The sequence below is a fragment of the Eriocheir sinensis genome, chromosome 10 (assembly GCF_024679095.1).
Source record: "Eriocheir sinensis breed Jianghai 21 chromosome 10, ASM2467909v1, whole genome shotgun sequence".
Taxonomy (NCBI): Eukaryota; Metazoa; Arthropoda; class Malacostraca; order Decapoda; family Varunidae; genus Eriocheir; species Eriocheir sinensis.
Genome location: NC_066518.1, coordinates 4,839,784 through 4,971,609, shown reverse-complemented (window position 1 = coordinate 4,971,609; position 131,826 = coordinate 4,839,784). Strand labels below are relative to the sequence as shown.

The 131,826-nt window shown below is 44.9% G+C and overlaps 3 protein-coding genes across 20 annotated transcripts in view; 2 read left to right on the top strand and 1 right to left on the bottom strand.

Annotated features, from left to right (window-relative positions):
* Positions 1 to 10,728: 10,728 nt before the first annotated feature.
* LOC126996482 (mucin-20-like) lies at positions 10,729 to 59,026 on the bottom strand. Of its 11 annotated transcripts, none has more exons than XR_007751214.1 (4): positions 58,299 to 59,008; positions 57,078 to 58,241; positions 45,908 to 46,423; positions 10,729 to 10,959 (listed from the first exon to the last, which is right to left on the bottom strand). XR_007751214.1 is itself a non-coding variant. In XM_050856975.1 (4 exons), exons 1-4 carry the CDS (start codon positions 58,704 to 58,706, stop codon positions 11,035 to 11,037), a joined length of 2,013 nt encoding a protein of 670 aa, XP_050712932.1. In that variant the 5' UTR covers positions 58,707 to 59,026; the 3' UTR covers positions 10,732 to 11,034. The 11 variants fall into 11 exon arrangements, 9 of the variants coding, with proteins under 9 accessions (XP_050712932.1, XP_050712931.1, XP_050712933.1 ...); XM_050856975.1 differs by having other exon boundaries at positions 10,732 to 11,148; positions 46,097 to 46,423; positions 58,299 to 59,026; XR_007751213.1 differs by lacking the exon at positions 10,729 to 10,959 and adding an exon at positions 34,655 to 34,785.
* LOC126996481 (clumping factor A-like) lies at positions 21,605 to 48,453 on the top strand. Of its 6 annotated transcripts, none has more exons than XM_050856969.1 (3): positions 21,605 to 23,072; positions 47,047 to 47,331; positions 47,440 to 48,453. In XM_050856969.1, the coding sequence occupies exons 1-3, from the start codon at positions 21,605 to 21,607 to the stop codon at positions 48,294 to 48,296; spliced, it is 2,610 nt and encodes an 869-aa protein (XP_050712926.1). In that variant the 3' UTR covers positions 48,297 to 48,453. The 6 variants fall into 6 exon arrangements, with proteins under 6 accessions (XP_050712926.1, XP_050712928.1, XP_050712927.1 ...); XM_050856971.1 differs by having other exon boundaries at positions 47,047 to 47,336; positions 47,730 to 48,453; XM_050856970.1 differs by having other exon boundaries at positions 21,605 to 22,787; positions 47,047 to 48,453.
* Positions 59,027 to 115,943: 56,917 nt separating the features above from the next.
* LOC126996479 (Bardet-Biedl syndrome 5 protein homolog) overlaps positions 115,944 to 131,826 on the top strand; it is a 17,069-nt gene continuing 1,186 nt past the window's right edge. Inside the window, exons 1-9 of one of the 3 annotated variants that reach the window (XM_050856966.1) lie at positions 115,990 to 116,187; positions 117,621 to 117,769; positions 119,118 to 119,167; positions 119,896 to 120,023; positions 120,569 to 120,704; positions 121,326 to 121,427; positions 124,478 to 124,669; positions 128,498 to 128,714; positions 131,367 to 131,826. The exon at positions 131,367 to 131,826 is cut by the window's right edge and continues 656 nt beyond it. In XM_050856966.1, coding sequence (XP_050712923.1) covers positions 116,126 to 116,187; positions 117,621 to 117,769; positions 119,118 to 119,167; positions 119,896 to 120,023; positions 120,569 to 120,704; positions 121,326 to 121,427; positions 124,478 to 124,669; positions 128,498 to 128,713 — 1,035 coding nt within the window. In that variant the 5' untranslated portion in view covers positions 115,990 to 116,125 and the 3' untranslated portion in view covers position 128,714; positions 131,367 to 131,826. Of the gene's footprint in view, positions 116,188 to 117,620; positions 117,770 to 119,117; positions 119,168 to 119,895; positions 120,024 to 120,568; positions 120,705 to 121,325; positions 121,428 to 124,477; positions 124,670 to 128,497; positions 128,715 to 131,366 lie in introns of all 3 variants that reach the window. The other 2 variants (XM_050856967.1, XM_050856965.1) reach the window with 2 other exon arrangements.

The window sequence follows — 131,826 nt, the reverse complement described above, 5'->3', positions numbered from 1 at the left end:
AGGGAAGGGTGGAGGATATCGAGCTGAACGCCTGAAGCTGCTGATCACAAGACATAGAGGTGAAGCAATTCCTTGGCCGTCCACGTCATCAGGGATACGGCACTTCGCTAAGATAAGGTAAGCATGAATTTTAGCTTCACGTAATGGAGTCCAGCACTTTTTTCAGCGTGGAGAGCAGGGGACATGAAAGCAAGATCGAGATAAGAGACAGCACTTTCATTTGAGTAAGAGGAAGGGAAGCAAATATAACGAGGCAATACTTCGACTTCTGTAAAGGGACGGTTAGGGAATGTGAGAGGCGCCACTTCCATTTGTGTAAGGGAATGAAAACAGGCGACAAATCACTTCTATTTGTGTAAGGGGATAAAAAGAAAGCATAAAGTCAGGCCCGAAGGAGGATATTGTAAAGAAGACAAGCAAAACAGAGAGGAAGGAAGGCAAGGCAGAGGAGCAAGGAAGGTCAGGAAGGCAAGGAAAGGAAAGGGAAGCAAGGAAGGGAAGGAAAGAAAAGGGAAGGAAGGAAGGGAAGGGAAAGGAAGGGAAGGGAAAGGAAAGGAAGGAAAGGAAAGGGAAGGAAGGGAAGGGAAGGAAAGGGAAAGGGAAGGAAGGGAAGGGAAGGGAAGGGAAGGGAATGGAATGGAAGGGAAAGGAGGGGAAAGGGAAGGAAGGGAAGGGAAAAGAAGGAAAGGGAACGGAAGAGAAGGGAAGGGAATACAGGAGACACATCATTTCCATTTGTGTAAGGGAAACGTTATCAAATAGGAGATATACCACTTCGATTTCTTCTTTGTTTTTACAGCACAAGAAGCAACTCAAGGGCAACAAAAAGAAAGTGTAGAAAGAAAAAAAACGCTAATCGCTGCTCCTAAAAAAAGAAGATAAAAATAAAGATTTGTGTAAGGGGAAGCAAATATGAAAGACAGCACTTCCATTTGTGTAAGGGAAAGCAAAGTTGAGAGACAGCCCTTCGATTTGTGTAAGGGAAATGCTAGCAAATATGAAAGAGAGCACTTCGATTTGTGTAGGGGGAAGGTAAGCAAAGGCAAAGAGGGAGGAACATCAAAAATACACATAGACACAGCCCTCCGATTTATGTAAGGAGAAGATAGCAGACAGACAAAGCGGGAGGGCATCGAAGTAAAAGAGAGCACTTCGACTTATTTAAGGGGGAACGCAAGCAACGATAAAGCGTGAGGAACATCGAGGTTAAAGCGAGCAGTCCGATTTGTGTGAAAGGAACGCCAGCAAAGTCAAGGGAAAGAAAACAAATAACACAGTGAAGAATAAAATGTAGCCATGTTCTAAGAAGGGGAAAGACTGTGTGTGTGTGTGTGTGTATGTATATGTGTGTGTGTGTTCTGGGAAAAGGAGAGCCAGGTAAGGAGAAGACGCGTTAACACTGAGATATAAAGAAGAAAACCGGAGAATAATGAGACAGGGAATGAGGACGCACAGCCACATCCGGGAACAAGAGAAAGAGGAGGAGAGGAAAGCGTGCGTATGAAGAAAAATTTTATATATAAGATAAGTCAGGAAACAGACAAGAGAGGAACACAAGACGGTTACGTACGAAGAAAAGAAGGGAGAAAAAAATGAAGGAAAAACTGAAATATTGAATAAAAAGGAAAAGAAGAGAGAATGAGAAAGTGTGCGTGAATATGAAAGAAAAGTTACATAAAGAAGATAAGAAAGGAGATAGACAAGAGAGGAACGCAAGACGGTTACGTACGAAGAAAAGAAGGGAGAAAAAAAATTAAGGGAAAACTGAAATATTAAAAAAAGGAGAATTAAAAATGGAAAGAAGAGAAGAAGAGAAGAAGAGAAGTAAGGAGACAGACAAGAGAGGAACACAAGACGGTTACGTACTAAGGAAAAAAAAGGGGAGAAAAAAATGAAGGGAAAACTGAAATATTAAAAAAATGAGAAATAAAAAGGAAAAGAAAAGAGAATGGGAAAGTGTGCTTGAGCATGAAAGAAAAGTAAGATAAGTAGAAGATAAGTAAGGAGACAGACAAGAGAGGAGCGCAAGATGACCACGTTCGGAGAGAAAATTTGAAGGGAAAATTGAAATATTAAAAAATGAGAAATAAAATACGGTACTGACAGACATGGGAGAAAATACTACACGACTACGTTCTGAGGGGAAAAAAAAGGAGAAAAATATCATTGTAAAATATTAGGAAACGAGAAAAAAATGAGACAGACAGAAGGGACACTATGGTTGCGTTCTGAGAAAATGAAAAAAAATGTCGGGAGAACTTAAGTAAATATTAAGAAAAAGAACAAAAGAGAGGGTTAAAGTTGAGACACAGGCAAGCAAGAAAAATATTGTGACTGCGTTCTGGGAAAAGATGAAAGGTGCGTGTGAAGCGTATGCAAATATCAGGAAAAGAGGTGAAAGAAAGTGGGAAAATGCAGACGAGCGAGAGACAAAATACGCGCAACACACAAAGAGAATAAGCGAAAAATAAAGAGAAAGAGATGAAGGACAAGTGTATTAAAGTATCAGAAGTAGAAGGAAAAGGAGGATAAGTGAGGCGACAAACAGGAGGGATAGATAAAACGAAGCACATTGAGAGAAAAGAAGAAGTGAACGAAAGAGCAAATAAATAATAAAAGACAGCTGGGAAAGATAAAACTGAATCCACAGAGAGAAAGGAAGAAGTAGACGAAGAAATGCAGATAAATAAAGAGAGAGACTGGAAGGAAAGATAAAACGAAACACATTGAGAGAAAAGAAGAAATGAACGAAAGAGCAAATAAGTAAAAAAACGGACAGGTGGGAAAAATGAAACTAAATCCACAAAGAGAGAGGAAGAAGCAGACGAAGAAATGCAGATAAATAAGGAGACAAACAGGAAGGCAAGATAAAACGGAGCACATTGAAAAGAAAAGAATTGGACGAGAAAGAAAAACAAATATCAAGCAAAAATAAGTGGAGTGCAAATGACAGACAGACAGGAAAGACAGACAAACACGTGCCACACTCGGAAAGAAGCAACAAATATAGAGAAAAACATTGGGTTAAAAACTAATGTGGAAGAAAGGAATATACGAACCGTGCAGACACACAGACATACATACAGACAGACAGACACATAGAGCCACGAAAGCCTCCACGTGCATGACACAAATTGAGGAAGAGGAAGAGCAAGCGAAGACAAGGAGAGAGCATAACGCCAGGCCCGAAGGAGGATATTGTAAAGAAGACAAGCAACAAAGAGAGGAAGAAAGGGATGGCAGAGAAGCAAGGAAGGAAAGGGAAGGGAAGGGAAGGGAAGGGAAGGGAAGGGAAGGAAAGGAAAAGGGAGGAAAGGTAAGGTAAAGTAATGGAAGGGAACGGAAGGGAAGGGAATGTTAGAGAAAGTAAGGGAAGGGAAGGGAAAGGAAGGGAAGAGAAGGAGAGGGAAAGGAAGGAAATGGAAGAGAGGGAAAGGAAAGAACGGACGTAAGGGAATTGAAGGGAAGGGAAGGAAAGGGAAGGGAAAGGAAGGAAGGGAAAGAAAGGGATGGGAATGGAAGGGAAGGAAAGGGAAAGGAAGAGAAGGGAAGGAAAGGAAAAGGAAGGAAAGGTTAGGTAAAGTAATGGAATGGAATGAAAGGGAAGGGAATGTTAGAGAAAGTAAGGGAAGGGAAGGGAAAGGAAGGGAAGAGAAGGAAAGTTAAGGAAGAAAGGGAAAGGAAAGAGAGGAAGTAAGGGAAGGGAAGGGAAGGGAAGGGAAAGGTAGGGAGGAAAGGCAGGCGAGGGGGAGGAAAGATCAAACGAGCGTCTTCTTCGAAAAGGGGAGAAAAATGCGGCGAGAATGGAGGAAATCCGTATCGCTGTCAGGTGTGGAGGGGGAGGAAAGGTTAATATGAGGAGGAAAGGCACGCCCAGGAGAGACATAAACGAGGAGGGACTGGAGGAAACAAAGACTCGGGGTGGGAGAAGGAGGAAGAGGAGGAGGAGGAGGAGGAGGAGGAGGAGGAGTACGAGGTGACATTGACCCAACGTGATGGTGGGATAATAAGAACTGGGAGGAGGAGGAGGAGGAGGAGGAGGAGGCGAAACGGTGTATTGCTGAAGGAGTTTTAAATCGTTAGCTGAGATTGAGGGATCGTGTTTCGTCTTGCTCCCTCCACCCTTCCTCTCTCTATCTACCTATCTATCTATCTATCCATCTATCTACCTATCTATCTATCTATCTGTCTATATATCTAACCACGCCTCTCTCTATTCCTCTACTGCTCTCCCTTCCCCTCTCCTTCCTTCCCTTCCATCCACTCCCTATCCCTCTCTCTCTGTTCCTTTATTCCTTCCCCTCTGCTTCTTCCCCCTCCTTTTGTTTTTATCAATGTTACAAAATCAATCAACAGTAAAAGTGTCGAGCTAGCCGTGTGATTTTGTTTTTCTTTCCGACTAGGCGCTGAACACTGAAGAGAGGAAGATGGAAAAGGAGGAGAGATGAGAGCGCCGGGGTGGGCAAAGGACATATGGTTTAGAGAAGAGTTAAATGAGGAAGTGTGGAGGAGAGGGAGAATGGGAAGTACGAGGAAGATGATGAGAAAGGAGGAATGGAAGGATGAAATTGAGATAAGAGTGAAAGGAAAGGAGAGGAGAGGAACAGAGTGGAAAGGAGGGAAGGATAAGAAAAGAGGAATGAAGATATGGCATGGAGACACGAAGGAGAGGAGAGGAGAGGAGAGGAGAGAACGGATAGAGTAATAGCACAGAGCGAGGTAAAAGGAGAGATGGAATGGACGGAAATAATTGGAGGAACCTTGGAAAAACAACGCGTAAGATGAGAGTATTTCTGTGTTAATTTTCTTTCCCTTCCTCCCTCCCTCCCTCCCTTGTTTCCATCCCTTTCTTTCTCTTTTCTTTTCTTTTTCTTTTTTCTCCCTATTTTCATTTTTCTCCCTCTCTTTTTTTTCTTTGATTTTATTTGATTTGATTCACTTTTTTTTGTCATTTTTCTTTTTTCCTTCCTTTCCTTTCCTCTTCCTTACTTTTCTTTTCCTTTCTCTCTTTTCTTCTCTCCTCTCCTCTCCTATTACTCGAGTTTCAATGTCATCATCTTTTCATTCCTTCCCCTTTGTGCTTGCCATTCCCTCCTTTTACAGCCTTATTTTATTCCTCCCACCTCCTCCTCCCTCTTCTTCTCCATCTCTCTCTTCTCCCTCCATCATTACCTTTGCTCTCCTCCTTCACTTCTCTCTCTCTCTTGGTTCTTCCTCTCCTTCCATGTCCAAAGTCCAATTTCTCTTCCCTTCCCGTTTCTTATTTTTTCATTTCCTTCCCTGTTTTCCACTCCCTCTCCTCCTTCCATCTTCCTCCCTTCCATCATCCCCGTGCAGTTTCCTCTCTCCTTCCTCTTCCTTCCTTCTTTCCCTTTCTTCTTCTTCCCCTTCGCCTTCCTCTGTCCCTTCCCTTTCCTCACGTTTTGCTTTCTCTGTCCCCTTCTCCTCTTTCATCTTCGCCCCCTCCTTCCCCTTTCGCTTTTTTTCACATTTTCTCCCTTCTTCTCCTTATTCACCTCCGCCCTCTCCTCCTCCTCCTCTTCCTCTTTCTCCTTCCGATTCTCTTTCCTCTTCCCTTCTTCGACTAAAGGAAAAGAAAGTGAAAATGTATTGCCTCCATCAGGATGTGTCGATGTGTGTGTGTGTGTGTGTGTGTGTGTGTGTGTGTGTGTGTGTGTGTGTGTGTGTGTGTGTGTGTGTGTGTGTGTGCGTGTGTGTGTTCCTTACCAGAGTGCCATTCCATTCCCTCTTGGCTCGAAAAATTATGGAGCAAGCGAAGTAATTCTCTTTTTCTTTTCTTTCTCTAACTTTATATTCGTTTTTGCATTTAACTATTCTGCTGCTACCACGAGATGAGGGAACTAAGAGGGAATTTGACAGTGTTCCCTTAGTTGACCTTAGCTGACCATGTGTGTAAGCCTCATACTATCAAACTCTTCGTGACCTTAGTGCACCTACTTAAAACGGCTCTCGCAGAAGTTGGTGAGGTGTCCATTGGTGGTATCATGGCGCTAGCGGTATTTGGTTTTGTAAGGATTCTTTGCCATGAACGGGACAAACACTCATGGTAGCCTGACAGTGCATAGTTCATTTCCTTCCCTGTTTTCTTCTCCCACTCCTTCCATCACCCCCGTGCAATTTCCTCTCTCCTTCCTCTTTCTTCCTTCCCTTTTTTTTTCTTCCCCTCCGCCTTCCTCTTTCCCTTCCCTTTCCTCGCGTTTTGCTTTCCCTTGCTTTCTCTGCGGCCTTCACAAATGGTCGTATCAAAAGTCCGAAGTGTTTGATAATAATACGAGATCTTAGTTGCTTATGAGGACGTACAAGATGACTACGTGTATATGTTGCTGCGTTTGAATAAGCTCTCACACACACACACACACACACACACACACACGCGCACACACTAATCTCTTTCTCCCTCCAAGCTAGCCGACCTTGGAAGTGGCCTCCGAACAAGATAACTACGTGTATAAGTTGGTGAGTGTCAATAAGCTCCCTCCCACACACTGTCCCCCCTCCCCACTACCTCCAAGCGAGCCGACCTTGTTTTTCAGCGGCCTTGGCTAGCACGCACCTATTAGTAATGGCGACAATGCTGCCTTGGAAACTACATGGAAGTGGCCTCCGAACACAAGAAGGAAAAACACTCACACACGCGCTTGCAAAATGGGGTTTTCAGGCCACCTCAGATAACTGGACTGGCTTCTTTAGTGTTTTTCCTTTAATTCTGTTTGAACTGTCACTACTTTTTGAAGCAATAGGATAGGATGTAGTTTTTTAATTTTCCATTTTTACTTCGGTTTTTTGCCTCCCTGCTCCCTCGCACCCCATGATCGCCGACACGCACTTCATACCCTCCCCTCGCACACACACACACACCCACAAGAACAAGGTTATGGTGTAAATTTTCTTGCTGCACATTATTCATACTTTCTTGTTTCTAATTTCCTCTTTTTTCCTTGTTCCCCCGTTTTTTTTCGTGTTTTTTCCCTCTTGCGTGTGGGTGGGTGTGAATGAGTGGCTCTGTTGGTGCGGTGCTCGGCTCGCGACGGATAGATTGCGGGTTCGATTCCGTCTCGTGGCAGCTTCTTGGTGAGATAGGAAACGCTCTCAGGTAACCCTATCAGAGGAGTATGGTCTTGGGTACCTAGCTTGAGGGACCCTTCAATCACCTCCCTCTAAACCAACACTTTTCTTCTTTCTCTTTTTTCATAATCTTCCCCTTCATTCTCTAACACCCTCTTGCACCACCACCAACGCCTCCTCCTCCTCCTCCTCCTCTCCTCCTCCTCTTTCTTCTTCTTCTTCTTCTTCTTCTCCTTCTCCTCCTCCTTCTCGTCTTTCTTTTCCTTCTCCTCCTTCTCTTTCTTCTCCTTCTCCTTCTCCTTCTCCTTCTCCTTCACCTCCTCTTTCTTCTCCTCCTCCTCCTCCTCCTCCCCCAATCAATCTCTCCTTCAATATCTTCCTCGTATTCTCAGAAAGTCTACGGCTTCACACAATTAGTAGGTCAGATGCTTGTTAATGCTTCCTCGTGTCTATTACTAGCACTATTACTATCAAATTACGATTATTACTGTTACTATTATATAACGTTAATGGGGAAGGCGAAGCAGCATTCAGTGCACACGATCGTCCCAGTCTAATTGAAGTCCTCGCCAATGCTCAATTTTATCAATCTATTTAATGTTATCTCTTGTCAATAGAGCTGAGGGGAGGAGAAGTCAGTCCACACAGCCCTGTCAGCCTGATTGAGCGCACACAACCCTGGCAGCGTGATTGAGCGCACACAACCCTGCCAGTCTGATTGAGTGCACACAACCCTGGCAGCTTGATTGAGTGCACAGGAGCGTAACAAAATGAGTGAGTGCCCCTTGAAGTATTTCCCTCCGTAATGAGTGGCATAATGGCGAGCCACCTTTGATATTACTCAGTGCTTTTAGCGTTATTGTGGAGGCGATCGATGGTTCTCTACATCTCGGCTTGATCTACTGTCGAGCAATTTACGACCCCGCCAATTCATTAGAGTCGTATATCTAACTTAAGTAACATTTTTTCTTTTTTATCATTGTGTAAGTGTCGATATGTGATTAGTAATAGTGTTCGTGTAGGTTAAGTAACTTTTTTTTTCTTCTTTATCATTGTGTAAGTGTCGATATATGATTAGTAATAGTGTTCGTGTAGGTTAAGTAACTTTTTTTTTCTTCTTTATCATTGTGTAAGTGTCGATATGTGATTAGTAATAGTGTTCGTGTAGGTTAAGTAATTTTTTTTTCTTCTTTATCATTGTGTAAGTGTCGATGTGTGATTAGTAATTGTGTTCGTGTAGGTTAAGTAATTTTTTTTTCTTCTTTATCATTGTGTAAGTGTCGATGTGTGATTAGTAATAGTGTTCGTGTAGGTTAAGTAATTTTTTTTTCTTCTTTATCATTGTGTAAGTGTCGATATGTGATTAGTAATAGTGTTCGTGTAGGTTAAGTAATTTTTTTTTCTTCTTTATCATTGTGTAAGTGTCGATATATGATTAGTAATAGTGTTCGTGTAGGTTTGGATATCGTTTTCGTTCCTGTTCCATCTATACTGAAAATTGTGTTGCAGATTATACACTTAAGTAACTTTTGTTTTAACTTCTTTTTTTTTGCGCTGTATATGTGTCGATAATATAAGTTCAATAATAGTGATCACGCAGGTTTGGGTGTGTTTTCCTTTCCTCTTCCATCCATACCGAAGATTGTGTTAGATTATACACTTTTTACCTGTGTCTAAGTCATATTTCTGTGCCGGATATGTGTGGATATTATTAGAAGTTCTGTGCTAGTGTTCATATAAGCTTCGATACCATTTAGTTTCCCATTCCATCCATACCGAAGATTGTGTTACAGATTATAAAGTTGTCTAATGTGTCTATGTCATCTTTCTGTGCCGGATATGTGTTGATATTAGAAGTTCTGTGCTAGCGTTCATATAAGCTTCGATGCCATTTAGTTTCCCATTCCATCCATACCGAAGATTGTGTTAGATTATAAACTTAAGTAGCTTGTTTCTATGTTACCTTTTTGTGGCGTATATGTGTTGATATTATAAGCTTAGTAAGAGTGTTGATGAAGCCTTGGATGTGTTTTTCTTTCCTATTCCTTCCATACCGAGGAAATCAATCTCCCTGTTCGCATTTGTTCACCTTCGCAAAAAATCGTGTAGGCTTGAGCGAAAAAAAGTAAATAAAAAAAAAGGAAAAAGAAGCTGCACACGTGAGCTTTTGATGTTAGGAAAGAAAAAATATTACCTGCTTAATTATGAAAGGCTGGGCGCGAGGGGGCAAAGTGCTACTAGGTCTCTCTCTCTTTTTTTTAGTGCATATACAGAAGGGAGAGCGACTGCCAGAATCTTTTATATTCCCGCAAATGGAAACGCGTCAAAATATCAGAATTGTAGCGCGACTGAAAAGGAAGCAAATGAACAAAAGCTGACCACAAAACAAAAGCCATAAACCAAACACAGAAAAATATCAATAAATAAACACTGAACATAAATTTTCAAATATCAGGAAAAAAACATTTAGCAAAACCTTTTTGTTTAATGCAGAAAAAAGAAAAATGACTAATCAGGGAAGGCAGACAAGATAAAATCATTAAGGGCAACCCTTTTTACGGCACGCGTTCCTTCACTCACCAGTTACGGTCATATTGTACATTACACCTTCTTAAATACACTGGAATACAGTACAGGAAAACTACTACTACTACTACTACTACTACTACTATCATATTTTTTTTTTTTTTTTTTACATCTTGGCCTATGGTGCCGGTAGGCTTTCTTTGGGGGCCTGGTGGTCGGCTCGAGCCCATCGTGGCGCAGGCAAGTGTTTATAGTGACGCCATCTATTCTTGGCTCGTGCTGCCTCCCGAGCTCATTCTTGATTTCCCTTTGACCGTTCCTCCAGACTCTTAGACCATAACCACGGAAAAACTCAGCACAACGCCCATACTCCAAGTTCCAACTACGTGTTTCCAGACCTTATTCCTATGATATCAACTTTCCACGAACCACTTTACTGGATGATGAACACCTCTAAAAATTATCCATATATCTCATATTTACTGTAAGAATGATCCAACAATCTGAGGTCCACTGTTAGTAATAATATGACGCAGACGTGCAAAGCAAAAAAAGTAATTGGGTGTAAAGTACCATATGTGGAATTCAAAGAAGGTGAAAACTATAAAACCTGCCGTTGAGTAGTAAATGAGAACTTTGTATTTAGCGAAGAAAGACTGAGTACAACATGGAGAGGCATAGGCTAATACGAGCTGTAATACTACTACTATATACGATGATGATGATAATAGTAATAATAATAACAATAATAGAGCAAGTAGGTGTTGGATGTCCTCTGGTCTCATTAGTAACAATCCAGGGGTGTAGTAGGCAGAAAGGCAACTAAAATTAAGAAATCGCAATGGACGGACACGGGATAAAGGGAACAGATATGGAGGGAAAGAGTACCTACGCGACACTCTGGGAAATAACTAATGTATGAAGAACCCAAGGCATGTTATCCACGCATTATGCATGAAATAAAAGTTAAGCAAGGTTATTTTTTCTTACTTATCAAGATTTATTTGGGAATAGTTGCCATTCAAAAGAATTAAGAATATTTGATCTATTCCTTTATAGTTTAGCAACAGCCCTGTCACCCGCCATCCGACGCGTGAACTGCACTACTTAGCCGACTAGGCAAGATTATAGCAGAAAGAATTGGCTGGGGGCCAGTCGGTCTTCATGGACATAGCACCTCCTTTTATTACCGAACACCGATTTCCTCAATATTCGGATAATTTTTTTGTATCACATCGAAACAACGATGGGAAACTCTGCAACTCGACAGAAATTTAACGTGTGGGTAACCCTGGAGCGAGGCTCCTCCCTGGTGGACTCCATCAAGCTCTCGTGCAAGGACTCCACCTGCTGCCTGAAGAGGAGGCGTACGGTCGCCTCCGTCAAGCTCCCCGTGGAAGGCTGGTCTTGCGTCGCTGGGATTCAAGGCTGCCACGCCGAGGGTGAGCTGCGTGTGCCCTCGGCGAAGCTGTGCAAGAAAGACGGCAACGCGGCCGTCAGGGTGCAATTCGCCTCGCTTAGGAAGCCAGTCTTCACCTCTTCCATCCCGCTGGCCTGGCTGCTGGACAACATCAGCGGCCTACACTTCTCGCTCTTCTGTGACGACGGGCCCGCCTTCACCAGCCTCCGGTGCAACGGGAGGCGGTGTGGCGAGCCCGTCCGGGCGGTGAGCCCTGCACCGCGTGCGGCCACTGACGGGGTGGCCAGGACCGATGAGGCTGATGCATGGGCAGCCTTTGAAGTAACGACCCGTGATGACTGGTCCGTGGAGGCTGATGATTCATGGGCAGCCCCAGACTTGGTGACCTCTGTTGCTATGGTCGAGGCTGATGATTCATGGGCAGCCTTTGAAGCAATGACCCGTGATGACTGGTCCGTGGAGGCTGATGATTCATGGGCAGCCCCAGACTTGGTGACCTCTGTTGCTATGGTCGAGGCTGATGATTCATGGGCAGCCTTTGAAGCAATGACCCGTGATGACTGGTCCGTGGAGGCTGATGATACATGGGCACCCGCCGAATTGGTGACCTCTGTGCTATCACCGTTGAGGCTGATGATTCATGGGCAGCCTTTGAAGCAATGACCCGTGATGACTGGTCCGTGGAGGCTGATGATTCATGGGCAGCCCCAGACTTGGTGACCTCTGTTGCTATGGTCGAGGCTGATGATTCATGGGCAGCCTTTGAAGCAATGACCCGTGATGACTGGTCCGTGGAGGCTGATGATCCATGGGCACCCGCCGAATTGGTGACCGCCATCACCGATGAGGCTGATGATTCATGGGCAGCCTTTGAAGCAATGACCCGTGATGACTGGTCCGTGGAGGCTGATGATTCATGGGCAGCCGCCGAATTGGTGACCGCCATCACCGATGAGGCTGATGATTCATTGGCACTCCTTGAAGTGACGACCCGTGATGACTGGTCCGTGGAGGCTGATGATCTATGGGCACCGCGAATTGGTGACCGCCATCACTGATGAGGGTGATGTTCCATTGGCACTTTGAAGTGACGACCCGTGATGACTCGTCTGATGAGGGTGATGATCCATGGCCAGCCTTTGAAGCAATGACCCGTGATGACTCGTCTGATGAGGGTGATGTTCCATTGGCACTCCTTGAAGTGACGACCCGTGATGACTCGTCTGATGAGGGTGATGATCCATGGCCAGCCTTTGAAGCAATGACCCGTGATGACTCGCCTGATGAGGGTGATGTTCCATTGGCACTCCTTGAAGTGACGACCCGTGATGACTCGTCTGATGAGGGTGATGATCCATGGCCAGCCTTTGAAGCAATGATCCGTGATGACTCGTCTGATAAGGGTGATGTTCCATTGGCACTCCTTGAAGTGACGACCCGTGATGACTCGTCTGATGAGGGTGATGATCCATGGCCAGCCTTTGAAGCAATGATCCGTGATGACTCGTCTGATGAGGGTGATGATCCATGGCATCCGCCGATAACCAGTGATGACTGGTCTGATGAGGATGAGGATCCATGGATGCCCTCGAATTGATAACCAGTAATGACTGGTCTGATGAGGATGATGATCCATGGATGCCCTCGAATTGATAACCAGTAATGACTGGTCTGATGAGGATGATGATCCATGGGATGCCTCGAATTGATAACCAGTAATGACTGGTCTGATGAGGATGATGATCCATGGATGCCTCGAATTGATAACCAGTAATGACTGGTCTGATGAGGCTGATGATCCATGGATGCCCTCGAATTGATAACCAGTAATGACTGGTCTGATGAGGATGATGATCCATGGGATGCCCTCGAATTGATAACCAGTAATGACTCGTCTGATGAGGGTGATGATCCATGGATGCCCTCGAATTGATAACCAGTAATAACTGGTCTGATGAGGCTGAGGATCCATGGGATGCCCTCGAATTGATAACCAGTAATGACTGGTCTGATGAGGATGATGATCCATGGGATGCCCTCGAATTGATAACCAGTAATGACTGGTCTGATGAGGATGAGGATCCATGGGATGCCCTCGAATTGATAACCAGTGATGACTGGTCTGATGAGGATGAGGATCCATGGGCATTCCTCGAATTGATGGCCAGTGATGACTGGTCTGATGAGGATGATCCATGGGATGCCCTCGAATTGATAACCAGTGATGACTGGTCTGATGAGGATGATGCCTTCCTGGACGTCACGGCCATCTGTGCTGTCGTTGTGTACATTGTCTTGCTTCACTAAGCAGCCTGGTAACACACTCACCAGTGACCCCCGGCGCAGGCGCGAGCCACATCCTGAGCCACACTCCCGGGGAGCGAGACTTCCTTTAGTGACCGTCGCTCTTATTACACCTTCAGGGGAGGAGCTCCAGCTGTATTTCTTATCTTATCAATGAAAACCTTTACAATAAAACTATTATCCTATTAATGAATTTACCTTACCTATTAATAATAGTGTGCCTATCACAGTGAAATTCACCACATGCACGACTGCCAAGTCTCTTCCATTCGTCTACCATTCTATTAGCAAACCAATTCCTGCCTGCATGTTTAACAAATCTATATTGATCTAACGACCCATGGCTAAGAGTGCATTATATTTTCTTACTTATCAAGATTTATTTGCGAATAGTTGCCATTCAAAAGAATTAAGAATATTTTATCTATTCCTTTATAGTTAAGCAAATGGGCACATGTTTGACCGAGTTGAAAAACTTACTAAATTTTATGCTCTATTTTGGAATATACTGTTTTAGAGGAATGCATGTAGTTTTACGAAGCTTTTTCCCGCTTACAAGACCCACGAACATTCACATTTAATGTGTGTGTGTATCTCAACGTGTCCTACGAGACATCTGTGGATATTGAACTTGTATTTTGTTTGTCGCCATGAGGCGTAATAAATTTATCAAATCAAATCAATCTCTCTCTCTCTCTCTCTCTCTCTCTCTCTCTCTCTCTCGTTATTTGTATATTTTTCTTTGCTTTTTATTTTATTTTCTTTATTTCACTACTTTCGTTTTTGCCTTTCTTTTTTTCTTTTTATACTCTCTCTCTCTCTCTCTCTCTCTCTCTCTCTCTCTCTCTCTCTCTCTCTCTCTCTCTCTCGTAACGCAACTAATGAGTCATGAATATTGTCCGTTACTGCTCTCCCTTCACTCATCCTGTAATGCATAACTAACGACGCACTCTCCCTCTTTTTCCTCTTCCTCCCTAATCCTCTTTGACATCTTCGTACACAACACATTAAGTGGGATGATTGCGTTACTATGATAGCAAATAAAAAAGGGGTGGGGGTAGGAGGAGGAGCAGGAGGAGGAGGAGGAGGAGGAGGAGGAGGAGGAGGAAGAGGGGGGCAAAAACAATAACTAGGTCGATTACAAAAAGATAAGAAAAAAAGAAAAATAAGAAAATTAATATAGCAACATGAACATCTCTCTCTCTCTCTCTCTCTCTCTCTCTCTCTCTCTCTCTCTCTCTCTCTCTCTCTCTCTCTCTCTCTCTCTCTCTCTCTCTCTCTCTCTCTCTCTCTCTCTCTCTCTCTCTCTCTCTCTCTCTCTCTCTCTCTCTCTCTCTCTCTCTCTCTCTCTCTCTCTCTCTCTCTCTCTCTCTCTCTCTCTCTCTCTCTCTCTCTCTCTCACTTTCACTCTCTCTCTTTCACTCTCTCTCTCTCTCTCTGTCTCAACGTAAATCAACACTCAGGTATTAAAGACAAAAAATTCCCAAACACAAAAATAAATACAAAATAAAAACATATATCCCAGTCATTTGCTTTTTTTGTTAATTTTTCTTCCTTCGTTTTCTCGTTTTCTCTCTTTATAGACTTTTTCCTTCTTCCTATTACGCTGAATATCCAAACCATGATGAAAAAGGGGAAAGAAAAAGGTGTCAAGACGTATATATTCTTGTCCTTCTCAGTAATGGAGCAGCGGTTATTAATGGCGCGTCCGGCAATATCATCTCTGCAGTGAATAATAACGACACACACTCTACCTCCTTCTCCTAATTCTCACCATTTCCCTTTGGCATTTGTTGGCATTTGCATACATAACATATCATCAGGGAGGACGATTCCGTTACTATATACAAAAACGGTGGGACAGGTGGAAGAAGGAGAAGGAGGAGGAGGAGGAGGAGGAGGAGGAGGAGGAGGAGGATAAAAACAGAAACGAGGACGATAACAAAAAGATAAGAGAAAGAAATATAAAAAAACAGCAATGGGAACATGAACCTCCTGCTCCCATTTCCCCACTACCACACACACACACACACACACACACGAACACCCCCTCCCCACACAGACACATAACCCCTCCCTCCCCCCCATCCACCCCAAACAACCCCCCACCCTCAAATACACACACGCACACACACACACTCACCTATGTACGTGGTGGGCAGCCAGACGAACTCGGTGATGTAAGGCGCAATGTTGTGCCACTCGTCGTCGGAGAGGTTGGCGGGGGGTGTCAGACCAGGGTCCCGCCAGAACAGCCTCAGAAACCACTCGATTGTCACCTCCTGCCACGGGGACACAGGGCGCTGGTTAGGCGTGGGGGAGGGAGGAGGGGTTCGGGATGAGGGAAGGAAGGAGAGGGAAGGTCAGAAGGTGGAGATGGAGGAGGAGGAGGAGGAGAAGTGGAAATATGAGATGAAAATATAAAAGAGAAATATATTTGAGAGGTGCAGAACGAGGAAAGAAAGGAGAGGAAAGATCTGAAGGTGGAGGTTGAGGATGGGGAATATGAGACGGAGAGATGAAACAGAGAGAAGGAGATGCGTGGATAGGTAAGAGGTTCAGGAACTAAGAAAGAAATGAGAGGGAAGAGGAGGAATGAGGATGTGGAAGTGGAGGAGGAGGGGAAAGATGAGATAAGGGGATAAAACACAGAGAGAGAGATGTGGGAATGGCTGAAATGTGTAGAAAGGAGAAAGGAAGGAGAGAAGTGGAGGAGGAAAAAAAGAAGGGAAGATATGGAGGAGAAGGAGAGGAAAATATGAGATGAAGAGAAAACACGAAGAGAAAAAGATGTGGGGAAAGGGATGAGAGGTGTAGGCAAAACGAAGGAAGGAAGAAGAAGAAGAAGAAAAGAAGAAAAAAAAGGAAAAAGAAGAAGAAGAAAACAAGAAAAGAAGAAAAAAAGAAAAAAGAAAAAAAGAAAAAAGAAGAAAAAGAAGAAAAAGAAAAAGAAGAAGAAGGAGAAGACAAGAGGGGAATACGCGATAAACAGATAACACAAAGAGAAAGAGATATGAGAGGGTGGATGAGAGATGCAGAAAGAAGGAGGAAAGGAGAAGGAAGATAAGAAGTAGAAGTAGGAGGAGGAGGAGGAACTGGAGGAGGAGGAGGAGGAGGAAGGGGAAATATGAGACGAAACGATAAAACACAATTAGAATGAAAGATAACACTCGGAATCCAAAATCACAAGCGTATACTGAAGTCAGGGTACGCTAGCTGTATAAGACCGTCACACACACACACACACACACACACACACACACACACACACAAACGCACACACGCTTTGAACCATTCGAAGCTTCGTTATCAGCTTTGTCATGTCCTAATCACCTTGTATATGTTCGCAGTATTTTTTTACGGTACAGGAGACGGTTAAGGGCAAAAGAAGAAGAAATAACAAAGCTCGCTACTACTCAGCATCGTCTACACTATTCTTTGCAAACTTAAGACAGGAGGGAAGAGAAAAAAATTATTATAGTGTTGACAAGCTAATGAAACACTTCCGAACCACCGAGTGAATCTGTGAAGCGCCTGGATGAGAGAGAGAGAGAGAGAGAGAGAGAGAGAGAGAGAGAGAGAGAGAGAGAGAGAGAGAGAGAGAGAGAGATTTAAGAAGAACAAGAAAAGGACACGAGAAAAGAAAACAGAAAGAAAGAAAATGAAAAACAAAGAAATATATAAAAAAAACAAGAAAAGAAAAAGAGAGAGAGAGAGAGAGAGAGAGAGAGAGAGAGAGAGAGAGAGAGAGAGAGAGAGAGAGAGTATTCCCTCCTCACCACCACCACCGCCGGATCAGCCTGCATAATTAGTCCGCTGCATGACTTAATCCTCTTCCAAACGATTCCACTCCCTCATGTTTTCTGCCTCGAGTGTTCCGTTTTAATACAGGCAATCCAGAAACACCACAATTTTATCACATCCTCTGCTGAACGGCCTCTCATTGGGTCTTTCTATCGACTACATTATCTTTCCCAAACTTTCCTAACCTTCCTGGGCTGAGTGGAAAAATTTGGGCGGCTTTTCCGATACCCGACGCCCCTGTCCACTCAGCAGTGAAATAGTACCAGGTATTAATCGGCGGTTGTGTCTCCTGAGATCTGTTACCTTCTCCTATAATTCCTTCCCCTTCTGTCTCTCTCCGGCACATGACCACAGATGTTGCGCCGACTAAACGAAACTTTCCAACTTTCCTGACCTAACCTCCTCTAACCTAACCTCACCTCACCTTACCTTACCTAACCTAACCTAATTTTACCTTACCTTATTGAAACGCCGTCTGTCATGTGCTGAGGAGAGTAGCATTTGTGACCTTTGTTTTTCTGTTGTCTGTCCTTGAATCGCTTTAGAAAATGTAATGTAAAAAGATACGATGAGAAACGGAAGGGAGGTGACAGATACGTATAGTGGAGCCCCTCTACTGTATGTTTGTGAGAGTAGCGTTAGTGATCTTTTATTTATGTTTCCTGCCCTTGAGCTGCCTTTTCTAATGTAACAAAGGTAAGGAGATGACAGATGAAAAAAATAAGATGTAAAAACGAAGGAAAGAACAAGTGTTAACAGCACAAAAACTGTGTTAGATCGGCGTCGCATGACCCTCCAACACACCCCCAACAATTTATATTATGCAACCAGGGGTCATAATGGAAAATGCTGAAAAGTAAAGATGGCGCCTCTATAAACACTTGCCTGCGCCACAACGGGCTGGGGCCAACCATCAGGCCCTACTATGAAGGCCTACCGGCGCCACAGGCCAAGACGTATAAAAAAAAAAGCTGACATTGTTTATAATGCCATGCTGTAGGGTTCATCAGGGCTAACACATGTAATTATACAATGTCATGTCTACAGTGCATGGCTAAGCCAGGAAAACAACTTGAAGAAAACAACAACAACAACAAGATGGACAATCTGTTGATCGGCGTCTGCGACGCCGATAAAAAATAAGTAAGGGCTGAAAGAGTAACGTTTGGGACCTTTTTTCTTCCGTTGTCTGCTCTTGAACTGCCTCCTTAAAAAATAGGTAACGAGATGACAGAAAATTATAAGATATAAAAACGAAAGAACGGAAGAAGGAAAAAAAAAATAGTAAGAGATGAAAGAGTAACGTTTGCAACCTTTGTCTTCTGTGGTTTATCCTTGAGCTGCCTCCTCGACTACGAAAAAAAGAAAAGCTAAGTGACAGATACCCAGCCAGCCTGCAGCATCTACTTTCCCTCACAATTTCACTGCCTTTCAACTGTCTCGAGTGCTATTAAAAAAAAACTAGGTACAAATATAACCCATACACAGCCAGCCAGCCTGCAACATATACTTTCCCTCACAAGATCTCTACACGTGGCGTAATCAACAGCCTCCCTCTTCACCTGGACGGAGCACCTGAGACAGCGAGTGAACAGGTAACAAAAGGTTTCCTCTGTAGGCGCTCCGTCCCGCTCTTGCCCTCAATAGACCCACTCCTCGTTAGCCTTACACACGAGTACAGTAATTTGTCTCTCCACCGGCGTCACGTATACAGGGATGAGGTCGAGGGTTCAGCAGAGGCGGAGACGGCAGATAACAAGGTGGTGAAGGGGGCGGGAGGGGGGGGAAGGGGTATGACGCAATAAGCAGGGAGGAAGGGCTCATTTGGAAGGGCTTAACATTATTAGTATTAGTATTGGTATTAAGATTATTAATTGGTGTTATTGGTATTTTTATTATCATTGTAGTTTTCCTTTTTATACCTTGCTATTATTTTCTTTTCTTCCGCCTTGTTGATTCTTATTTGTTTTTGTTTTTTTTTCTTTTTTATTATCATTCTTTGCCTCCTTATCTCTTTTTCTTTTTCTTTTCTTTTGTTCTGTTATTTCTGAGTTGTTTTTCTTTTTTATGTTTTGTTTTCTTTCAGTCCAGATCGTTTTTGTATTCTTTCTTTTTTCCCGTTCTTTCTTTTTATCTTCTTTTTTCTCTGTCTGTGTTGTTGTTGTTGTTGTTGTTGTTTTCTTTTTCTTTGTTTTCTTCAGCCCACTACTTTTTGTCTTTTATTCCTCCGCTCTTTCATCTTTATATCCTATTTTTTTGTGTCAACACACACACACACACACACACACACACACACACACACACACACACACACACACACACACACACACACACACACACACACACACACACACACACACACACACACACACACACACACAACCCCAACCCCACCGCATCCACACACTCATAAAGAAACACACAAACAATTTTCAGATACCAAGAATAAAAAATACAAATGAAGCCAACACATGCAAAGCCCTTGAACATTCTCCTCGTACACGGATCCCAGTGCCTTCACGCGCCTTTATAATTCATGAAAGTGAGGTGGATAAAAAAAAAAAATAATGTCCGGTTTGTTCTCGTATGCAAAACGACGGAGGAATTTCACCTATTTAAGCTTAACTGCAGGAACACACACACACACACACACACACACACACACACACACACACACACACACACACACACACACACACACACACACACACACTTTACCTGTCGTTATCTAGGTAATTCTTTAACTCCTGTTTGAGTCTCTTCTTTGGCAGTCTCTCTCTCTCTCTCTCTCTCTCTCTCTCTCTAGTAGAAATTAGCCTCAAGCAAAGAGCAGGACGAAGCACAGACGGATCTCAAGGTGAAAGAAAACACAGTAAAAGAGAGGAGAGGAGAGGAGAGGAGAGGAGAGAAGAGAGGGTGTGAGGGTCAGAGGAAGAAACCAGAGGAGTGCATATACTAAGAGGAGAGCGACTGCCAGAATCTTTTATGTTCCCGCAAATGGAAACGCGTCAAAATATCAGAATTGTAACGCGACTGAAAAGGAAGCAAATGAACAAAAGCTGACCACAAAACAAAAGCCATAAACCAAACACAGAAAAATATCAATAAATAAACACTGAACATAAATTTCCAAATATCAGGAAAAAAACATTTAGCAAAACCATTTTGTTTAATGCAGAAAAAAGAAAAATGACTAATCAGGGAAGGCAGACAAGATAAAATCATTAAGGGCAACCCTTTTTACGGCACGCGTTCCTTTACTCACCAGTTACGGTCATATTGTACATTACACCTTCTTAAATACATTGGAATACAGTACAAGAAAACTACTACTACTACTACTACTACTACTACTACTGCTACTATCTTTATTTATTTGTTTTTTTACATCTTGGCCTATGGTGCCGGTAGGCTTTCTTTGGGGGCCTGGTGGTCGGCTCGAGCCCATCGTGGCGCAGGCAAGTGTTTATAGTGACGCCATCTATTCTTGGCTCATGCTGCCTCCCGAGCTCATTCTTGATTTCCCTTTGACCGTTCCTCCAGACTCTTAGACCATAACCACGGAAAAACTCAGCACAACGCCCATACTCCAAGTTCCAACTACGTGTTTCCAGACCTTATTCCTATGATATCAACTTTCCACGAACCACTTTACTGGATGATGAACACCTCTAAAAATTATCCATATATCTCATATTTACTGTAATAATGATCCAACAATCTGATGTCCACTGTTAGTAATAATATGACGCAGATGTGCAAAGCAAAAGAAGTAATTGGGTGTAAAGTACCATACGTGGAATTCAAAGAAGGTGAAAACTATAAAACCTGCCGTTGAGTAGTAAATGAGAACTTTGTATTTAGCGATGAAAGACTGAGTACAACATGGAGAGGCATAGGCTAATACGAGCTGTAATACTACTACTATATACGATGATGATGATAATAGTAATAATAATAACAATAATAGAGCAAGTAGGTGTTGGATGTCCTCTGGTCTCATTAGTAACAAACCAGGGGTGTAGTAGGCAGAAAGGCAACTAAAATTAAGAAATCGCAATGGACGGACACGGGATAAAGGGAACAGATATGGAGGGAAAGAGTACCTACGCGACACTCTGGGAAATAACTAATGTATGAAGAACCCAAGGCATGTTATCCACGCATTGTGCATGAAATAAAAGTTAAGCAAGGTTATTTTTTCTTACTTATCAAGATTTATTTGGGAATAGTTGCCATTCAAAAGAATTAAGAATATTTTATCTATTCCTTTATAGTTTAGCAACAGCCCTGTCACCCGCCATCCGACGCGTGAACTGCACTACTTAGCCGACTAGGCAAGATTATAGCAGAAAGAATTGGCTGAAGGCCAGTCGGTCTTCATGGACATAGCACCTCCTTTTATTACCGAACACCGATTTCCTCAATATTCGGATAATTTTTTTGTATCACATCGAAACAACGATGGGAAACTCTGCATCTCGACAGAAATTTAACGTGTGGGTAACCCTGGAGCGAGGCTCCTCCCTGGTGGACTCCATCAAGCTCTCGTGCAAGGACTCCACCTGCTGCCTGAAGAGGAGGCGTACGGTCGCCTCCGTCAAGCTCCCCGTGGAAGGCTGGTCTTGCGTCGCAGGGATTCAAGGCTGCCACGCCGAGGGTCAGCTACGTGTGCCCTTGGCGAAGCTGTGCAAGAAAGACGGCAACGCGGCCGTCAGGGTGCAATTCGCCTCGCTTAGGAAGCCAGTCTTCACCTCTTCCATGCCGCTGGCCTGGCTGCTGGACAACATCAGCGGCCTACACTTCTCGCTCTTCTGTGACGACGGGCCCGCCTTCACCAGCCTCCGGTGCAACGGGAGGCGGTGTGGCGAGCCCGTCCGGGCGGTGACCCCTGCACCGCGTGCGGCCACTGACGGAGTGGCCAAGACCGATGAGGCTGATGCATGGGCAGCCTTTGAAGTGACGACCCATGATGACTGGTCCGTGGAGGCTGATAATTCATGGGCAGCCTTTGAAGCAATGACCCGTGATGACTGGTCCGTGGAGGCTGATGATTCATGGGCAGCCCCAGACTTGGTGACCTCCGCTGCTATGGTCGAGGCTGATGATTCATGGGCAGCCTTTGAAGCAATGACCCGTGATGACTGGTCCGTGGAGGCTGATGATTCATGGGCACCCGCCGAATTGGTGACCGCCATCACCGATGAGGCTGATGATTCATGGGCAGCCTTTGAAGCAATGACCCGTGATGACTGGTCCGTGGAGGCTGATGATTCATGGGCACCCGCCGAATTGGTGACCGCCATCACCGATGAGGCTGATGATTCATGGGCAGCCTTTGAAGCAATGACCCGTGATGACTGGTCCGTGGAGGCTGATGATTCATGGGCACCCGCCGAATTGGTGACCGCCATCACCGATGAGGCTGATGATTCATGGGCAGCCTTTGAAGCAATGACCCGTGATGACTGGTCCGTGGAGGCTGATGATCCATGGGCACCCGCCGAATTGGTGACCGCCATCACCGATGAGGCTGATGTTCCACTGGCACTCCTTGAAGTGACGACCCGTGATGACTCGTCTGATGAGGGTGATGATCCATGGCCAGCCTTTGAAGCAATGACCCGTGATGACTCGCCTGATGAGGGTGGTGTTCCATTGGCACTCCTTGAAGTGACGACCCGTGATGACTCGTCTGATGAGGGTGATGATCCATGGCCAGCCTTTGAAGCAATGACCCGTGATGACTCGTCTGATGAGGGTGATGATCCATGGCCAGCCTTTGAAGCAATGACCCGTGATGACTCGTCTGATGAGGGTGATGTTCCATTGGCACTCCTTGAAGTGACGACCCGTGATGACTCGTCTGATGAGGGTGATGATCCATGGCCAGCCTTTGAAGCAATGACCCGTGATGACTCGCCTGATGAGGGTGGTGTTCCATTGGCACTCCTTGAAGTGACGACCCGTGATGACTCGTCTGATGAGGGTGATGATCCATGGCCAGCCTTTGAAGCAATGACCCGCGATGACTCGTCTGATGAGGGTGATGTTCCATTGGCACTCCTTGAAGTGACGACCCGTGATGACTCGTCTGATGAGGGTGATGATCCATGGCCAGCCTTTGAAGCAATGACCCGTGATGACTCGTCTGATAAGGGTGATGTTCCATTGGCACTCCTTGAAGTGACGACCCGTGATGACTCGTCTGATGAGGGTGATGATCCATGGGCATCCGCCGAATCGGTGACCGCCATCACCGATGAAGCTGATGATCCATGGGATGCCCTCGAATTGATAACCAGTAATGACTGGTCTGATGAGGATGATGATCCATGGGATGCCCTCGAATTGATAACCAGTAATGACTGGTCTGATGAGGATGATGATCCATGGGATGCCCTCGAATTGATAACCAGTGATGACTGGTCTGATGAGGATGATGATCCATGGGATGCCCTCGAATTGATAACCAGTAATGACTGGTCTGATGAGGATGATGATCCATGGGATGCCCTCGAATTGATAACCAGTAATGACTGGTCTGATGAGGATGAGGATCCATGGGATGCCCTCGAATTGATAACCAGTAATGACTGGTCTGATGAGGATGATGATCCATGGGCATCCGCCGAATCGGTGGCCGCCATCACCGATGAGGATGATGATCCATGGGATGCCCTCGAATTGATAACCAGTGATGACTGGTCTGATGAGGATGATGATCCATGGGATGCCCTCGAATTGATAACCAGTGATGACTGGTCTGATGAGGCTGATGCCTTCCTGGACGTCACGGCCATCTGTGCTGTCGTTGTGTACATTGTCTTGCTTCACTAAGCAGCCTGGTAACACACTCACCAGTGACCCCAGCAGGCGCGAGCCACATCCTGAGCCACACTCCCGGGGAGCGAGACTCCCTTTAGTGACCGTCGCTCTTATTACACCTTCAGGGGAGGAGCTCCAGCTGTATTTCTTATCTTATCAATGAAAACCTTTACAACAAAACTATTATCCTATCAATGAATTTACCTTACCTATTAATAATAGTGTGCCTATCGCAGTGAAATTCACCACATGCACGACTGCCAAGTCTCTTCCATTCGTCTACCATTCTATTAGCAAACCAATTCCTGCCTGCATGTTTAACAAATCTATATTGATCTAACGACCCAAGGCTAAGAGTGCATTATATTTTCTTACTTATCAAGATTTATTTGCGAATAGTTGCCATTCAAAAGAATTAAGAATATTTTATCTATTCCTTTATAGTTAAGCAAATGGGCACATGTTTGACCGAGTTGAAAAACTTACTAAATTTTGTGCTCTATTTTGGAATATACTGTTTTAGAGGAATGCATGTAGTTTTACGAAGCTTTTTCCCGCTTACAAGACCCACGAACATTTACATTTAACGGGGGACCCCTCGGGTATTAGTGGAGGGTCCCCGATGGACTGTGAGGTATACGGCCCTGCCTTCATGCGTGGCAACGAAGACCGCTTCAGATTTTACATAAGACAAACGATATCAAATGTTGGCCTTACCATGTAGCAAATAGTTTAGTAATAGTAGTAGTAGTAGCAGTAGTGGTAGTAGTAGTAGTAGCAGTAGTGGTAGTAGTAGTAGTAGTAGTATAGTAGTACAGTGGTAGTGGTAGTAAAAGTAATAGTAGAATTAGTAGTAGTAGTAGTAGTAGTAGTAGTAGTAGTGGGTGCCGGACATACTCTCCCCTTAACATATTCCCTTTTGAACATTTCCCCCTCCGGACATTGCCTCTCATTCATCTATTTAATACGAGCGAAATAACAAATAAATGAATCGTAAAACAGACGACTAAAGAGAAGGAACATATAACAAAAAAAAACAAAAAAAACAGGATTAACACAACAAAATATGATAAAAAAACACAAAATACTGAAAAAAAACTAACTATCTAACTGAATATCTAACCAGCTAACCCTTCCTAGCTGTCTGACTAGCTATTAACTAACTATTTAAGTACCTGCCTACCTGCCTGTTTTGGTGTGGTTGTTTGTTCAGCTTCGTGACCTACATTCAGAGAAAAGACTAAAAACCAAGGACAAAACATTTCAATCCGGCCAATCCCAAGGAGGTTGAATTAAACATCCCTCCCGGCCGTCAGCCTCCTTCTTGCCCCTTCAGTGTTGGCGGACAGGGTGCCAGCGAGACTTCAAGCCGCGCGACCCAGGGCCTCATCCATCCTTGACCACTGTGGTAATATATGTTCAATGAAGTTTTACATTTATGCTCTCATGTACGTTGTGTTTCTCTGCTTGCATTTACCAGCTTATTATGTTGCTATTTGTGTGTCTTCGCGCATATTATTGCTTGTGGATGTCCCTGTGTTGTCTGGCACTTACTTTGATGTATTTGTTTGTTATTGTGCATGTAAAGTAGTGCGTGTTGTAATAGTGGCTGTTTCTATTGTTTCAGGAGGTGACTCCAGTTGTTTGTGTGCAATAAAACCTATGTCAGGTTTTTCATCTTTTACAACAATTTATTGCACACAAAAATTTGAGAGGCCATGGAACGGTTTCTACGTCCAGAGCGCTTCGAGGCTGACCCGGATTCTGCCACCGCTGCCAAGGAGTGGACGCACTGGCTGAGGACATTCAACAACTTCTACCAAGCAGTACAGACGACATCTCCCAGTGCAGACAAACTAATCCTACTCACCAACTACGTTGCTCCTCGAGTGTACGACTACATAGCAGACTGTGACACTTATGATAAGGCTGAGAAAGCACTGACATCCCTGTATGTAAAACCTAGAAATGAGGTGTTTGCTAGGCATGTCCTGGCCACACGTAGGCAGGGGTCGGGTTTCTCCAAGCTCTGAAGCTCCTAGCAAAAGACTGTCAGTTCAAAGCAGTGTCGGCAGAGCAGGCGTGTGATAACTATGTTAGAGATGCATTCATCAATGGACTTTCTTCTGGTGCCATTCGTCAAAGACTACTCGAAAATATAACTCTTAACTTGCAAACTGCTTATGAACAGGCACGCACTTTAGAGATGGCTCAGAAACATTCTGCTTCTTATACTACTGTTGAGCCAATTACTGCTGCTGTACCTCAGCCACAAAGTCAGTCAGGTGATTCAGAGTGTTTAGAAAGTAGTGATGAAACTGCTCATCTTGCCGCCACTACTGGCGCCAATCAGTGTTTTTTCTGTGGTTTGAAACGGCACCCTCGGTTCAAATGTCCTGCTAGGGAAGCTTTATGTCTAAAGTGTAAGAAACAAGGACATTATGCAAAAGTGTGTAGGTCAGGGAAACCGGTAGGGGATACCTCTGCTGGTAAAACTAAATATTCGGCAGCAACACTGGCTACTGTGTCTGGGGCTGCGCCTAGTAGTCTTAGTAAATCTTTGAGTTGTTTGAAAGTTAATGGTCTCCCTGTTAATGCACTTATTGATACAGGAAGCTCGGAAAATTTTGTGAGTCAGAAGATTGCTAAAGAAAACAACCTAATCATACTTCCTGACGACGGGCACGTCTCCATGGCTGATGCGTCTCTCTCGTCCAAAATCTTAGGTCATTGTTGTGTGGATGTGGAGCTGCAGGGACAAATTTATCCTAGTGTAAAACTCAAAGTGCTGCCAGCCCTGTGTAGTGATGTAATTTTGGGGCATGAATTCTTGAAGAATCATTCTGCTCTAGAAATGGCTTTTGGAGGAGCACGCCCAACACTCAGGATATGTGGGCTGGCTGCAGTGAAGTTGGTTGCGCCCGCACTCTTCAGCAATCTGACAGCAGACTGCAGACCCATTGCTGCAAAGTCGAGACATTACTCTCAGGCTGATAAGGAATTTGTCAAAACTGAAATTGGTAGAATGCTTCAAGAAGGAATAATAAGACCCAGCCAGTCTCCATGGAGGGCCCAGGTGCTAATCACTGCAGGGCACAATCACAGGAAGAGAATGGTGATTGATTATTCACAAACTATAAACAGGTTTACTGAGCTGGATGCTTACCCTTTGCCTCGGATCGATGAAACAGTGAACAATGTCTCAAGATTTAAAGTGTTTAGCACCTTGGACCTGAAGAGCGCCTACCACCAAGTGCCAATAAGAGAAGACGAAAAGTTGTACACTGCTTTTGAGGCGAGTGGAAAGCTGTATGAGTTCAATCGAATCCCATTTGGTGTGAAGAACGGAGTGGCCGCTTTCCAACGAGTTGTGGATCAGATCCTTGCAAAAGAAAAGGTGGAAGGGGCATTTGCTTATGTGGACAATGTGACTGTATGTGGAGAGACGGAAGAGGAGCATGACAAAAACCTAAATCATTTCTTGAAAGTGGCGAAGGATTACAACCTCACCTTTAATCATGACAAGTGTGATTTCAGGACACAGTCTATAAACCTTCTGGGATACTCTATAAAGGACGGAGAGATCAGACCTGATCCAGAACGACTGCAGCCTCTCTTGAGTCTACCCCTTCCCAAGGATACTGCCTCTCTTCGGAGAATGTTGGGGTTGCTTGCTCATTACTCACGATGGATACCCAACTTCTCTGAGAAAGTCCGGCCTCTTTCACACTCCACGAGATTCCCATTGTCTTTTGAAGCTTCTCTGACTTTTGAGAAATTGAAGAATGAAATTGCGAAGTCCGTGGTGCAAGCCATTGATCCTACATCCCCTTTCACAGTCGAAACAGATGCCTCAGACCATGCCATTGCCGCTACTCTCACTCAGAATGGACGTCCTGTAGCGTTCTTCTCTCGCACTCTCTCTGACAGTGAACAAAGGCATTCTTCAGTAGAGAAAGAAGCTTATGCCATAGTTGAGGCCCTCAGAAAGTGGAAGCATTACCTAATTGGTCATCACTTTAAGCTAATTACTGACCAGCGAAGTGTAACATTCATGTTCGACACAAGATCTTCAAGCAAAATCAAGAACGACAAGATAGCCAGGTGGCGCATTGAACTGTCATGCTACCACTACGATATAGTGTATCGTCCAGGTACGAAAAATATTCCTGCAGATGCTCTCTCGCGTGTCTGTGGTGCTGTAGCTACAGACAAACTCAAACAACTGCATGAAAGTCTATGTCATCCTGGAGTGTCAAGGATGGTGCATTTCATCCGAGTTCGGAACCTGGCTTATTCTGTTGAGGATGTAAAGAAGGTTACTGCTTCTTGTCCAATCTGCTCTACTGTCAAACCTCAGTTCTATAAGCCTGATGATGGCCATCTGGTGAAAGCTACTCAGCCATACGAGAGATTGAACTTGGATTTTAAGGGGCCCCTTCCGTCACAGTCGAAAAACAGATACTTGCTCACAGTCATTGACGAATTCTCACGGTTCCCTTTTGCGTTCCCTTGTTCAGACATGACTGCTGGTGCTATCATCGGGTGTTTGGTACAACTGTTTGCACTATTCGGAATGCCAGCATACGTACACTCAGACAGGGGAGCCTCTTTCATGTCAGAAGAACTGAAGAAATTCTTACTAGTGAAAGGAGTGGCTACCAGTCGCACTACGCCCTACAACCCAAGGGGCAATGGTCAGGTGGAGAGGTACAATGGAATCATATGGAAAACCATTCGGTTAGCTCTCAGAACAAGGAATCTTGATGTCTCGCAATGGGAAGTTGTCCTCCCAGATGCACTTCACTCTATCCGTTCCCTGCTATGTACGTCAACTAATTGTACACCACACGAGCGTTTCCTAAAGCATCCTCGGAAGTCCACGTCAGGTCGTACGTTGCCTACCTGGCTCATCACCAAAGGTCCCGCTCTATTAAGACGACAAGTGCGGCACAGCAAGAATGACCCTCTAGTAGATGAAGCAGAAATAGTAGAAGCTAATCCTGAATATGCCCATGTCAAGTTTCCTGATGGTAGAGAGTCCACTGTGTCTTTGAGGCATCTTGCACCTTTAAGTGGTGATGATAGTAGCAGCGTGGAGGCCACCAGACCTTCACTGCCGCAATCTCTAGAGTCTCTAGGTATATCAGAGTCTGAGGTGCGCCGTCCAGATGCTAGAGCAAACTCGGAACCTGCTCTTCAAGAAGTCACTCATGACGTTACACCCGGGGAAAGTGCTGTTCAAGAGCATCCTGCTGCATCTGGTCAAGGCACTACACCTGCACCACTCCGGAGGTCCGAAAGGACCCGGCGGGCACCTAAGTATTTTGATGATTATGCTGCTTGAATTTCATAGGTGGGGAGAATGTGGTAATATATGTTCAATGTAGTTTTACATTTATGCTCTCATGTACGTTGTGTTTCTCTGCTTGCATTTACCAGCTTATTATGTTGCTATTTGTGTGTCTTCGCGCATATTATTGCTTGTGGATGTCCCTGTGTTGTCTGGCACTTACTTTGATGTATTTGTTTGTTATTGTGCATGTAAAGTAGTGCGTGTTGTAATAGTGGCTGTTTCTATTGTTTCAGGAGGTGACTCCAGTTGTTTGTGTGCAATAAAACCTATGTCAGGTTTTTCATCTTTTACAACAACCACCACCACCATAACCACCACACCACGACCACCAATACCACCACCACAGCCACCGCCAAATCCACCACCATTACCACCACCAATACTTACAAAAATGACACTCACCAGCTTCTACCTCCACCACCACCACCACTAAAAACACCACCACCCCTGCCACCAGCCCTACCACTACCACCACAACCTCCACCACAATTACCATCACCACTACTTTCACAAATGACAGTCACCAACGTCCACTAACACCACCACCACCACCACCACAACCACAACCACCACTATCACCACAAATAGCAGTCACCTCCTACAACTACCAGCACCACAGATACCACTACGACCACCACCACTACCACCATCACAGCCAAGTCACCACCATCACCACCCCCAACACCTTTACCAGGGTAACTACCACTACCAACACCCTTCCCCCCACCACCACTACCACCATTACAGCTAAGTCACCACCACCACCACCACCACCACCACCATCACGTTATCTAGGTAATTCTTTAACTAATGTATGAGCCTCTTCTTTGGCAGTCTCCCTCCTCCCTCCCTCCCTCCCTCCTGCCTACCTACCTACGTGTCCTTCCTCCCTCCCTCAGACCTTCCCAACCCCCACCCCCCCCTCTCTCTCTCTCTCTCTCTCTCTCTCTCTCTCTCTCTCTCTCTCTCTCTCTCTCTCTCTCTAGTAGAAATTAGCCTCAAGAAAAGAGCAGGACGACTCACAGACCTATCTCAATGTGAAATAAAACACAGTAAAAGAGAGGGAGAGAGAGGGGAGAGGACACTAGGACATAAAAATATAAGAACAAAGAACATAGCAGGAGTCTGCAAGAGGCCGGTAGGCCTGTACGAGGCAGCTCCTTTGACCCTAAGCTCCCGTGTATCTAACCCCACCTAATATCGCTGTCCATGAATTTATCTAGTCTCTTTTTGAATGTGACAATTGTATTGGCACTCACCACATGACTGCTAAGCCTATTCCACTCATCCACCACCCTATTAGTAAACCAATTTTTGCCTATGTCCCTGTTAAATCTGAATTTATCCAGTTTAAACCCGTTACTTCGTGTCCTACCCGGTTCTCTTACCAACAAAACCTTATGAATGTCTCCCTTATTGAAGCCCTTCATCCATTTATAAACCTCGATCATGTCTCCACGCACCCTTCGCCTTTCTAGAGAATGCAAGTTTAACTGTTTGAGTCTTTCCTCGTATGGCAAGTTTCTCAACCCCTGAATCATCTTAGTCATCCTCCTCTGCACCGATTCTAACATTTTGATATCCATTCTATAGTAGGGTGACCAGAACTGAACCGCATAGTCAAGATGAGGTCTAACTAATGCTAAATATAGTTTGAGGAAGTCTTCGGGGCTTCTGTTGCTTACGCTCCTTGAAATAAATCCCAGTACCCTATTAGCTCGATTTCTAGCTTGAATGCATTGTGCCCTTGGACGGAGATCAGAGCTCACTAAGACCCCTAAATCCCTCACGCACCCAGACCTACTTATGAGAGTGTCATTTAAGCAATAGTTATGTGAGGGGTTGTTCCTACCTACACTCAGAATACTGCACTTCCCTACATTGAACTCCATCTGCCATTTATCCGCCCAGTCATATAATCTGTTGAGTTCACCTTGGAGAATACTAGCGTCCTGATCCGACTCAATTACTCTGCCGATCTTGGTATCATCTGCAAATTTACTAACATCACTACTAATTCCTGTGTCTAAGTCACTGATATAAATAATAAACAAAAGTGGACCTAATACCGAACCTTGTGGGACCCCACTCGTAACACATCCCCAGTCAGATCTTTTACCATTGATTTGCACTCTTTGCTTCCTATTGCTAAGCCACGCCTTGACCCAGTTCAAAACTTTACCCTCTACTCCGTGAGCCTGTAATTTAAGCAACAGTCGTTGGTGAGGAACTTTGTCAAACGCTTTACTAAAATCAAGATAGATTACATCATAATTTTCATCTCTGTCAACCGCCTCAAATACTTTATTGTAGAAGGACAAGAGATTGCTGAGGCATGACCTACCTTTTGTGAACCCATGCTGCGAGTCGTGAATTAAGCTATGTTTCTCTAAATGCTCCCGAATGTTCCTGGCTATTATGGACTCCAGCATCTTCCCTATAACCGATGTTAAGCTAATTGGGCGATAGTTTGAAGCAACTGACCTGTCCCCCTTTTTAAAAATCGGCGTCACATTAGCTACTTTCCAAAGGCTCGGCACATAGCCAGTATTTACCGACATCTTAAAGATGTCGGTTAGTGGGTCACTGAGTACATCACCTAATTCCTTTAATACCCTCGGAAATATCCCGTCAGGACCTGGCGACTTGTTCTTCTTAAGCTTATCTATCTATCTATCTCATCCTGAACTACTTGCCTGGTAATGATTATACCCCTCAATTTATCGCCATCCCCGCCCTCGTACACCTGAACTCTTTCCGGTATAGTCGTTCGATCCTCCTGTGTGAATACTGAAAGGAAGTAGTCGTTCAACAATGTGCTCATATTTTCGTAATTTTCTACTAGCTCCCCTGTGTTTGTTTTCAGCGGTCCAATTTTCTCCCGTGTTTTTGTTCATTACATCTGAAAGAAGCCCTTAGGATTACTTTTCGCCTCATTTGCTACTTTGATCTCATAGTTCTTCTTTGCTATCCTGGTGTTTTTCTTAACTTATCTAGATAGTTCGACGTACCGGCCCCTGAGATGTGTTTCCCCATTCTTTATTTTCTGATAAATTCCCTTCTTTAACCCAATCTCGTGTTTTAGTCCACGAGTCATCCACTTAGGATCATTGTTTTCTTTTCTAAGTGTTCGCTGTGGTATATGCTGTTCTTGCCCCTCTACTATTACTCTAACTAAATTATTGTAAGACATTTCTACCTGGTTCTCCTGGCTCTCCAATCCGCAGTTCTGGCCCTCATGATTCCCTAAATTATCCCAGTTTACCCCTTCAAGATGTCTTCGAAGCCCCTCGTAGTTTGCTCTTCTAAAATCTGGCACTAACACTGGGTTTGGTTCGCGGGTTACCGCCCAGTCTAAGCTAAAACGAACCGTTCTGTGATCACTATTTCCTAACTCTCCGCCCACCTCCAACTCACGTAGCAAGTTCCCATTATTGGTTAGGACTAAGTCTAATATGTTATCTCCTCTGGTAGGCTCAGTAACTACCTGCTTAAGGAAATTATCTTGTATAACTTCAAGAAATTCTATTAGCAGTGTCTATCCATGTCTCAGTGATCGCTATTATGTCAAAATTTTCTGAACAAGCTTCACCCCTTAGTAAGTCTATCTTGTTTCTGAGGCTCCTGCTGTTAGTATAGAAGATTCTTAGCCCGTCCTCTGTTACTCCTCTAGAATTACTTCTAAGCTGCCTGGTTATATTATGAGCTAGATGTCCCCTCCCATTACTCCTCCCATTGCTCCCATTACTCCTCCCCCCCTCGCCTATACTAAAAAATCCCTCAGGGTACCAAGAGGAGAGAAGAGAGGGTGTGAGGGTCACAGAAAGAAACCAGAGGAGTGCATATACTAAAAGGGAGAGCGACTGCCAGAATCTTTTATATTCACGCAAATGGAAACGCGTCAAAATATCAGAATTGTAACGCGACTGAAAAGGAAGCAAATGAACAAAAGCTGACCACAAAACAAAAGCCATAAACCAAACACAGAAAAATATCAATAAATAAACACTGAACATAAATTTCCAAATATCAGGAAAAAAACATTTAGCAAAACCTTTTTGTTTAATGCAGAAAAAAGAAAAATGACGAAATCAGGGAAGGCAGACAAGATAAAATCATTAAGGGCAACCCTTTTTACGGCACGCGTTCCTTTACTCGCCAGTTACGGTCATATTGTACATTACACCTTCTTAAATACATTGGAATACAGCACAAGAAAACTACTACTACTACTACTACTACTACTACTACTACTGCTACTATCTTTATTTATTTGTTTTTTTACATCTTGGCCTATGGTGCCGGTAGGCTTTCTTTGGGGGCCTGGTGGTCGGCTCGAGCCCATCGTGGCGCAGGCAAGTGTTTATAGTGACGCCATCTATTCTTGGCTCATGCTGCCTCCCGAGCTCATTCTTGATTTCCCTTTGACCGTTCCTCCAGACTCTTAGACCATAACCACGGAAAAACTCAGCACAACGCCCATACTCCAAGTTCCAACTACGTGTTTCCAGACCTTATTCCTATGATATCAACTTTCCACGAACCACTTTACTGGATGATGAACACCTCTAAAAATTATCCATATATCTCATATTTACTGTAATAATGATCCAACAATCTGATATCCACTGTTAGTAATAATATGACGCAGATGTGCAAAGCAAAAAAAGTAATTGGGTGTAAAGTACCATATGTGGAATTCAAAGAAGGTGAAAACTATAAAACCTGCCGTTGAGTAGTAAATGAGAACTTTGTATTTAGCGAAGAAAGACTGAGTACAACATGGAGAGGCATAGGCTAATACGAGCTGTAATACTACTACTATATACGATGATGATGATAATGGTAATAATAATAACAATAATACAGCAAGTAGGTATTGGATGTCCTCTGGTCTCATTAGTAACAATCCAGGGGTGTAGTAGGCAGAAAGGCAACTAAAATTAAGAAATCGCAATGGACGGACACGGGATAAAGGGAACAGATATGGAGGGAAAGAGTACCTACGCGACACACTGGGAAATAACTAATGTATGAAGAACCCAAGGCATGTTATCCACGCATTATGCATGAAATAAAAGTTAAGCAAGGTTATTTTTTCTTACTTATCAAGATTTATTTGGGAATAGTTGCCATTCAAAAGAATTAAGAATATTTGATCTATTCCTTTATAGTTTAGCAACAGCCCTGTCACCCGCCATCCGACGCGTGAACTGCACTACTTAGCCGACTAGGCAAGATTATAGCAGAAAGAATTGGCTGGAGGCCAGTCGGTCTTCATGGACATAGCACCTCCTTTTATTACCGAACACGATTTCCTCAATATTCGAATAATTTTTTTGTATCACATCGAAACAACGATGGGAAACTCTGCAACTCGACAGAAATTTAACGTGTGGGTAACCCTGGAGCGAGGCTCCTCCCTGGTGGACTCCATCAAGCTCTCGTGCAAGGACTCCACCTGCTGCCTGAAGAGGAGGCGTACGGTCGCCTCCGTCAAGCTCCCCGTGGAAGGCTGGTCTTGCGTCGCTGGGATTCAAGGCTGCCACGCCGAGGGTGAGCTGCGTGTGCCCTTGGCGAAGCTGTGCAAGAAAGACGGCAACGCGGCCGTCAGGGTGCAATTCGCCTCGCTTAGGAAGCCAGTCTTCACCTCTTCCATGCCGCTGGCCTGGCTGCTGGACAACATCAGCGGCCTACACTTCTCGCTCTTCTGTGACGACGGGCCCGCCTTCACCAGCCTCCGGTGCAACGGGAGGCGGTGGCGAGCCGTCCGGCGGTGACCCCTGCACCGCGTGCGGCCACTGACGGGGTGGCCAGGACCGATGAGGCTGATGCATGGGCAGCCTTTGAAGTGACGACCCATGATGACTGGTCAGTGGAGGCTGATGATTCATGGGCAGCCCCAGACTTGGTGACCTCTGTTGCTATGGTCGAGGCTGATGATTCATGGGCAGCCTTTGAAGCAATGACCCGTGATGACTGGTCCGTGGAGGCTGATGATTCATGGGCACCCGCCGAATTGGTGACCGCAATCACCGATGAGGCTGATGATTCATGGGCAGCCTTTGAAGCAATGACCCGTGATGACTGGTCCGTGGAGGCTGATGATCCATGGGCACCCGCCGAATTGGTGACCGCCATCACCGATGAGGCTGATGATTCATGGGCAGCCTTTGAAGCAATGACCCGTGATGACTGGTCCGTGGAGGCTGATGATCCATGGGCACCCGCCGAATTGGTGACCGCCATCACCGATGAGGCTGATGATTCATGGGCAGCCTTTGAAGCAATGACCCGTGATGACTGGTCCGTGGAGGCTGATGATCCATGGGCACCGAATTGGTGACCGCCATCACCGATGAGGCTGATGATTCATGGGCAGCCTTTGAAGCAATGACCCGTGATGACTGGTCCGTGGAGGCTGATGATCCATGGGCACCCGCCGAATTGGTGACCGCCATCACCGATGAGGCTGATGATTCATGGGCAGCCGCCGAATTGGTGACCGCCATCACCGATGAGGCTGATGTTCCACTGGCACTCCTTGAAGTGACGACCCGTGATGACTCGTCTGATGAGGGTGATGTTCCATTGGCACTCCTTGAAGTGACGACCCGTGATGACTCGTCTGATGAGGGTGATGATCCATGGCCAGCCTTTGAAGCAATGACCCGCGATGACTCGTCTGATAAGGGTGATGTTCCATTGGCACTCCTTGAAGTGACGACCCGTGATGACTCGTCTGATGAGGGTGATGATCCATGGCCAGCCTTTGAAGCAATGACCCGTGATGACTCGTCTGATAAGGGTGATGTTCCATTGGCACTCCTTGAAGTGACGACCCGTGATGACTCGTCTGATGAGGGTGATGATCCATGGCCAGCCTTTGAAGCAATGACCCGTGATGACTCGTCTGATAAGGGTGATGTTCCATTGGCACTCCTTGAAGTGACGACCCGCGATGACTCGTCTGATGAGGGTGATGATCCATGGCCAGCCTTTGAAGCAATGACCCGTGATGACTCGTCTGATAAGGGTGATGTTCCATTGGCACTCCTTGAAGTGACGACCCGTGATGACTCGTCTGATGAGGGTGATGATCCATGGCCAGCCTTTGAAGCAATGACCCGTGATGACTCGTCTGATAAGGGTGATGTTCCATTGGCACTCCTTGAAGTGACGACCCGTGATGACTCGTCTGATGAGGGTGATGATCCATGGCCAGCCTTTGAAGCAATGACCCGTGATGACTCGTCTGATGAGGGTGATGTTCCATTGGCACTCCTTGAAGTGACGACCCGTGATGACTCGTCTGATGAGGGTGATGATCCATGGCCAGCCTTTGAAGCAATGACCCGTGATGACTCGTCTGATGAGGGTGATGTTCCATTGGCACTCCTTGAAGTGACAACCCGTGATGACTCGTCTGATAAGGGTGATGTTCCATTGGCACTCCTTGAAGTGACGACCCGTGATGACTCGTCTGATGAGGGTGATGATCCATGGCCAGCCTTTGAAGCAATGACCCGTGATGACTCGTCTGATGAGGGTGATGTTCCATTGGCACTCCTTGAAGTGACAACCCGTGATGACTCGTCTGATGAGGGTGATGATCCATGGCCAGCCTTTGAAGCAATGACCCGCGATGACTCGTCTGATGAGGGTGATGTTCCATTGGCACTCCTTGAAGTGACGACCCGTGATGACTCGTCTGATGAGGGTGATGATCCATGGGCATAATTCGGTGACCGCCATCACCGATAAAGCTGATGATCCATGGGATGCCCTCGAATTGATAACCAGTGATGACTGGTCTGATGAGGATGATGATCCATGGGATGCCCTCGAATTGATAACCAGTAATGACTGGTCTGATGAGGATGAGGATCCATGGGATGCCCTCGAATTGATAACCAGTAATGACTGGTCTGATGAGGATGATGATCCATGGGATGCCCTCGAATTGATAACCAGTAATGACTGGTCTGATGAGGATGATGATCCATGGGATGCCCTCGAATTGATAACCAGTAATGACTGGTCTGATGAGGATGATGATCCATGGATGCCCTCGAATTGATAACCAGTTATGACTGGTCTGATGAGGATGATGATCCATGGGATGCCCTCGAATTGATAACCAGTGATGACTGGTCTGATGAGGAGGATGATTCATGGGATGCCCTCGAATTGATAACCAGTGATGACTGGTCTGATGAGGAGGAGGATCCATGGGATGCCCTCGAATTGATAACCAGTGATGACTGGTCTGATGAGGAGGATGATTCATGGGATGCCCTCGAATTGATAACCAGTGATGACTGGTCTGATGAGGCTGATGCCTTCCTGGACGTCACGGCCATCTGTGGTGTCGTTGTGTACATTGTCTTGCTTCACTAAGCAGCCTGGTAACACACTCACCAGTGACCCCCGGCGCAGGCGCGAGCCACATCCTGAGCCACACTCCCGGGGAGCGAGACTCCCTTTAGTGACCGTCGCTCTTATTACACCTTCAGGGGAGGAGCTCCAGCTGTATTTCTTATCTTATCAATGAAAACCTTTACAATAAAACTATTATCCTATTAATGAATTTACCTTACCTATTAATAATAGTGTGCCTATCACAGTGAAATTCACCACATGCACGACTGCCAAGTCTCTTCCATTCGTCTACCATTCTATTAGCAAACCAATTCCTGCCTGCATGTTTAACAAATCTATATTGATCTAACGACCCAAGGCTAAGAGTGCATTATATTTTCTTACTTATCAAGATTTATTTGCGAATAGTTGCCATTCAAAAGAATTAAGAATATTTTATCTATTCCTTTATAGTTAAGCAAATGGGCACATGTTTGACCGAGTTGAAAAACTTACTAAATTTTATGCTCTATTTTGGAATATACTGTTTTAGAGGAATGCATGTAGTTTTACGAAGCTTTTTCCCGCTTACAAGACCCACGAACATTTACATTTAACGGGGGACACCTCGGGTATTAGTGGAGGGTCCCCGATGGACTGTGAGGTATACGGCCCTGCCTTCATGCGTGGCAACGAAGACCGCTTCAGATTTTACATAAGACAAACGATATCAAATGTTGGCCTTACCATGTAGCAAATAGTTTAGTAATAGTAGTAGTAGTAGCAGTAGTGGTAGTAGTAGTAGTAGCAGTATAGTAGTACAGTGGTAGTGGTAGTAAAAGTAATAGTAGAAGTAGTAGTAGTAGTAGTAGTAGTAGTAGTAGTAGTAGTAGTAGTGGGTGCCGGACATACTCCCCCCTTAACATATTCCCTTTTGAACATTTCCCCCTCCGGACATTTCCACTCATTCATCTATTTAATACGAGCGAAATAACAAATAAATGAATCGTAAAACAGACGACTAAAGAGAAGGAACATATAACAAAAAAAAAACAGGATCAACACAACAAAATATGATAAAAAACACAAAATACTGAAAAAAAAAACTAAGTAACTATCTAACTGAATATCTAACCAGCTAACTCTTCCTAGCTGTCTGACTAGCTATTAACTAACTATTTAAGTACCTGCCTACCTGCCTGTTTTGGTGTGGTTGTTTGTTCAGCTTGGTGACCTACATAGAGAGAAAAGACTAAAAACCAAGGACAAAACATTTCAATGCTGCCAATCCCAAGGAGGTTAAATTAAACATCCCTCCCGGCCGTCAGCCTCCTTCTTGCCCCTTCAGTGTTGGCGGACAGGGTGCCAGCGAGACTTCAAGCCGCGCGACCCAGGGCCTCATCCATCCTTGACCACTGTGGTAATATATGTTCAATGTAGTTTTACATTTATGCTCTCATGTACGTTGTGTTTCTCTGCTTGCATTTACCAGCTTATTATGTTGCTATTTGTGTGTCTTCGCGCATATTATTGCTTGTGGATGTCCCTGTGTTGTCTGGCACTTACTTTGATGTATTTGTTTGTTATTGTGCATGTAAAGTAGTGCGTGTTGTAATAGTGGCTGTTTCTATTGTTTCAGGAGGTGACTCCAGTTGTTTGTGTGCAATAAAACCTATGTCAGGTTTTTCATCTTTTACAACAATTTATTGCACACAAAAATTTGAGAGGCCATGGAACGGTTTCTACGTCCAGAGCGCTTCGAGGCTGACCCGGATTCTGCCACCGCTGCTAAGGAGTGGACGCACTGGCTGAGGACATTCAACAACTTCTACCAAGCAGTACAGACGACATTTCCCAGTGCAGACAAACTAATCCTACTCACCAACTACGTTGCTCCTCGAGTGTACGACTACATAGCAGACTGTGACACTTATGATAAGGCTGAGAAAGCACTGACATCCCTGTATGTAAAACCTAGAAATGAGGTGTTTGCTAGGCATGTCCTGGCCACACGTAGGCAGGGGTCGGGTGAGTCTCTAGACCAGTTTCTCCAAGCTCTGAAGCTCCTAGCAAAAGACTGTCAGTTCAAAGCAGTGTCGGCAGAGCAGGCGTGTGATAACTATGTTAGAGATGCATTCATCAATGGACTTTCTTCTGGTGCCATTCGTCAAAGACTACTCGAAAATATAACTCTTAACTTGCAAACTGCTTATGAACAGGCACGCACTTTAGAGATGGCTCAGAAACATTCTGCTTCTTATACTACTGTTGAGCCAATTACTGCTGCTGTACCTCAGCCACAAAGTCAGTCAGGTGATTCAGAGTGTTTAGAAAGTAGTGATGAAACTGCTCATCTTGCCGCCACTACTGGCGCCAATCAGTGTTTTTTCTGTGGTTTGAAACGGCACCCTCGGTTCAAATGTCCTGCTAGGGAAGCTTTATGTCTAAAGTGTAAGAAACAAGGACATTATGCAAAAGTGTGTAGGTCAGGGAAACCGGTAGGGGATACCTCTGCTGGTAAAACTAAATATTCGGCAGCAACACTGGCTACTGTGTCTGGGGCTGCGCCTAGTAGTCTTAGTAAATCTTTGAGTTGTTTGAAAGTTAATGGTCTCCCTGTTAATGCACTTATTGATACAGGAAGCTCGGAAAATTTTGTGAGTCAGAAGATTGCTAAAGAAAACAACCTAATCATACTTCCTGACGACGGGCACGTCTCCATGGCTGATGCGTCTCTCTCGTCCAAAATCTTAGGTCATTGTTGTGTGGATGTGGAGCTGCAGGGACAAATTTATCCTAGTGTAAAACTCAAAGTGCTGCCAGCCCTGTGTAGTGATGTAATTTTGGGGCATGAATTCTTGAAGAATCATTCTGCTCTAGAAATGGCTTTTGGAGGAGCACGCCCACCACTCATATTATGTGGGCTGGCTGCAGTGAAGTTGGTTGCGCCCGCACTCTTCAGCAATCTGACAGCAGACTGCAGACCCATTGCTGCAAAGTCGAGACATTACTCTCAGGCTGATAAGGAATTTGTCAAAACTGAAATTGGTAGAATGCCACAAGAAGGAATAATAAGACCCAGCCAGTCTCCATGGAGGGCCCAGGTGCTAATCACTGCAGGGCACAATCACAGGAAGAGAATGGTGATTGATTATTCACAAACTATAAACAGGTTTACTGAGCTGGATGCTTACCCTTTGCCTCGGATCGATGAAACAGTGAACAATGTCTCAAGATTTAAAGTGTTTAGCACCTTGGACCTGAAGAGCGCCTACCACCAAGTGCCAATAAGAGAAGACGAAAAGTTGTACACTGCTTTTGAGGCGAGTGGAAAGCTGTATGAGTTCAATCGAATCCCATTTGGTGTGAAGAACGGAGTGGCCGCTTTCCAACGAGTTGTGGATCAGATCCTTGCAAAGAAAAGGTGGAAGGGCATTTGCTTATGTGGACAATGTGACTGTATGTGGAGAGACGGAAGAGCATGACAAAACCTAAATCATTTCTTGAAAGTGGCGAAGGATTACAACCTCACCTTTAATCATGACAAGTGTGATTTCAGGACACAGTCTATAAACCTTCTGGGATACTCTATAAAGGACGGAGATCAGACCTGATCCAGAACGACTGCAGCCTCTCTTGAGTCTACCCTTCCCAAGGATACTGCCTCTCTTCGGAGAATGTTGGGGTTGCTTGCTCATTACTCACGATGGATACCCAACTTCTCTGAGAAAGTCCGGCCTCTTTCACTCCACGAGATTCCCATTGTCTTTTGAAGCTTCTCTGACTTTTGAGAAATTGAAGAATGAAATTGCGAAGTCCGTGGTGCAAGCCATAGATCATACATCCCTTACACAGTCGAAACAGATGCCTCAGACCATGCCATTGCCGCTACTATCACTCAGAATGGACGTCCTGTAGCGTTCTTCTCGCACTCTCTCTGACAGTGAACAAAGGCATTCTTCAGTAGAGAAAGAAGCTTATGCCATAGTTGAGGCCCTCAGAAAGTGGAAGCATTACCTAATTGGTCATCACTTTAAGCTAATTACTGACCAGCGAAGTGTAACATTCATGTTCGACACAAGATCTTCAAGCAAAATCAAGAACGACAAGATAGCCAGGTGGCGCATTGAACTGTCATGCTACCACTACGATATAGTGTATCGTCCAGGTACGAAAACATTCCTGCAGATGCTCTCTCGCGTGTCTGTGGTGCTGTAGCTACAGACAAACTCAAACAACTGCATGAAAGTCTATGTCATCCTGGAGTGTCAAGGATGGTGCATTTCATCCGAGTTCGGAACCTGGCTTATTCTGTTGAGGATGTAAAGAAGGTTACTGCTTCTTGTCCAATCTGCTCTACTGTCAAACCTCAGTTCTATAAGCCTGATGATGGCCATCTGGTGAAAGCTACTCAGCCATACGAGAGATTGAACTTGGATTTTAAGGGGCCCCTTCCGTCACAGTCGAAAAACAGATACTTGCTCACAGTCATTGACGAATTCTCACGGTTCCTTTGCGTTCCCTTGTTAAGACATGACTTCTGGTGCTATCATCTGTTGTTTGGTACAACTGTTTGCACTATTCGGAATGCCAGCATACGTACACTCAGACAGGGGAGCCTCTTTCATGTCAGAAGAACTGAAGAAATTCTTACTAGTGAAAGGAGTGGCTACCAGTCGCACTACGCCCTACAACCCAAGGGGCAATGGTCAGGTGGAGAGGTACAATGGAATCATATGGAAAACCATTCGGATAGCTCTCAGAACAAGGAATCTTGATGTCTCGCAATGGGAAGTTGTCCTCCCAGATGCACTTCACTCTATCCGTTCCCTGCTATGTACGTCAACTAATTGTACACCACACGAGCGTTTCCTAAAGCATCCTCGGAAGTCCACGTCAGGTCGTACGTTGCCTACCTGGCTCATCACCAAAGGTCCCGCTCTATTAAGACGACAAGTACGGCACAGCAAGAATGACCCTCTAGTAGATGAAGTAGAAATAGTAGAAGCTAATCCTGAATATGCCCATGTCAAGTTTCCTGATGGTAGAGAGTCCACTGTGTCTTTGAGGCATCTTGCACCTTTAAGTGGTGATGATAGTAGCAGCGTGGAGGCCACCAGACCTTCACTGCCGCAATCTCTAGAGTCTCTAGGTATATCAGAGTCTGAGGTGCGCCGTCCAGATGCTAGAGCAAACTCGGAACCTGCTCTTCAAGAAGTCACTCATGACGTTACACCAGGAAAGTGCTGTTCAGAGCATCCTGCTGCATCTGGTCAAGGCACTACACCTGCACCACTCCGGAGGTCCGAAAGGACCCGGCGGGCACCTAAGTATTTTGATGATTATGCTGCTTGAATTTCATAGGTGGGGAGAATGTGGTAATATATGTTCAATGTAGTTTTACATTTATGCCCCCATGTACGTTGTGTTTCTCTGCTTGCATTTACCAGCTTATTATGTTGCTATTTGTGTCTTCGCGCATATTATTGCTTGTGGATGTCCCTGTGTTGTCTGGCACTTACTTTGATGTATTTGTTTGTTATTGTGCATGTAAAGTAGTGCGTGTTGTAATAGTGGCTGTTTCTATTGTTTCAGGAGGTGACTCCAGTTGTTTGTGTGCAATAAAACCTATGTCAGGTTTTTCATCTTTTACAACAACCACCACCACCATAACCACCACACCACGACCACCAATACCACCACCACAGTCACCGCCAAATCCACCACCATTACCACCACCAATACTTACAAAAATGACACTCACCAGCTTCTACCTCCACCACCACCACCACCACTAAAACCACCACCACCCCTGCCACCAGCCCTACCACTACCACCACAACCTCCACCACAATTACCATCACCACTACTTTCACAAATGACAGTCACCAACGTCCACTACCACCACCACCACCACCACCACCACTATCACCACAAATAGCAGTCACCTCCTACAACTACCAGCACCACAGATACCACTACGACCACCACCACTACCACCATCACAGCCAAGTCACCACCATCACCAACCCCAACACCTTTACCAGGGTAACTACCACTACCAACACCCTCCCCCCACCACCACTACCACCATTACAGCTAAGTCCCAACCACCACCACCACCACGTAATCTAGGTAATTCTTTAACTAATGTCTGAGGCTCGTCTATGGCAGTCTCCTCCTCCTCCCTCCTCCCTCCTGCCTACCTACGTGTCCTTCCTCCCTCCCTCAGACCTTCCCAACCCCCCCACTCTCTCTCTCTCTCTCTCTCTCTCTCTCTCTCTCTCTCTCTCTCTCTCTCTCTCTCTCTCTCTCTCTCTCTCTCTCTCTCTCTCTCTCTCTCTCTCTCTCTCTCTCTCTCTCTCTCTCTCTCTCTCTCTCTCTCTCTCTCTCTCTCTCTCTCTCTCTCTCTCTCTCTCTCTCTCTCTCTCTAGTAGAAATTAGCCTCAAGAAAAGAGCAGGACGAAGCACAGACGGATCTCAAGGTGAAAGAAAACACAGTAAAAGAGAGGAGAGGAGAGGAGAGGAGAGGAGAGGAGAGGAGAGGAGGAAGAAGTGAGGGTCAGAGGAAGAAACCAGAGGAGTGCATATACTAAAAGGAGAGCGACTGCCAGAATCTTTTATGTTCCCGCAAATGGAAACGCGTCAAAATATCAGAATTGTAACGCGACTGAAAAGGAAGCAAATGAACAAAAGCTGACCACAAAACAAAAGCCATAAACCAAACACAGAAAAATATCAATAAATGAACACTGAACATAAATTTCCAAATATCAGGAAAAAAACATTTAGCAAAACCTTTTTGTTTAATGTAGAAAAAAGAAAAATGACTAATCAGGGAAGGCAGACAAGATAAAATCATTAAGGGCAACCCTTTTTACGGCACGCGTTCCTTTACTCACCAGTTACGGTCATATTGTACATTACACCTTCTTAAATACATTGGAATACAGTACTAGAAAACTACTACTACTACTACTACTACTACTACTACTACTACTACTACTACTACTGCTGCTACTATCTTTATTTATTTGTTTTTTTACATCTTGGCCTATGGTGCCGGTAGGCTTTCTTTGGAGGCCTGGTGGTCGGCTCGAGCCCATCGTGGCGCAGGCAAGTGTTTATAGTGACGCCATCTATTCTTGGCTCATGCTGCCTCCCGAGCTCATTCTTGATTTCCCTTTGACCGTTCCTCCAGACTCTTAGACCATAACCACGGAAAAACTCAGCACAACGCCCATACTCCAAGTTCCAACTACGTGTTTCCAGACCTTATTCCTATGATATCAACTTTCCACGAAACACTTTACTGGATGATGAACACCTCTAAAAATTATCCATATATCTCATATTTACTGTAATAATGATCCAACAATCTGATGTCCACTGTTAGTAATAATATGACGCAGATGTGCAAAGCAAAAGAAGTAATTGGGTGTAAAGTACCATGTGTGGAATTCAAAGAAGGTGAAAACTATAAAACCTGCCGTTGAGTAGTAAATGAGAACTTTGTATTTAGCGATGAAAGACTGAGTACAACATGGAGAGGCATAGGCTAATACGAGCTGTAATACTACTACTATATACGATGATGATGATAATAGTAATAATAATAACAATAATAGAGCAAGTAGGTGTTGGATGTCCTCTGGTCTCATTAGTAACAATCCAGGGGTGTAGTAGGCAGAAAGGCAACTAAAATTAAGAAATCGCAATGGACGGACACGGGATAAAGGGAACAGATATGGAGGGAAAGAGTACCTACGCGACACTCTGGGAAATAACTAATGTATGAAGAACCCAAGGCATGTTATCCACGCATTATGCATGAAATAAAAGTTAAGCAAGGTTATTTTTTCTTACTTATCAAGATTTATTTGGGAATAGTTGCCATTCAAAAGAATTAAGAATATTTTATCTATTCCTTTATAGTTTAGCAACAGCCCTGTCACCCGCCATCCGGCGCGTGAACTGCACTACTTAGCCGACTAGGCAAGATTATAGCAGAAAGAATTGGCTGGAGGCCAGTCGGTCTTCATGGACATAGCACCTCCTTTTATTACCGAACACGATTTCCTAAATATTCGGATAATTTTTTTGTATCACATCGAAACAACGATGGGAAACTCTGCATCTCGACAGAAATTTAACGTGTGGGTAACCCTGGAGCGAGGCTCCTCCCTGGTGGACTCCATCAAGCTCTCGTGCAAGGACTCCACCTGCTGCCTGAAGAGGAGGCGTACGGTCGCCTCCGTCAAGCTCCCCGTGGAAGGCTGGTCTTGCGTCGCAGGGATTCAAGGCTGCCACGCCGAGGGTCAGCTACGTGTGCCCTTGGCGAAGCTGTGCAAGAAAGACGGCAACGCGGCCGTCAGGGTGCAATTCGCCTCGCTTAGGAAGCCAGTCTTCACCTCTTCCATGCCGCTGGCCTGGCTGCTGGACAACATCAGCGGCCTACACTTCTCGCTCTTCTGTGACGACGGGCCCGCCTTCACCAGCCTCCGGTGCAACGGGAGGCGGTGTGGCGAGCCCGTCCGGGCGGTGACCCCTGCACCGCGTGCGGCCACTGACGGGGTGGCCAGGACCGATGAGGCTGATGCATGGGCAGCCTTTGAAGTGACGACCCGTGATGACTGGTCCGTGGAGGCTGATGATTCATGGGCAGCCTTTGAAGCAATGACCCGTGATGACTGGTCCGTGGAGGCTGATGATTCATGGGCAGCCCCAGACTTGGTGACCTCCGCTGCTATGGTCGAGGCTGATGATTCATGGGCAGCCTTTGAAGCAATGACCCGTGATGACTGGTCCGTGGAGGCTGATGATTCATGGGCACCCGCCGAATTGGTGACCGCCATCACCGATGAGGCTGATGATTCATGGGCAGCCTTTGAAGCAATGACCCGTGATGACTGGTCCGTGGAGGCTGATGATTCATGGGCACCCGCCGAATTGGTGACCGCCATCACCGATGAGGCTGATGATTCATGGGCAGCCTTTGAAGCAATGACCCGTGATGACTGGTCCGTGGAGGCTGATGATTCATGGGCACCCGCCGAATTGGTGACCGCCATCACCGATGAGGCTGATGATTCATGGGCAGCCTTTGAAGCAATGACCCGTGATGACTGGTCCGTGGAGGCTGATGATCCATGGGCACCCGCCGAATTGGTGACCGCCATCACCGATGAGGCTGATGTTCCACTGGCACTCCTTGAAGTGACGACCCGTGATGACTCGTCTGATAAGGGTGATGTTCCATTGGCACTCCTTGAAGTGACGACCCGTGATGACTCGTCTGATGAGGGTGATGATCCATGGCCAGCCTTTGAAGCAATGAATCGTGATGACTCGCCTGATGAAGGTGGTGTTCCATTGGCACTCCTTGAAGTGACAACCCGTGATGACTCGTCTGATGAGGGTGATGATCCATGGCCAGCCTTTGAAGCAATGACCCGCGATGACTCGTCTGATAAGGGTGGTGTTCCATTGGCACTCCTTGAAGTGACGACCCGTGATGACTCGTCTGATGAGGGTGATGTTCCATTGGCACTCCTTGAAGTGACGACCCGTGATGACTCGTCTGATGAGGGTGATGATCCATGGCCAGCCTTTGAAGCAATGACCCGTGATGACTCGCCTGATGAGGGTGATGTTCCATTGGCACTCCTTGAAGTGACGACCCGTGATGACTCGTCTGATGAGGGTGATGATCCATGGGCATCCGCCGAATCGGTGACCGCCATCACCGATGAAGCTGATGATCCATGGGATGCCCTCGAATTGATAACCAGTAATGACTGGTCTGATGAGGCTGATGATCCATGGGATGCCCTCGAATTGATAACCAGTAATGACTGGTCTGATGAGGATGATGATCCATGGGATGCCCTCGAATTGATAACCAGTAATGACTGGTCTGATGAGGATGATGATCCATGGGATGCCCTCGAATTGATAACCAGTAATGACTGGTCTGATGAGGATGATGATCCATGGGATGCCCTCGAATTGATAACCAGTAATGACTGGTCTGATGAGGCTGAGGATCCATGGGATGCCCTCGAATTGATAACCAGTAATGACTGGTCTGATGAGGATGATGATCCATGGGATGCCCTCGAATTGATAACCAGTAATGACTGGTCTGATGAGGATGATGATCCATGGGATGCCCTCGAATTGATAACCAGTAATGACTGGTCTGATGAGGATGATGATCCATGGGATGCCCTCGAATTGATAACCAGTAATGACTGGTCTGATGAGGATGATGATCCATGGGATGCCCTCGAATTGATAACCAGTAATGACTGGTCTGATGAGGATGAGGATCCATGGGATGCCCTCGAATTGATAACCAGTAATGACTGGTCTGATGAGGATGATGATCCATGGGCATCCGCCGAATCGGTGGCCGCCATCACCGATGAGGATGATGATCCATGGGATGCCCTCGAATTGATAACCAGTGATGACTGGTCTGATGAGGATGATGATCCATGGGATGCCCTCGAATTGATAACCAGTGATGACTGGTCTGATGAGGCTGATGCCTTCCTGGACGTCACGGCCATCTGTGGTGTCGTTGTGTACATTGTCTTGCTTCACTAAGCAGCCTGGTAACACACTCACCAGTGACCCCCGGCGCAGGCGCGAGCCACATCCTGAGCCACACTCCCGGGGAGCGAGACTCCCTTTAGTGACCGTCGCTCTTATTACACCTTCAGGGGAGGAGCTCCAGCTGTATTTCTTATCTTATCAATGAAAACCTTTACAATAAAACTATTATCCTATCAATGAATTTACCTTACCTATTAATAATAGTGTGCCTATCGCAGTGAAATTCACCACATGCACGACTGCCAAGTCTCTTCCATTCGTCTACCATTCTATTAGCAAACCAATTCCTGCCTGCATGTTTAACAAATCTATATTGATCTAACGACCCAAGGCTAAGAGTGCATTATATTTTCTTACTTATCAAGATTTATTTGCGAATAGTTGCCATTCAAAAGAATTAAGAATATTTTATCTATTCCTTTATAGTTAAGCAAATGGGCACATGTTTGACCGAGTTGAAAAACTTACTAAATTTTATGCTCTATTTTGGAATATACTGTTTTAGAGGAATGCATGTAGTTTTACGAAGCTTTTTCCCGCTTACAAGACCCACGAACATTCACATTTAACGGGGGACCCCTCGGGTATTAGTGGAGGGTCCCCGATGGACTGTGAGGTATACGGCCCTGCCTTCATGCGTGGCAACGAAGACCGCTTCAGATTTTACAAAGACAAACGATATCAAATGTTGGCCTTACCATGTAGCAAATAGTTTAGTAATAGTAGTAGTAGTAGCAGTAGTGGTAGTAGTAGTAGTAGTAGTATAGTAGTACAGTGGTAGTGGTAGTAAAAGTAATAGTAGAAGTAGTAGTAGTAGTAGTAGTAGTAGTAGTAGTAGTAGTAGTGGGTGCCGGACATACTCCCCCCTTAACATATTCCCTTTTGAACATTTCCCCCTCCGGACATTTCCACTCATTCATCTATTTAATACGAGCGAAATAACAAATAAATGAATCGTAAAACAGACGACTAAAGAGAAGGAACATATAACAAAAAAAACAAAAAAAACAGGATTAACACAACAAAATATGATAAAAAAACACAAAATACTGAAAAAAAACTAACTATCTAACTGAATATCTAACCAGCTAACCCTTCCTAGCCGTCTGACTAGCTATTAACTAACTATTTAAGTACCTGCCTACCTGCCTGTTTTGGTGTGGTTGTTTGTTCAGCTTCGTGACCTACATTCAGAGAAAAGACTAAAAACCAAGGACAAAACATTTCAATCCGGCCAATCCCAAGGAGGTTGAATTAAACATCCCTCCCGGCCGTCAGCCTCCTTCTTGCCCCTTCAGTGTTGGCGGACAGGGTGCCAGCGAGACTTCAAGCCGCGCGACCCAGGGCCTCATCCATCCTTGACCACTGTGGTAATATATGTTCAATGAAGTTTTACATTTATGCTCTCATGTACGTTGTGTTTCTCTGCTTGCATTTACCAGCTTATTATGTTGCTATTTGTGTGTCTTCGCGCATATTATTGCTTGTGGATGTCCCTGTGTTGTCTGGCACTTACTTTGATGTATTTGTTTGTTATTGTGCATGTAAAGTAGTGCGTGTTGTAATAGTGGCTGTTTCTATTGTTTCAGGAGGTGACTCCAGTTGTTTGTGTGCAATAAAACCTATGTCAGGTTTTTCATCTTTTACAACAATTTATTGCACACAAAAATTTGAGAGGCCATGGAACGGTTTCTACGTCCAGAGCGCTTCGAGGCTGACCCGGATTCTGCCACCGCTGCCAAGGAGTGGACGCACTGGCTGAGGACATTCAACAACTTCTACCAAGCAGTACAAACGACATCTCCCAGTGCAGACAAACTAATCCTACTCACCAACTACGTTGCTCCTCGAGTGTACGACTACATAGCAGACTGTGACACTTATGATAAGGCTGAGAAAGCACTGACATCCCTGTATGTAAAACCTAGAAATGAGGTGTTTGCTAGGCATGTCCTGGCCACACGTAGGCAGGGGTCGGGTGAGTCTCTAGACCAGTTTCTCCAAGCTCTGAAGCTCCTAGCAAAAGACTGTCAGTTCAAAGCAGTGTCGGCAGAGCAGGCGTGTGATAACTATGTTAGAGATGCATTCATCAATGGACTTTCTTCTGGTGCCATTCGTCAAAGACTACTCGAAAATATAACTCTTAACTTGCAAACTGCTTATGAACAGGCACGCACTTTAGAGATGGCTCAGAAACATTCTGCTTCTTATACTACTGTTGAGCCAATTACTGCTGCTGTACCTCAGCCACAAAGTCAGTCAGGTGATTCAGAGTGTTTAGAAAGTAGTGATGAAACTGCTCATCTTGCCGCCACTACTGGCGCCAATCAGTGTTTTTCTGTGGTTTGAAACGGCACCCTCGGTTCAAATGTCCTGCTAGGGAAGCTTTATGTCTAAAGTGTAAGAAACAAGGACATTATGCAAAAGTGTGTAGGTCAGGGAAACCGGTAGGGGATACCTCTGCTGGTAAAACTAAATATTCGGCAGCAACACTGGCTACTGTGTCTGGGGCTGCGCCTAGTAGTCTTAGTAAATCTTTGAGTTGTTTGATAGTTAATGGTCTCCTGTTAATGCACTTATTGATACAGGAAGCTCGGAAAATTTTGTGAGTCAGAAGATTGCTAAAGAAAACAACCTAATCATACTTCCTGACGACGGGCACGTCTCCATGGCTGATGCGTCTCTCGTCCAAAATCTTAGGTCATTGTTGTGTGGATGTGGAGCTGCAGGGACAAATTTATCCTAGTGTAAAACTCAAAGTGCTGCCAGCCCTGTGTAGTGATGTAATTTTGGGGCATGAATTCTTGAAGAATCATTCTGCTCTAGAAATGGCTTTTGGAGGAGCACGCCCAACACTCAGGATAGGTGGGCTGGCTGCAGTGAAGTTGGTTGCGCCCGCACTCTTCAGCAATCTGACAGCAGACTGCAGACCCATTGCTGCAAAGTCGAGACATTACTCTCAGGCTGATAAGGAATTTGTCAAAACTGAAATTGGTAGAATGCTTCAAGAAGGAATAATAAGACCCAGCCAGTCTCCATGGAGGGCCCAGGTGCTAATCACTGCAGGGCACAATCACAGGAAGAGAATGGTGATTGATTATTCACAAACTATAAACAGGTTTACTGAGCTGGATGCTTACCCTTTGCCTCGGATCGATGAAACAGTGAACAATGTCTCAAGATTTAAAGTGTTTAGCACCTTGGACCTGAAGAGCGCCTACCACCAAGTGCCAATAAGAGAAGACGAAAAGTTGTACACTGCTTTTGAGGCGAGTGGAAAGCTGTATGAGTTCAATCGAATCCCATTTGGTGTGAAGAACGGAGTGGCCGCTTTCCAACGAGTTGTGGATCAGATCCTTGCAAAAGAAAAGGTGGAAGGGGCATTTGCTTATGTGGACAATGTGACTGTATGTGGAGAGACGGAAGAGGAGCATGACAAAACCTAAATCATTTCTTGAAAGTGGCGAAGGATTACAACCTCACCTTTAATCATGACAAGTGTGATTTCAGGACACAGTCTATAAACCTTCTGGGATACTCTATAAAGGACGGAGAGATCAGACCTGATCCAGAACGACTGCAGCCTCTCTTGAGTCTACCCCTTCCCAAGGATACTGCCTCTCTTCGGAGAATGTTGGGGTGGCTTGCTCAGTACTCCCGATGGATACCCAACTTCTCTGAGACAGTCCGGCCTCTTGCACACTCCACGAGAGTCCCATTGTCTTGTGAAGCTTCTCTGACTTTTGAGAAATTGAAGAATGAAATTGCGAAGTCCGTGGTGCAAGCCATTGATCCTACATCCCTTTCACAGTCGAAACAGATGCCTCAGACCATGCCATTGCCGCTACTCTCACTCAGAATGGACGTCCTGTAGCGTTCTTCTCTCGCACTCTCTCTGACAGTGAACAAAGGCATTCTTCAGTAGAGAAAGAAGCTTATGCCATAGTTGAGGCCCTCAGAAAGTGGAAGCATTACCTAATTGGTCATCACTTTAAGCTGATTACTGACCAGCGAAGTGTAACATTCATGTTCGACACAAGATCTTCAAGCAAAATCAAGAACGACAAGATAGCCAGGTGGCGCATTGAACTGTCATGCTACCACTACGATATAGTGTATCGTCCAGGTACGGAAAACATTCCTGCAGATGCTCTCTCGCGTGTCTGTGGTGCTGTAGCTACAGACAAACTCAAACAACTGCATGAAAGTCTATGTCATCCTGGAGTGTCAAGGATGGTGCATTTCATCCGAGTTCGGAACCTGGCTTATTCTGTTGAGGATGTAAAGAAGGTTACTGCTTCTTGTCCAATCTGCTCTACTGTCAAACCTCAGTTCTATAAGCCTGATGATGGCCATCTGGTGAAAGCTACTCAGCCATACGAGAGATTGAACTTGGATTTTAAGGGGCCCCTTCCGTCACAGTCGAAAAACAGATACTTGCTCACAGTCATTGACGAATTCTCACGGTTCCCTTTTGCGTTCCCTTGTTCAGACATGACTGCTGGTGCTATCATCGGGTGTTTGGTACAACTGTTTGCACTATTCGGAATGCCAGCATACGTACACTCAGACAGGGGAGCCTCTTTCATGTCAGAAGAACTGAAGAAATTCTTACTAGAGAAAGGAGTGGCTACCAGTCGCACTACGCCCTACAACCCAAGGGGCAATGGTCAGGTGGAGAGGTACAATGGAATCATATGGAAAACCATTCGGATAGCTCTCAGAACAAGGAATCTTGATGTCTCGCAATGGGAAGTTGTCCTCCCAGATGCACTTCACTCTATCCGTTCCCTGCTATGTACGTCAACTAATTGTACACCACACGAGCGTTTCCTAAAGCATCCTCGGAAGTCCACGTCAGGTCGTACGTTGCCTACCTGGCTCATCACCAAAGGTCCCGCTCTATTAAGACGACAAGTACGGCACAGCAAGAATGACCCTCTAGTAGATGAAGTAGAAATAGTAGAAGCTAATCCTGAATATGCCCATGTCAAGTTTCCTGATGGTAGAGAGTCCACTGTGTCTTTGAGGCATCTTGCACCTTTAAGTGGTGATGATAGTAGCAGCGTGGAGGCCACCAGACCTTCACTGCCGCAATCTCTAGAGTCTCTAGGTATATCAGAGTCTGAGGTGCGCCGTCCAGATGCTAGAGCAAACTCGGAACCTGCTCTTCAAGAAGTCACTCATGACGTTACACCCGGGGAAAGTGCTGTTCAAGAGCATCCTGCTGCATCTGGTCAAGGCACTACACCTGTACCACTCCGGAGGTCCGAAAGGACCCGGCGGGCACCTAAGTATTTTGATGATTATGCTGCTTGAATTTCATAGGTGGGGAGAATGTGGTAATATATGTTCAATGTAGTTTTACATTTATGCTCTCATGTACGTTGTGTTTCTCTGCTTGCATTTACCAGCTTATTATGTTGCTATTTGTGTGTCTTCGCGCATATTATTGCTTGTGGATGTCCCTGTGTTGTCTGGCACTTACTTTGATGTATTTGTTTGTTATTGTGCATGTAAAGTAGTGCGTGTTGTAATAGTGGCTGTTTCTATTGTTTCAGGAGGTGACTCCAGTTGTTTGTGTGCAATAAAACCTATGTCAGGTTTTTCATCTTTTACAACAACCACCACCACCATAACCACCACACCACGACCACCAATACCACCACCACAGCCACCGCCAAATCCACCACCATTACCACCACCAATACTTACAAAAATGACACTCACCAGCTTCTACCTCCACCACCACCACCACCACCACTAAAACCACCACCACCCCTGCCACCAGCCCTACCACTACCACCACAACCTCCACCACAATTACCATCACCACTACTTTCACAAATGACAGTCACCAACGTCCACTACCACCACCACCACCACCACCACCACCACTATCACCACAAATAGCAGTCACCTCCTACAACTACCAGCACCACAGATACCACTACGACCACCACCACTACCACCATCACAGCCAAGTCACCACCATCACCAACCCCAACACCTTTACCAGGGTAACTACCACTACCAACACCCTCCCCCCACCACCACTACCACCATTACAGCTAAGTCACCACCACCACCACCACCACGTTATCTAGGTAATTCTTTAACTAATGTATGAGCCTCTTCTATGGCAGTCTCCCTCCTCCCTCCCTCCCTCCCTCCTGCCTACCTACCTACGTGTCCTTCCTCCCTCCCTCAGACCTTCCCAACCCCCCCCCATCTCTCTCTCTCTCTCTCTCTCTCTCTCTCTCTCTCTCTCTCTCTCTCTCTCTCTCTCTCTCTCTCTCTCTCTCTCTCTCTCTCTCTCTCTCTCTCTCTCTCTCTCTCTCTCTCTCTCTCTCTCTCTCTCTCTCTCTCTCTCTCTCTCTCTCTCTCTCTCTCTCTCTCTCTCTCTCTCTCTCTCTAGTAGAAATTAGCCTCAAGAAAAGAGCAGGACGAAGCACAGACGGATCTCAAGGTGAAAGAAAACACAGTAAAAGAGAGGAGAGGAGAGGAGAGGAGAGGAGAGGAGAGGAGAGGAGAGAGGGTGTGAGGGTCAGAGGAAGAAACCAGAGGAGTGCATATACTAAAAGGAGAGCGACTGCCAGAATCTTTTATGTTCCCGCAAATGGAAACGCGTCAAAATATCAGAATTGTAACGCGACTGAAAAGGAAGCAAATGAACAAAAGCTGACCACAAAACAAAAGCCATAAACCAAACACAGAAAGATATCAATAAATAAACACTGAACATAAATTTCCAAATATCAGGAAAAAAACATTTAGCAAAACCTTTTTCTTTAATGCAGAAAAAAGAAAAATGACTAATCAGGGAAAGCAGACAAGATAAAATCATTAAGGGCAACCCTTTTTACGGCACGCGTTCCTTCACTCACCAGTTACGGTCATATTGTACATTACACCTTCTTAAATACATTGGAATACAGTACTAGAAAACTACTACTACTACTACTACTACTACTACTACTACTACTACTACTACTGCTACTATCTTTATTTATTTATTTTTTTACATCTTGGCCTATGGTGCCGGTAGGCTTTCTTTGGAGGCCTGGTGGTCGGCTCGAGCCCATCGTGGCGCAGGCAAGTGTTTATAGTGACGCCATCTATTCTTGGCTCATGCTGCCTCCCGAGCTCATTCTTGATTTCCCTTTGACCGTTCCTCCAGACTCTTAGACCATAACCACGGAAAAACTCAGCACAACGCCCATACTCCAAGTTCCAACTACGTGTTTCCAGACCTTATTCCTATGATATCAACTTTCCACGAACCACTTTACTGGATGATGAACACCTCTAAAAATTATCCATATATCTCATATTTACTGTAATAATGATCCAACAATCTGATGTCCACTGTTAGTAATAATATGACGCAGACGTGCAAAGCAAAAAAAGTAATTGGGTGTAAAGTACCATATGTGGAATTCAAAGAAGGTGAAAACTATAAAACCTGCCGTTGAGTAGTAAATGAGAACTTTGTATTTAGCGAAGAAAGACTGAGTACAACATGGAGAGGCATAGGCTAATACGAGCTGTAATACTACTACTATATACGATGATGATGATAATAGTAATAATAATAACAATAATAGAGCAAGTAGGTGTTGGATGTCCTCTGGTCTCATTAGTAACAATCCAGGGGTGTAGTAGGCAGAAAGGCAACTAAAATTAAGAAATCGCAATGGACGGACACGGGATAAAGGGAACAGATATGGAGGGAAAGAGTACCTACGCGACACACTGGGAAATAACTAATGTATGAAGAACCCAAGGCATGTTATCCACGCATTATGCATGAAATAAAAGTTAAGCAAGGTTATTTTTTCTTACTTATCAAGATTTATTTCGGAATAGTTGCCATTCACAAGAATTAAGAATATTTGATCTATTCCTTTATAGTTTAGCAACAGCCCTGTCACCCGCCATCCGGCGCGTGAACTGCACTACTTAGCCGACTAGGCAAGATTATAGCAGAAAGAATTGGCTGGGGGCCAGTCGGTCTTCATGGACATAGCACCTCCTTTTATTACCGAACACGATTTCCTCAATATTCGGATAATTTTTTTGTATCACATCGAAACAACGATGGGAAACTCTGCATCTCGACAGAAATTTAACGTGTGGGTAACCCTGGAGCGAGGCTCCTCCCTGGTGGACTCCATCAAGCTCTCGTGCAAGGACTCCACCTGCTGCCTGAAGAGGAGGCGTACGGTCGCCTCCGTCAAGCTCCCCGTGGAAGGCTGGTCTTGCGTCGCAGGGATTCAAGGCTGCCACGCCGAGGGTGAGCTGCGTGTGCCCTTGGCGAAGCTGTGCAAGAAAGACGGCAACGCGGCCGTCAGGGTGCAATTCGCCTCGCTTAGGAAGCCAGTCTTCACCTCTTCCATCCCGCTGGCCTGGCTGCTGGACAACATCAGCGGCCTACACTTCTCGCTCTTCTTCAGACGACGGGCCCGCCTTCACCAGCCTCCGGTGCAACGGGAGGCGGTGTGGCGAGCCCGTCCGGGCGGTGACCCCTGCACCGCGTGCGGCCACTGACGGGGTGGCCAGGACCGATGAGGCTGATGCATGGGCAGCCTTTGAAGTGACGACCCATAATGACTGGTCAGTGGAGGCTGATGATTCATGGGCAGCCCCAGACTTGGTGACCTCTGTTGCTATGGTCGAGGCTGAGGATTCATGGGCAGCCTTTGAAGCAATGACCCGTGATGACTGGTCCGTGGAGGCTGATGATTCATGGGCAGCCCTAGACTTGGTGACCTCTGTTGCTATGGTCGAGGCTGATGATTCATGGGCAGCCTTTGAAGCAATGACCCGTGATGACTGGTCCGTGGAGGCTGATGATTCATGGGCACCCGCCGAATTGGTGACCGCCATCACCGATGAGGCTGATGATTCATGGGCAGCCTTTGAAGCAATGACCCGTGATGACTGGTCCGTGGAGGCTGATGATCCATGGGCACCCGCCGAATTGGTGACCGCCATCACCGATGAGGCTGATGATTCATGGGCAGCCTTTGAAGCAATGACCCGTGATGACTGGTCCGTGGAGGCTGATGATTCATGGGCACCCGCCGAATTGGTGACCGCCATCACCGATGAGGCTGATGATTCATGGGCAGCCTTTGAAGCAATGACCCGTGATGACTGGTCCGTGGAGGCTGATGATCCATTGGCACCCGCCGAATTGGTGACCGCCATCACCGATGAGGCTGATGTTCCATTGGCACTCCTTGAAGTGACGACCCGTGATGACTCGTCTGATGAGGGTGATGATCCGTGGCCAGCCTTTGAAGCAATGACCCGTGATGACTCGTCTGATAAGGGTGATGTTCCATTGGCACTCCTTGAAGTGACGACCCGTGATGACTCGTCTGATGAGAGTGATGATCCATGGCCAGCCTTTGAAGCAATGACCCGTGATGACTCGTCTGATGAGGGTGATGTTCCATTGGCACTCCTTGAAGTGACGACCCGTGATGACTCGTCTGATGAGGGTGATGATCCATGGGCATCCGCCGAATCGGTGACCGCCATCACCGATGAAGCTGATGATCCATGGGATGCCCTCGAATTGATAAACAGTGATGACTGGTCTGATGAGGCTGAGGATCCATGGGATGCCCTCGAATTGATAACCAGTAATGACTGGTCTGATGAGGATGATGATCCATGGAATGCCCTCGAATTGATAACCAGTAATGACTGGTCTGATGAGGATGATGATCCATGGGATGCCCTCGAATTGATAACCAGTAATGACTGGTCTGATGAGGCTGAGGATCCATGGGATGCCCTCGAATTGATAACCAGTAATGACTGGTCTGATGAGGATGATGATCCATGGGATGCCCTCGAATTAATAACCAGTAATGACTGGTCTGATGAGGATGATGATCCATGGGATGCCCTCGAATTGATAACCTGTAATGACTGGTCTGCTGAGGTTGATGCTCCATGGAATGCCCTCGACTTGATAACCAGTAATGACTGGTCTGATGAGGATGATGATCCATGGGATGCCCTCGAATTGATAACCAGTAATGACTGGTCTGATGAGGATGATGATCTATGGGATGCCCTCGAATTGATAACCAGTAATGACTGGTCTGATGAGGATGATGATCCATGGGATGCCCTCGAATTGATAACCAGTAATGACTGGTCTGATGAGGATGAGGATCCATGGGATGCCCTCGAATTGATAACCAGTAATGACTGGTCTGATGAGGATGATGATCCATGGGCATCCGCCGAATCGGTGGCCGCCATCACCGATGAGGATGAGGATTCATGGGATGCCCTCGAATTGATAACCAGTGATGACTGGTCTGATGAGGCTGATGCCTTCCTGGACGTCACGGCCATCTGTGGTGTCGTTGTGTACATTGTCTTGCTTCACTAAGCAGCCTGGTAACACACTCACCAGTGACCCCCGGCGCAGGCGCGAGCCACATCCTGAGCCACACTCCCGGGGAGCGAGACTTCCTTTAGTGACCGTCGCTCTTATTACACCTTCAGGGGAGGAGCTCCAGCTGTATTTCTTATCTTATCAATGAAAACCTTTACAATAAAACTATTATCCTATTAATGAATTTACCTTACCTATTAATAATAGTGTGCCTATCACAGTGAAATTCACCACATGCACGACTGCCAAGTCTCTTCCATTCGTCTACCATTCTATTAGCAAACCAATTCCTGCCTGCATGTTTAACAAATCTATATTGATCTAACGACCCAAGGCTAAGAGTGCATTATATTTTCTTACTTATCAAGATTTATTTGCGAATAGTTGCCATTCAAAAGAATTAAGAATATTTTATCTATTCCTTTATAGTTAAGCAAATGGGCACATGTTTGACCGAGTTGAAAAACTTACTAAATTTTATGCTCTATTTTGGAATATACTGTTTTAGAGGAATGCATGTAGTTTTACGAAGCTTTTTCCCGCTTACAAGACCCACGAACATTTACATTTAACGGGGGACCCCTCGGGTATTAGTGGAGGGTCCCCGATGGACTGTGAGGTATACGGCCCTGCCTTCATGCGTGGCAACGAAGACCGCTTCAGATTTTACAAAGACAAACGATATCAAATGTTGGCCTTACCATGTAGCAAATAGTTTAGTAATAGTAGTAGTAGTAGCAGTAGTGGTAGTAGTAGTAGTAGTAGTATAGTAGTACAGTGGTAGTGGTAGTAAAAGTAATAGTAGTAGTAGTAGTAGTAGTAGTAGTAGTAGTAGTAGTAGTAGTAGTACTAGTGGGTGCCGGACATACTCCCCCCTTAACATATTCCCTTTTGAACATTTCCCCCTCCGGACATTTCCACTCATTCATCTATTTAATACGAGCGAAATAACAAATAAATGAATCGTAAAGCAGACGACTAAAGAGAAGGAACATATAACAAAAAAAACAAAAAAAAAACAGGATCAACACAACAAAATATGATAAAAAAACACAAAATACTGAAGAAAAAAAAACTAAATAACTATCTAACTGAATATCTAACCAGCTAACTCTTCCTAGCTGTCTGACTAGCTATTAACTAACTATTTAAGTACCTGCCTACCTGCCTGTTTTGGTGTGGTTGTTTGTTCAGCTTCGTGACCTACATTCAGAGAAAAGACTAAAAACCAAGGACAAAACATTTCAATCCGGCCAATCCCAAGGAGGTTGAATTAAACATCCCTCCCGGCCGTCAGCCTCCTTCTTGCCCCTTCAGTGTTGGCGGACAGGATGCCAGCGAGACTTCAAGCCGCGCGACCCAGGGATTCATCCATCTTTGACCACCACCACCATAACCACCACACCACGACCACCAATACCACCACCACAGCCACCGCCAAATCCACCACCATTACCACCATCAATACTTACAAAAATGACACTCGCCAGCTTCTACCTCCATCACCACTGCAACCACCACCACCCCTGCCACCAGCCCTACCACTACCACCACAACCTCCACCACAATTACCATCACCACTACTTTCACAAATGACATTCACCAACGTCCACCACCACCACCACAACCACAACCACCACTATCACCACAAATAGCAGTCACCTCCTACAACTACCAGCACCACAGATACCACTACGACCACCACCACTACCACCATCACAGCTAAGTCACCACCATCACCACCCCCAACACCTTTACCAGGGTAACTACCACTACCAACACCCTTCCCCCCACCACCACTACCACCATTACAGCTAAGTCACCACCACCACCACCACCACCACCATCACGTTATCTAGGTAATTCTTTAACTAATGTATGACCCTCTTCTTTGGCAGTCTCCCTCCTCCCTCCCTCCCTCCCTCCTGCCTACCTACCTACGTGTCCTTCCTCCCTCCCTCAGACCTTCCCACCCCCCCCCACCTCTCTCTCTCTCTCTCTCTCTCTCTCTCTCTCTCTCTCTCTCTCTCTCTCTCTCTCTCTCTCTCTCTCTCTCTCTCTCCTCTCTCTCTTCTCTCTCTCTCTCTCTCTCTCTCTCTCTCTCTCTCTCTCCTCTCTCTCTCTCTCTCTCTCTCTCTCTCTCTCTCTCTCTCTCTCTCTCTCTCTCTCTCTCTCTCTCTCTCTCTCTCTCTCTCTCTCTCTCTCTCTCTCTCTCTCTCTCTCTCTCTCTCTCTCTCTCTCTCTCTCTCTCTCTCCTCTCTCTCTCTCTCTCTCTCTCTCTCTCTCTCTCTCTCTCTCTCTCTCTCTCTCTCTCTCTCTCTCTCTCTCTCTCTCTCTCTCTCTCTCTCTCTCTCTCTCTCTCTCTCTCTCTCTCTCTCTCTCTCTCTCTCTCTCTCTCCTCTCTCTCTCTCTCTCTCTCTCTCTCTCTCTCTCTCTCTCTCTCTCTCTAGTAGAAATTAGCCTCAAGAAAATAGCAGGACGAAGCACAGACGGATCTCAAGGTGAAAGAAAACACAGTAAAAGAGAGGAGAGGAGAGTAGAGGAGAGGAGAGGACATAAGAACATAAGAACATAAGAACGCAGGAGTCTACAAGAGGCCGGTAGGCCTGTACGAGGCAGCTCCTTTGACCCTAAGCTCCCGTGTATCTAACCCCACCTAATATCGCTGTCCATGAATTTATCTAGTCTATTTTTGAATGTGACAATTGTATTGGCACTCACCACATGACTGCTAAGCCTATTCCACTCATCCACCACCCTGTTAGTAAACCAATTTTTGCCTATGTCCCTGTTGAATCTGAATTTATCCAGTTTAAACCCGTTACTTCGTGTCCTACCCGGTTCTCTTACCAACAAAACCTTATGAATGTCTCCCTTATTAAAGCCCTTCATCCATTTATAAACCTCGATCATGTCTCCACGCACCCTTCGCCTTTCTAGAGAATGCAAGTTTAACTGTTTGAGTCTTTCCTCGTATGGCAAGTTTCTCAACCCCTGAATCATCTTAGTCATCCTCCTCTGCACCGATTCTAACATTTTGATATCCATTCTATAGTAAGGTGACCAGAACTGAACCGCATAGTTAAGATGAGGTCTAACTAATGCTAAATATAGTTTGAGGAAGCCTTCGGCGCTTCTGTTGCTTACGCTCCTTGAAATAAATCCCAGTACCCTATTAGCTCGATTTCTAGCTTGAATGCATTGTGCCCTTGGACGGAGATCAGAGCTCACTAAGACCCCTAAATCCCTCTCGCACCCAGACCTACTTATGAGAGTGTCATTTAAGCAATAGTTATGTGAGGGGTTGTTCCTACCTACACTCAGAATACTGCACTTCCCTACATTGAACTCCATCTGCCATTTATCCGCCCAGTCATATAATCTGTTGAGCTCACCTTGGAGAATACTAGCGTCCTGATCCGACTCAATTACTCTACCGATCTTGGTATCATCTGCAAACTTACTAACATCACTACTAATTCCTGTGTCTAAGTCACTGATATAAATAATAAACAAAAGTGGACCTAATACCGAACCTTGTGGGACCCCACTCGTAACACATCCCCAGTCAGATCTTTTACCATTGATTTGCACTCTTTGCTTCCTATTGCTAAGCTTCACGCCTTGACCCAGTTCAAACTTTACCCTCTACTCCGTGAGCCTGTAATTTAAGCAACAGTCGATGGTGAGGAACTTTGTCAAACGCTTTACTAAAATCAAGATAGGTTACATCATAATTTTCATCTCTGTCAACCGCCTCAAATACTTTATTGTAGAAGGACAAGAGATTGGTGAGGCATGACCTACCTTTTGTGAACCCATGCTGCGAGTCGTGAATTGCTATGTTTCTCTAAATGCTCCTGAATGTTCCTGGCTATTATGGACTCCAGCATCTTCCTATAACCGATGTTAAGCTAATTGGGCGATAGTTTGAAGTAACTGACCTGTCCCCTTTTAAAATCGGCGTCACATTAGCTACTTTCCATAGGCTCGGCACATAGCCAGTATTTACCGACATCTTAAAGATGTCGGTTAGGGTCACTGATTATATCACCTAACTCCTTTAATACCCTCGGAAATATCCGTCAGGACCTGGCGACTTGTTCTTCTTAAGCTTATCTATCTCATCCTGAACTACTTGCCTGGTAATGATTATATCCCTCAATTTATCGCCATCCCCGCCCTCGTACACCTGAACCCTTTCCGGAATAGTCATTCGATCCTCTTGTGTGAATACTGAAAGGAAGTAGTCGTTCAACAATGTGCTCATATTTTCGTAATTTTCTACTAGCTGCCCTGTGTTTGTTTTCAGCGGTCCAACTTTCTCCCGTGTTTTTATTCTATACATCTGAAAGAAGCCCTTAGGATTACTTTTCGCCTCATTTGCTACTTTGATCTCATAGTTCCTTTTTGCTATCCTGGTGTTTTCTTAACTAATCTAGATAGTTCGACGTACCGGCCCCTGAGATGTGTTTCCCATTCTTTATTTTCTGATAAATTCCTTCTTTAACCCAATCTCGTGTTTTAGTCCACGAGTCATCCACTTAGGATCATTGTTTTCTTTTCTAAGTGTTCGCTGTGGTATATGCTGTTCTTGCCCTCTACTATTACTCTAACTAAATTATTGTAAGACATTTCTACCTGGTTCTCCTGGCTCCAATCCGCAGTTCTGGCCCTCATGAATCCCTAAATTATCCCAGTTTACCCTTCAAGATGTCTTCGAAGCCCCTCGTAGTTTGCTCTTCTAAAATCTGGCACTAACACTGGGTTTGGTTCGCGGGTTACCGCCCAGTCTAAGCTAAAACGAACCGTTCTGTGATCACTATTTCCAAACTCTCCGCCCACCTCCAACTCACGTAGCAAGTTCCCATTATTGGTTAGGACTAAGTCTAATATGTTATCTCCTCTGGTAGGCTCAGTAACTACCTGCTTAAGGAAATTATCTTGTATAACTTCAAGAAAGTCCTCGGCTTCCAGGTCACCCACTAGATCTTCCCAGTCTATATTCCTATAATTAAATTCCCCAATTACGCAGACATTTCTACTCATACTAGACCTTCAAATCTCCTGTAGTAATATACTCGTGTCCTGCCTGTTAAGGTTAGGTGGCCTGTATATAACTCCTAGAGTTAGTTTTTCTTTCCCTTTGTAAACGTCCACCCAAACTGATTCTGAATCCATGTTAGTTTTGACTGAGTTGTTAACTAAACATTTAAGTGAGTCTTTAACATATAGCGCAACTCCACCTCCCTTTCTGCCCCTTCTGTCTTTGTGAAACATCTGATAACCCGTTATTTCAAATTCTGATCTAAAATTTCTATTAGCAGTGTCTATCCATGTCTCAGTGATCGCTATTATGTCAAAATTTTCTGAACAAGCTTCACCCCTTAGTAAGTCTATCTTGTTTCTGAGGCTCCTGCTGTTAGTATAGAAGATTCTTAGCCCGTCCTCTGTTACTCCTCTAGAATTACTTCTAAGCTGCCTGGTTATATTATGAGCTAGATGTCCCCTCCCATTACTCCTCCCATTGCTCCCATTACTCCTCCCCCCCTCGCCTATACTAAAAAATCCCTCAGGGTACCAAGAGGAGAGAAGAGAGGGTGTGAGGGTCACAGGAAGAAACCAGAGGAGTGCATATACTAAAAGGGAGAGCGACTGCCAGAATCTTTTATATTCCCGCAAATGGAAACGCGTCAAAATATCAGAATTGTAACGCGACTGGAAAGGAAGCAAATGAACAAAAGCTGACCAAAAACAAAAGCCATAAACCAAACACAGAAAAATATCAATAAATAAACACTGAACATAAATTTCCAAATATCAGGAAAAAAACATTTAGCAAAACCTTTTTGTTTAATGCAGAAAAAAGAAAAATGACTAATCAGGGAAGGCAGACAAGATAAAATCATTAAGGGCAACCCTTTTTACGGCACGCGTTCCTTTACTCACCAGTTACGGTCATATTGTACATTACACCTTCTTAAATACATTGGAATACAGTACTAGAAAACTACTACTACTACTACTACTACTACTGCTGCTACTATCTTTATTTATTTGTTTTTTTACATCTTGGCCTATGGTGCCGGTAGGCTTTCTTTGGGGGCCTGGTGGTCGGCTCGAGCCCATCGTGGCGCAGGCAAGTGTTTATAGTGACGCCATCTGTTCTTGGCTCATGCTGCCTCCCGAGCTCATTCTTGATTTCCCTTTGACCGTTCCTCCAGACTCTTAGACCATAACCACGGAAAAACTCAGCACAACGCCCATACTCCAAGTTCCAACTACGTGTTTCCAGACCTTATTCCTATGATATCAACTTTCCACGAACCACTTTACTGGATGATGAACACCTCTAAAAATTATCCATATATCTCATATTTACTGTAAGAATGATCCAACAATCTGATGTCCACTGTTAGTAATAATATGACGCAGATGTGCAAAGCAAAAAAAGTAATTGGGTGTAAAGTACCATATGTGGAATTCAAAGAAGGTGAAAACTATAAAACCTGCCGTTGAGTAGTAAATGAGAACTTTGTATTTAGCGAAGAAAGACTGAGTACAACATGGAGAGGCATAGGCTAATACGAGCTGTAATACTACTACTATATACGATGATGATGATAATAGTAATAATAATAACAATAATAGAGCAAGTAGGTGTTGGATGTCCTCTGGTCTCATTAGTAACAATCCAGGGGTGTAGTAGGCAGAAAGGCAACTAAAATTAAGAAATCGCAATGGACGGACACGGGATAAAGGGAACAGATATGGAGGGAAAGAGTACCTACGCGACACACTGGGAAATAACTAATGTATGAAGAACCCAAGGCATGTTATCCACGCATTATGCATGAAATAAAAGTTAAGCAAGGTTATTTTTTCTTACTTATCAAGATTTATTTGGGAATAGTTGCCATTCAAAAGAATTAAGAATATTTCATCTATTCCTTTATAGTTTAGCAACAGCCCTGTCACCCGCCATCCGACGCGTGAACTGCACTACTTAGCCGACTAGGCAAGATTATAGCAGAAAGAATTGGCTGGGGGCCAGTCGGTCTTCATGGACATAGCACCTCCTTTTATTACCGAACACGATTTCCTAAATATTCGGATAATTTTTTTGTATCACATCGAAACAACGATGGGAAACTCTGCATCTCGACAGAAATTTAACGTGTGGGTAACCCTGGAGCGAGGCTCCTCCCTATTGGACTCCATCAAGCTCTCGTGCAAGGACTCCACCTGCTGCCTGAAGAGGAGGCGTACGGTCGCCTCCGTCAAGCTCCCCGTGGAAGGCTGGTCTTGCGTCGCAGGGATTCAAGGCTGCCACGCCGAGGGTGAGCTGCGTGTGCCCTTGGCGAAGCTGTGCAAGAAAGACGGCAACGCGGCCGTCAGGGTGCAATTCGCCTCGCTTAGGAAGCCAGTCTTCACCTCTTCCATGCCGCTGGCCTGGCTGCTGGACAACATCAGCGGCCTACACTTCTCGCTCTTCTGTGACGACGGGCCCGCCTTCACCAGCCTCCGGTGCAACGGGAGGCGGTGTGGCGAGCCCGTCCGGGCGGTGAGCCCTGCACCGCGTGCGGCCACTGACGGGATGGCCAGGACCGATGAGGCTGATGCATGGGCAGCCTTTGAAGTGACGACCCATGATGACTGGTCCGTGGGGGCTGATGATTCATGGGCAGCCCCAGACTTGGTGACCTCTGTTGCTATGGTCGAGGCTGATGATTCATGGGCAGCCTTTGAAGCAATGACCCGTGATGACTGGTCCGTGGAGGCTGATGATTCATGGGCAGCCCCAGACTTGGTGACCTCTGTTGCTATGGTCGAGGCTGATAATTCATGGGCAGCCTTTGAAGCAATGACCCGTGATGACTGGTCCGTGGAGGCTGATGATTCATGGGCAGCCCCAGACTTGGTGACCTCAGCTGCTATGGTCGAGGCTGATGATTCATGGGCAGCCTTTGAAGCAATGACCCGTGATGACTGGTCCGTGGAGGCTGATGATCCATGGGCACCCGCCGAATTGGTGACCGCCATCACCGATGAGGCTGATGATTCATGGGCAGCCTTTGAAGCAATGACCCGTGATGACTGGTCCGTGGAGGCTGATGATCCATGGGCACCCGCCGAATTGGTGACCGCCATCACCGATGAGGCTGATGATTCATGGGCAGCCTTTGAAGCAATGACCCGTGATGACTCGTCTGATGAGGCTGATGATCCATGGGCACCCGCCGAATTGGTGACCGCCATCACCGATGAGGCTGATGATTCATGGGCAGCCTTTGAAGCAATGACCCGTGATGACTGGTCTGTGGAGGCTGATGATCCATGGGCACCCGCCGAATTGGTGACCGCCATCACCGATGAGGGTGATGTTCCATTGGCACTCCTTGAAGTGACGACCCGTGATGACTCGTCTGATGAGGGTGATGATCCATGGCCAGCCTTTGAAGCAATGACCCGTGATGACTCGCCTGATGAGGGTGATGTTCCATTGGCACTCCTTGAAGTGACGACCCGTGATGACTCGTCTGATGAGGGTGATGATCCATGGCCAGCCTTTGAAGCAATGAATCGTGATGACTCGTCTGATGAGGGTGATGTTCCATTGGCACTCCTTGAAGTGACGACCCGTGATGACTCGTCTGATGAGGGTGATGATCCATGGCCAGCCTTTGAAGCAATGAATCGTGATGACTCGTCTGATGAGGGTGATGTTCCATTGGCACTCCTTGAAGTGACGACCCGTGATGACTCGTCTGATGAGGGTGATGATCCATGGCCAGCCTTTGAAGCAATGACCCGTGATGACTCGTCTGATGAGGGTGATGTTCCATTGGCACTCCTTGAAGTGACGACCCGTGATGACTCGTCTGATGAGGGTGATGATCCATGGGCATCCGCCGAATCGGTGACCGCCATCACCGATGAAGCTGATGATCCATGGGATGCCCTCGAATTGATAACCAGTGATGACTGGTCTGATGAGGATGATGATCCATGGGATGCCCTCGAATTGATAACCAGTAATGACTGGTCTGATGAGGATGATGATCCATGGGATGCCCTCGAATTGATAACCAGTAATGACTGGTCTGATGAGGATGATGATCCATGGGATGCCCTCGAATTGATAACCAGTAATGACTGGTCTGATGAGGATGAGGATCCATGGGATGCCCTCGAATTGATAACCAGTAATGACTGGTCTGATGAGGATGATGATCCATGGGCATCCGCCGAATCGGTGGCCGCCATCACCGATGAGGATGATGATCCATGGGATGCCCTCGAATTGATAACCAGTGATGACTGGTCTGATGAGGATGAGGATTCATGGGATGCCCTCGAATTGATAACCAGTGATGACTGGTCTGATGAGGCTGATGCCTTCCTGGACGTCACGGCCATCTGTGCTGTCGTTGTGTACATTGTCTTGCTTCACTAAGCAGCCTGGTAACACACTCACCAGTGACCCCCGGCGCAGGCGCGAGCCACATCCTGAGCCACACTCCCGGGGAGCGAGACTCCCTTTAGTGACCGTCGCTCTTATTACACCTTCAGGGGAGGAGCTCCAGCTGTATTTCTTATCTTATCAATGAAAACCTTTACAATAAAACTATTATCCTATTAATGAATTTACCTTACCTATTAATAATAGTGTGCCTATCACAGTGAAATTCACCACATGCACGACTGCCAAGTCTCTTCCATTCGTCTACCATTCTATTAGCAAACCAATTCCTGCCTGCATGTTTAACAAATCTATATTGATCTAACGACCCACGGCTAAGAGTGCATTATATTTTCTTACTTATCAAGATTTATTTGCGAATAGTTGCCATTCAAAAGAATTAAGAATATTTTATCTATTCCTTTATAGTTAAGCAAATGGGCACATGTTTGACCGAGTTGAAAAACTTACTAAATTTTGTGCTCTATTTTGGAATATACTGTTTTAGAGGAATGCATGTAGTTTTACGAAGCTTTTTCCCGCTTACAAGACCCACGAACATTCACATTTAACGGGGGACCCCTCGGGTATTAGTGGAGGGTCCCCGATGGACTGTGAGGTATACGGCCCAGCCTTCATGCGTGGCAACGAAGACCGCTTCAGATTTTACATAAGACAAACGATATCAAATGTTGGCCTTACCATGTAGCAAATAGTTTAGTAATAGTAGTAGTAGTAGCAGTAGTGGTAGTAGTTCAATATGGGGTCACTATGTTATTTATGTTGTGGTTCCGGGTTTAAGACTTGAGACCCTTCCTGACATCAAGCGGCGACACTGAGGTTTAATGAAGGTGAAGGAGAGGATGAAAGAGGTAAGGAGGATGAAGTATAGAGAAAAAGGAAAACAAACAGGGAAGAAAAAAAGAAGAAGAAAGAAAAGAGATGGGTAGGTAGAGGAGAGGTAGAGGAGAGGTAGGGAAGGAGAGTTCATAAGTTACAGAAGAGAAACTAATGTGAGATATGAGGGTTAACCCGTCTGCTGCGATTGGCATGGATTTGGCCTTTACTGCTAACCTGGTAACATACAGTCCCAGGTCTTTCTCTGCCTCTGTGGTGGATAGTGGAGTGTGTCCCATGTGGTATTGGTGTGCAGGACTTTACATTTTTCTTCACTGAATTGTAGCAGCCACTTTTTGTTCTATTCCTGTAGCTTGGTGAGGTCTTCTTGTAGGAATACCTTTTTACTTTCATGGCTTGTCCCTCTAACCTACTACTTGGCCACCGTGACCCCATTCTCTTGCACGCACGTCACACCACTGGTTAATTTCTCTCTTTTTTATCTGTTCCCTTTTTCCCACTTGCACCTCTCGCTTCCTCCCGTTCACTCCCGTCTCACTCAAATCTTAACTTTTTCTCTTCTCTTGTATCCTCACCCACTATCCCGCCGTCCTTCAATGCTCTCTCGACTTTCCATCTTCCCTTTTTCAAACGTCCTTCTTTGCCTTCCTTTCCATGTAGTTTTGTTTCACCGTTTAAAATCTCGACTTTCTTTCTTCTTACTTCCTTTCCTCCTTGTCTGCCGTCCATGTACTTTTGTTTCACCGTTTAAAATCTCGACTTTCTTTCTTCTTACTTCCTTTCCTCCTTGTCTGCCGTTCATGTAGTTTTGTTTCACCGTTTAAAATCTCGACTTTCTTTCTTCTTACTTCCTTTCCTCCTTGTCTGCCGTTCATGTACTTTTGTTTCACCGTTTAAAATCTCGACTTTCTTTCTTCTTACTTCCTTTCCTCCTTGTCTGCCTTCCATGTAGTTTTGTTTCACCGTTTAAAATCTCGACTTTCTTTCTTCTTACTTCCTTTCCTCCTTGTCTGCCGTCCATGTACTTTTGTTTCACCGTTTAAAATCTCGACTTTCCATCTTCTCTTTTCTTTCCTCCTTGCCTTCCTTCCATGAACTCCTGTTTGATCACTTCACAGATTTAAACATTCACTCATTCCCGACACACATGTTTTCCCACTCCTCTTCTTTCCTTTCCCCCATTCGCTCTCATCTCATCTCACCACTTGACAAATATCCATTCTCACTCTTCTTCATTTACTTCTTCTTTCCCTTCTTCTTCTTCTTCTTCTTTGTATTCTTCTTTTTCTTTTTCTTCTTCTTCATCATCATCTTCTTCTTCTTCTTCTTCTTCTTTTTCTTCTTCTTCTAATTCTTCTTCTTCATCTTAACCCACATTTCAGTTATCGTCTCTCTTCCTGCTATATCTGCCGTCTCCATACACTCCTAACATTCACTAACATTCCTCCAATCCCTTCCTTCTACCCACGTCAACTCCTTAAGACACACACTCGCCGCAGGGAAGCATAAGGACCGAGTAAGACCTATCCAAGTCGTTCCCCCTTGAGTCTCCTATGTTCCGTTCCTCCCATGCGACTCTCTTTACGCCGCTCCTGCCTGATTCATTTCCAGCACTTCAGACGCGCATCAAACATTCATATTGCTACTCACCGACGCACGATTAGCAAGAAACGGAGAAGAAGTGAATGGGAGAAAGACATGCGATGCGAACAAAGCCAAAAGGGGGGGGCGGGAGAGAGAGAGAGAGAGAGAGAGAGAGAGAGAGAGAGAGAGAGAGAGAGAGAGAGAGACAGACAGACAGACAGACACAGACGGACATGATAGACAGGCATATGAACCGCGTAACAAAAAACAGACAGAGGGACAGAGAAACAGACAGACAGACAGAGACAAAGACAGACAGACAAACAGACAGTTATAAGGGGCAGAAAGAAACACAGAGAGAAAGAGATAGACCCGCACAGACAGACAAACAGACAGACAGACAGACAGAACAGACAAAGAGACAGACAGACAAACAGACAAGCAGACAGACAGACAGACAACCAGACAGACAGACTCACCATGTTCTGTTCGTCAATCTTCTGTATATCTCTGACCTTGGCGCTGACGTAGATAGGCAGAGGACCTGAAAAGAGACGGAAAAGAGATTAGATTAGATTTGAGGCTAAGTTAATTAAGGGGACTCGATTTCTCATGTCTTTCGTTTTCCTTACTTTTTTCCCTTACCACATTCTCATCCACACACACACAAAAAAAAAAGGATATAGTACATGAATGCAGACACGAAAAGAAAAAAAAAACACCAACAAGTAGCAGATGGAGAAGGTGGCGCCACTATAAACACTTGCCTGCGCCATTACGGGCTGGGGCCGACTACCATCTAGACCCGTCAAGGAAAAGCCGGCGCTATAGGCGGTGGTGAAGGTGGTGGTGAATACATGAGAAAATATTAAATTAAGAACGCAGAAAACAAAGAGCAAAAAGGGATTGAAACAGAAACACTGGCAGCGGTGACGGAGGCGGCGGTGTGGGTGGTGATGGCGGCGGCGGGGGCGGGGGCGGCTGTGGAGGCGGTAGTGGGGTGGAAGTGATGAACAGATAGGAGCTTAAAGACGATAAAAGCTTCCGTGAGAGCAAGGGTGCGTGTGTAGGGAGCGAGGCGGCTGAAAGGTTAAGGGGCATATCGAAGCAAAGGGACATATTTTTAAACATCTCTGCGCCCAAGAACACGTAATTTACTAGTCTTTCGTGGGAGTTTAGGGCATTTCCAGGGGTACTTTTATGACCCTGGCGGTAGTCTGAGCCTTCTTCTGTACCGTGAACCTAAAAGAACACTCATTAGAACTCGATTAACCTCCTTTTTGGCCTTTGGAAATAGTTGGTGTGAGGGGCGGGAGCATCTGACAATACCAACCTAAAACTATCAGGGAGCAGGTGAGTCGCGGCTGGGTCGGGGCGGGTTCGGGGCGGGTTCTGCGTGACGGCCGAGACTGATGATGAGGAGGCGGAGGACTTACGGCTCATAGTAAAGCACGCAGATACGCTCAACACACGACGCTAATTAGAGCACTTGATTAATGAGGGGATTCAGGTGACATGGATGACAAGGGTACAAGGTTACAGGTACAAGGGGATACTAGTGACAGGTGGTTTGTAGGGGAAGAGAAGTGGAGAATGGGAACAGGTGACGAAGAACAGGTAGAGAACAGGTAAAAAATAATAGGCTGAGAATATGAACAGGTAGAGAAAGATAATAACAGGTAGAGAATTAGAACAGAAGAATGACAACAGGTGGAGGACAGGTAAAAAATAAGAATAAGCAGAAAATAATAACAGACAGAGAAAGATAATAACAAATAGAGAATAAGAACAGGTGAAGAACAGAAGAATGAGAACAGGTGGAAAAGAAGAACAGGTAGATAACAAGAACACCTGATGAAAGCCAATAACAGGAGAAGTCTTTCGTTGTTGTTGTTGTTGTTTTTTTCAAGACAAAGTTGCCACACAGATCGAAGCTTAGGCAGGGGAGAGAACGGGAAAATAACGGAGCGCCCCCTTAATCGGCCGTTCTCCGTAGATGAAAGGAAAGAAAGCCTAAAAAGTATATTAAAGTCAACACGATTCATAGAGCTTGCACGCCACTTGAGGAGACAAGGAGACAGAGAAAGTGAAGGGGATCCGTCACCCACCACCACCACCACCGCCATTGCTACTGTTTCAAACCCTTTCCTCTTCATTCCCTACGTTCTTTAGGCTCTCATGTAGCATTCACCACCACCACCACCACCACGATATGCAGGGTGCAGAGTGGTATGGTACAGGTGTGGTGTGTGGTGCAGGGTGAGTGGTACAGTACAGGGAGGTGAGCATGATAAAAGGTAAGGTTGTGGGCATACGTTAAAGCTGCGCGTGGCCTCTGTGTTCATCTCCGTCACATTAGTCATAGCATGGTAAAGGAGAGTTTTATAGTAGAGAGGGAAGGAAGAAGACGTGGCAAAAGAGGGAGAGTTGAAGTCGTAGGAAGGAGGAAATCAAAGAGGAAGGAAAGAAGGCATTGCAAAGGGAGAGTTCAAGTCGTAGGAAGGAGGAAACAAAAAAGGAAGGAGGGAAAGCATGGTAAAGGGAGAGGTTAAGTCATAGGAAGGAGAAAATCAAAGGAAAGACAGAAGACATTGCGAAGGGAGAGGGAGAGTTCAAGTCATAGGAAGGGGACACAAATAAAGGGAGGCATGCAAGCACTACTCACCTCCCTCAGGATTCACCGGCAGGATGTACGGGTCGTATCCCTCGGGCACCACGGCTCGCAGGGAGGGGTTGACTGGCCTCCGCGTGGTGCCCTCCCAATCCGCGCACTGCTGGGGGAGGGCGTCAGCCTGCTGGGGGGCTGTGGCCTTCCTCTTGGGACGCCCCGAGATCAGTGTCCTGCCATCCTCACTGCCAAGGAGAGACGGATAAGTAGATAATTAAAGTGAATATGTACTTTTATAGATGGATAGATTGATTGATAAATAGATAAGTGGATAGGTATAAAATAGATAAATGGGTAGATAGGTAGGTAGATAGATTAGATATAGGTAGATAGAGAGGGAGATCGAGGTAGATAGATATAAACATAGATTGAAAGATAGGAAGATAAATAGACAAGTAGAAGGTGAGCAGATAGATATAGACAGATAGATAAACAGGTTGATAAAAAAATAATTAGATAGATGGAGAGATAAGTAGATAGATAGATAAATAGATAGCTTGATAGGTAGAGATAGAGAGAAAGAGACAGGTAAATATACAGCTTGATAGATAGATAGGTAAACAGATAGACAGATAGATAGATAGACAGATCGATAGAATGATTGATTGATAGGTAGATATAGGTAGATATTTCATTAACCACAAAATGCGAGAATACAACGCAATAATACATCATACATTTGTTGCAGACAATAAGAAAAGCAATACAACTATAAAATAAAAGCGAGAAAAAGTTACTTAATTGGGGTGTGTGGGGTGAGTTTTTTTCCCTAGTCTAAATAATGATGATAATAATAATAATAATAATAATAATAATAATAATAATAATAATAATAATAATAATAATAATAATAATAATAATAATAATAATAATAATAATAATAATAATAATAATAATAATAATAATAATAATAATAATAATAATAATAATAATAATAATAATAATAATAATAATAATAACAATGACAACGCGGCATCAGACACATTTATTTATTTATTTACTTTTTTTTAGGAAAGAGGGGGAAGGGAAGAAGAGGGGGGAGTGGAAGGTAAGGTAGGAAGGGAAATGCAGGAGGAGAGGATGTGGTGGGCATCGGACCCAACAAATCACATCATCACTACATATCCTCATTGCCAGATCAATCACATATCCCTTTCCAGCTTTTATTATCATTGTTTTTTATCGTTATAAGATACGAATCTCTTGAATGTAACTCGTGGGACACATCGGTAAGAGCCTCAGGTAAGGTGTTTGTCCTGACGAACTAACAAATATCAGAGGCTTCATTTTATTCTCCCTCCCTAATACTTCCTTTCCCTTCTATGGTCACTCTAAGCTACATGTTCAGCAGCCCCAAAACACCTGAAACGCCGAGAAATGGGAAATAAAAGTTAACCCGTCTGCTGCGATTGGCACGGATTTGGCCTTCACTGGTAGCATATACTCCAGTGTCTTTCTCTGCCTCTGTGGTGGGAAGTGGAGTTTCTCATGTGGTATTGGTATGCTGGATATCCCCTCCCAAGGTGCATGACTATATTTTTCTTCACTGAATTGTAGCAGCCACTTTTTGTTTCATTCCTTTGGCTTGGTGATGTCTTCTTGTAGGAAATCCGCAGTCAAGGAGTTAAAGCAATCAGAAAAGTAGAAAGAGGATAAGAAAATAAAGCAGATTATAAAAGTGGAGGGAGAGAGGGGTAGGGTATAATATAGATCTTAAAATACACACGTAAACAAACATGACCTTCTAACCTTTTAACCGTCTCTAATCTCGGCACGCCATTAACTTGCCAAAAGGAACCAGCAGAGCGAAGCCACGCGGATCAGATGCCTTATGAACCCAAGATTACGACAGAACGTTCCCTGCATGTAAAGTCTACCACGGTATAGCAAAGTAACGGTATACGGGTGGTGATGGTAATGATAGAAAGAAGGCGTGGTAAAAGGGAGAGTTGAAGTCGTAGGAAGGAGGAAGCAAAGAGGAAGGTGAGAAAGTATTGCGAAGGGAGAGTTCAAGTCGTAGGAAGGAGGAAATACAAAGGAAGGAAGGAAAGCATGGTAAAGAGAGAGGTTAAGTCGTAGGAAGGAGGAAATCAAAGGAAAGAGAAAGAAGAGAGAGAAGACGTAGGAAAGAGAAACAGAGAAAAAGGAAAAAGGGAAGGAAAGGGAGGTAGAGAAAAAGTAGTGCGTTCACATGAGAATAAAGGGACAGAAGGAACAATGAGAGGGTAAAATTGACAAGATGACATTAAATATACGTATACTATACGTGTGGTGGTGATGATAGGGTAGTAGGGCATGCACATAATAAGGAAGAGAGAGAGAGAGAGAGAGAGAGAGAGAAAAAAAAAAGCGAAACAAGAGAGAGAGAAGAATAGAGACAGAAAAAGGAGACCGTTGCAAAGGTAGACATACAAACAATAAATGATACAAATAACAATAACAACGAGTGGAATTGTAACTTGAGACTTCTACGCGTATACTCCACAAGTACACCCTCCCTCCCTCCCTCCAGCGCAATGATAAATGGAGGAAAAAATTATAAGGCGAAAATATACAAGTGAAATCAGTTTGCTCCAGGATGGAAATTATGTATCGGCCGAAGGGAGGGAAAGGGAAGGAGGGAGGAAGGGAGAGAAGAAGGAGGAGGGACGTACATGGGAGGACAAGGAGAGACAGCGAGGGGGAGGCAACACGTAAATACAGGGCACGATAAATAACTCCATCAAAACACTAACGAACCTACACCACAAAACTGTACACTCTGACTGTCTTTCCTTCTACCGTACCTGCATACCTTTCCCATTGACCTCCTTCCTCTTCTTACTTTACCTTTACGAGCATTAGGGGACGAGGAGGGACAGTGAGAGGAGAGAGGATAGGTATTAGCGGGGTAAGTTGAAGCGTCTGATGGTCCTTCCTTCGTCAGGCCGTACACTTCACCTGAGACTCTTACAGATGTGCCCCACGAGTTACATTCAAGAGTGGACGCAAGGAAGAATGAGAGGAGGGAAATCAGGTATACAAGGGAGGGAGGATAAAACAAAGCCTCTGATGTGTGTTAGTTCGTCAGGGCAAACACGTTACCTAATGCTCCTGCAGATGTGTCCCACGAGTTACATTCAAGAGTGGACGCAGGGAGAGAGAGAGGAAGGAAAACACATACAAGGGAGGGAGGATAAAACAAAGCCTCTGATGTGTGTTAGTTCGTCAGGGCAAACACGTTACCTAATGCTCTTACAGATGTGCCCCACGAGTTACATTCAAGAGTGGACGCAAGATGAGCGAGAGGAAGAAAAACACATACAAGAGAGGGAGAATAAACTGAAACTCTTGATATTTGTTAGTTCGTCAGGGCCCACACGTTACCTGAGTCTACAACAACTGTGTTCCACGATTTACATTTATGAGTGGATGCAGGAACAACGAGACGAGGGAAAGCACGTATAAACCGAAGCTCTTGAAGTTCGTTAGTTCGCCAGGGCACACAAGTTACCTGAGGCTGCTACAGGTGTGTCCCACGAGAGTCATGATGATGCCTTGGACGAGCTGAGTTCTCATGGCGTCGAGCACAGGCGGGGCACTGGCTGGCTTGTTTGCTCGCTAGCTCTTGTGGCCGCCTGAAGACGTCTGAAGTAGCCTTGATCCGCTTGAAGGAGGAGATTGAGGCGTATCAGCTACTTGGCGTTGAACTCCTCTGAGACGTGTGCTGTTTTCTAAAGCCCTCCAAGTTTGCCAAAATGGTCTGGAGACGTTTGGGGTTCTTGAAGCTCACTGGAGTTCTCTAAAGTTATCTACACCTGTTTGGGGATGACTGAAGGTTAATTAGATGGCTGAAGCTGTCTATGAGTTTTTTGAGGTCCTATGAAAGTTTCTGAGGATGTCTGGTGATGTGTGGAGACGTCTGGAGGGGTTGAGAAGATGGCTAAAGGTGTTTGAGGGTGGATGAAGACGCCCGAGGAGAGATGATGCCGTCTGGAGGTGTCGGAAGTCTGATTGTAAAGATGGTTGGAGCTGTTTGGGGGTGGCTACAGGCGCTTAGGAACAAGGAAACGTGTCCAGAGTGGCTCAGGTATAACAAGTTGTCTCGTTTATGTTTCTAGTTTTGTCCACTCCAGTTCCGTGACTCCTTGCCCGACGCCGTCTAAGTTTTCTTTAAAGAGGCTGATAATAGACCAAGTTTGTTTGAAATATCTTAAAGTTCTCTTCACACGTTTCTCAAGTTTCCTGAAGCTCGTAAAGTTGTGTTGAGCCGTTTAACGCACTATGAGCAAGGGCATCCGCCTGAAGGTAGTTTGGCAAGGACAGGTGGGAAGCGGGACACCTTTGGCGCGAGGTGTGAGGGAGGCCGCGAAGACAAGCGTGGCGGGGCAAGGCAAGGGGAGAAGCAAGGCGCCAGGAGACACGTCAAGACACACCCCTCCCCCTTGGCGGCTGAGAGGGCACTGACTGATTGAGTGACTGTGGGTGTCTGCCTGCCCGCACTGCCACCCCCGCCGCCTCCTTCCCCGCCAGGTGCCTTACTGAACACCTTGGCCGTGTGGGAGGCGGGGCGCGTCGATATGTGTGCATAGATACAACTTATAAGACTTGATTTCGTGCCGAGTTCGCCTGTCTGGATTGATGTCGGGATAGTCGTTATGAAGGTGGTGGTGGGGGTTGTTGTTGTTGTTGTTGTTGGTGGTGGTGGTGGTGGTAATGGTGGTAATGAAAACTGTAAATGATAATGATGATAGTAATGATGATGTTGCCGAGTTTACTAGAGAAAGATACGAAAAAATGAACGTACTGGGTAAGTTTTGCAATATAGGAAACTTAATATTTAGTATCATCATTTATTAGCGGGTTTTTTTTTATTTACATCTTTTTGTTGCCCTTGAGTTGCTCCCTGTGCTGTAAAAAAAAAAGTTCGTAAATTGATCTCTTTGGATTTTTGTTTTTTTTTTTTTTTGTATTTTTTTTTTTTTATTTTTTTTTCTCTTTTATGTGTAAAAAGTTTTTAAAAAAAAAAAAAAAAAAAAAAAAAATCTAGGGCTTCCGGTTACGATGTTGATATTTTTACACGAATTATTATCATTATTATTATTTCTATTGTTATTATAGGAGACGAGACAGGCAGAGAGGGAGGAGTGCGGACACCATAAACTATCTAAACAGCACTAAGAAATTTATACTATATACTATGGGTCATATTATAAAACATTTCGTCACCCAAGAACACCTATTTGACAAGGCTTTCGCAGGAGCTGTGGGCATTTCCAGGAGTAGTTTTCTGACCCTGGTGATAGTTTGACCCTTCCTCTGTACCTTGAACCTGAAGAAACACGCATGAGAACCCAACTGACCCCCTCTTTGACCTTTAGAAAGAGATGATGTGAGAAGCGAAAGTATCTTGTAATACCGACGATGTGTCCCTCCGCTCTTTGGCCGCGCTCGGAAATTTAAACAATGTCCCTCCGCTCTTTGGCCGCGCTCGGAAATTTATGCAATGTCCCTCCGCTCTTTGGCCGCGCTCGGAAATTTAAACAATGTCCCTCCGCTCTTTGGCCGCGCTCGGAAATTTATACAATGTCCCTCCGCTCTTTGGCCGCGCTCGGAAATTTAAACAATGTCCCTCCGCTCTTTGGCCGCGCTCGGAAATTTAAACAATGTCCCTCCGCTCTTTGGCCGCGCTCAGAAATTTATACAATGTCCCTCCGCTCTTTGGCCGCGCTCAGAAATTTATACAATGTCCCTCCGCTGTTTGGCCGCGCTCGGAAATTTAAACAATGTCCCTCCGCTCTTTGGCCGCGCTCAGAAATTTATACAATGTCCCTCCGCTCTTTGGCCGCGCTCGGAAATTTACGTCTTCCACTCCCTAATGACGCCGCCGACAAGGGAACACACGGAGCACGCTTGGATCACGTTCGCCCGGATCCGTGATAATCCCATCCCGCCGCCCTTTTGCCTTTAACGTTGCCAGATTATCGTACTCAGAGCCACGTATTTACCGGTTTCTGGCCCATAAATGTTACCAAGAAGCACCAATGATTAACCATTTAAAAGATAACCATATATGAATGCAGTTATTTGGGTGATGAAAGCAGTTTTGGGTCGGAAAGCGGCAAACATAAGAGGCAGTGTACGACAATCTGGCAACGTTGTAAATTTGAGTCGGGAATGAGCAAGAAATAGCTGCGATACATGAAATACCTGTACGGTCTATATATAACTATTTATCGTTAGCTTCACAGTGCGTTAAATTACCTTGCTGGCTCCGGGGAATTATTTATCACACAGAACAGGTGATAATTTAAGCACAAGTAAGGTATTTGTATAAGCTTTTAAGAACTACCTTGGCATGACGCATTCACATACATTCCTACATTCATAAGTACATCATACATTAGTGCATTACATCTTTACACTACATTATTTTACACTATCGTACTTCACCTTACTGCCAGAGTGATAATGTAATGATTTCCCAAAAACAACAAGTGACATGCACACATAAGTTACTGCCATAAGCTCTTAAACTTGAATATTTTAACCTGAATCACTACGGACCTTACACTGCCTTGCTACATAAGTGATAAAGCGATGATCTAAATGTGGCAGGTAACATGTATTCCTCACTTTCCTTTATGAACGAGTCTTGGTGTCATTGATTTTCCGATTTCAAGTTAAAATTTGATCGACACTTTACATTAGGGATTTTTTTCCGTCGCCTACGAACTTAGAATACTCAGAAAGTGTAAAATAATGTAATGTGAAGCTTCAGTTAACAACACCAAGTTAGTTCTTAAAAGTTTATAAAAATACCTTGACTGCGGATTTCCTACCAGAAGACCTCCAAGCTACAGGAATGGATCAAAAAGTGGCTGCTACAATTCAATGAAGAAAATGTAAAGTCCTGCACCGTGGGAGGGGAAATCCATCATACCACATACCACATGGGAAACACTCCACTATCCACCACAGAGGCCGAGAAAGACACGGGACTCTATGATACCAGGCTACCAGTGAAGGCCAAATCCGTGCCAATCACAGCGGTTAGAATAAAAGTTTTCGCTGATTCCTGTATTGATGCCAACTGTTTCCGATGAATCAAACTTGCTGTCCTTGAGTTATTGCTCGCCGCACAGAGGACGAGACGCATTAAACTGAATTTTGCATAGCACCCAAAGAGCACTGACAACACGACGATGTTCAAGACCTTATGTCACATTTGCGCCGTTGGATTTCTTCTTTTTTTTTTTTTACAACAAAGGAGACAGCTCAAGGGCACACACACAAAAAAGGAAATAATAATAAAAAAAAGCCCGCTACTCGCTGCTCCTAAAAAAATAATCAAAAGAGGTGCCCGAAAGAGAGGTCAAGATGTATGTAAGATTTGGGACCTCGAACACCTAATCGCTACACCCAAATAAAACTGCATGCATCAAAACCCACACACACCTTGAATAGATATCCGCTAGATGGCACCACTAATACGATAACATAAATCTACTGTCTTCCTTATACCTAGCACATGCATTCAAGCCCACTCCGCTATCTATATGAAACTAGAATACTAAATATTTAAATACCCACCAATACGATAACATAAATAAACTATCTTCCCAATAACCAGGACATGCAACTAGCACCAGCCCGTTACTTATATAATACTTGAATACTAAATACTTAAATACCTCAATACTTAATATTAAATACCAAAATAAAACTGTATAGAGGCGTCTCTTTTCGCCACTCATCTCTGCTTTCTTGTACAGCACGTGGCGGGGCTATTTAGTAATGCCACACGACCATTCCCTTTTACTGACAATACTTCTCTCTTCTTATTTCTTTTATCTTGGTCTGTTTCTACTTTCCACTGTGCTACCATTTATCTATTAAGTATTGCCACTCGATCATTCCCTTTTACTGACAATACTTCTCTCTTCTTATTTCTTTTTATCTTGGTCTGTTTCTACTTTCCACTGTGCTACCATTTATCTATATATCGAATTGTTTACCTATTTTCAGGAGCAGTAAGTAGCGGGCTTTTTTTTTTCATTATTGTTTTCTTTTCTTTTACGCCCTTGCACTGTCTCCTCTGCTGTAAAAAAAAAAAATCCCCTTGAGATGCTGCATTGACTGTAAAAAGAAAGTAAACCAAAAACCACCTCTCTCTTTAACCCCCCTCCGCTAGATGGCAACACTGATACCAAAACAAAACACGTCTTATACCCGGCACCATCCAGCTCTTCCCTAACACTAAAAAACATAAAAACAACACCAACCAGAGAAAAAAAACATATCAACAAGACGAAAACCAAATCAATAGTAACAAAAAAAAGAGAGAAACGCCTCCTAAAGAACTTTGATCGATAAACACGAGAGACGAAACAAAAACACCACACGGTATAAACAGGGGAGGCCAAACAGAGGAGGGAATATACCGAGTTCAATACACGTAGCGATATTCCCGTGTTCCTTCGACTGGCAAATAAACAAAATCACTGAACCAAGGAGACAAAGAAACATAATGTATCCAGTGGCGTGGGAAGACGTGGAGGAGGAGGAGGAGCAGCGTTGTCAAATTATCGTACCCATCACATTACATTTTCGTACTTTCTGACCGATAATTATAGCAAAGGAAAGAAGCCAATATCAATGAATAACAGTTTCAACGCTAACTTTAAATTTCTATTGTTATTTGTTCAGGTACGAGAGTTTGAGGCTTGAAAATGATGAATACGTTGCGGTGAGCACGATAATCTGGCAACGCTAAGTAGGAGGAGGAGGAGGAGGAGGAGGAGAAAGAGCAACAAGAAGAAGAGGAGAAAGAGAAGGCGGAGGAGGAGTAAGGAGAACATAACGAGAAGGAAAAAAGCCGCAAAAGAAAGAGAAGGAGAAGGAGAGAAAAAAGGAAGAGAAAGGTAAGGTAAAAGGAATAACCAGAGGAGAGGAAATCAGGTAAAGAGAAAAGGACGAAGAGAGGAATTGAAGAAGGAGGAGGAGGAGGAAGAGGGAGAAAGGAGGAAGGAAGAGAAAAGTAAAGGGAAAGAGAAAACAGAGGAAAGGAACTCAAATAAACGGAAAAGAAGAAGAATGAGAGAGAGAGAGAGAGAGAGAGAGAGAGAGAGAGAGAGAGAGAGAGAGAGAGAGACACCCCCCCCCCTCCCACCTCCATCCACACGTCCACCTTGACCCACTGACGTTACACACACACACACACACACACACACACACACACAGAAACGCAATTATACCTGCCTGTTTATTTTACCTGTTCGTGTACACAGGAACTCCGATTAAATTAACACCCCCAGGTACACACACACACACACACACACACACACACACACACACACACACACACACACACACACACACACACACAGTCACCTCCCCCCCTACACACACACACGCACATACACACACAAGAGCACAATGAAACTCCCAAAATAATCACAAATAAAACCAATCAACAAAAAATAAAAATAAGGAGGGTAGACGGTGGCTGAATGGATAGCAAGACGGCCCCGCGTTCAGGAGGACGCGAGTTCAATCCCCGACCTTTGCCACCAAGCTGGGATTTTTCAGCCTCCGCCGAGTGGCTTAAAACTACCCACATGCTGTCCAGAAGACCACCGATCAACCCGGACTCTAGATTCTAGGATTAAAGATGAGCTCCGGGAGGGCAGCATGAGCCAATGCTAGATGGCGCTACTATAAACACTCGCCTGCGCCAGAACGGGCTGGGCCGACCATCAGGACCCACCGGGAAGAAGCCTTGGACCGACCATCAGGATCCACCGGGAAGAAGCCTTCCGGCGCAATAGGCCACAACGTAAAAATAAAAAAAAAATAAAAAAAAGCTACTTATTTATTGTCAACTCTCCGGGACCCCATTTTCCATTATGCCACCGTCTGTCTATATATCGAATTGCCTACCTATCCCCCTCTCTTGAGAATCTATTTTCCACCTTCAGCGGCTCGGTCAGTCCCTTTTCCTGATAATATCTCTACTTATTTATTGTCAACTCTCCGGGACCCCATTTTCCATTACGCTACCGTCTGTCTATATATCGAATTGCCTCCCTATCCCCCTCTCTTGAGAATCTATTTTCCACCTTCAGCGGCTCGGTCAGTCCCTTTTCCTGATAATATCTCCACTAATTTCTTGTCACCTCTCCACGATTCCATTTCTCACTACGCTACCAACTGTCTATGTATCAAACTGCTTTATCTTCCTTCTCGTTCCCTTTCTCTTCTTGTCAGTTTTCTTCTTTTTTTAATTTCTTCTTGTTCTTGTTCTTCTTCTTCTTCTTCTTGTTCTTCTTCTTGTTCTTCTTAATCATCCTCTTCTTCTTGTTCTTCTTTTTCTTCCTTTTCTTCTTGTTCTACTATATTTTTTTGAGAATATATGTATACCGGTCAGTCAATCCCTTTTCCTGATCATACTTTTCAACTCATTCCTTGTCAACTCTCAATTCCTCACGTTCCCATCGGTCTATTATATCGATTTGCCAGCCTAACTATCTATCCCTATAATCGAACAGCGGGAGCATGCGAGGCGAGGCAGGGGGTGACGTTATAGTGAATGGGAGCTTCAAAACATAACTCGTTCCTGTGGCGTGGCAGTGACGGCGAGGGTATGAAAGGGAGAGCAGCAAATATTAATCAAACACCTGCTGTTACACCGGTCTGGATTGATTCCCTGCACCCTCTCCTCCTCGCTGTGTGTGTGTGTGTGTGTTAAGGAGGGGGGAGGAGGGGGGGAGTGTGTATGCGTGTGTGTGTGTGTGTGTGTGTGTGTGTGTGTGTGTGTGTGTGTGTGTGTGTGTGTGTGTGTGTGTGTGTGTGTGTTTAAATTTGCATTACTCATTGACTTTCTCCTTAACTGACTTCCTTACCCTCGTCTCTTTTTATTAAACTTGGTCAAGGAAGGAGTGCGGAGGGGGGGAGAGAGAGAGAGAGAGAGAGAGAGAGAGAGAGAGAGAGAGAGAGAGAGAGAGAGAGAGAGAGAGAGAGAGAGAGAGAGAGAGAGAGAGAGAGAGAGAGAGAGAGAGAGAGAGAGAGAGAGAGAGAGAGAGACAAGACAAGACAAGACAAAACAAGAGAAGAGAAGAGAAGAGGAGAAGAATTGAGGAAAAAGAGGAGGAGGAGGAAAAGGAAGAACCAAGGAGGAGGAGGAGGAGGAGGAGGAGGAGGAGGAATTACAGATCAAATTTGAATTCCTCCCAAGCCTAAAACGAAATTTACGTGCTAAGATTAAATCATGTCTTCGTCGTCATTTCCCTAGTGGTAGTAGTAGTAGTAGTAGTAGTAGTAGTAGTAGTAGTTATCGTTGTTGGTGTTGCTATTCATGTTGCTGGTAGTAGTAGTGTTGGTGATGATAGTAGTGGTGGTGGTGGTGGTGGTGACGTTGGTGGAGGTGGAGAATGGTGTAGCTGTGTTGTATAGAAATGTTGAGGAGATGAAGACTGTACCAAACCTCTATTTCAGTTATTCACAAGTCGGTCAACCACTAAATACCTCGCTCTGCTCCCCCATCTACTTAAGTCTAACCCTCTACGAGTCTAGGCTCAGAGGGAGACTATACTATTCCAGCTATCCACAAACTGGCCTCCCTATATCTCTGTTTACCTATCTCTCCTTCTCCTTGCTATGTAACTCTGTATAACCAATAACGACGATCCAAGTCTTACATAACCTAGAGAGCAAACACCAAAGATTAGGACATTATAGTGTGGTCGTTTGGGCATACTTTCACTGGTCTTGTAACTCCACATGACCAATACTCGCTCTCACATTATCACGCTCACCACCAACCAGCAAGCATCGACAGCAGGGCGCCGACAATGCATAAACACAGCTGTCTATATTCTCAGGGCAAGTATGTTCGTTTGGGCGCACTTCACCTTTCCTGTAACTCCACATAACCAGTACTCGCTCTCACATTATCACGCTCACTACCTCCCAGCAAGCATCGACAGCAGGGCGCCGACAGTGAATAAACACCGCTGTCTATATTATCAGGGCAAGTATGCTCGTTTGTGCGCACTTCACCTTTCCTGTAACTCCACTTAACCAGTACTCGTTCTCACATTATCACGCTCACTACCTCCCAGCAAGCATCGACAGCAGGGCGCCGACAACGAATAAACACAGCTGTCTATATTATCACTGTAAATATGCTCGTTTGAACGCACTTCACCTTTCCTGTAACTCCACTTAACCAGTACTCGTTCTCACATTATCACGCTCACTACCTCCCAGCAAGCATCTACAGCATGGCGCCGACAAGCAAGCAAACACCGCTGACAGGGACAAGAAGTGTGCTCGTTTGGGCGCCCTACTAACTGTCATGTAAAGCTGTCGAGGCAACACTCTCGCCGCATAATATCACGGTCAGAGGCGAGCGAGCAAACATCGATGACCAGGACAAACAAGTGTGGCCGTCCGCCCCATCCGCCGCCCTGTTGACACGCATAATCAACACGCGCTCTTACCCTTTCACCAGCCCTTCCCCGAGCACCTGCAGGACCGTCTTGTGTGCTATACTGTTGGCGTGGTGCATTGAGGGAGAGGTGGAAGGGTAGGGTTGGGGTGTGGAGTGACGAGGAGGAGTAAAGTGGACTAGTGGAGTGAAGCAGGGCCTTTGATTGTGATAAGGGAATGAGGGACGGCAGGAGGCGATGGGGGCATTATTAGTGAGGTTGTAGCGTAGTGAGAAGGTGCTGGGGGACGTCAAGTTGGGTTATGGGGTCGTGAGAGGAATCAGAGGACGTTATGAGACAGTATTAAAGGTAGGAGATGAAGGTGTGGTGTGGAGTAGCAAGGCGGTCCAGGATGGGGCAAAAAGGAACCTTGTATTAGATTAGGAAATTAATTAAGGGATGGTGCGAGGCAACAGAAAGGAGGGTGACTATAAGGCCGCGCGTATGGCTCCCTTAAAAGCTTGGTAGGGTTGGTTGTGTTTGTTCTCCAGCTTAGAGCCTCGTAGCGGGACGGCAGCGCGATCCTGTGACAGAACTTTTTCCTTGGAGACTAAGCGAGTAAACACACATATATAATTATCTTCCCGTGCTTTGATGCAACCATCATGTGCTATTATCCAGTCCTCTTGATATACTATAGTCTGTTCACTTAACCCGTCTGCTGCGATTGGCATGGATTTCGCCTTAACTGGTATAGCCTGGTAACATACACTCCCAGGTCTTTCTCTGCCTCTGTGGTGGATAGTGGAGTGTTTCCCATGTGGTATTGGTGTGCTGGATATCCCTTCACTGGTAGCCTGGTAACATACACTCCCAGGTCTTTCTCTGCCTCTGTGGTGGATAGTGGAGTGTTTCCCATGTGGTGTTGGTGTGCTGGATATCCCTTCACTGGTAACCTGGTAACATACACTCCCAGGTCTTTCTCTGCCTCTGTGGTGGATAGTGGAGTGTTTCCCATGTGGTGTTGGTGTGCTGGATATCCCTTCACTGGTAACCTGGTAACATACACTCCCAGGTCTTTCTCTGCCTTTGTGGTGGATAGTGGAGTGTTTCCCATATGGTACTGGTATGCTGGATATCCCCTCCCAAGGTGCATTTTTCTTCACTGAATTGTAGCAGCCACTTTTTGTTCAACTCCTGTAGCTTGGTGGTGTCTTCTTGTAGGAAATCCGCAGTCAAGGGGTTAAGTCTGACCCAAGTTGACAACATGAACCTAAGCGTGTTCGTAAGCACAGTGCAGATTAGCAGAAAGTGCTGCGTGAGATAAACACAAACAGAGGTTAAAGAAAACTTGGAAGCCACAGCAGTAGCCAATCAGCACTCAGCTTACAAACACGCTTAGGTTTATGTTGTCAGCTTGGGTCGGACTTAGGTGAACAGAATATAGCACCTCTTATTAAAACTATCCATGATGCCTGTGTTAGAGAATGGGAAAATTGACTGTTGAAACTTGGTACCATAAACCCTAAGAAATAGTCCCATTCAGCTAGGCGAGTTTTTTTTTGTTTTTTTTTTTACAACAAAGGAGACAGCTCAAGGGCACAAAAAAAGGAAACAATAATAAAAAAAAAATAAAAAAAAGCCCGCTACTCGCTGCTCCAAAAAAGAGTCCAAAGAGGTGGCCGAAAGAGAAATTCTGGGGCTATACTCAAACATTTCTGGGCCTGCACACCCACAATAGACAAGGCTTTCATAGACGTTGCGGGACTTTCCATGGGTAGCTTTGTGAGCCTAGTGATAGTCTGACAGGTCTTCTACACCTCGACTATGATACAACACTCAAGAAAACCCGACCTTAGAGTGTGGGGCGTCTCTCCAGGGTGGTCAGGGACACGTGTAGGGTACTGAATTATGTTAGGTTAGGTTAAGTTAGCTTGGGTGCGGCCACAATGTAATCTCGCCGCTTTCACTCGGTTTAATCCCTTTGAGGCCTTCGGAAATGGTTGATACGAGAGCAGGAACCGTCTAATACGAGTCCGGCCTTCTGTTTAACTTGGCACCACTTAACGTCATCAGTAGTGCTTCCCTGTAATCCCTGACCTTTGCTGGGCCCGAACTTCAAACCATTCGGCGCCCAAGTACGCATATTTGACAAGGCTTTCCTAGGCGTTTTGAGCATTTCCAGGGGTAGTTTAATGACCCTGGTGGTAGTGTGTGAGAGAGAAGAGAGAAAAGAAGACAGGAGAAGAGAAAACAAGAGAAGAAAAGGAAAGAGAAAAGAAAACAAGAGAAGAGAAGGAAAGAGAAGAGAGGATAAGAGAAGAGAGAGAGAGAGAGAGAGAGAGAGAGAGAGAGAGAGAGAGAGAGAGAGAGAGAGAGAGAAAACACTCATAAAAAACCCATTAATCTCCACTTTGACCTCTGGAAATAGATGTCATGAGGTTGGAGCGTCTGAGAACACCGACAGTGACAGGAAATCCACTACTTAGGGGGGACGCGGCGGTCGAGGAGGAGGAGGAGAAGGAGGAGGTGACGAAAGGAAAGAGGAAGGATAAAAATGAAAACCTTGGAAGAGGAGGAATAGATAAAATATAGAGGGAATAAGCGGAAAATAGATCACAGCGGGACAGAAGACTAAATAAATAAAACGAAGGCGGCTTTTGTGTTGGCTCCATCGCGCCGGACTATTGAATTCCAGAGGTTATTAACTACGCTCGCCCGGTGAATAGTGTTTGACGCGATCTAACAATACATTCGATTATAGGTATGCTTGATTAACTTAGGCAAATATTTACTCGAGGTTGGTTTCCAAGCGACTGTAAATATTTTAAGAATCCCGAACCCATTCCATCAGGTTAGGCAGAAAGGCGCTTTTTATAGAACGGAGGTCAAGTTTTTATTGATTGAGGGTATCAGGACACCTCCCCTCCCGAAATTGATTTATCTTTTTGGCCACTCTGTTTAGGAGCAGTAAGTAGCGGGCTCTTTTTTCATTATTGTTTTCTATTTTTATTACGCCCTTGCACTGTCTCCTCTGCTGTAAAAAAAAAAATCAATCTGGCCTTCACTAGGGTATGGGAGGAATAGTGGTATAGTAGGATATCAATGTATTATTATTATTATTATTATTATTATTATTATTATTATTATTATTATTATTATTATTATTATTATTATTATTATTATTATTATTATTTAGTATCACCACGAATTAGGCATACAATTGTCAATGGAAAAAACCCACGACAGATAGATCACGCCACCTTATAGGAATATCGTCCGTCAGTGTTTACCATCTCAGTGGAGGTGGGGACGGAAATGGGGGTGGAGGTGGGGGCGGGGATGAGGGTAGGGGATGGGGGTTGAAGTACGCATCCCCTTCATGTCCTCAGTGCGGGGCGGGGGCGTCAGGTACCGGCCGCAGAAGTGGTCTCCGGCGCGGTGACCTTTAGCTCATCGGTGGGGTAGTTGGTATGTTGCCCTGACTTATTCAGAAGGCTCGGGTTCGATCCCCGGCATTCACTGGTGTTCATTACAGGATTTTTTCACTGTGTTATTGAAGTTTCTCTAGAGGTTTGATTCAGTTTGATTTGGTTAAGTTAGGTTAGATTACATTCGATTATGGATATGCTTGATTTGGTTTGGTTTGGTTAGGTTAGGAGTGAAGAGACTTGTACACTTAATGATGCTTAATTAAACTTGATTAAATATAACTTTTTCACGAAGCAGTCCCGAGATTAGATTAGATTAGGTTAGGTTAGGTTAGGCTTGACTGGATAAGCTTTTTTTTTTTGCAGCAAAGGATACAGCTAAAGGGCAAGGAACAAAAAGAAATAAAAAAGCCCAACGGAAAGAACAGTTTGACAGAATAAGCGAAAGAATTATAAGTTAGGAAAAACTCTTGATCGGTATTGTCAGACGCTTCACCCCTTCATACCAACTACTTCCAAAGGCCAAACAGGAAATAAGTCGGATTCTAATGAGTGTTTTCTTAGGTTCAGGGTACAGAAGAAGGGTCAAACTACCATCAGGGTCATAAAACTACCCCTGGAAATGCACAAAAATCCTACGAAAGCCTTGTCAAATTGTGTTCTCGGGTTCATGGTACAGAGGAAGGGTTAAACTACCATCAGGGTCATAAAACTACCCCTGGAAATGCACAAAAATCCTACGAAAGCCTTGTCAAATTGTGTTCTCGGGTTCATGGTACAGAGGAAGGGTCAAACTACCATCAGGGTCATAAAACTACCCCTGGAAATGTACAAAAATCCTACGAAAGCCTTGTCAAATTATGTGATTTTGGGTTCATGGTACAGAGGAAGGGTCAAACTACCATCAGGGTCATAAAACTACCCCTGGCTACTCTTTACTTTTGTTTACTATGGGAGCGGTGAGTAGAGGCCTTTTTTTTTTTTTTTGCCCTCTTTTTGTTGCCCTTGAGCCATCCCCTTTGTTGTAAAAAGAAAAGTTGGACGTTGTTGTTGTTGTTTAATTTTTTTCCAGCACGCTGACTGGATGGGGTATGCAAGAGCCCTTCATAAGTTGGGCGTGTCTCTATTGTGGTCAGGGATACGTGTAGGGTCCCGAATTAGGTTAGGTTAGGTTAGGTTAGGTTAGGTTAGGTTAGGTGCGGTCTCACTTTTTCACCGTTTTCACTTGGTTCACAGCCTCGAGATTTCCAGCGATTGTGAATATTTTAAGAACCCCGAACCATTCCATCAGGTTAGGCAGAAAGGCGCTTTTTATAGAATGGAGAGGTCAAGTTTTTTAATCTGGCCTTCACTATAGGCTAAGGGAGGAATGGGGTTGGAGGTAGGGACGGGGATGGAGGTGAGGGGATGGGGGGTGAAGTACGTCTGGTGGAGAGAAGAATGGGACGGGAAATGGAATGGGGGTGGCTGTGGGGATGGGAGGTGAGAGTGGAGGGGGGTGAAGTCCGTATGGTAAGAAGTGGAAAATGGAACAGAAAGTGGATCGAAGGAAGGAATAAAAATGGATAGGGTGGATGGATGGGGTGCGGGAACATGTAGAGAGTAGAAGGATTGGGAAAGAGAAGTGGTGGAAGGAAGGAAAAATAAAAATGAAAACCTTGGGATCACACGAGAACGAAAAGAAAGTTGAGAACGAACAAAAAGCAGCTTAAATAAGAGACAAGTTAAACACTATGAAAAAAGGAAAGCAAGGCAGACCAAGAATAGTGCAGGGCAGGGCGGGCATCGGGAAGACATGGAAATGGAAAGTGGGTCAGAGAGAACAGAGGAAGGACACTAAAGAAAAAAAGTAGCCCTGGGAGAGAGGAGACGAGAGAAGAAAGATGGGAGGTGGAGATGAAGAGAAGGATGGGAGTGGATGGGAAGGAGAAGAATGACAGGAGGTGGAGGGGAGGAGACGAAAAGTAAAAGAATGGGAGGTAGAGAGGAGGAAAGAGGGATGGGAAGTGAAGAGGAGAAAAACAAGAACAAGGGGTAGGGTAGGGAAAAATACTGAAAGACGGACGCCATCGGTAACTTAGGAAGAGAGAGACAGCGAGAGAGAAGGAGGAGGAGGAGGAGGAAGGGTACAAAGGGGACAGATATATGGGAAAAGTTAAAGTAGAGGACACACCTTAAATAGTAATATAAGTGAGGCAGGGTAGACTACGAGGCGCCGTGCGGGAAACAAAGAAAAGTAAATGAAAGGAAACAGAGAGATGAATGGTAAAGTTGGCAAAAGTGTTCCTCGCGCAGTGCTGGGAAAAAAGTGCACAAATGCTTGAATAAGTGAAGATAAGTGACTTTATTTTAGTTTAGAAAATTACATAACACTGAAAAGGAAGACGTGTGAGTAAGAAGAAGGGAGGAACGAGAGGAGGAGGACCTAAGAAGCGATACAAAGCGTTACAGGTCAGAAGAAGAAGAAGAAGAAGAAGAAGAAGAAACAGCCGCCTACCCACAGAAAGTTGCCAGGAGAGACTGAGATAAATAGAGAAAAATAGAGAGAAAGGAAACTATAGGGCAGAGTGGAACAGGTTTGAATAATAGATGAATGGCAAACACCCTCAGAAAGTTAGAAAAAAGGGGAGAGGTAAAAGAGATAAAAAAAGAAAGGGAAATGAAAGTAGGCAGAAGAAATAACACAAGTAACAATAATAATAAAAAGAAGAGTAGAAGAAAGAGAGGGAGGAGAAAAGACGAAGGAAAGAAGACAAACAAGTGATGATAACAACGATAATAATAAAGAGCAGAAGAAAGAAAAGAAGTAAAGATGAAAGAAGCAAAAAGAGAGAAAGAGGAGGAGGAGGAGGAAGGTAAAAAGATGAAAATAGGGAAACAAAGTAAACTAAAATAGAAACACAAATAATAATGATAATAAAAAAGAAGCATCAGAGAGAGAGAGAGAGAGAGAGAGAGAGAGAGAGAGAGAGAGAGAGAGAGAGATGGACAGAGAGAGCAGTAATAACAACCATAAGAGACTAGAATGGGAAGAGTTTTAAAAGGGAAGCAGAAAAGTAATTGAAAGTCGCTCGCTATTAAAAAGTTCGGAAGAGAGGGCAGGGAGGGCATTGGGAGGACATGGAAGTTGAAAGTGGGTCAGAGAGGAGAAAGAGGAAGGGCACTAAAGATAAGGGGTTGGAGAGGAGACGAGAGGAGGAGAAGAAAAGGATGGGAGTGGAGGGAAAGGAGGAGAATGACAGGAGGTGGAGGGGAGGAGACGAAGAGTAGAAGAATGGGAGGTGGAGAGGAGGAAAGAAGGATGGGAAGTGAGGAGAAAAACAAGAAGAGGAGGTAGAGGGTAGGAAGAGGACAGGAGGTAGACGAGAGTAGAAGGACGGGAGGAGGAAGGGAAAGGAAAAGATTGACAAGGTGGAGGGGAAGGAAAGAAGGAAGGGAGGTGAGGGGAAGGAAAAGAAGGAAGGGAGGAGGAAGGGAAAGGAGAAGACTGACAGAAGGTGGAGGGGAAGGAAAGAAGGAAGGGAGGTGAGGGAAGGAAAAGAAGGAAGGAAAAGTGGAGGGAAAGGAAACAAGGATGGAAGGTGAAAAGGAAAGAAAGGAAGAAGAGGAAGCGAAGGAAAAGGAAACAAGAAGGAAGAGAAATGGAAGGAAGGAAAAGGACGGGAGGTAGAGAGGAAGGAAGAGAAGGACGAAAGGTGAAGGAGAAGGAAAGAATGACAGAAGATGGAGGGGAGGAAAAAAAAAAAGAGGAGGGTGAAGGGGGGGGGGGGAGGCAATGCGATACAAAAAAAAAACAGAAAAGAGTAAAAAATAAAATCAATCGACAATATTTGATTCTTAATTAAGGTAAGTGAAGACAGGTGAGCATTCAGTTTCATTGCCTTTGGAGTTTATTAATTGACTGCTTAAAGTGTGTGTGTGTGTGTGTGTGTGGGTGTGAGAGAGAGAGAGAGAGAGAGAGAGAGAGAGAGAGAGAGAGAGAGAGAGAGAGAGAGAGAGAGAGAGAGAGAGAGAGAGAGAGAGAGAGAGAGATCCTAAATGAATTATCCTCTTTTCAATCATGATAAACAGCGAGAATTGAAGGATAAAGAGGATATACAGAACAAAGAGGAAGAGAAAGAGGAAGATGAGCAAGAGAACAAAGAGGAAGAGGATGAGAATCAAAACTGCAATACTCGTCGTGTTGAATGTTGGTCATGTTGTGTTATTTCTATTGTATTCATTTTATTACCATCCTCGTGTTTCACTGTTTCACTTTTCCCCTTCGCCAGATGTCCCGTGAAGCCTGGGATACGAAGGTGAATGAAGCGCTTCGGTCCTCTGAAGCTCTGAGCGGCTACACAATGGACGGCCGTTTTGTTGTGTTGTTTGATAAATTTATTGCGCAATAGCGTCGGACAAAACAAGTGTTGGCATATGCAACTGTTTTAACCAGAGACAATGGACACACACACACACACACACACACACACACACACACACACACACACACACACACACACACAGCAGATCAAGAGGTGAATTACACACACACACACATACACAATCACACCCGCAGCAGATCAAGAGGTGAATTACACACACACACACACACACACACTGGACGGCCGTGACGGTGCAGAAGATCCATTTAGCTTTGATAGTTTCGTGGAACACAACGACTTCCGCTAAATACCTCCCGTAATAGGCTCGCAAAATCATAAACATATACATCACGACGCCAAGCTCACACATTTGACAAAGTTTTCGTAGGAGTTTTGAGCATTTCCAGTAGTTTTATGACCCTGGTGGTAGTTTGACTCATCTTCTGTATCACGAACCTAAAGAAACACTCATTAGAACCCGAATGATCTCTTTTTTTGGCCTCTGAATATAGTTGACGTGCGGGGCGGGAGCGTCTGAGAATACCGACCGAAGAGCTTCATAACAGCACCTAATAAAGTATCTCGGTTCCTCAGAAGGGGGAGCTGAGGCGAGACTTGTTGTACAGTGGCGAGCAGAAGTGATGTCGCACCTTACGTTGATTTTCGTTCACGAACTAGATTATGGCAAGCTTTCAAATTCGTTTCAAATCTTATGATGAGGCACTTCCTATCACTGTTACTGCTAATTATTATTCCAAATCAACTTATATACACTTTAAAAAGAGGAACAACCATGAAATCACGTCGTTTTACAAGTAACATCCTAAGAGTCTTGTGTAGCTACGTAAACAACACCCCATACTGAAGCTGACCATTTCAAATACAAGGGATAGCGTTGAGCCACCCCAGACCGCGCCAAGAAGCTTCGAACACATGATTCTAGAGAGACGTAGATCCCTCGTTTTGAGCGGGTGTTTATTCCGCGGATCTTTCAGTTTTTAGCTTTCCCAACAGACCAGTCGAGCCGGGCATAAGAGAAGTAGGAGGAGGTGCGCGTGAAGCTTCGAACACATGATTCTAGAGAGACGTAGATCCCTTGTTTTGAGCGGGTGTTTATTCCGCGGATCTTTCAGTTTTTAGCTTTCCCAACAGACCAGTCGAGCCGGGCATAAGATTAGCAGGAGGAGGTGCGCGTGAACCCTGTCCGTGTGTCTCCCAAACAACCGCCATTACCTCCAAGAAATCATTCCCTCGTCTGCGTGTGTGTGTGTGTGTGTGTGTGTGTGTGTGTGTCCACCAGTTAATTATCTTTCCTCAGGACTCGATGCGTGTCGTGATCTTAACTAATTCACAAGTGTCGTAGACCATTTACTCTTATGTACTTGTGTTTTATAGAGTGCAATCGTCATGATATTTCCTCGCCAAGGTCTCCATCTACCTTCCCTGCTCCTCCTGCTCCACTTCACGGCACTCCTGGTAAGTGGTTTTGCGTGATGGGAGGATGAGATAAACATAAATGAGAGATGAGATAAACATAAATACTTCTTCAATCTGAATACACCAATACGAATAGCTATGTTGTTGTAGCGACCGTACATAAAGCAACAACCTTCAATACGCCTCGGCCGCCCCACTTCGGCGTCACAGTGTGTTGCATGTCGCTGAGAGGCGTGTTTATGCATAGGCTTCGAGTGGCAAAGCGGGAGCCATCAATACGTAACTTTCTTTGTGCTACACTCACGGATGATGAAGGATGAATGGTGAGGCTAACTGGGATGGGCGTAGGTATGTGTGAGGGTGAGACGGGGAAAGTGTGGGGGGTGAGGGGGGATGAGTGTGGGTGTGGCAAATCGTCTGTGCCAAAAGTTAAAGAATTTCAGACTATAAAACAAAGATGACAGAAGGAGTGTAGAAAGCAGATGAATGATTTAAAGTTATCGTGGGGGAGGAAGGGATGGGGACGAACGTGTGGGGGGGGTGAAGGCGGGGGATGCCTCTTCGTCAGTGCACGTAGTTTATGAATTTCAAACTACAAAACAGTAATGACACAGGAATGCAGTCATCTAGGGGTGTAAGGGAGCGGGGGGCAGGGGTGAGGAGGGGCAGGGGTGAGGGGGGCAGGGGTGAGAGGGGGGCAGGGGTGAGAGGGGGGCAGGGGTGAGGGGGGCAGGGGTGAGGGGGGGCAGGGGTGAGAGGGGGCAGAGGGGAGTGTTACGTGTCCTGTGCATAAAAGATAAAGAATTTCAGACTGCAGCAAGCAATAACCTGAGTACTGAAAGTCGTGTAGAGGTGTGAGAGTGAGGAAAGAGGGGTGAGGGTGGGAGTAGGGGGGTGAGGGTGGGAGTAGGGGGGTGGTGAGGTGCGTGGGGGGTGGGAATGTCAAGTCACAGGTGCATGAAGTTAAAAAAAAGTGCACTATTAAACCACAAAGGATTATGGAAAGGCATGTCTAACAGTAACACTTAAGGCAGGCATTACAAGACACTTTAGGTTATCACATCAGCTATTTCTAAAGGTCAAAGAGGGGGTCAATCGGGGTCTAATGGGTGTTTCTTTAGGTTCATGGCACAGAAGAAGGGCTAAGCAGCTATTTCTAAAGGTCAAAGAGGGGGTCAATCGGGGTCTAATGGGTGTTTCTTTAGGTTCATGGCACAGGAGAAGGGCTAAACTACCACCAGGGTCATAAAACTACTCCTGGAAATGCCCAAAACTCATACGAAAGCCTTGACAAATGTGTGTACTTGCGTGAGGAAATGTTTAGTAATTCGGCCCAAAGTCATTCCCTCACGCCTTCGTCACCCTCCGCCCAGAACAACAGCGTGTGCCTGGGCCGTTCTGGCGTCCCTGGAGTGGGCGTGCCTGAGGGCTGCTCCGTGCTGCCCCACCACAACACGCCCGGGGCCATGCTGTGCTGTGACCCCGCCAACCACCACCACCGCGACCACCACCACCACCAGGCTCACCACGTATCCACCACCGCAGCACCACACACCACGATCATGACAGGTAAGTGACGTGTTCTTGTAACGTTTTCCAATATTTTTTCATTTGGTAATGCTAGTTTTTATTTTTATTTTTTTACAGCAAAGGAGACAGTTCAAGGGCGTAAAGAAAAATATTAAAAAAAAAGCCCGCTACTTACTGCTCCTGGGTACTAGGTTGCATTCTTTATTATTTTTTTTCCTGCATCCTTGTTTTATTTACAGTATTACCCTCGCGCTCCATTTTTTCCTCGCCTCTGGACAGTAATAAGAGTTGTTTGCCTCCTGCAGTCTGGTACTGGTGACATTGTTTTTGGTGTGGAGGAGGAATTTGAGAGAAGTCCTACTGTCTGTCCCATTCCCCCACCTGTACCTTCACCACTAACCCACATCCTCTTCGTACTATACCCTTGATTAAAAAAAAAGACAATCGTTCTGTGACTGAAGCTCGTAACTCTTACCTTCTCCGATCCTTACAGCCCAACAACACGCTGTGAAATATCCTTACCATTCTCAAGGAACCATGTTTACTATCATGGTGGGACAAGGTTAGGTTCCTGTCCCTCTGGGGGGGCTTCGTGGTGCAGTGGTTAGCACACTCGGCTCACAATCGAGAGAGCCCGGGTTCGACTCCCGGGCGGAGTGGAAAAACTTGGGCGGCTTTTCTGATACCCTACGCCCCTGTCCACCCAGAAGTGAATGGGCACCAGGTATTAATCGGGGGTTGTGTCCCGTCTCCTGGGGTCTGTTCCCTTCTCCTATAATTCCTTCCCCCTCCTGTCTCTCTCCGCCATATGACCACAGATGTTGCGCCGACTAAACGAAACTTTCCAACTTACGTGTGGCATTCGGTGTTTGTTGATTTTCTAATGCGTTGCTTTATACCGGGAATGAATGATGGAAGTTTGGTTATTTAGTTTAGTTTGCCGTCTCTAATGTGTCTAGTTCTCGTTATGCATAGTTTTTTTTTTTGTTGTTGTTGTTGTTTACAGCAGGGGAGACAGTGCAAGGGCGTAAAAAAAAAAAAAACACGGATTTCACTTCAGCGAGTCTCATATTTTCAGTGTCGGTGTAGGCAAAAAAAGTGTTATCAGCAAGTATGATAATAATGGTAATAATAATGATACTGACGATAATGATGATAATTTGCAAAAACTCTACAAAAAAAAATTATCTTACCCATGACTCAAGTCCGTGCGGTTACATCCATTAATCTAAACATGAAAGAATATAATCAACCAGTGAGGGGGAGCGCCATGCAAACAGCTTCCTAATATCATCCCCAAAGAAGATCCGGGAGGTCATTTTTTAGGGGTTATTTTGTTGTTTTTGTCGGAATTTTGTTTTTTGTTGGGGGTTTCGTTTCGTCAGCTTTTTTTTGTTTTTGTTGGGCTTTTCTGTTTTTTGTTGGGCTTTTTCTTTTGTTTTTGTCTGGCTTTTTTTGTTTTTATTGTCTGGCTTTTCTGTTTTTGTCGGCTTTTTTTTGTCTGTATTTTTTGTCGGGCTTTTTTGGGCTTTTCTATTGTTTTTTGTCGGGCTTTTCTGTTTTTTTGTCGGGCTTTTCTGTTTTTTTTTTGTCGGTCCTTTTTTTGTCGTTTTTTGTCGGTATTTTTTGTTTTCCGGATTTTGTTTCGGGATTATTTTGTTATTTTATTGGGTTTTTCGTTTTGTCGGGCTTTTGGGTTTTGTCGGGCTTTCAGGGTTTTGTCGGGCTTTTCTGTTGTTGTATGTCGGGTCGTTTTGGTGTTTGTCGTTTTTTTGTCGGTCTTTGTTTGTTTGTTTGTTTTGGCCCTTGAGTCCCCTCCCTTGCTGTTAAATAATAAAACTTAACGCCCGCTTCAATACGTAACGATGAGCAGCTCCTATGCCGGCCTCACGTCAACCCCTTGCCCACTATACGTAATCACAAACGAGCGGGGCGATGCATCAACACACAACGGGGGAGGGGCGGGGGAGGTGCACTGGGGCGTCAATTAATAAAAGACGACGCACAGCAGGTCGATCTATTAATTTGGTGACGGTGCCCGCGTTCCGGTGTGTCAGCAACGCCTGTCGCCTATACTGTAGAGCGGCACGCAGGGGGTTCTAGTAAATATTTGAGGGTAACGGCACTTGAACAGGAGGAGGCGTGATACCCTTACTTCCTCCTTACACTGTTTCTCTCTCCCTCCCTCCTTGTTCCCTTCTCTTCGGTCTGTTTCTCCCTCCATCCCTCCCTCTATGTTCTCTCCTCTCACACTGTTTCTCTCTCCCTCCCTCCTTGTTCCCTTCTCTTCGGTCTGTTTCTCCCTCCATCCCTCCCTCTATGTTCTCTCCTCTCACACTGTTTCTCTCTCCCTCCCTCCTTGTTCCCTTCTCTTCGGTCTGTTTCTCCCTCCATCCCTCCCTCTATGTTCTCTCCTCCTTACACTGTTTCTCTCTCCCTCCCTCCTTGTTCCCTTCTCTTCGGTCTGTTTCTCCCTCCATCCCTCCCTCTATGTTCTCTCCTCTCACACTGTTTCTCTCTCCCTCCCTCCTTGTTCCCTTCTCTTCGATCTGTTTCTCCCTCCATCCCTCCCTCTATGTTCTCTCCTCTCACACTGTTTCTCTCTCCCTCCCTTCGTGTTTTCTCCTCCTCTCACTCTGCTTCTCCTATCCTTCTCACGCTACGTCGCCAACCAAGAGTGATGTAACTGACGATATGGGAGAGTCACAACACCCGACTTCAAGGGAGGCAGTGTATTTAAAGGCAAACAAAATAAAACTAAAACAAAAACAAAACTAGACATTGCACACTCTAACCGTCTAACGAGTGCAAACAGCCCGCTGCCAACACCCTCTGGTCGGAGTGATCAAAATGTGAAAATATGAAATAAAGTCTTGGGCGAGGTCCTGCCCTGCTTCACTTCTCAAAACTTGTGCCAGTTTTATTTTTGACCTCGGTGACCTTTGACCTTGAAAATCGAGCTTATCCTGTGTGGGGCCATTAGTAGTCCACCTATGAAGTTTCAACATCCTAGCTGTAATGGTTCAAAAGTTATCGCGTTAGACAAAAAAAAGAACAATTTACACTGCTGAAAACAACACCTTCCGCAAAAAATTTTCGGGCGGTAAAAAAAAAATAAACGCTAGACGCTGCTCCGTACAGAAGGAAAAAGATCGAGAGGCCAAAAGAGAGGTCAGTTTAGTTAAAATTAGCCATAACTACTTGTATCTTGCATCTGATGACCTGTTGAAAATAAACAAGCAGCAGCGCGGCAATGATTTTTTTTTTTTACAACAAAGGAGACAGCTCAAGGGCACAAAAAAAGGAAAGAATAATAAAAATAAAAGCCCGCTACTCGCAGACAGCCCCCATCCGTCTCCACTCCGCAAGAGGATCGAACGTGGGATAGGTTGTAACTCGAGCGTGCGTAACTTTTTTAATTATTTACGCTATAGGAGTCTGGCTGTATTGTTTCCGATTGGGTAGAAAATAACTTATGTGCCCCAGTTCGATGCTCAAGAGAATGGCGTTGAGTAAATTTCGGCAATCAACTTTTATGAACACTTTTTTTTATGATAATCGACGGTGTTGTGATGAGCCTGCTTGCATGGCGCTGAGATTCATGAAGGTTGCATTCCGTGCGAGGTGTGCTGAGGAGGGATGTTAGGTGGAAGATGGCACACTAACACGCTCCAACCCCCACACTCCCCCTTCCCACCCACTGCCCCTTCACTACCCATCCCATTACACGCTCTCTCACACTCACTATTCCTTCCCACTGCTGAGGAGGGATGTTAGGTGGAAGATGGAACACTCACACGCTCCAACCCCCACACTCCCCCTTCCCACCCACTGCCCCTTCCCTACCCATCCCATTACACGCTTTCTCACCACTCTCCATTCCTTCCCACTGCCCCTTCCCCTACACATCCCCTTACATATACACCCACCCACACCCCCTCCCTCAAACTGTCCCTTCCCTACCCATCCCATTACACGCTCTCTCACTCTCCATTCCTTCCCACTGTCCCTTCCTCATACGTCTACCCACACCCCCTCTCTCACACTGCCCCCTTCCCTGCACATCCCCTTACACATACACCTACCACACCCCCTCTCTCACACTACCCCTTCCCTCCTACGGCCCGTCTTCATCTGGCTTTTCGTCTACCCACCTTTCACTTGCATCCTCCCACTCACCTATGTGCTAAAATGAACAAGCTGAGCGCAGCGACCTATCTTTCGGCCACTCCTCTGAGGTTTTTTGTAGGAGCAGCGAATAGCGGGAGTTTTTTTCGTTGTTTCCTTTTTTTTTTTTGCCCTTGAGCTGCCTCCTTTGCCGTAAAAAAAGCGTGGTGCAAACCGAGGCTAGTATTATGGTTCCTGGCTATATTGATTCCCTCGCAGCGTTGATAAGAGCTGGGATGAAGGACGCAGTGAGAGCTTAATTCCAGGCCCGCGTGAGGTGTGTGAGAGATGGTCATATTCTTAAACATTCTGACACCCAAGCACACACACTTGACAAGCCTGTCGTATGAGCTTTGTGAATTTCCAGGGGTAGTTTGACCCTTCTTCTGTACCATGAGCCTTAAAGAACACTCATTAGTACCCGGCTGATCTACTTTTCGGACCTTGGAAATAGATGTGAGGGGTGGAAGAGACTGACAGTACTAACTAGAGACCAGTCCGCATATTCCTGAAGCGTTCTTAGGCTCTGTAAGTTATAATGCCTCCGGAGCAGCGTGGGATTAGCCGGAAAATTATACGCGCGCGCACACACACACACACACACACGACAGGGGGTGATTCCAGAGGCAAGATATGCATAGAGACAGACAGACAGACATTCTAATCGTGACGAAGTTCAGAGGAGTTAATTAATATGCGGCGAACCCAAGGAGAATAACACTAGAGCAGAGGGATGAAGCGTGGCAGAGTTCGATGGTTTGAAGTTATCAATTATTGCCGTAAAGGAAAAAAATAATATAGATATACGAGTATGACTGGAGGATTACAACGCCGTTCACTGATGAAGCGCCCCAGAGTCACGCATTTTCACGAAGTATTGCACAGTACGTTCACAGATACAGGAGGCGAGAAAAAGTATACAACTCTTACTGCATGGCCTGGTGACTTCATGTGTGGGGTGAACTTTTATTATGGTCTCTGGATATCGCTGTGACGCGCTGGGAATATCACTTTCTTACCCCAAAGAAAGAAGAAAAAGAGCATACAACTGCTATGTATTGCCTGGGCCGGTGACCGTGTGTGTGTGGCAAACTTTTTGTTATGCTCGCTAGATTGACGCGCGGGGCCATCTCGTCGGCCAGTTTCATGCTTTGTACTTTGTCGATTCCCTGAAAATTTAAACAGTCAAAGCCCACGAAAAATGCGTCACACTGGCGGAACGACCAGCGCTCACTCAGACTTAGCGGCTCAAGAAAAATCAAAGTGAGAGCTCTGATGCGGCCGATGAGGAAGCCCGTGAGGCGCCAGGCGGGCCGCCTGGCGCCTCACGGGCTGAACGTGCACCTCCCATGAACATGATATTCATGACAAAAAAATCACTGGCTTCAGGCTTCAATGAGAGTGTGGGAAGGTGCTTGGCGGGGATATAAAGTGGTGTGTATAGCCTTGGTGGTTCAAGATGGCAGGGTCAGGGCCGCTCCCATAAAATGTGATATTATTGGAAAGTACGTAATGGTTTCGCGTGTCTGGACTGCAGGGAGGAGGTGCTCGGCAGGGATGAGAGTGGTTTATTATTGACTAGTGGTTCAGAAAGGCAGCTTCAGAACAGCTCCCGTGAAACAAGATAATAAGGCCAAAAGATAATGTAGGAATATATATATATATATATATATATATATATATATATATATATATATATATATATATATATATATATATATATTACATACGTTCTGGCTATGACACCGGTAGGCTTTTTCAGTGGGTTATGATGGTCGGCCCCAGCCCGTTATGGTGCAGACATTAATGGCTCATAATTAATTTTGTCCGGGATGTTTATCGTACACTATTAAGTTTCATCCTCAGTAGTGCCAAAGCGAGGCTGCCGGAAGGTTGTTTCATTTTTCGTCTTCGTATCATTTCTTTACACTAAAGATGGAGACGAGCTTTTTGGCTGCGCGTCTACCAATAGAGTCAATTTCACAGGCTATTTGACATTCCATTCAAGACGACATTACCTTGTATAGACCTCCACAAGGCGTCAGGCTGCTGGCTATTTCGGTGCATCGTGTACAGTCTAATAAGTCACCTTACACTTTCACCATAAATTTTCTACTCGCGCGCACCGTGTCAACACCTTCAAAGCACTGAGTAATAGTAATCTTTTAAAAAATATTTATGACAAGCTTTTAAAACCCGTGTCAGGCTTCAAGAACAAAAGAATATGCATATAATTTACCATTGCAATGCAGATGACGAACGATGACAAGACGATTGATTGTTTGCAAATATACTTCGTGCCACAACGTCTGGGGGCACGCGGCCGAAGCTGAGTGAAGAGACGAATACTTAATTAATGTCAAAGTCAAGAAGAGCAAGGCCCTTTCATCCTAATGTGCGGGTGTGAGGCGGGTGATGGGCAAGGCTAAAGGGGGTATTACACTGGGCAAATTTTCCGTGGATCTTCAGTCAAACCACGATTTCCGCTGGCGTGGTTCTCATATTTCCGTGGTTTTCTGACGTGTCCACGATCTTCCAAAGCTACGGTAGATTTCACTGAAGGACGACGGTATTACTCACCATCATCAGCAGCAGCAATAACAAGAAACAAATGAGAACCACGCCAGCGGAAATCGTGGTTTGACTGAAGAGCCACGGAAAATTTGCTCACTGTAATAGCCTCTTAGGCGGAGGACCTTGGTTAATGATCCCATAATCTCGCCTCTTTTTCTCTCTCCATGTTTTCTTCCTCTTCCTCCTCTTTATCCTCTCATATGTTGTGTTGTGTTGCAGGGGGCGAGGAGGACTGCACGCGCTACCTGCCCAAGGAGAGCTACAGGGGCCTCAAGGGCGTGTGGCCTCTACGCCGCTACAACGCCGTTCACGACACCTTCAGGAGCAATGTGTCCAGCGCTCAGAGGTGAGGTGGCGTGCAGTAAGAATGATCGTATGAGGAGTATGATGATAGGGCGGAGGGCCACGATAGAATGAGGAGTTTAAAGGGAAAGAAAATGCTGTCTTTGCGTCGTTAAACAATGAGGAGAAATGTGCTTAGTCCAGCTTTGGGTCATATTCTTAAAACAAGGCTGTCGTAGGAGTTTCGGGCATTTCCAGGGGTAGTGTGGCCATTCTTTTGTACCTTGAACCTAAAAGAAACACAATAATAGCAGTGGTAGTAGTATCCTGCCTGCCTGTCTGTCTTTATATATGTGCGTGCCTAAATGTGCATGTGTGTTCTGCCTAGTTAGGTACTTCTCTGCGTGTCTGTCTGAGTGCCTACCTTTGCGTGCGTCCGTGCGTGCGTGGGGGTGGGTGGGTGCATGTGTGTGGGTGCGTGTGGGGGCCTACGGTGGGCCTCATGTCACGAATCGGGATAAATCACGCGACATATTCCCCGATCGAGTGGGTATTCATTGACACACACACACACACACACACACACACACACGCACACACACGACAGGGGGTGAATCTAGAGGCAAGACATGCAAACAGACAGACAGACAGACAGACATGTTAATCGATTGATGCCAAAAGTCTTATCATCGAGAAAGAGAAAGTCAGTCAGTCACAAGTTAAGATTCTAACGTTTCCTTTCTTCCCGTGTGTGTGTGTGTGTGTGCGTGCAGGTCCGACGGCTGTTGCTGCGGAGAAGACGTGAGACTGGAGTTGCCAGTTACACTCATCACTTCTCAAGGTCAGTCAGTCAGTCAGTCCTCGTCTCTCCACGCCACCGCTCACAAACAAGACGCCAATAATTTCCCGTCTTTCTTTTGTCTTTCCTTACTGTTTTCCTTCCTTCATGTCTCCCTCCTCTTCCTCCTCTTTATCCTCTTCCTGCTTCTAGTCATCCTCCTCCCTCTCCCTCTCCTCTCTAAATCATCCCTGCTTCTTATTTCCCTGACTTTCTTCTTTTGTATTCTTCCTTATTCCCTTTCGTTATTCATTGTTCCCTTTCTCTTCCTCTTTCTTCTTGTTCTTACGTATATCTTCCGCTAAATTATTCAGTCTCATTATTTCTCCTTCTTTCTTTTTTTTCCCTCTTCCTTCTTTACTCCGTTTCGTGTTTTTCTCCTCTCTTTCCTTCCTCCTCCTCCTCCTCTTTTCACAATCCTCCATGGCCCGCTCATCCCCCTCTTCCTCCTCCATTTCCTTTCTCTTCCGAGCCGCTTTCCTCCTCCTTTGAAAAATCAGTTGATCTTCTCATTTTCCTTTTTGTCTCGTATTTTCCTCATTCCTCCTCCTCCACCACCAACTTCTCTTCCACGAACTCTTCTTGCACTTCCTCCTTATCTTCTTCCTCCTCCTCCTTCCTTACCCCTTTCCTCCCCCTCCTCCACCCTTCAGTCTGCCACCTGGTCAACCACCTCTCCCTTCTCCACCACCTCTTCCATCTCCTCCACTGCCTCTTTCTCATCATCCACCACCCACTCCACCTCCTGTTATTCGTATTCCATCATCACTTTTCATCTTTTAAACCTTTTTAAACTTGTCGGTCTTCTTTCATACCTTCCCGTTAGTCTTTGGGGTAGTTTTTTTTTCTCTGTGGTTTCGAACGTGGTCCTATGAAACACGATACGATCACAATAACCACTCAGCCGCCACCACCACCACCACATTCCGTGACCCAACTGAAATTAACGAGCAGTAATAATTTACATTCAAAATACGTCTACAAACTCAAAAAATAAAATACAAATTGATAAGCAGCTAGGGAAAGAACGAAGGCAGTGGTTTTTTTTTTTACTTTTTTTCATAACTCGCCAACTCAAAAATAAAATAATTGAGGTTCCCAGAGGAGAAGGGGCGCAAGGGACAAAGCTGGTATATATTTATTTATTGTGTGTGTGTGTGTGTGTGTGTGTGTGTGTGTGTGTGTGTGTGTGTCTAGTCTGCAGCAAGAAAGCCAACCAACACATCGCAGGGAGAACAAGAAACAAGTGGCCAGGGAAAAGTGACCTTGTGTTTGGTGGGTGTACCGAGGGTCGCTTTTCCCTTGCAACTTTCATCTTGTTTTTCCCGGGATTTGCAGCCGGAGGAAAACCGACAAGGAAAATTACTTTGGGTCATGATATTTAACACTCCGGCGCCCAAGCACACATTTGGCAAGTCTTTCTTAGGGATTTGGGGCATTTCCACGGGTAGTTTTATGACCCTGGTAGACGTTTGACCCTTCTGCTGAACCATGAAAGTAAAAATACAACTCATTAGAACCGGATTAAGGGGCATTTCCACGGGTAGTTTTATGACCCTGGTAGACGTTTGACCCTTCTGCTGAACCATGAAAGTAAAAATACAACTCATTAGAACCGGATTAAGGGGCATTTCCACGGGTAGTTTTATGACCCTGGTAGACGTTTGACCCTTCTGCTGAACCATGAAAGTAAAAATACAACTCATTAGAACCGGATTAAGGGGCATTTCCACGGGTAGTTTTATGACCCTGGTAGTGGTTTGACCCTTCTGCTGTACCATGACAGTAAAAAACAACTCCTTAGAACCGGATTAAGGGGCATTTCCACGGGTAGTTTTATGACCCTGGTAGTGGTTTGACCCTTCTACTGTACCGTGAACGTAAAAAAACAACTCGATAGAACCGGATTAATCTCGTTTTTGGACCTTGGAAATAGATGGTGTGAGGCCGAAGCGTCTGAGACTACCGACCTTTGTCCCTTTCTCCTCCGGGTTCGTAAATTGAGAAGTAGTTAAATCATCATTCACTACTGAAAGAACTTAAGCAATTTTTTTTTTTTTTTTTTTTTTTTGTGTGTGTGTGTGTGTGTGTGTGTGTGTGTGTGTGTCGCCAGCTCAAGGGGCCCAGCTGGTTCAGTCCGGCTGGTGCTACAAGGCGACGCAATGGAGGCACAGTCGCAACAATGAGCCTTTCTTTGCATTGTGTCATCGTGAATGCGTGCGCTCGTGAACGTGTATTACTTTCGTGTTGATGGGGATCGGTAACCTTGTAGCTGAAATATAACTTGTTTTTATGATTATACTTGTTTGGGGGGTTATGATTTATAGTCTTTAGCTGAAGAGGGAGTAGAATGTTGTGGCCCTCTTCTTCTTATCCCCTTCGTCTTTCTAGTTTACTATTAAAAGTATACTGCTACCAACCTTTAGTCATTTAATTATCACCATTGAAAATAATAATCATACATTTTTTAATCAATCAATCAATGGGGGCATACGCCGGGGGGCGCGTCGCCTCAACATCCCTACGACGCCATGCCCGGAGTCCCTCCGGGCTAGTCTCCATACAGGCCCTTTTCCCATCCTGAGTACCTCCCGACAGGATCTATCAACTTGCTCAAGCCACGAACTCAGTGGGCGTTCCCTTGGCCTCCTCCATTCAGGATTGTCTCTTACAGAGACAACCCGATGAGCAGGTCAAAATCAGTCTCACGGAGTAGTCACTTGTGTGACACAGTCGTTCCAGTGATATCCCATGATTGTGCGTAGACATTTATTACCAAAGGCATCAATCCGCCTCTCCAAGTCCCCGTTTAGTGTCCATGTCTCACAGCCATAGAGTAAGACAGGAAGCACAAGGGACTTGGAGATCACTCCGCAACTTTACCACAGCCTCTCTGACCTCGTCAAGAGAGGGTGGGCTATCGTCGATGGGTGGATCGGCGTCCGCCACCTGAAATCCACCAACCGGAAGCTGCCCACTTGGAGGGTCCGCCGTGTACAACCGCTCAAAGTACTCACAGAGAGGCTAGGGGGCCCTTCCTCGTTCAAAGTGCAGGGGTCCCGTAGGCAGTCCGGCCCCCCAACAAGACCGGATCGGGGTCGAGGCCACGACCCCGACCTCTACTTTTTTCACTTGTTTTTGGCTCGGAGAATTATTTTATAGCGGGAGGGAGTGTAAACAACAACCCCACCCAGCCCAGATCAGGGGCTGAACTAACTGCTCATCGTAGGGCAGGGACGCAGCACCCCTGGGAGGATAGATCCCCGTCTTTTAAGGGGGAGTAAAATGTTAACCCTCTTCTTATTGTCCCCTTCTTCTATCTAGTTTACCGTTAAGATAAAACTGCCATCAGCCTTCAGTCATTTAATCGTCACCGTTGCAAATAATACTAATATATTTTTCACAATCGATCCTAGAGTAAATTCTTGAAGTTTAGTAAAGTCTAACGCCTATATAACCTGAAGGAGCTGCCTGTTACGTCGTCTTGAATCTTACAAACACCAATATTCTGGATCAGACTGGTATACTTTTGCACAGTTCATGATGAAAGTAATTTTCAATGCCACATGAATAGTGACTGATATATTAGTGGTCATACGTACAACCACAGGCAGCTATTGCACCGCGTCGACTTTTAATCACCAGCTTGCTGAACAAATTATAGACACTCGCCACAGTGCTTGCGATAAGTAATTTCTTAACATTGCGGCGGTAACTCTTGCGTAGTGGCTTCATAACCTCTCAAGCAGCTGGTGTGGCGTCTTCGATCCTTTAATCGTTAGCATTTTAAATAAAGCCGATACATTATTTTGCACGACCCATGCAGTAAGTAATTCCTTGATGAAACTAAATTTTGTCACATTATTTTTGGCCCCAGCCCGTATTGGCGCAGGCAGGTGCTTATAGTGGCGCCATCTTTTCCATCTCCTTTGTATTCTTTAAGGGAATAATGTGTTGCAGGTCTTTTTTATTCTTTCCCTTGTCCTTGCTTTTCTTTCCTCACCGAAAAAGAAACTTGAGAAGGAAACCTAATTAAGTTTTTTGATTGAAATTGACAACGTATACCAAAACTGACCGTCTCTTCTGGCCACTCGAGTCTATTTCCTTTTCTTGACCTTGAGCTGCCTCCGTTACAGTAAAAAAAAGTTCACTGGCAGCTTCCAAAAAAAGTCTACGGCCGCATCCCCATATGTGACTACCCTCCACCGTTGCCAGATTGTCGTACTCAGAGCATAGTATTTACCGGTTTCTGACGCCTAACTATTGCCAAGAAACATCAGGAATTAACTATTTTAACAATAATTATAAGTGAATCTCCTTATTGGGGTCCACGAAACCGTCGGTAAATATAAGAGGCTGAGTAAAACAATCTGGCAACTTTGAGCGAGGGAATTATTCAGCTGTACGATATCTTCAGAGCCTCAGAAGACACACCGATAATATATAACGAACAATAATAATAATAAATCTAAAGGCGTATCCCCTCTCACGGAGCTACGAGTACTATATGGAATCGTCAGGCGAAGAAACATTGACAGAATACTTTAATTGAACGTAATTTGTATACTATATTTGGGTCGCGAGGTGATGGTGGTGGTGGTGGTGGTGGTGGTAGCTGAGAAATGGTGATGATAGTGGTGTTGAAGTGGAGAGCGTGGTGGTGGTGGTGGTTTAAGGAGGTACTGGTGGTGTTGCAGGACAGAGCGTGGTGGTGGTGGTGGTGGTGATATTGGTGGTACAGTTGATGATGTTTCCGATACTAATGATGGTAGTGGTGATGGTGGTGTTACAGGAGAGAGCGTGGTGGTGGTGGTGGTTAAAGGGGTTACTGGTGATGGTGATGTTGCAAGGGAAAGCGTGATGGTGGTGATGGTGGTGGTGAAGTTGATGATGGTTCCGGTACTAATGATGGTGGTGGTGATGGTGGTGTTATAGGAGAGAGTGTGGTGGTGGTGATTAAAGGGGTTACTGGTGATGGTGATGTTGCAAGGGAAAGCGTGATGGTGGTGATGTTGGTGGTGAAGTTGATGATGGTTCCGGTACTAATGATGGTGGTGGTGATGGTGGTGTTGCAGGGGAGAGCGTGGTGGTGGCTCAACAACCGGAGGAGGGGTACGTTCAGCCCGTCCTTGTCCGTACCTGCCACGCCCCCACCTGCGCCTTCACGGACGAGCCCCACACACACCTGGAGGCCTTCGTCTGCACGCAGGTGAGTGATCACGGACGGAGGCTTAATGTGGAATAAACGTACACCTTTCGTTTTACGGGAATCTATTATTTTTTTTTTCTAAGAACGTCATGTAATAAGCTCCAAATTGTTTCTTACTTTACCCGTTTTGCAACATTTACACAAACCACCGTCCTTGATAATTATCCAAATAAGAATACATAATTAGGTTTTTTTTTCGGAAAGTAATTTTGAATCGACCTCAGATACTAGGACTTAAAATCTGAGCCATGACCCGATGACCTCGACCCTTGGTTCTCGCTTGCACCAGTCAATAGTATTTCCATGTGAAACTGGCAAGTGTACGTACATTGCCTGGAATGGTGAAGGGGCAGAGTCCAGCAGAAGTAGCTTAGTAGTGAGCAGTGTGACATGAGCGTGTAGGAGCCTCGGACCAGCATGTTGCGTTGCCTTAATAAGTTATGCCACACTTGTGTAACCTTCCCTATCTGCCCTCTCGTCTCTATTGCCACCTTTCAATAATGCTCCGCTTTGTCTATGGTAAAGGAAACAGGCCAAGGGAAAATCACATATAAGGAACCTTTTCTGTTAATGAGGCGATGACGTGACGGAAGATAGCAGCAGATCTTTGTGGCGCCTCGGTCGTTATCGCCGTGCTTAGTAACCTCATTTGTCTGACGTGTCCGAGACGCCGCCATCCATCAATGATGCACCGCCGCCTCACCGATGGAGAGCGATACGTCTCGGCGCGGTGAATACTTTAGTGTGTCATGTGTCGTGTGTGTGTGTGTGTGTGTGTGTGTGTGTGTGTGTGTGTGTGTGTGTGTGTGTGTGTGTAACTATCCGTCTTCTCCAGGAGATGACGCTACAAGAGATGTACGTGGAGAACAAGCACCACGAGGACCACCTGCAGCTGGCCCGGGTGTTGGTGCCGAGCCAGTGTCGCTGCGAGGCCCAGAGACGCGTCAGGGACATAGGCTCTGAGGCGCGGATAGCTGTGTCCGAGCTGGAGACGCCCAGCACACCACCAACCCTCGTGCCTGAGGCTGACGAGGGGAGGGGAGGGATAGCGGCCCTGACATCACCTACTGACGGGGTCGGTGGGGCAGGGCGAAGTGCTGCGACACCCGACACGGCGGGGAGAAAGGAGCAAGAGCCTCAGACGCAACACTTAGCCTCGGCTGAAGATCTAATAGTTCCACTCGATCAAGAAGACAAAACTTTTCTCCACCAAATGTTTCAGGAGGCTGCAGAATCGTCAGCTTACAAAAAGAACGTGCGACAGCCGTTACCACCAGTCGCCTCAAGAAAGCGGAGGGAAACACAGCAGTCACAAGAGACAGCACAGCTACTCGTAATAAATTTTTACTTGAATCAAACTTGGCCCGACTCTTCGTGCGGCGTCTCTTCTGGGTTGTACAGTAACATGAACGACATCCTAAAGGAGCTCCCGTCCACCTTCTGGCAGGCTGGGGGCACTGCCGCGGAGCTGGATGTGGCGTTGCTGGCCGGGGCTCTGTTTGCCGGGGCGTCGCAGTGTAGGGTGCAAAACGTGACCGCTGCCCTAGAGACAGGCCATCTGGCGAGCCTCATGGTGGCAAGTCTGAGGGCCGCCACCATCCTCAAGGACCATATCATGAACACATCCAAGGTGAGAACTGATACCATTCCAAAGTATTTGATGCATTTATCAAGTGGGTATCTCGTTTTCAGCAAAGAGAAAAATGTACCGTTACTGGCAAGCTGCTTTCCTTTAATAATATTTTCTTTACGAGTTTTCAAAGGCAATTTTAAGTTTTCTGAAAATCTGTAGTGGCACCAGTGAAGGAGACCCATATCAGTATTAGATATTATGGTACTAAAAAGTGCGCTACATCTAATCATTCGTTTTTATTTATTTTTTTTCTTGCCTTTAACCTCTTTAGAAAAAACTATGTTGCGGACATTATTCTGAAATCTTAGTTCGACTTTGCCCTCTTTCCTTGACAGTAATAAAAGACCCAACGATACATATGGACAGCAGAGCCACGATTGAGAGAAAAGTAACTATCATTTCTTTCAGACGCTGGTGGACTTAATGGACTCTGTTGAGGCGTCCATGAGCAAGGATGTCATGGAGTGGGCGTTTGGGACCATGGACACCACTGAGGACATGCAGGAAACAACACCTACAGACACACCGACACCAACAGACACCACCACCACCGACACACCGACACCAACAGACACCACCACCACCGACACACCGACACCAACAGACACCACCACCACCGACTCACCGACACCTACAGACACCACCACCACCACCACCGACACACCGACACCAACAGACACCACCACCACCGACACACCGACACCAACAGACACCACCACCACCGACACACCGACACCAACAGACACCACCACCACCGACACACCGACACCAACAGACACCACCACCACCACCGACACACCGACACCAACAGACACCACCACCACCGACTCACCGACACCAACAGACACCACCACCGACACACCGACACCAACAGACACCACCACCACCGACACACCGACACCAACAGACACCACCACCACCGACTCACCGACACCAACAGACACCACCACCACCGACTCACCGACACCAACAGACACCACCACCACCGACACACCGACACCAACAGACACCACCACCACCGACACACCGACACCAACAGACACCACCACCACCACCGACACACCGACACCAACAGACACCACCACCACCGACACACTGACACCAACAGACACCACCACCACCGACACACCGACACCAACAGACACCACCACCACCGACACACCGACACCAACAGACACCACCACCACCACCGACTCACCGACACCAACAGACACCACCACCACCGACTCACCGACACCAACAGACACCACCACCACCGACACACCGACACCAACAGACACCACCACCACCGACACACCGACACCAACAGACACCACCACCACCGACACACCGACACCAACAGACACCACCACCACCGACACACCGACACCAACAGACACCACCACCACCGACTCAAGGACACCAATAGACACCACCACCACCGACACACCGACACCAACAGACACCACCACCACCGACACACCAACACCAACAGACACCACCACCACCGACTCACCGACACCAACAGACACCACCACCGACACACCGACACCAACAGACACCACCACCACCGACACACCGACACCAACAGACACCACCACCACCGACTCACCGACACCAACAGACACCACCACCACCGACTCACCGACACCAACAGACACCACCACCGACTCACCGACACCAACAGACACCACCACCACCACTGACTCACCGACACCAACAGACACCACCACCACCACCACCGACACACCGACACCAACAGACACCACCACCACCGACTCACCGACACCAACAGACACCACCACCACCACCGACACACCGACACCAACAGACACCACCACCACCGACACACCGACACCAACAGACACCACCACCACCGACACACCGACACCAACAGACACCACCACCACCGACACACCGACACCAACAGACACCACCACCACCGACACACCGACACCAACAGACACCACCACCACCGACACACCGACACCAACAGACACCACCACCACCACCGACACACCGACACCAACAGACACCACCACCACCGACTCACCGACACCAACAGACACCACCACCACCACCGACACACCGACACCAACATACACCACCACCACCGACTCACCGACACCAACAGACACCACCACCACCACCGACACACCGACACCAACAGACACCACCACCACCACCGACACACCGACACCAACAGACACCACCACCACCGCCTCACCGACAGACACCACCATCGACACACCGACAGACACCACCATCGACACACCGACACCAACAGACACCACCACCACCGACGGCGCACAGACACCAACAGACACCACCACAACCACGACCCCTACTGCCGCCGACACCCCCACCACCCCCGACACCACCCCCACCACCCCCGACACCACCACCACCACCCCCGATACCACCACCACCACCCCCGATACCACCACCACCCCCGATACCACCACCACCACCCCCGACACCACCGCAACTACCACCGACACCAGCACCAGCCCGCCCCCTACCGCCGCTGCCACCACCACGGGGCCGCTGGACGGAGTACAGTTGCCCACCGTCGAGTACATGCCCTTGTATATGGATGCAGACAAGATCTCCCGAATCTTGTTCGGTCGCCTCATGTAGTTTACTGATCTCGATAGAATGGTGTAACTGGAAGTGTATGAATAAACGATCTCCTAATATTGTGAAATTAATAATAAATCCGTACTCTTCCTTTAAGAGATTTGAGAGATTTTTCCTGGTCCCCTGACATTCAATCATTGTAAAAGCTGTGTTACTAGAATTAAGTGCGTCTAGTCAACTATAAAAATAAACTGTACCTACAATTCAGTTTCAGTTTCATTCACAGAGTAATAAATCTGGAAGCCGCTCCTCATCATGCACACACACACACACATTGGTTGGGATCAGCATGCCTAGACTGCCTCTCAGACCTTTCGCTGTATGTAAAGATAGATATTGTCGTCGAGCCGTCAAAATTCGTTAGGTTATTTCACATTTGGTTTGCCTCTGATTGGAACGCTGCACGCAGAGCAAGGACCATCAACATGTGCTTTCAAGTATATATATATATATATATATATATATATATATATATATATATATATATATATATATATATATATATATATATATATATATATATATATATATATATATATATATATATATACCACCACAACACAACACCAACACAACACAAGGGAAAAGCTGGTTTACCTGCTGTAAGCTGCTTACCTTTGTGCACTTGCCGTACCTTAATTAAAATCACATCTTTCCCCACAAAGCTGATCCTCCAGCTTTATGTGGCGAGGAGAAACTTTCAGTGGTTGAATGCCCCTCAAGCATAATTGTGCCAAAGTATATATATTATAAGCCCATCGCGCGACGTGGCACGCGTCATTAAACTCCTCGTACCCAACGGCTGGCATTGGGAGGCTCCTCTGCTCGATATTTAATTCCAAACAAAATGGAGCAAGCAATAAAGATGCGTGTTGGGGATAGTAAGAGATGGTGTGTTTTGTGCACGCGTTTAGTAGAAATTTGGCCTCCACATGTTTCAACATTTTTTTTATTTAGTTATATTTTACTTAACAATGCTCTACCGGACCCTCAAAAACGTGTTAGTTATCTTTTCCTTCATAAATTAAAATAAACACTGCAAGGAGCAAATTAGAAAAAGCGAAAATAAGAGAACACACGGCAAGCAATAGTAAACATCAACACGTAGCCTAGTTTCATGGCTAAGCATATTATTATAGCATGCATGTGCAGCAATACATATCAGATTAGTACTTCCCAGATAAAGAAAAAAGTTAATTCCGGCCCGGGGCGACGACACATAGCCCACCCACCTTTTCATCCTCCCTTTCGGACTGGTCGATAAAAGAGCACCTCTCTAACCTCGGGAGACCTAGGCAAGTACGAAAGGTAAACTGTGGTAACCCGGTTGTCACACAGGTTCAAGGGTACTCTCAGACGTTTCCACCTCTCACATCAACTATTTCCAAAGGCCGACAAGGAGGTCAACCGGGTTCTAATGAGTGTTTCCTAAGGTCCACGATACAGAAGAAGGGTCAAACAAACCCCAGGATCACAAAGCTATCTGTGGAAGTGCTCAAAACTCCTGGGAAAACCTTGTCAAATATGTGTACTTGGGCGCAGAAATATTTAAGAATGCGGAACTACGGAGTTTGCCCCCAACTTTATACCTTTGCACGCCCACACCTGCAAATAGAGAGCATACGAGATGAGCCTCTGCATCTCCTCTCAATGCTCGGTGTTGGAAGATAACTGTAATATTCAAGCACTAAGATATGAGGGAGGATTATAAGCAGGGAAACCCTATACATTCAAACGTGAACAAAACAGACAAGGGAGAAAACTAATTATACGAACAGAGGAACATTATTTTTTTTCTCTTCGTTATCTAAGTGTTTGCAAATAACAACTGTTTAAATAATGAGATGAGGAGCGAATTCATATAGATATAGAAGCTAGGTCCACTCTCTTCAGCTGAGGCATAGTGAGTAAAAAGTCGAGAGAGGAAAATTGTAGGTATACTTGAAGAGGGAAAATGGTGGAAATACAAGATCGGTTTTTTTAACAGACTTATAGGAAAATAACATGTTTAAGAGCAAGCACTGAGAAAGAGTGCCGAAGCAAGTGAGGCAAGACACGGGATGAAAAAAAAAAAAAAAACTGGTGGGGGAAATAAATGGATACTGAAGCAGAGGGAAATGAAACACAAATGAAGCCGAGCGCCGAGCCTCGAGACACAAGAGGAGGAAGGACGATTATTGCTGAGGCGTCACCATGGAGACTCAAACACAACACAACTAGTCTTACTGTGCACGCCGCCATGCTCTGCTGGGAGGACAGGGATGTACACTTCGATATCACGGCCCAGTAAGTCTGACAGCTAGTAACCCAGAGCCGAACATCATCCCCCCATGACTACTGACGCCACTATGCTCTGGGAGGACCGAGATGTTCGCTTCGATATCCCACCCCAGTAAGTTTCGGCGCCCCTAGTAATAGACCCCTTAATTAACTCCCAACGCATAGTCAAAGTGATGATTGATAGCTATAAGGAATTTAGATAACTTGACACTGACCTGGAAAAGCGGGATATGTAATTTATGCCAAAGTGATAATCAAACGCATAGCCAAAGTGATGATTAAAATAGCTATAAGGATTTGACACTGACCTGGAAAAGCGGGATATGTAATTTATGCCAAAGTGATAATCAAACGCATAGCCAAAGTGATGATTAAAATAGCTATAAGGATTTGACACTGACCTGGAAAAGCGAGATATGTAGTTTATGCCAAGGAGGATGAATTTGAAGATGAGTTCGTGTAGCCAAAGTGATGATTGTTAGCTATAAGGAATTTAAATAACTTGACAGACCTGAAAAAGCGAGATATGTAGTTTATGCCTTAAGGAAGATGAATGAGAAGATGCGTTTGTATAGCAAAAGTGATAACCAAACTTAAGTGATGATTAATAGCTATAAGGAATTAATTTAGATAACTTGACACTGACCTGGAAAAGCGGGATATATGAGAAGAGTTTGTCCTCCTCGGTTGATGCCTTGAGGGATTAAGATGGCGCCTACTGTTTGGGTTGGTATATATTTTAACGTCCCCAGCGATATTCCGTTTAACTATCAACCCATATGTCTCCTGAAGCTCCTGATGCATAGCGTAAGTAATGATTGATAACTAGTGAATTTAGTGACCTGGAAAATCGAGATATGCATGTATGTATATTATTCGTCTATTAATTTACTACTCAACTTCCAACCCAAAGGACTTCTGAAGCTCCTAATGCATAACAAAAATAATGAAATAACTAGTGAACGTAGATAACACTTAACTGGAAAATCGGGAAATGTAGTTACCTCGTTGCAAGATGACCTCGTTGGGGGTTTGGGTTGCAAGATGACCTCGTTGGGGGTTTGGGTTGCAAGATGACCTCGTTGGGGGTTTGGGTTGCAAGATGACCTCGTTGGGGGTTTGGGTTGCAAGATGACCTCGTTAGATGACCTCGTTGGGGGTTAGGGTTGCAAGATGACCTCGTTGGGGGTTTGGGTTGCAAGATGACCTCGTTGGGGGTTTGGGTTGCAAGATGACCTCGTTGGGGGTTTGGGTTGCAAGATGACCTCGTTGGGGGTTTGGGTTGCAAGATGACCTCGTTGGGGGTTAGGGTTGCAAGATGACCTCGTTGGGGGTTTGGGTTGCAGGAAGACCTCGTTGGGGGTTTGGGTTGCAAGATGACCTCGTTGGGGGTTTGGGTTGCAAGAAGACCTCGTTGGGGGTTTGGGTTGCAAGATGACCTCGTTGGGGGTTAGGGTTGCAAGATGACGTGAATGGATATGAAAGTGTTAATTGGCCTCCATAGTAATATAAACAGCACATTGACCATGCCATTTCCCGCGCCAGGCAGATGAAGATGAGGGCCGGGGAGCACATGATCGACAAGCTGGACTCCATCGAGGACACCAAAGGCAACTCGGGTGACCGCGGGCGCCTACTCATCACCAACCTCCGCCTGCTGTGGCACTCCCAGGCCATGCCCCGCGTGTCCCTGTGTGCGTGCCACCACTGTACAGGCACTCACGGCCATTAGCGTGTTCTGCTGTTTTGTATCGTTGTCATTACTATTCTCTGTAGTCACTCACGGCCATATTGTTTTAACGCATTAGCTGTGATTCTTACCCAAGAGACTAGCCTACATACTTATTTCCCTAACATTTAAGTCACACATAACTACAGCCACGATTGGTTCTTTAGAATTAAAAAAAAATAGTTTACATCATAGGGCTACATAAAACCTTAGTCTCATAATTATACCCTTCCCCTGAGCAAGAATATGAAATTTAGACACCGTTTGGAGATAGTTAGGCTACTATTTGGGTCCCTTGATATTGTTGGTGGTTAGAAATTTTTTCTTAACCAAGGTGTTCTCACAAGGGGGCAAAGCCCCCTCATTTTTCTTTGGTGTCACTAATGGGGAAGAGTGGTGGCAGGTGACCCTCAGAAATTCCTTTGCAAGACTTGGAATTCATTATTCAGTATACTGTTTAGAATCAGTCACATGCATATATGTTTTCAGTCTTTATAGGAGACTCTTGCATTGATTTGTTATGGTGTGCACCTCTGTAACGCCCATAACTTTTCAACAAAGGGCCTCCAAACTTAGGGTCTCACCTGTCTTAGTCAGGCCCTGTCTGGCCCATTACGGTACTTTTGTGTTTAGAACCACTGTTGGAAATGACTGATGGGGACTGAGAGAACCTTTTCTCTGTGTAGCCTGATTTTTTCTCCACCAGGACATGGCCAGAGATTATTTTCTAAACCAGAATTTTTTTTGTAATCATATAACCACTTCAGTTCCCCTAGTGGCCTAGCCTGCTTTGTTCTATGTTTGAATAAGTAGATACATTAATATAGACACATTCTGTACATTTATACAAAGAGCTATATATTTTAGAGATAAAGCCTATGGTTCTTAGATTCCCATTGACTTATTATAATAATTGTTCTTAACCCGGTAGTAGTGATGGGCCAAATTTGTGGCTTTACCGTGTAGCAGCGACAGGCCAAATTTGTGGCTTTACCGTGTAGCAGCGACGGGCCAAATTTGTGCCATGATATAAACCCCCCAAAATAGATGATACATAATCTGATCACAAATGCTTTGATATATATTATGAAATGGTTTGTGTGAGGGGTGATTTTTTCTCATTTTTCTCGCTTGGAGGGACCATTAAGAAACATGATCCCCGCTGCTGCCGGGTTAATCCCTGTAGAAGTCTTGCACATGGATATGCCTATCATGCATGGATTTAGCTACTCACAGACTTTTAGCTACATATATGTATTGTGGAATCCTATATTAGTATTTACAGGATCCTCTCTAATTTGCCTTCATTTCAGCTGTTGGCTTCAACTGCATCATCAATATAACAACTAAAACTGTTAATTCTGTGAGTAATTACAAAACCATTTTTTTATGAGTTACTACCAAGAATAATTATAAAATGTATGTAGATCAAATCCCATTTAAGACAACCCAAAATAGTGTCTTGATAACTCCTTCAACTTTCTCTTTATAATCTTCTGCAATATTCTGGTCTTTACTCTAATTTCTGTTTGATGGAGCACCATCTCTTATCTTCTAAACCTCTTCTCCTCCTAACTGAAAAACAGATTTTTCAGGCTTCTGCCATAAGTAATATGTCTTTTATTTCCTCCTCTCATACTGACTGCTCCTCTGAATTTGCTAGCTGCATGCAACCACCTCTCCTGGGGCCTCTCTGTACACAACTTTCTTCTTGAGCTCACTGTTATGCTGTTCAAACTCTTAATGCAAGGGTTTTTTGCATCATCAATCTTTCATCCCTTTCACTAGTAAACTGGAGTAGCCATGCTCTCTATTTTTCCTCTTTCCTATAACTTGCATGATTTCAAGAGGAGTGTCAAGGACACTTCTCCAACTTTAAATGTCCATGGTTTTGAAGCTTCTGTCCTCTGTAATGAAAAGTTCTTAGTCTTTGTGCTTAAGCTTTAGCAGGTAGACAATTACTGAAAACATCATTGACCTCAGAGTTGTAATAATTTCTACATACAACTTTTATTATCTAGGAAGCTGTGCCTGCAGTTAAACAATATAATTTCTTGGTGTTTCTGTAACCCTCTCTTATCGGGCCAACAGAAGCTACGTGGACTGACAGAGGCACTCTACATACTCACTAAGGCCAACAACACACGCTTCGAGTTCATCTTCACCAACCTGGTTCCTGGCACCCCCAGGCTCTTCACTTCTGTCATGGGAGTTTATAAGTTAGTTAATGTGGTCCAAGTCACCCAAGATTTGCACATTCACACAGGATCTCGTGGCACTCCGTTTCATACATTTTACAATAAATGCGATGTCCAGACCAGCCCATTGTCTGATTCATCACTGCCTTCCCCACTTTGATATTGATGTCTTCACTTAGCTTGGTTGTCATTGATGTCTTCACTTAGCTTGGTTGTCATTGATGTCTTCACTTAGCTTGGTTGTCATAAGGAATATGATGCTGGGCCCTTTTTTTACCATAAAGTTTATTTCTCTTATTTGAATATTCATCTACAGAAATGTGTGAGTTGTAGGCATGACCTTTGACCTGGGAAGAATTATTAACACAGAGTATTCATTGATTTTGTCATTCGGAGTAATACTTTGTAGCTGCAACATCTATTCAACATGTTTTCTTCAATAGCTCATAATTAACTCAAAGGCTATACAGGGACAGGCTGTAAACTCGGGGTTCATGATTGCTCAGTCACTGTTGACAATGTGTGAATGCAAATACAAATACTTACCTCTGACACTGACTTTTTAGGGCATACAACTCCTCCAAGATGTACCGAGAGCTGAAGCTGCGCGGGGCCATCATTCAGAACAAGCAGCTCAGGATCCTACCACAGGAACAGATATTTTCCCGGGTCAACGGTGTTTGGAACCTGTCCAGTGACCAGGTATGTATTTTACTATTATTTAGTTGACAGATGAGGGGCAAAACTAAAATATATATATATATATATAGATATATATATATATATATATATATATATATATATATAGAGATATATATATATATATATATATATATATATATAAAATGGCTGCAATAAGCTGCTCTCCCAAAAAATACTGAAAGTGCCTGAAAAGAATAATCAGTTAGTTTCACGGACGTCTTGACCCTCTCCTGATTTTTTTGTCTTAGTTTAGCAATGACCAAGAAGTTGATTTTAAGCTTGAGTTTTCCTGTCATCATTGCTAATCTTTCCTAACTTACTCATGATTTTAGTAACTTTTTTTACCTAGATTTACCATTTTGTTTATCCCTCAAGCAGTGCTTCATCCACTTCAAGGTGTTTCCCCTCAGTTTTATATTTTCCAATTTCCATAAAAGATGACTGTGAAACTTTATTGGAGTATTTTAGATCCAGACACAAGTTTCAGAGTAACATAAAAGTTTCAGTTTTTTTATCCACATACACATTTTCTACATCAAAGTGTCTTCCACTATTTCATATATTGTAGATTATATTCCATTGTTATTCAAGTGGAGATAATGATGTGTCCATGCTCTTTAGGGCAACCTGGGAACCTTTGTGATCACCAATGTGCGTCTAGTGTGGTTTGCCAACATGAACGAGCTCTTCAACATTTCTCTTCCTTACCTCCAGATTGCATCTGTAAGTGTGTGTGTGTGTGTGTGTATTTACCTAGTTGTGACATATGGGAAAAGAGCTATGCTCGTGCTGTCCTGTCTCCATATCTACTCTTATCCAACTTTTCCTTAAAATCATGAATGTTTCTTGCACAGACCACCTCCTCCTCCAGTCTATTCCATAGCTCAATGCTTCTATTTCGGAAACTAAACTTTTTCACATCTCTCCTGCACGTGGTTGCCCTCAACTTCTTTGCATGTCGTCTTGTTTCTCTCTCGTTCCACACACACAGGTTCTCTCTGTCCAAATGCTCCACTCCATTCGCCACCCTATACACCGCTATCAGATCCCCTCTTTCTCTTCTTCTCTCCATGGTTGTGAGCCCCATGCTATTGAGTCTCTCCTCATAAGTCTGGTCTCAAAGTTCTGGTACCATCTTAGTTGCCATTCTCTGCACTCTTTCCAGCTTCTTTATGTTTTTCTTTTCGTGAGGAGACCAGACCACTGCTGCATACTCCAACCTTGGCCTTATCATTGTGACTATTATTTTCCTCATCATCTCATCCAAGTACACAAATGCCGTCCTTATGTTCCTCAGCAAATTTAGAGTTTTCCCGTTATCCTGTTGATGTGTTTGTCCGGTGACATGTTCTCTGAGACAGTCACTCCCAAATCTTTTTCCTCCACTCCTCTGCATATTGTCTCACTTCCCATCTTGTAATCATATTTGCATCTTCTGCCACTCCTACCAAACTCCATTTTTTTTACATGTCCCAAGGTTGAACTCCATCTGCCATGTACCATTCCACTCCCATATTCTATCCAGGTCCCCTTGCAATGCCTCACAGTCTTGCACATTATTCACACGTCTCAATAGTTTTGCATCATCTGCAAACAAACTCACATAGTTGGACACTCCATTCACCATATCATTTATATAAACAAGCAAACATTTTTGGTGGCAACACCAAACCCTGCAGGACTCCACTCATCACAGGGCACCAATTGGAAACCCTGTCCCTGATTATCGTCCTCATTTCCCTGTTAGTTAGGAAGTCCTCCAGCCACTTAGTCAGTCCATCACCCACTCCACCCATATTTTTAATTTTCCAAATTAGTCTTCTGTGCGGTACTTTGTCAAATGCTTTTTTCAAATCCAAGTACACTCCATCCGCCCAGCCTTCTCTCTCCTGTATTAAATCTATCACCCTTGAGTAGTAACACAACAAGTTGGTAAAGCAAGATCTCCCTCTCCTGAATCCAAATTGGCAATCCGAGATAATTTTCTCACTTTCTAAGAAATCCGGCCACCTGTTTTTAACCAGTCTCTCACATATCTTTGCAACCACACTAGTGAGTGTTACCAGTCTGTAATTCAGTGGGTCCTCTCTTTTGCCTCCCTTAAAAATCGGTACTATGTTTGCTCTCTTCCAATCTTGTGGTACCTTTCCTTCCCTCAGGGAGGCACTCATTATGGAGTGCAGTTTCTCCACAAGTTGTTTACTACATTCCTTCAAAATCCACCCTGCGTGTGTGGGTCCAGTGATGCAGTAATCTTAGTGGAATCACTGGGGGTTCTGGCGATGGCCCTCGAGGAACACATGAGTAGGCACAGGCCTTGGGACTTCAGGTCCCCTGGGCCAAGATCAAAGCACCTATGTTTAGAAGCTTTTTTTTTTTTTTTTTTTCCGTGACAGCCTATGGCGCTGGTAGGCTTTGGTGATAAGTGTCTATTAGAATCATGGGATAATCCTAGAATGACCGCATCAACCCAATGATTACTCAGTATGACTGATTCAAGACCTATTACCTGCATAGTCCATGAATGCCAGCTTCTGCTATTCAAGCACATGGCACACTACCCGGCCATTAGTTGACCCAAATGGGGGAGGCCAAAGGGACACTCAGATTTTGTGGACTGAGCAAGTTGATAGATCCTGCCATGAGGTAAATAGGATGGGAAGGGCGCTTGCCTGGAGACTTGCCTGGAGGAACCCTTGGGCTTGGTGTCATAGGTTGGACAAGGTGACGAGCACCCTGGTGCATGCCCCTAGTGTTGGATTAATCGACTGAGTCCAATTAATACTCTTGTCAAGCAAACTACCCTCCAAGATTAGTCTCGGTTGCAACACTAATATATTGACAAAATAAAGTTAGATTAATCAATGTTTATTCTTGCAATTACTTTATAATTTGGGTCAGTTTTGTAGGGCATCTTTTTCTTTTAAGCATTACTTTTCTTCTAAGCAGTACTAGTTGGAATGGTGTATACAGACTAGTGAACCAATCCTGGACTTACCGAGGAAATGGGAGAGGATCTGGTGGGTGAGAAATTGGATATTGTTGGTATAAGAAAAATAGAAGGAGGAAAAGTTGAGTATTATAGTACTTTGGAGAATGGGAGATGAAATGAAGAGATTATTGTGTTTACAAAGGCACAACAGTAGATCAAAGGATAAATAATTTCACTATCTGTAGAAACTCTTCAAGCTGTATAGCTGTCACAGAAAAATCATTCCCATCCACACAGTCATTGTCCTCGTGTATTGCAACCCTTTCATTCCTCTTTCACACCTCTTTTAAACGACTTCTTTCCACATACTAGTATCACATGCACATTTTTTTAGATTAACTACCAGTGCTCTATTTCACTCATTCAACTACTCAACCATCCAGATGTCATTGTCTTAAATTACAAGCACTTCTCATGATTATATATATTCTTTGGTAACCTTTAACCCGGTAGCAGCGGGGATCGTGTTTCTTAATGGTCCCTCTAAGCGAGAAAAATTAGAAAAAATCATCACTCACACAAACCATTTTATAATGTATATCAAAGCATTTGTGATCAGTTTATGTATCATCTATTTTGGGGGGTTTATATCATGGCACAAATTTGGCCCCTTTGCTGCTACACAGTAAAGCCACAAATTTGGCCCATTGCTGCTACACAGTAAAGCCACAAATTTGGCCCGTCGCTGCTACCGGGTTAAAGTTTCTGCTCCAACTTGTATTGAATTACATAGATATGATATTTTTTGATACCTTGACTGATTGTCTTGATTTTTTGTAAGGTCAAAGTTCGTGAGTCTAAGTTTGGGATGGCCCTGGTGGTGGAGAGCTCTGAAGCCAGTGGAGGGTATGTGCTGGGGTTCAGGATTGACCCAGCAGAAAAGCTTCATGAAATCCACAAGGAGATATCTGCCCTTTACACAGTCTACTCGCAGTGTCCAGTGTTTGGAGTGGAATTTGTTCTTCAGGACAAGGTACACAGTTACTGTTAATAATCCTGCAGGCCATACATTTAAATACAAATTTTAAACCTTTTTTTGATAAATATAAAATGCTTCATTTTTGTATTCAGTTTTCTTTTTAATGGAGCACCTTAATATAAATGTTAACAGAGACTCAAGTTGTTGAAAGCTAAACTTGCACCTTTGGGAGTTTGAGATAGACTATGATATTAGAAATTTTTCCAGAACCCATTAGGTCGGGAGGGTCTGAACATGAACAATGTGCCACGAGCCTTTTTACTTGTGCAGGCAGGCCAGGTAGGCAAACGCAGTATTTTCTCACTCTGAGACCTGCCTCAGCTGCCTGTGCTCGTGATATTAATGTATACACACCAGAGTACCTGTCTTGCACCAATCCATGAATGTCCGTGATGGTTCATGTGACTGGTGAAAAGATCAGGAGTATTTATTTGCCTATACATACTTCCCACTTACACACAAGAGGAATCCAGCAAATTCACAAAGTACCTTATCGTTCTCAGCTAAACTGAACACGCGTTGTCATTTTATTTAGCTATGGTGGTGAAATTAGACTGCTCTTCAAACACTTTTTTCAATCCTGTATTTAAACAATAATTTTATTGTTAAATGCTTTTTTCATTGGAGCTTCAATACTTACAGTCAGCTGGATAAGTGAATCAGTATAGTTCCAATGGATCAGTCATAACCAGTGGTGTAAGTAGATTTGAAATCTTCTGTGGAATTATATTTTTGAGACGGAACATGATAAATTGTAACTCACAGTAAACTCTCAACATATATAATAAACTGAGTGGGGGAGTTGATATATTTGAAAGTTTGTTATACCATTAAGAGGCAAAAGAAACTATCATAAAAACAAAAACAAAATGTTGCCATTAGTTGAAATTTCTTTCTAAACTAAATGGTTTGTTAAATGTAGGATAAATTTTGTTGAAATGATGAATTAGTATTGAATTGTCTAATTACACCCAAGACCTGCTTGTTTGATCCCATTGCCCTTGGACATTAATTGGCGGGGATCATATCTTCATTCTAAAACAAATACTGATATTCTTAGTAAAGGTTTTTTTTCTTTATGGCATAAAAAAGCATTCAGAGAAGTTTTAATGATTGTTAATACACTCCTGACTTTCCACTGCACAAGAATATTTCTGACTGATGTTAGGGAAGTACAGGAAAAAACAATGTATTGTGTAATAAAACAAAAATTAAGGTATTTTTGCCAGTATGTACGCACCATCCCAAACATGAACAACTATAGTCGTGGCACCTGAGTCTGAAGTGTACATTGTCATGCTCTGATGACCTGCTGTCACAAGGCATGTCTAATTTCGTGGATAATATATGATAGACTACACAGAGGAAATATTAATATTATGCAGGCAACAATGAGGAATACCATCAGTTATAGTTGATTTTGATTTTCAGATTATTAATACTGTCACGGACAGCTGTTCTGCTAATTTATAGGGCCGCTGATTATAAATATTAAACTCCACAGCAAATATACAACAACACAGCTGTCTGTGACAGTAATAATAATTTGAAACTCAAACTCAACTATAATTGATGGTCTTCATCATTGCTTCCTGCATGGTATTGATACTGATAGCTATTTCCTATGCGTGGGCTATCATATATTATCCACAAAATCTGACACGCCTTGTGACGGCAGGTTACCAGAGCATGATAATCCACACCTCAGACTCAGGTGCCGTAACTACAACACACTCATATAACAGAAAATTACTTAATAAAATTGCTCTGAGCAGAGGTACAAAAATTAACAATTATCAGAAGAATGTTCATTAATCTTTTGACAATGTGTAGTTCATCTTCATACCTCTGCTCAGTTTTCTTAAGTGAATTTTTTTCCTGATAATTATGAGTACTACTAGTTAGCCTCATTGGGATGGTGCATGCATATTGGAAAACATGCCTTGCATTTTGCCCCACACAGTAAAGTCGGTGCCACTTTTGCATGTCACCTCACATCACAAAGGCCTCTTTATTTTTAGTCCTAGAATTCCTCATTTCTTGCTTTAGTTTGGTAAGACTTCACCCTCAAGTATATGCTTAATTTATTTGATCTTAGGGCTACTTTGGGTTATATGGCTACAGTATAATTTGGTGGTGTAACATTCAGCATGCTTGGCTCAAATGTGAGAAGTCTTGTGGCCTATTTCATAACTATTTAACCAGATTAGCAAGATTGTTTTTGTGTGAGGTCCTGCAAGTCCTTTCCTCCCCGCTGCTGTGCCACACGGCCGTACCATACATCTCCCCCACCACCTTTTGAACCATCTTACATACATTAGTGTGATTATACTTGGGTGATTATACCAAATAAAATGTTTGATTGAATGGTAAATATATAGGTATAATTGCATACATTGCGTGAGTGATAGGGTTGGCATCCCTGCACGGCCCATGTTTTCCACCCCTCCACCGCTCCACGCAGTCAGCCCAGGAGTCCACACGTGCCCACCACTACCACTTCTCTGCCCCTCGCAATGAGCCGTTAGAAAAGTGATCGAGCCCCATCAGAGCTGTAGCAAAAGACTACCTGCTTGAGTTAATCAAGCAGGTGTGTTGACACGGCAAGGGTTAAAAATCATGATACAACCTTAAACTTGTCTTTGACAGCATTTTAAATCATTTATTTAAAAAACTTTTGCCAATTCATATTAGATCAAATAAGTTTTATCATAATTCCTGGATCATTTACTACTATATTAATGAAAGAAATGCAGGATTGACCCATAAAATATGCGAAGGGGCTGACGAAGATGTGCCTGTCTCGACCCCTTGCCAGATTCCAACAATTTCGCCCTCCAACACCTTCCTTTCCCCTCTGGAAAAATCCCTTCGAGTATCATGGTAGGAGAAAATGGCCGAAGAGGTTCTACAGTCAAAGAGGATGCCTTATGGTATGGCTGACAGTCCCAACACCTATCTCTTCCTCTCATATGTTAGCTATAGCTAACATATGAGAGGAAGAGATAGGTGTTGAAACTGTGTGGCAGAGTGGCAGGGAGCCAATGGAAAAATTATCCCGTCAATCTGGTTTCACTATAGGCAGAGACAGTAAAGTTTAGTGTCCATTCTTATCTTAACCCTGTTTTCCCAGAAAAAAATAGTTATGATGTTAAGAGACCTTATCTTAATGGAAAATTGGGTGCACTGTGGCTCAATAGGTGCTGTGAGTGCTACATGTGGCAATGGGCTTAAGATGGAAGGTTCAGGCCACCTGTTAAGGAGATGCAACCATGGTTCTTTTTGACTTGTAATATAGAAATATACATAGTCATTATTTTGATAATAAATACCTAATATAATTTGAAAGGGAAAGGATGAAATTTTCTTCTGTATGGTTGTTGGTGGTTTAAAGTTAAGGATAAAGGAACTATTTGTGATACAAGTACTTTACAATTTAAAGGAAATTAGAGACAGTTCTACTTAAGCTACAGTATTTTAGGAAGATTTTTCATGTAATTAAAGGAATTACTATAGAAACTAAATAACAGTAAAATTAACACTTCAGCTGCATGCTTTGAAATTATATGGGACAATAATGCATCCATTAAAGTGTTAGCATAAAATCTAACTAAAAATTAGGAACAAAGAAAAAGTAATGCTGTAATACATTGGTAAAGGTAAGCAGTTTTTAGCATAAAATTAGGGCAAATAGATTTTACACTGGGACTTTTACAACTAGATAGGTGTGAAAGGAATGTTCTTTTTAAGAGACAGATATGTGTTGCTGATTCATCATAAAAAGCACAATGTATATGAGTCTTTTATCTTGTGCTACCACAGCCACAAGCGGATGAAGACCAGTTGGATTTGCCTGAGATGGATGAAGAGGAAATAGATGAAAGTGTGAGTGATGCAGGCGACGTGTTGGCAGCATACCTTGCCGACGGCCACCATCATGACCTGGAGCCAGTGTTCAGTCCTGAGCTGGGCCTCGCTGTGGAAAAACTGAAAGATGGCTACACTCTGCAGACACTCTGGGAAGTCATCCCAAGCTGAGGTATGACTGAGCCTAACCATCTTTTTTTCTTTCACACTAAAGGATAAAGACCAAGGGCCAAACGGAAAAAAAAAGTTATGTGCTTCTCCTATAAAGAGAACAAAAGAATGGCAGAGAAAAGTTGCAAGAAAATAATCATATTTAGTATTAGGAGTTTCATGTTACTTCCCCCTTGATGAGTACAACATAAGGCTGTTCAGAATTTAGTTTACTAGTGTGAGGCATGGATGAAGATACTGAAGATAGTAATTCACTTTTGCATTAGCAAGTTGGACAGTATATATATATATATATATATATATATATATATATATATATATATATATATATATATATATATATATATATATATATATTTTTTTTTTTTTTTTTTTTTTTTTGTGCGCCGGTAGGCATCTTCCCGGTGGGGCCTGATGGTCGGCCCAAGGCTTCTTCCAGGTGGGGCCTGATGGTCGGCCCAAGGCTTTTTCCAGGTGGGGCCTGATGGTCAGCCCAGCCCGTTCTGGCGCAGGCGAGTGTTTATAGTGGCGCCATCTTGCGTTGGCTCATGCTGACCCACGGAACTCGTTCTTGATTCGCTTGGACGGCTTCCTCTAGAGTCCGGGTTGATGGGTGGTCTTCAGGACAGCATGTGGGTAGTTTTAAGCCACTCGGCAGTGACTGAAAAATCCGAGTGGTAGCGTGAGGATTCGAACCCGCGTCGTCCATCACGCGTGAATGTGGGTCCAGTACACTACCAGTTCGGCCATATATATATATATATATATATATATATATATATATATATATATATATATATATATATATATATATATATATATATATATATATATATATATATGTATATATATATTGACCGAAGGCACTAAGGTTAGGGTTGATTGAAAATCTGAGCAGCATGTGGGTAATCATCCATCATTTGCCGATGGTTTGAAAAGTCAGTGTTGCAGTGGAACTTAAACCCAGGTCCACAGGCTCACCACGCCCACACGCCGACCACTCGGCCAGCTCCTCCCTATAAAAGCTGCTAAGGGAATACATGTATTATGAGGGAGCTGTTGTTGTTGGTAGACATTTTTGTTGTGCTCAGCTGATTGACTATCCGGTTTGGCTCACTCACTCCCCCAACGGCGGGGAGGTTTGCCGCTAACAAGTACACACAAACCTGCCCCAGTGCATGGCTGAAGCAACAAAAATCTGGGCACTCAAAATATAGCAATAGACGACTGGTGTGAAGGACTTGAGTAGCAGGGGTTCCAAGGCAAGGGAAGATACTCAATGTGTCTTGTGGTTTTGACAGCTGGGCACGGGGCAGGCAGGCTACAGGGCCACCTGATCTCCCTGTCAGTGACGTCACAGATTATCCCATCTGGTTTCAACAGGATACTGTGTTGACCACACTATTGAACATGGCGTTGGGGTCCATCTCTTCATTAGCAATGTGTCTCCTGAATCTCAGCTAGTGTAAAGTGCTGGAAACTGGGCACATCTTGTGCAGCTGACAGTGTGACTGACTCGGCATCTGCCAGGGGTTTGATGGCAGCCTGTCTGCTGCAGGCACAAGTAGTAACTGCTTGGCACGGTTTATTGTAGCAGGGTTGATCCTGGCCCAAGCACCAAGGTGGGAGTCAACTGCATCCTTCACTGAAAAAAGCTTCCAAAAAGCAACAATAGACTTGATGGCAGAGGCAGATTGTGACATCACCATGACAAGCATGTAGTATAGGGCGGGTGTTGTGCAGTCAGCATAAATAATGGTTTTAGGCAATTCCTTGCCTCCACCTTACAAAGTATGGGTTCAACTCACGTAATTTGTTTGTGGGTTGTATTTTCAGGTCCTCGCGTAGTAAGCATTTTGCATAGTGTGCTGATGTGTAGTAGGCATGCCTGGTGTAGATGGTTTTACAGGGAGAGGTTGAAGGCCCCACCTAAACCAACCCAGGTCAGGGGTTGGATTAACTGCTAACCATGGACTAGGTACATACCTCCGTGGTGCAGATTAACGTCCCTGACTACAAATCTGCGGGTCTGGGTTTGAATCCCAACCTGGGCAGAAGGCATACAGACCACCCAGCTGTTCACATCCTTCCTTTTGGGATGGAGAAACCTGGGAAAGATAAACTAAGGTAACCCAGCCAAATGTTGCACTGGACTTGTGTCGGGTTATGGGCTCTCTCCCACAACAGGCTCAAAGGGCCAACAAGACGGAGATGAGCACTGCTGCCATGCGCAACTATAACATATGCTTCCAATTTTACATTTACCATGGACAAGGAAACAGGACCCATGAAATGATAAGTGCCATAGCTGCACATAGGGAAGGAAACTAACCATTTGTGTAGGGGGAGGGGGGGGGAGGATGCTGCTTTCATCCAGATACGCCAGTCCTTACCAACCATAGATGGGAAGTAAAACTATTTTGCAAATATATAAATTATATTACAAAATAAAATTAGTCGACATACATTGAACAGTTTCAACAAGCAGAGCTCAGATCAAATTAGAAATCTCAGCTTATATTTATCACTTAAATCTAACCCTCTTGTTCAGATACCCAGTAGAGGGCATTATTTACATGCTGCCATTTCTTAATATTAAAATCTTCTGATATATTATGATCCAGTGGGACAAAAACAATGATTCTTTTTACAGGTAAAGCGTGATTATGTCTGCTCCTGATTTCTCCACACTCCTTTCTTGGACCAACTAATGCTCTAAATGGGAATGCTTGGGCATTTTCAAATAGAGAGCACCAAAGTGAAGGTTAATGATTTAGCAGTTCAGATTCAAACACATACAGTGTGTGCGTTCCTGGTAGAGTTGTCTCTGTTACTGCAAATACCAACTCCTTTCAACTCCTTATTTTTTCATTTTGTCTCTTAACTCCGAGTTATTTTTTGCATTTTGAGCATAATTGTCATGAATTTTTATGTTATGATAAAATCATTACATTAATTACTAATATTACATCAATTATATATAAGGGATAATTCTGCGTGTACATTTTTTAAAATCTTTGGTATGTTACTAATAATTGTATTGCTTGTCTTCTCCTTCCCTCCTATGGTACTGCCAAGTATTGTATTATATGAACATCCTGCTACTGTCACAT

Excerpts from the sequence above, each read along its gene's own strand:
- LOC126996481 (XM_050856968.1), top strand. The coding sequence starts at position 21,605 with ATGGGAAACTCTGCATCTCGACAGAAATTTAACGTGTGGGTAACCCTG. Across the intron at positions 23,073-47,046 it reads TGATGACTCGCCTGATGAGG|GTGGTGTTCCATTGGCACTC; the intron begins GTGGTGTTCCAT and ends CGCCTGATGAAG.
- LOC126996482 (XM_050856974.1), bottom strand. The coding sequence starts at position 58,706 with ATGTACACAACGACACCACAGATGGCCGTGACGTCCAGGAAGGCATCA. Across the intron at positions 58,242-58,298 it reads CATCAGACCAGTCATTACTG|GTTATCAATTCGAGGGCATC; the intron begins GTTATCAAGTCG and ends CAGTCATTACAG. Across the intron at positions 11,530-57,077 it reads CCTCGACCATAGCAACAGAG|GTCACCAAGTCTGGGGCTGC; the intron begins GTCACCAAGTCT and ends ATAGCAACAGAG.